This window comes from Lolium perenne, chromosome 2 (genome assembly GCF_019359855.2).
Source record: "Lolium perenne isolate Kyuss_39 chromosome 2, Kyuss_2.0, whole genome shotgun sequence".
Lineage (NCBI taxonomy): Eukaryota > Viridiplantae > Streptophyta > Magnoliopsida > Poales > Poaceae > Lolium > Lolium perenne.
In genome coordinates this window covers 10,437,223-10,577,630 of record NC_067245.2, presented here as the reverse complement: position 1 = coordinate 10,577,630, position 140,408 = coordinate 10,437,223, and the positions used below count along the sequence as shown (strand labels likewise).

The 140,408-nt window shown below is 46.0% G+C and overlaps 5 protein-coding genes, 12 long non-coding RNA genes and 1 pseudogene across 58 annotated transcripts in view; 4 read left to right on the top strand and 14 right to left on the bottom strand.

The window, feature by feature from the left end:
• Window positions 1–960: 960 nt before the first annotated feature.
• LOC127331134 (uncharacterized) lies at window positions 961–7,163 on the bottom strand. Of its 5 annotated transcripts, none has more exons than XR_011751348.1 (9): window positions 6,624–7,163; window positions 5,308–6,167; window positions 4,114–5,166; window positions 3,666–3,907; window positions 3,180–3,351; window positions 2,997–3,086; window positions 1,680–1,931; window positions 1,467–1,549; window positions 961–1,335 (listed from the first exon to the last, which is right to left on the bottom strand). It is a non-coding gene; the product is annotated as an uncharacterized lncRNA (long non-coding RNA). The 5 variants fall into 5 exon arrangements; XR_011751349.1 differs by having other exon boundaries at window positions 961–1,380; window positions 5,313–6,167; XR_011751351.1 differs by having other exon boundaries at window positions 1,680–1,857; window positions 5,313–6,167.
• Window positions 7,164–11,088: 3,925 nt separating this feature from the next.
• Window positions 11,089–16,712, top strand: LOC127322882 (uncharacterized). 9 transcript variants are annotated; one of them, XR_011751346.1, is made up of 7 exons: window positions 11,089–11,600; window positions 11,682–11,761; window positions 12,499–12,640; window positions 13,511–13,563; window positions 13,876–14,979; window positions 15,933–16,030; window positions 16,249–16,712. It is a non-coding gene; the product is annotated as an uncharacterized lncRNA (long non-coding RNA). The 9 variants fall into 9 exon arrangements; XR_011751342.1 differs by having other exon boundaries at window positions 13,511–14,979; XR_007865151.2 differs by lacking the exons at window positions 11,089–11,600; window positions 11,682–11,761; window positions 12,499–12,640 and having other exon boundaries at window positions 12,679–14,077; window positions 14,186–14,226; window positions 14,869–14,979.
• Window positions 16,713–25,332: 8,620 nt separating this feature from the next.
• LOC127331129 (UDP-glucosyltransferase UGT13248-like) lies at window positions 25,333–27,354 on the bottom strand. The gene is made up of 3 exons (XM_051357198.1): window positions 26,600–27,354; window positions 26,007–26,391; window positions 25,333–25,904 (listed from the first exon to the last, which is right to left on the bottom strand). Exons 1-3 carry the CDS (start codon window positions 27,254–27,256, stop codon window positions 25,549–25,551), a joined length of 1,398 nt encoding a protein of 465 aa, XP_051213158.1. The 5' UTR covers window positions 27,257–27,354; the 3' UTR covers window positions 25,333–25,548.
• A 2,527-nt stretch (window positions 27,355–29,881) lies between these two features.
• Window positions 29,882–38,830, bottom strand: LOC139835954 (uncharacterized). Of its 10 annotated transcripts, none has more exons than XR_011751338.1 (12): window positions 38,291–38,830; window positions 37,197–37,265; window positions 36,730–37,099; window positions 35,167–36,583; window positions 34,699–35,068; window positions 34,102–34,551; window positions 33,082–33,203; window positions 32,889–32,995; window positions 31,901–32,213; window positions 31,692–31,765; window positions 30,464–30,527; window positions 29,882–30,330 (listed from the first exon to the last, which is right to left on the bottom strand). It is a non-coding gene; the product is annotated as an uncharacterized lncRNA (long non-coding RNA). The 10 variants fall into 10 exon arrangements; XR_011751336.1 differs by having other exon boundaries at window positions 31,921–32,213; XR_011751335.1 differs by having other exon boundaries at window positions 31,692–32,213.
• A 5,226-nt stretch (window positions 38,831–44,056) lies between these two features.
• Window positions 44,057–46,516, top strand: LOC127331137 (uncharacterized). The gene is made up of 4 exons (XR_011751347.1): window positions 44,057–44,528; window positions 44,599–44,696; window positions 45,307–45,449; window positions 46,255–46,516. It is a non-coding gene; the product is annotated as an uncharacterized lncRNA (long non-coding RNA).
• Window positions 46,517–48,018: 1,502 nt separating this feature from the next.
• On the bottom strand, window positions 48,019–50,178 carry LOC127331122 (UDP-glucosyltransferase UGT13248-like; annotated as a pseudogene).
• Window positions 50,179–53,003: 2,825 nt separating this feature from the next.
• Window positions 53,004–55,740, bottom strand: LOC127331130 (UDP-glucosyltransferase UGT13248-like). Its single transcript, XM_051357200.2, has 4 exons — window positions 54,986–55,740; window positions 54,508–54,782; window positions 53,693–53,802; window positions 53,004–53,594 (listed from the first exon to the last, which is right to left on the bottom strand). The coding sequence occupies exons 1-4, from the start codon at window positions 55,640–55,642 to the stop codon at window positions 53,260–53,262; spliced, it is 1,377 nt and encodes a 458-aa protein (XP_051213160.2). The 5' UTR covers window positions 55,643–55,740; the 3' UTR covers window positions 53,004–53,259.
• Window positions 55,741–58,269: 2,529 nt separating this feature from the next.
• Window positions 58,270–67,214, bottom strand: LOC139835953 (uncharacterized). 8 transcript variants are annotated; one of them, XR_011751328.1, is made up of 12 exons: window positions 66,675–67,214; window positions 65,582–65,650; window positions 65,117–65,486; window positions 63,554–64,970; window positions 63,086–63,455; window positions 62,489–62,938; window positions 61,469–61,590; window positions 61,276–61,382; window positions 60,289–60,600; window positions 60,080–60,153; window positions 58,852–58,915; window positions 58,270–58,718 (listed from the first exon to the last, which is right to left on the bottom strand). It is a non-coding gene; the product is annotated as an uncharacterized lncRNA (long non-coding RNA). The 8 variants fall into 8 exon arrangements; XR_011751327.1 differs by having other exon boundaries at window positions 60,309–60,600; XR_011751325.1 differs by lacking the exon at window positions 58,852–58,915 and having other exon boundaries at window positions 60,309–60,600; window positions 63,554–63,622; window positions 64,348–64,970.
• A 9,189-nt stretch (window positions 67,215–76,403) lies between these two features.
• On the bottom strand, window positions 76,404–78,561 carry LOC127331123 (UDP-glucosyltransferase UGT13248-like). The gene is made up of 3 exons (XM_051357192.2): window positions 77,681–78,561; window positions 77,101–77,485; window positions 76,404–76,991 (listed from the first exon to the last, which is right to left on the bottom strand). The coding sequence occupies exons 1-3, from the start codon at window positions 78,386–78,388 to the stop codon at window positions 76,654–76,656; spliced, it is 1,431 nt and encodes a 476-aa protein (XP_051213152.1). The 5' UTR covers window positions 78,389–78,561; the 3' UTR covers window positions 76,404–76,653.
• A 2,826-nt stretch (window positions 78,562–81,387) lies between these two features.
• On the bottom strand, window positions 81,388–84,061 carry LOC127331133 (UDP-glucosyltransferase UGT13248-like). Its single transcript, XM_071825855.1, has 4 exons — window positions 83,377–84,061; window positions 82,899–83,173; window positions 82,079–82,188; window positions 81,388–81,981 (listed from the first exon to the last, which is right to left on the bottom strand). The coding sequence occupies exons 1-4, from the start codon at window positions 84,043–84,045 to the stop codon at window positions 81,644–81,646; spliced, it is 1,392 nt and encodes a 463-aa protein (XP_071681956.1). The 5' UTR covers window positions 84,046–84,061; the 3' UTR covers window positions 81,388–81,643.
• A 2,984-nt stretch (window positions 84,062–87,045) lies between these two features.
• LOC127331132 (uncharacterized) lies at window positions 87,046–92,517 on the bottom strand. Of its 4 annotated transcripts, XR_011751316.1 has the most exons (9): window positions 92,268–92,517; window positions 91,182–91,356; window positions 90,644–90,757; window positions 90,281–90,539; window positions 89,852–90,188; window positions 89,065–89,709; window positions 88,177–88,512; window positions 87,377–87,975; window positions 87,046–87,300 (listed from the first exon to the last, which is right to left on the bottom strand). It is a non-coding gene; the product is annotated as an uncharacterized lncRNA (long non-coding RNA). The 4 variants fall into 4 exon arrangements; XR_011751315.1 differs by having other exon boundaries at window positions 87,046–87,975; window positions 89,852–90,199; window positions 92,268–92,513; XR_011751314.1 differs by having other exon boundaries at window positions 87,046–87,975; window positions 92,268–92,513.
• A 159-nt stretch (window positions 92,518–92,676) lies between these two features.
• Window positions 92,677–93,596, bottom strand: LOC139835121 (uncharacterized). The gene is made up of 3 exons (XR_011750830.1): window positions 93,509–93,596; window positions 93,041–93,410; window positions 92,677–92,891 (listed from the first exon to the last, which is right to left on the bottom strand). It is a non-coding gene; the product is annotated as an uncharacterized lncRNA (long non-coding RNA).
• A 710-nt stretch (window positions 93,597–94,306) lies between these two features.
• LOC139835120 (uncharacterized) lies at window positions 94,307–97,548 on the bottom strand. 2 transcript variants are annotated; one of them, XR_011750829.1, is made up of 5 exons: window positions 97,320–97,548; window positions 96,637–97,225; window positions 95,538–95,606; window positions 95,073–95,442; window positions 94,307–94,926 (listed from the first exon to the last, which is right to left on the bottom strand). It is a non-coding gene; the product is annotated as an uncharacterized lncRNA (long non-coding RNA). The 2 variants fall into 2 exon arrangements; XR_011750828.1 differs by having other exon boundaries at window positions 96,637–97,545.
• A 5,883-nt stretch (window positions 97,549–103,431) lies between these two features.
• LOC127331139 (uncharacterized) lies at window positions 103,432–108,557 on the top strand. Its single transcript, XR_007869630.2, has 6 exons — window positions 103,432–103,909; window positions 103,992–104,046; window positions 104,785–105,169; window positions 105,804–105,914; window positions 106,853–106,955; window positions 108,132–108,557. It is a non-coding gene; the product is annotated as an uncharacterized lncRNA (long non-coding RNA).
• A 1,753-nt stretch (window positions 108,558–110,310) lies between these two features.
• On the bottom strand, window positions 110,311–115,965 carry LOC127331125 (UDP-glucosyltransferase UGT13248). Of its 2 annotated transcripts, none has more exons than XM_051357194.1 (6): window positions 115,281–115,965; window positions 114,693–115,077; window positions 114,036–114,589; window positions 113,668–113,739; window positions 111,586–112,671; window positions 110,311–110,488 (listed from the first exon to the last, which is right to left on the bottom strand). In XM_051357194.1, exons 1-3 carry the CDS (start codon window positions 115,947–115,949, stop codon window positions 114,234–114,236), a joined length of 1,410 nt encoding a protein of 469 aa, XP_051213154.1. In that variant the 5' UTR covers window positions 115,950–115,965; the 3' UTR covers window positions 110,311–110,488; window positions 111,586–112,671; window positions 113,668–113,739; window positions 114,036–114,233. The 2 variants fall into 2 exon arrangements, with proteins under 2 accessions (XP_051213154.1, XP_071681955.1); XM_071825854.1 differs by having other exon boundaries at window positions 114,245–114,589.
• A 2,984-nt stretch (window positions 115,966–118,949) lies between these two features.
• LOC127322884 (uncharacterized) lies at window positions 118,950–121,068 on the bottom strand. Of its 2 annotated transcripts, XR_011750827.1 has the most exons (4): window positions 120,972–121,068; window positions 120,084–120,419; window positions 119,281–119,882; window positions 118,950–119,204 (listed from the first exon to the last, which is right to left on the bottom strand). It is a non-coding gene; the product is annotated as an uncharacterized lncRNA (long non-coding RNA). The 2 variants fall into 2 exon arrangements; XR_011750826.1 differs by having other exon boundaries at window positions 118,950–119,882.
• An 83-nt stretch (window positions 121,069–121,151) lies between these two features.
• On the bottom strand, window positions 121,152–130,376 carry LOC127331136 (uncharacterized). 2 transcript variants are annotated; one of them, XR_007869626.2, is made up of 10 exons: window positions 130,161–130,376; window positions 129,478–130,066; window positions 128,376–128,444; window positions 124,948–125,317; window positions 124,173–124,798; window positions 123,087–123,261; window positions 122,549–122,662; window positions 122,186–122,444; window positions 121,757–122,093; window positions 121,152–121,614 (listed from the first exon to the last, which is right to left on the bottom strand). It is a non-coding gene; the product is annotated as an uncharacterized lncRNA (long non-coding RNA). The 2 variants fall into 2 exon arrangements; XR_011751313.1 differs by lacking the exons at window positions 128,376–128,444; window positions 129,478–130,066; window positions 130,161–130,376 and adding an exon at window positions 125,416–125,429 and having other exon boundaries at window positions 121,157–121,614.
• A 7,481-nt stretch (window positions 130,377–137,857) lies between these two features.
• The window catches only part of LOC127331135 (uncharacterized), a 4,050-nt gene continuing 1,499 nt past the window's right edge, over window positions 137,858–140,408 (top strand). Inside the window, exons 1-3 of one of the 7 annotated variants that reach the window (XR_011751320.1) lie at window positions 137,858–139,288; window positions 139,397–139,437; window positions 140,079–140,189. This is a non-coding gene — a long non-coding RNA (uncharacterized lncRNA). Of the gene's footprint in view, window positions 140,190–140,408 lie in introns of all 7 variants that reach the window. The other 6 variants (XR_011751321.1, XR_011751323.1, XR_011751322.1 and 3 more) reach the window with 6 other exon arrangements.

The following is a 140,408-nucleotide window of genomic DNA, read 5'->3' as shown; positions in this document are numbered from 1 at the left end:
TAGTCCTATGTAGTAGATGAAAATTGAGATGATCCAATCTCTTCCTCGTTTGAATCACTTTGTTTTATGTAACATTTCTGATTTGTCTCATGGACTGGACATACATATGAAAAAGGTCTGCACTTGGCCTTGCCTGCCCACTGCACAACAATTAAATATGAATGAAGGCAAGCAATTACACATAGTTCAAAAAGGTTGCACTGATATGATAATACATCTCCATGTTCAGTCGAGCAAAGGTGTTCATCATTAATTAGTAATGTAAAAGGGACTCAACCCATTATTAACATATTAAAAAAATACAATGGTTCATAGCTAATATTACAATAATGTTGCACCTACAAATTGCTCTAGCTAACCTGTCTGAGAAAACCGAGAATATATTTCTCTCACCACCACCATAGTTTCTGTGGAATGCTAGGGAAGAAATCTACGAGCTCCAAGTTACATTTAACTAAAACATATTTACCAAGTGAACAAAAGATATATTCTGGTCTCTAAGTTTTACACACACAATGTTGGCATCTAATACAAACACAAATTATCATATGGTTCCTCATACATTTAGCATTATCTTTTGCAGAAGCAATTACAATATGTGTCTTACATGGATCACCCAAATGGTAACATTGCTTTTCATTTCACTCGAGCGGAACTCAGAATCCACCAGATCTATTTCAAAGTTAAACGAATCCACCAGATCTACTTCAAAAGTTAAACCTCCTACGTAGCTCTGCCAAGCCATGAGATAAATAATGAAGAAATAAACGAGTTGAAGATGTTGCAGCATTGGACCCTTGACCTCCCTAGCTAATACCTAACCGGCCACAACATTGCTTGAAGAAGTAAACAAATCAATGAAAAGAAAGCAAATACTCGCCAGGTATTTTTATTCATGAAAAACAACTCATCACGGCATGTTAAGCTAAGTAACAGTTGTTAAACGTTGACAACAAAAGATATTCGAAATTTGTGCATGATATATTCAGATATTTTGAGAAATCTCGATCACACAAAAAACACTTGACAATAGAAGTGCACAGAACACAACACTTGTGACATCTAACAGCACATAATTCATCGGAGACTCACAACTTCAACCAAAGACAAAATGCGAACAATCAGGTTGCTTAATATTACAAGAAATCACTCAACCAGTATAAAACCAGCCATGACAATCACAGCAGAGCCGCCTGAGCACACCGGGTCAAGACGGACCACATATTAGCAGCGGCGACCGCCTCTTCCGCCCGCTGCTAACCTCCCAGCGTCAGCTTAGAGTGGAGCATGTCCTTGTATATCTCAAGGGACGCTCAGGACAAGCATTGTGTTTGTCTGCACTTTGTAGTTTCAATGATCAATACCATGAATACCAGAAGACTACATAACCACAAATAATATGCGTGTCCATTAAAATGTTTGGATCCATATTTCAAGGATCAACGACATTCAGTAATACAACAAACCTCCACATCGCCTTCAGTTTCCTGCACATTCCTTATCCCTGTAGCGCTGGCTTCTGCCTAGGCAAAGATTGATTCAGCAGTACCTGATATCCATATTCAGAAAATAACAAGCATGAGACAGACGAAACCAAACCATTTCCTGTATGTTTACCACAAAGAATAACAATCACGATATGTGGATAGCAGCAAGAAAAAGATTCTAAGTTTCTCAACTGGAACATTATAATCACAAGAAAAGTGATTCAAGAATAAGCTCCCTCCTGGCAGCTCAACTCCTCCCTGCTGCTGCATCAGAGCTGAATCCACTTCCCCCTTTGCGAGCACCACGCAATCTGCTGATTGCACTATGTACAGCTCCAGCATCACGTCCAGCTACCACTGACAAAAGAGGCTTGGCTCGCCAATTACCGACAGGACAGGACAACAGAGAAGAAATGTTCACTTCCACGACACAAGAAACAGTTGCTGGTTACACAAATAAGGCATACCAAGCATCAGCACATGCACAAGAATGTTCAACAAACGATGATTACGACGTGAATGTTCAACAAATGATGGGAAAACGTGATGACTACGAGAGTCCAACTCACTCCTGTAGATTATGCAAGTGTAAGAAATGAGCAAAGCCAAGCATTTTTGCACTCTGATACATCTATAGGTTTATTCGCAGGACCAAGCAAAACCAATTGTTGCTACTTTCATTATTCCCAGGTAGATTTTAGCTAGAAATAAGAAGTATAGATTGCAATCAAACGGTCAGATTTATAAGACCTTGCACACAATCAACATCAAAACTAGGGGAGAGAGATGGCAAGAAGGAAATCAAACAAACAGAGTGTTATTTTGTCAATGTCATGTTATTCCTTTAACTCCATCAACCCACGCAAGCAAATGAAGCGGATAAGACTCCCACTTGATAACGGATTTCATTTAATTGAACCTAGAAGAATGAAGGATGAATTCCTCCTAAGTTGTGATGCCCAATGTTTTGTAATTTGTAAGCTGCATAAAACGACACAAATGCTAACCCGAGTCTGCTCATAGGCAAAACGAGGTTCTTTCCAATTCATCCAAAAATTGAGTTACATTATTTTGCCATGAACATTGCTATTTCATTTCAGAAAAAGTGCGAAACACAGATGGCGTGCATATACATCCTAAGTACAAGCAAGCTACAAGCACAACAACAACTAATGAATTGTGTTGATAACTGGATACATGTAGAAGTCTTATTAATTGATCGCGCACGTTAAGTGAAAGGACTTATAATAACTAGATACAGCTAAAAAATCAACTCGCGTAAGGAATAAGTTGTGTGTCTGCCTAGAAAGCCAAGTACAAGTAGTCTATACCAGAACAGAGTTGAGATCACACATACTTCCTTGACCAGTAGGACAAGATGAGGATGAAAAATTCAGGATGAGCATACTAAAAACTAGCAGCAAAACAGAGAGTCGTGCCGGAAAACAGTAGAAATCCTCACTGCAGTGGCATAATCGAATCCAGCCTTGTCACAGAGAAGGGGCTTACCGATGTGCCTTGGAAGTCGCCTCATTCCCATGTATCCAGCCTAGATATGCCCAACCATACTGCCCCAGTACTCCCAGTGGCCAGATGTATCTATAGAAGCATAGAAACCACATCAGATCGACATGCTCTTGGAAGTAACACAAATTGAAGAAACAAGAGAGAGAGAGTGATAGGTTTTATTACGAAAACTAAGGCATCGATCAGGAGCGTCAGGTCTTATCTTGGACGACCATCAACAGGGAGAAAAATGGCTGGTCGATTCATAGAGGGAGCAATGGTCTTGATGTTCCTGTATGGGACCTCCCTGGCACCGGTGGTCAGGGAGGAGATGTCCACAACATCCTCATGTGGCCCGCTGCAAACCGAGTAAACAAACATAAGCATTGGCAAAACTAATGAGATAATTTGTTGTTTTAAAACCTTAACATTTGTAGTTTTCAGAGGCACCACATGACTAACGATTTCCTGATTCAAGTAGTAAGCCAAAGACTATCAAGTTGACTAGGATGAGTAACAGGACAATCATTGATAGAGTAAGTAAACTACAGAAAAAGGTAGTTATTTGTTCAGCATACATACTAGATAAGAGAATTGAACAATTAGAACGAAAGGATGTAGAATTAAGAAGACAACAATAGCAAAACACTTGAGCTTGCAACAGCAGTTTACCGCCCGGATATGTCATTCATTAAACACTTGAAGCCAACGTCTTGGGCATGGCGGGCGTGCGGGAATCAGGGGCAGAGGGGATTGGGTCAGCGGGGGTGTTTGACGGCAAGGGAGTTGGGTGGGTGTGGTGGGATGCCCGGCCGCTGAGTGGCGAGGTGAGGTGAGCAGCACCGAATGGTTCCGCCAGTGACAGCAAATTGAGTGGAGGAAGGGGTTTGAGGGAGAGATGCAGTGGGAGCGAACTGCAAAATATGCAAAAAAAAATTGTCAACGCATAAAATATGATGGGTTCCACTATACGCAAAAGATGCAAAACATATTGTCAGAAAACAACAATCCAGAGTCAATGAAATTGCATGTTATTTGTTTATAGTAGCATTTTGCATCAAATCGCATAGAATATGCTGATAGTGTAGAACTCAGAAAAAAGAGAGGAGCTACGCCTTACCTACGAGGTGGTCGTCGTCATAGTGCTGGATACCATTTCAACTACCGGCATGTTGCCGAGGACACCGCTGCATGCTACTCTTTCGGCTGCATTAACTAAACTGATAGGAAGATGTAGTGCAGCGATACACTAAACTCGCACAACTACCAACAATGTTGTCTTCTTTCTTGTACATGCCAGCTACAACAGCTTGCAGCTGCACTTCACATTCTCGATGTCCTCATCCCACCGACGCCGCTGTTTATGGTTGAGTTGGTCATATGTGTCGACCAACACGGTATCAGCACGGTCTTGTACCGCCATTGGTCTCTTGCTTCTCAGCACCCAGGGTGCAAATTGTTCAGTTTGAAATTTAGTACTCGGAACTTGGAAAATGTTGCATGAGCGCTCATAACAGAATAAATGTTGCATTGAGTGGTTTTCTCCAGTAGATTGGTGGACTAATCCACTGAATCATCAGGGCCATGCAAGCATTAGCACTAAGCCTGGCAGATGGAAGTTTAGGGTGTGGCCGAGACGGCGAGACGGAATGGTCTCCGGCAGCAGGACGTTGGTGGCACCCGCAGCTCGGGGAGGTTTTCCAGAATGTCTCTGACGGCAGCTGCCTCTCCATGAAGGTGGGGACCATCTCCTGCCCCTTGCATCTCTGCAGCGAGCTCCACAGAGGCAGGACGCAGACGCCGTGCAGGAGTCCTCCAGCTCCAGCGCCAATATCGGCAGCTGCTTGTGTCGTTTCCCGCGATTGGTGCATCAAGGCAGGAAGGGGCGAAGGGGCGCCAGCAGCCCAGGTCAACAGGGCTCCGGATGGCGAGGAAAAGCACAAGGCGGAAGTTCTTGACGCCGACATCTTGGGCATGGCGGATGCGCCAGAAGCAGGGGCGGAGGTGATTAGGTGGGTGGGGGTGTCTAGTGGCGAGGGAGTTGGGTGGATGTGGTGGCGTGGCCGGCCGCTGAGCAGCGAGGTGAGATGAGTAGCGGGGAGCAGCACTGAGCGGTTGTGGTGGTGTCAGCAAATTGAGTGGAGAAAGGAGAATGAGATATGGTGGGAGCCATCTGCAAAAGATGCAAAAAAAAGTGAGAAAACAAGAATCTCGATTGAAGGAAATAGCATACTATTCGTTTACAGTAGTATTTTCCATCAGACACATAGAATATGCGGAAATTGTAGAACTCAAAAAAAAAGAGGAGCCATACCTTACCTACAAGAAGGTTGTTGCTATAGTGGTGGATACCTTTTCAACTACCGGCTTGACGTTGAGGACATTGTTGCATGCTGCTCTTTCAGCTGCGTTAACTAAACTGCATGAGTGCTCATAACAGAATAAAGGGAATAGAAAGAGCAGTACTTTCACTTAGGATGTGTTCGGTTCTGGAATGGCGTGGGATGGAATGGAATGGTTCCGTTCCTGAGGAATGGAATGGTTCCATCCCCGTGTTCGGTTTGGACAAAAAAGAGAAACGGAATGATACCGTTTTTTGTTCGGTTGGAGGAATTGGAGAGCAGAACGGAATGTGGTTAAATTAAACTTTTGTCTCAAAATCGTAATTAACAATGGCAAATAGTAATTTAAATCTCAAAATCGTAATTAACAATGCCTAATGACCTTTTTAATCTCAAAATCATAATTAATATTATTTTTTTCGGTTGGGGGAATTTGGAGAGTAGAACTAAATGAGGTTAAAGTTTAATCTTTTATCTCAAAATGGTAATTAATAGTGGTAAATGGCCTTGTTAATCTCAAAATCGTAATTAACAATGGCTAATTATTTTTCGGCCGGATTAGTGGAGTGCTTCGTAATTAACACTGGCTAACTAACAGCCATTCCACCACATTCCACCGATTTGGTGGAATGGGTGCATTCCGCATATGGAGAGAATATTCCCTTTCGAGGAACCACTCGGTTCCGTTCCATTTCACAACCGAACACAAGAATTGGCTCTAGGTGCGGAATGGTTCCGTTCCATTCCACTCGGTTCTAGAACCGAACACACCCTTAGTGGACGATAATGGATCTTAAAGATCAAGGTCCTCAATGTGTTCCTCCTCCAAGTCCTGCAATGGAAATTGTTAGTTGACAATATTCAAAATTTCAAAACTATAAAGACCTTCAGAAATTTGTAAACATTACAATTTTTTTTATTATGGTATATTAAAACAGAAGCAAAAAAAGGCGTTAGATGTAAACCATATGAGCTTACACGGATTTATTTCAGAACAGAAGAAAGTAAAGGTGGTAAAACAGATTCCGACTTTCTAATCCCTGTACTCCCACTCATTATCATAAGACCATGAGTTATTTGTTTTCTTTGAAACAGGTGAGAGATAGTACATCAACACTTTCTCAGCTACTCTGAATGTAATTGCAAGACCAACTCTGAATCAGTACTATTTTCCTATCGTATGCACACACACAAAAGTACATCAACACTTTCTCAGCTACTACTGACATTTGACAAAATTTTCTAGAATCAGCAAGTGCACGCAGGTTATGTGAGCGAGGGGCCTCACCGAGCAGCTGCTAGTTGGGGATGTGGCCGGCGGCAGAGTGACGGAGTGGGGTGGCAACAGTGGATTGGGGACGTCGCCGGCGGCCGCAGGTCGGGGAGGTTGCCGGCGACCGCGGCTCGGGGAAGGCGACCACCATCTCGTCGTCCTTGTCTCCCCGGGCGGGGGGGAGAGCCACGGTGGCGGGACACGGACGCTACGGAGGAGGTTCTCCACCTCCAGCGCCGGCCTCTGCTGCCGCGGCTTTGGCCGTTGCCCACGGCTGATGCGTCGAGGCAGGGAGCGAGGGAGGCGGATGGGGACATGGCGGCCGTCGCCCACGACTGCTGCGTCGATGGGAGGTGCCACGACGGGGGCGCCCAGCTCCAGATGTCGAGGACCAGCACCGGGAGGAGGTTCTTCACGCCGACGTGTATGGGGGCGTAGGGGGTTGGGTGGGAGGGGCTGTCCGGCGGCGGCGGCGGCGGCGGCGAGGGAGTTGGGTGGGGTGGCTGAGCGGCGAGTGGGGAAAGCTTTGCGTTTTGGCTTCTCGGGAAAGAGATCTTTGCCGTCGTTTGATTTTTTGGTACAAGTTTAATTGCGTTCCTTTTTTACTGCCCAATCAAAGCAAATTGCAAACGGTAGCTTTTCCTTGTTTACAGGGATTACTATTAATTATCACTCCCTAAAACTAGAAACTAGTACTGCATCACAAATTTACCGTGATTTGCTCTAAGACTAGTCACAATGCATAGTATCATATAGAAGTATCATGCATATGATACTACTACATGTTACTATCTCCACAATGCATGGTATCATATACTAGTATCATAGTCTCCATATATTAATTGTTTTGTAGAATCTCAATGCAAATAGATGTACAAGATTTACTTGATATTAATTTTTCTAGTAGTATGTGCTATGATACTGTATCTACCTATGATACTAGTATCATCTCTCTCCTCCTTAATAGCACTGCCACATCAGCATTTTGCATGCATGGAATGCATGATACTACCTATGATACTCCCATTGTGGGTAGTCTAAGCAAACCACCACAAAATTACGATTGGCTTAGTTTCGGGATGGGTCCGGGTGAGCATGCTAATTCCAAAGAAAAATAATGATGATGATGATGATTAAAGGAGGAGCACCTCCCTAAATTAGACGCTGGATTTGGTATCACTTTAATTGCGTCCCCTTTTTATGGCCCAATCAAAACAAATTGCATACATCCCTTTTGGAATTATTATTACTCCTAGTTGTAAAACTAGGAGCTAGGAGCTGCGTCACAAATTTTATGGGTGGAACTTTTTTGTGTGCCGCGGTTTTTGAGTTGGAGAAAATTACGCTTTTGTGAACTTTCACAAAGAAAAATTATGACGATGATTAAAGGAGCAGCTAGCGCAGTCGCGCTTATTAGTACTGCAAATCGGGGCGCCTCCAGCAAGCCCCCCTCGTCTGTGGGTCGGGGTGCTCCCTGTTCGCTAGGAGGATGGGAAACGGAGGTGGTGTCCCTGGCGGCGGTGAGATGCATGTCGACAATGTTGTACCAATGAGAACATAAAGGCGACAACTGTCTCGGGCCGACACTTAAAAGGGATAACAAATAAGGAGACCAATTGAAAGGGAGGGTCGTATGGGATCCGACTCGTCAGCCCTGGCTACAACATTCGACAAGTAGAGGTACATCGATAAGATCCAGAAAAAGGTACAAGGTATCACAAAATTGAGATGATTCCTCAAGTCGAAATACTAATCTCTAGATTCTAGAAGCATGTTCCTCTAACAAACCTCGCGGAGCCAAAGATAATGAAGACCACTAGAAAGAACATATGAGAGACTGGTTAGACACACCGAGAGCGTCTCTCCCATGATCGGAAGGCATACGATAGACGAGACTACCTACCAACACAAAAGTCTCACGGGAGTATAGGGGAGCTCGATCTAGGGCACGGGTGGGTTTTTTTACCCACCTTAAGCCCTTTGTCTAGTGTGGAATCTTGGAGACTCGACAAAGCTCTTTTTATTCATATATTGAACCCTATACCTAACCCAACAATTAAATTACCCTAGACACAAACCTTAGACCAAAACCCTAGACTAGAACCCTTCACATAACATTAGATCTAAAGTCTTCACCTAAACATCATGGCCTTGCCAAAAATAGTCCATCATCACACATAAGTCATCACGGCATGCATGCAGGACTTGCAATTTTTTTTTTGCTTCTATCATCTAATTATTTTTGCAATTTGGGCTATCATGCTACGAATTATAACGCGATGATCTCCCGTGAAATGGTAAATGAGCGCAATGATGAGCGAACATCTCAAGAAGCTAACATACGACCGGATTGTAATGAGATGATCACTCGTAAACCGCGGTCACCGCCTAAATAAGTTAATGAGGTTTGACTGGCTTTTGGCTCTCCTTAAGCCCTTTGTCTAGTGTAGAATCTCAGACACTCGACAAAGCTCATTCTTATTCATAGATTGAACCCTATACCTAACCCCAAGACCTCAACCCTACATCTTACCCTAGACTAAAAATTTAGACCCAAAACCTAGAATTGAACCCTCCACATAACATTCGATCTAAAGTCTAGAGCTAAACATCATGGCCTTGCCAAAAAGTCCATCATCACATACATCTTGGGCCCGTATGGAGGACTTGTAAAATTCGCTTCTAGCATCTTATTATTTTTTGCAATTGGATTGTGATGCTACTGATTCTAATGTGATGACCGAGCATGAACTAGGTAAATGACCACGAGGACGAGCGAACATATCAAGAAGCTAATAGACGATCAGATTCTAACGAGATGACCGGCCGTGAACCGCGGTCGCCGCCTAGATAGACAAGGCTACCTAGTGACACCAACGTCTCGCGGGAGTAGAGGGGCCTCGATCTAGGGCATGGGCAAAGACCAGGCACATGTGGGTTTTTTGCCTACCATATTCCCTTTGTCTAGTGTGTAGAATCTCCGGCACTCAACAAAGCTCTTTTTTGTACACATATTTAGTCCCATACCTAACCCCAAGAACTAAACTCTACATCTTACCCTAGACACAAACTTTAGACCGAAACCCTAGAATTGAACCCTTCACGTAACATTAGATCGATCTAAAGTCTAGACCTAAATATCATGGGTCATGGCCTTGCCAAAAACAAGTCCATCATCACATATAAGTCACCACAGAAGGATTTGCAAAATATTTATGCTTCTAGCATCTTTTTTTTTTGCAATTGGATTCTTGATGCTACTGATTCTAACGTGATGACCGAGCGTGAAATGGGTAAATGATTACGCGGATGAGCAAACATCTCAAGAAGCTTAAAACGACCGGATTGATCTAACGAGATGACCGTCCGCGAAATGAGGTTAATGAGCACGAGTACGAGCGAACATCTCAGTAAGTTAGCAGGCGACCAAATTCTAACAAGATGATCGCTCGTGAACCGCAGTCGCCTCCTAGATATGTTTACTGAGGTTTGATTGGCTCTACTAATATATTATTTTGGCTGCGGAATGGCAAACTGATAATAAAAAATGATCAGCTGATAGTAAGCATATTATTAGTTCAAATAGTAATTTTCATCCAACCAATGTGAAAATACGATGACGCCGACACATAAAATGGAGTCTCACCTATGCAAACTAACTAAACTACATGCTAATGGACCGACATTGGTCTCCTTCCACTTCGCGCCATCGACCTCGAGCACCTAGTTACGTACCGATATTGGTCTTCTCGGATTCTTTTAGCACAACCATCAACCACATGTACAACAACCTTGGCGTGTCCACCACTATGGTGAACCGGCGCCCCTTATAGTAGACTTTGTACTCGATGATGTCATTCCGCAAGGGTGTTGCCAACCTACACACAAATTCGCCCATGAAGAAGGACGCGACATGGACATGGGAACCCTGAACAATATGGCGGTGGGGTTCGTGGAGGAATAAAAAGGACGATCTTGCGGTAGAGAGCAAGCGACGCATCACCTCGGCTGACGTCTTCCACCTCCCGCAGTTCTGCTGATGGCGAGGATGAGCCACTTACGGAGGCATAGTGTGAAAATGGTGGCGTTGTTTAGGGGCGTGTGCAGCTCGTCGACCGGTGCCTCGATTATGACTTGTATCCGGGTGCGGCCATTGGCGGCGATGATCTTAGACGGCGGCAAAGAAGGAAGACGACGGGCAAAGTAGATGTACTTGCGTTTACTTGCGTTGGCTAAGTGGATTGTGTCTACACTGGTATAGCACGTGAGAATGTGAGATGCATGCAAATTTGTCCTAGTTAATTCAGAGACATGTATAATCACGTTGCATGTCTACATCGAACGCAACGACTGATGAGTATCGAGGAGGCCAGCTTAGCTTGATTAGTTATTAGCAGTAAGTATAGCACGTCACAATCTCGCGAATCAAGGAGGCGTTGACGGCCAATCAGATTCCTTTGTTGACGAAAACACAAAACAGCAGCAAAACAAAACACTCCCGAAATCGAAACGCACGCAAATCTCGCCCAGTTTTCTCTGTGTCTCCCGGACCCGACTCACCGCTCCATCGATCTCGCCCAGTTCTCTCTCCATCTCGCCGGCGTCCGCCCCTTCTCCATCACCAGATGGACGCCGTCCGCCACGGCTCCTTCTATCCGCAACCTCGCCACAGCTCTGCCTCTCCAGCCTCGCCGGCTGCCGGCCGCCCCGACCTCCTCACCGTCCGGCGCCGCCCCCTGCCGACGCGCCCCCAATCGAGCCTAAAACCGCGCCGCCGTGAAACCCTCAGTGGGCGTCGAGGAAGCCGCGGGCCAGGCCACGCGCGGAACCTCCCCCCCCTGCTCTTCCCCCTCCCCGTCCTCGCCGCCGCCGCTCCGTCCCCATGCGCGCGTGTCCTTCACCGCCGCTTCCTCACACGTCTGGAGGTTGTGGCCCTGCGGGTGGAGATGTCCAGCGGCGTCGCTACGTCGACCACCGCGGTTGCTGCTGGAGGTATGAGTCGCGCCCCAATCCCCCTGCCCCCAATCCGCTTCTCCACATTCTGAAAAAAAAAATCACTTCTTTCTTGTGCAGGCAGCCGGAGGAGCGAGGCGGGACGCGCTGCTGATGGTCGCCGCCGTGCGCGGGGTGCAGTGGTAGGACGACGTACCTAGGTGAGACTAATTCGTCAATCTGCTCCGCCGATTTGTAGCTGCAGTATCTTTTTTCTTTTTTGAATCGAATCAATGCTATATTGGCTGTCACGTTTTGGCTGCACATAGATGCAAATCACGTATGTGTGAACATTCTGTACATGTATACCTTTGAGCAATTGAGAATGGAAATTTGGTTGCTGTGGCCTCATGCTAATTAGTATATTAATCATGCTAGTATATATTGGGTTTGTAGCTGCAGGGAAAAAATTCGGTGAAGAAATGCGATTACTTGTCACGTTTTTTGTTTCACATCGATGCAGATAAGTGCTATGTGAACCTTCTGTACATTTCTAGTTTGCGAAATTGAGAAAGGACGACTGGTCGCTAATGGTTTCCTTCTTGTTACTATATTAACCGTGTAATTTTTGGGAAGAGCAAATGCAAATTGTTGGCACACGTTCAGTTGCATATAGATGCAAATCAGTTCTATGTGAACCTTCTTTACATGTATAGTTTGAGCAATTTAGAAAGGACGGTTAGTTGCTATGGTCTGTTCTGATTAGTATATTAACCATGTAGTTTTTGGTATGTTCAGACTTAATGTGTATGCATACCTTAAGAGTTCATCCACCTGTAGTTCTTGTAATTGGTTTGACACCATTTAGTGAAATAAAACTAGCTTTTTGGAGAGTGAATTCTGTATGTTTTTTCTAATGAACACGCTTTGGCTTGTCTATTTTTTTTTTCGTGGCCAGGGTGAGGGGATATCGCACCATCTGTCACACGAGTTCCGCAGCGGCGGATGCGGCGGACTGTTGATGATGCTGCGGTGGCTGCCGCCGGCCCCCAGCTACTCCTCGTGGAAGATCAGGGCTTCCTGGAGCATGAGATGTCCAGGTTGCATGGGGTCCAGGCAATCTCATTATTTCTAGCGTCTCATGGCCGTGTTTGCATATTTTGCAAGCCATGCCCTGGTTTTTTTTTGGTTTTTTTACTGCAGTTGGTAAACTGTGTTGGTAGCAGTGCTATCTTCCTGTAGCTGTTGTGCTATTTCTGAAGTTGTTTGGTTTCCTGAAATATTTTGCTATTGTTTCTTGAAGTTGAAGAAATTTTGTTGCTGTTATGATCTGGTGATGTGGAGGTAATAGAACCTCATCACCTAGTTCTCTTTCAAGTATTTGCTATCTTATTCTTGTGCTGATGAGATACTTCTCTTTTCTTCTGCAAAGCAAGTGTTGATGGAGTAGTACAGTAACCACAAGCATTTGATTCATCATGATTTGTTTCGTGTAGTTGATCATGTCCTGATGCACTTTTCTTATATTTTGTTTGCAGTAGTGTTGTTTTCTTGATTTAACGTGTTTAAATAGTTGATCAGCGTGCAAGTATTTTTTTTTGGAGTAGTTCCATGGGTAGCACAGAAGCAAGAATCTGATTCGTGACCATTCTTTTAATTACGAGCTCTAGTATATAAAGGCTGTTAACTTTCTATGGTCTGCTTCATTTGAGTGTACTAATCATGCAACTTTTGATGTTAAGAGTGTTGTCCATATCTACACCTAATTAGTTACATAATACTTAATGGTAGTTTCCTAACATAATTTCTTACTCTAAATTCTGTGTTGTTTTCCATGATCTGTGTATGTAGTGATGTAGTGCTGCCCATGCATTGTTTACTAGGAATTCTCTGTCTGTTTTGTCCATAACCTAGCTGGCCATGTATTTTTTACAATAATGTTCTTGACCATACTCCTTTGTTTATTTCAGCAAGGCCTTGGGGTCTAGTGCTTCCATGAGGTGCCCAGGTTCCCACGGTTCAGGCACGAAAGTGACTATCCATGTGGTGTTAAGAAAATTATCTTAATGTTTATGTGTTTATGCAACTCTGCCTGGCTGGAATCTGTGGTGTTATGAGTACAATTTAGTCTTAGCATGTATGATGCGATTATGTTGAGAAAGGTAGTGTGGTGTGTGTGTGTTGTAACATTCTAGTATCTTGATTATTTATTTTGGTATTGTGCGTGCATATCTTTTACTTTTGGGCTTGCCTAAAATTCTTTGGGCATGAATTCTGTATGTTTTTTTTGTAATGAAAACGCTTTGGCTTGTCTAATTTTTTTTTTCGTGGCCAGGGTGAGGGGATATCGCACCATCTGTCACATGAGTTCCACAACGGTGGATGTGGCGGACTGTTGATGTTGCCGCAGAGGCTGCCGCCGCCCCCCAACTACTCGTGGAAGACCAGGGCTTCCTGGAGCATGAGATGTCCAGGTTGTATGGGGTCCAGGCAATCCCATTCTTTCTAGCGTCTCATGGCCGTGTTTGCGTGTTTTGGTATGGTTACTGCAGTTGGTTGGTACCATTGCTATATCTACCTGTAGCTGTTGTGCTATTTCTGAAGTTGCTTTGTTTCCTGAATTATTTTGCTATTGTTTCTTGAAGTTGAGGAAATTTTGTTGCTGTTATGACCTGGTGATGTGGAGGTAATAGAACCTCCTCACATAGTTCCCTTTGAAGTATTTGCTGTATATCTTATTCTTGTGTTGGTGAGATGCTTTTCTTTTCTTCTGCAAAGCGAGTGTTGATGGAGTAGTACAGCAGCCACAAGCATTTGATTCATTATGATTTTTTTCGCGTAGTTGATCATGCCCTGATGCCATTTTTTTGTATTTTATTTGGAAGAGTGTTGTTTTCTTTATTTAACATGTTTAAATAGCTGATCAACGTGCTAGTAGTTTTTTTTGGAGTAGTTCCATGATTACTACAGAAGCAAGAATCTGATTTGTGACCATTCTTAAGAGCTTTAGTAGTATATATAAAGGCTATTAACTGCTATGGTCTGCTTCATTTGTGTGTATTAATCATGCAACTTTTGATCCTAAGAGAGATGTCCATATCTGCACCTAATTAGTTACATAAACTGAAATACTTAATGGTAGTTTCCTAACGTAATTGCTTACTCGAAATTCTGTGTTCTTTCCCATGATCTGTATATATGTAGTGCTTAGTGCTGGCCATGTATTGTTTACTAGAAATTCTTTGTCTGTTCTGTCCATTCCAACTAACCTAGCTGGCCATTTATTTTCACAAAACTGTTCTTGACCATACTCCTTTGTTTATTTCAGCAAGGTATCCAAGTCTGGTGCTTCCATGAGGTACCCAGGTTCCCATGGTTCAGGCATGAAAGTGGCTATCCGTTAGCGGGATCAAGTGTTATTATGTGTGTTGTCTCTTAGGTCTGTTTCAAGTGCTATTATGTGTGTTATCTGCTATCTTATTCATGTGCCAATGAGATAATTTTCTTTTCTTTTGCAAAGCGAGTGTTGATTGACCTAAGTGTTGAACTGTTGATGGAGTAGTACATCAGCCACAAGATTTTTATTCATCATGATTTGTTTCATGTAATTGATCATGTCCTCATGCATTGTGCTCATATTTTCTTTGGAGTAATGTTGCTTTCTTATTTTACAATGTTTAAATTGCTGGTCAACGTGCTAGTAATTTTTTTGGAATAGTTCCAAAGTGTATTACAGAAGCAAGAATCCGATTTGTGACCATGTTTACAATTACACAATCTGTTTTATAAAGGCTATTGAATTGCTATGGTGTGTTTTGGATTATCCTTGAGTTTTTATTGAACATGTGGGCTTGGCTTGGTTGACTTGATGAATGTCAAGCTTAACCCCAACTTGTATTCAATGTGGGACGAACCTAGAGGTTTTTTGATCTGAATTTCTTGGTTTGACAAGAAACTCAGAATCAGACCATTTATAGCTCTAGCTTTGGATTATATTTGAATTTATATTGAACCTGTTGTTTGGTTGACTTGATGAAGCTTAAACATGACTTGTATTAAATGTGGGCAGAAACTGGAGCTCTTTGGAGCTGATCTGGACAACTAGTTCAACAAAGTAGCTTAAACCTGACTTGTATTAAATCTGGTTGACTTGATAAATGAGAAATCTGCATCTAATTTGTTTGTGACTTGGAAATCATTTAGTTTTTCCCGGTTTGAGTTGAGTGTGTAGAAAGTAGACAAATTCTCGCCTAGCTTGGAAATGACATCTACATGTACTCTGTATGTTTAGCTTGGAAATTGTTGCCTGACTTGAATGTTCTCTAGCTTTAGAATTGAAGAGTTCTACTAGTTCCTGACCACTTCCCTTTTCTGTGTGTTCCTGTAACTCAGGGGATTTCAAGTTGGTGGGGCTGGTTAGGAGGTATCCATGGCCGCCAGATCTATCCAGTTTGCAGCGGTTGCCTTCGTCTTCGACTTGGTGGGTTTAGGTGAGTGTCAAGTTCCTCTCTTATCTCTTCCCATTTAGGGCTCTGGTGGTGTGGTTGTATTGGCGCTGCTTTGGTTTAGTGTTCTGTGATGATCTCCAATGAAAGGTATGTTGTGTAGCTAGGAAATTTGACGGCCTGTGGTGTTTTTATGGCTGGTTTATGTTAGCAGAGCTTGCTTGTACTGATTGGCATTTTGTATTTGCACTGCTTTGGTTTAGTATCTTGTGTTGATCTCCAAGAGGATATATATATCGTGGAGAACGGGTGGATGGCAGCAAGGAACCTGCAGTGCGATGCGTCATCCGATGTGACCTGGAAGAGACAATGAAGGAAGCAGCTGACTTGAGTACATGCCTTGCTCTGTCTGTACGACAACTATCTTTATTCAATCGGGATGTAGTGTAGTGCAGTACCGCCGGCATTTCAGATTCAGAGGAATCTCGTATGGCATCTTGTCCGTGTTGTATGTAACCGACCGTCCTAGGATGGGGTTGCGGATGCATCAGCTTTTGCTTTGCTTTGATGCTGATGGCGGTTGGGTTTTTTTTTTTTGTCCCCATTGATTGGATCGAGTTGGGGTTGAATGTGTATGCCAAGCGTGTGTGTTGAATTGAAGTATGGTATTTGCTGTGCAGGTTTGGATGCCAAAATTTTGAGCATGCACTCCCTGGCATTTTGGTCACATAGTTGGGTATATATATTTTGAGCCCTTAAATTAATTGATTATAATTTGCTGGCGCGGAAGAAAAATATACTAGCAAGCTAAGAAGAAGTCAGAGTTGACAGTAGCGGCCAGTTGGGGTGCTGAAGCAGCGGCCGGTGAGTGATGGATCAATGGTTGCGCATTTAAGATTCAGCTATGCTGGGGGTGAAGTAGGTGATCTGGTTTGTTTGATGAGCTTAGCTATTTGTTGAATGTATTAGGCATTGGGTAATAATAATAATGGATTAGGTAGTAAAAACGCTTTTGGTAATTTGTTACCTTTTTTTTTTTTTTTTGTCTGGAGGAAAAGAAAAACACGTAGAGTGCAGTGCAGGTGGTTGGTACGAAATGGATCGAGGATGAAACATGGCGTTAATCGGGCGCACGTGGAGGCCGATTTGATCCCATATACGCCCCCGCGTCTTTGATATACGTAAAAGACGCGGCGGTTTCTTTTGCAGGGCCTCCTCGCGCGCGAATGATCGGTTGGCCTTTGCGCGCGGAGTTGCAGGCGGAGCGGCTCCTGCGGCTGGCGCTGCCACATGGAGCGGAAGCGGCGGCCGACCATCACGTCCGCAGTTGACTGGAGATCGCTAGAAATCCTGCGGAGCATCCACATTATACTGAAAGGGATGGGGCTTTAGCCCCCATTTTCCACAGAAATTGGAGCATCCACATCCTGAGCCAACCTGGAACCCCATATCTTCTACCCTTATCAAATGACACAGCATAAATTCTGCTTCTTACAATAGGTTGGGCATGCATCGGCCATACACGAGGATGCAGGCCACGCAACCACCCGCTACTACAGGACAAGAGAACGTGCAATGCGATGCTTCTTGTCCAGAAGCGCAGATCGATCGGGATTTCCTCGGCGCGACATCGATCGAATACGGCCAGAACGAGAGTGGAAGAGAGGACAGATGGGTGTTTGGTTGAAAATATGCTTTACCTGCCTGGCTCAACTTACGCCGCCGCCGCCTTCCTGGGATTCATCGCCGGAAAGGAGAGCACCGCCGCCGCCCCTGTAGTGTAGAAGAAAGGAGAGCGCCGCCGTGCATCCTACTAACGGGTCCCGCCCACAGGGTCTTGACTCTAAGATGGGCTTTGCATTCTGGACTTCTAACTAACTTGTGGGCCGCTTCTTTTCTGCATCTGATTCGTTTCCTACGAGAAGTCCACCTGGCTATAAATGAGTGGGAATTAATTTTCTCTTTTGTTACAAAAAAAATTACCAGTTTATTAATAATTATTGTAGTAAATAAATATAGAGAGAGACAAAGATCTTTGGAGCACCGAGTGAGCCAAAGACACGCCGTCGTCCACAACCCTCTCTCGCCTAAATCGCCACATGTGCGTTTACGAAAATCTAGCCCCTCAAGATCTCGGGCGTTGTTGGTGTGCCCGCCTCTAGTTCTCAGATCCCACTAGGAATCCAATGATAAAGATCTCGATTTGAAAACCATTCTATGAACAAGGGGGCTTCTATAGATTAACTAGGGTAAGAAAACCAGGGTTTTAGCTTTAGCTTAATCACTCGTACCTATTCCTCCCGTGTCCTCCTCCTCGTCCTCATCACCACTCTTCTTCGGTTACACCCTCACCCCCTGCATGAGACATGAGTAATTGGGGTACCATGGCTAGGGGAGGTACCGAGACGGACAACTCTGGCACATCACCAGAGTTCTCTCTATGTGGAGGACTACATTGGAAAAGCCAGTGAACATGTTTTTGTCAGAGCGGTTGTACTAAATCTTGGCTATGGCGATGGAAGAGCAAAGAGAGATTGGGATGAAGCATACAGAGATTTGGGTATGAGGTATTGGGAATGGGTGGCTTTTATTCGTATACTACTAGATGGTTTTAATTTGGTTTAATTTAAGAGATAAATAAAAGAATAACTGTATTCCTTCTTTGTGGTTATAGTTCCTAAGTTCCTTAATGTTATCTCCCGAATTTTTTTTTGATTACTTCAAACGTCTATTTCTTTGCAACCTTGCAAACTTTTATGCTCAAAAGTTTGTTACCACAACGGTTTAAACTTTAAACACACACATGTTCAAAATATCGTTCGGCGCTGTGGGCTACCAATGTCGGCAATCCATGTGTTAACGTTTCGTGAGGGCTGTCGCGGGCTCCCATTTGTGATGTGCCTCCTCGTTCACATGCTTTTTAACCATGGCACTTGTGAGTGACATTGTCAAGGAGGGATCTTTATGTATGGATCCAGAATTTCCACTATAGGATTGGGAACAAAGACTATCTATAACCGTCTTAGAGCATAACGCCCCCAAATAATCACCGGCAAGGTCGCCGGCCTGCTGTATGGGAGGCGCCGACACTGCATTTTTTATTTGGGGATGTTGTTCCCACACCGACGCCTCACGTTTTTTTCTTTCTTTTCTACAATATTTTGAAACAATATATCGATCACATTTTATTCATACTATATTCAATAATTCATACAATCACACAAATAGTATTTAAATTATTCATTCAATCAAACAAATAGTACTTAAATTATTTATACAATCAATCAATCAAACAAATAGTATTTAAATTATTCATACAACCAAACAAATAGAAATAAAATCATGGATTGTTGGTCGCTTCTCTCTTCGCCCACAAATGCGCATTTAGATCCGCCTTAAGTTGTGCATGGATATCTGCATCTCGAATTTCATTGTGCATATGAAAAAAGCGGCAAATTCTTGAGGTACATGCTCTACCTCAGCAAGTGGCCCTTGATAATCAAATGATTGATCATCATGCGTAGGTTCGTCGCGCTCGCTCTTAATGCGTTCATCACCTCCCACATCTGAGACTCAGAGCAAGTGAGAGCAGGGTACCTGACAATGGTGAAACGCTGCTGAGGCACCCCAAAAGCACAATCAACATCTTTGTGTGCTGCTTCCTGACATGTTGCAAAATAAGCTTCCATCTCGTTTGCTGGAGAGAGAATTGTCTTCACAAATGTAGCATACGTCGTGGTAGATACAATCAGCTAGATAGTACCCCCTTTGTTGTATGTGTGGCCGTTTACCTCAAAGTTCACGGCAGGAGCTTGTCCCTCAGCTAGTCTGGCAAACACCGGAGAACGTTGCAACACGTTGATATCATTGTTTGTTCCTGCCATGCCAAAAAATGCATGCTAAATCCAAAGGTCATGGTCTGCCACCGTCTCAAGAATGACACTGCACTTACCAGTATGCCCTTTGTAGATCCCCTGCTAAGCAAAAGGGCAATTCTTTCAGCCCCAATGCATACAGTTAATGCTTCCGAGCATCCCAGGAAACCCTCTTGCTGCATTTTTTTTGCAGGATCCGAGCTGTATCATCTTCTCTTGGTGCTCTCAAATAGTCTTTAGCAAACACCGCTATGACGGCTCGACAAAACCTGTAGAGAGTCTCTGTACATATCGACTCTGCCATTCGTAGGTAGTCATTGGCTGTATCTGGAGGAGCTCTGTATGCAAGATGGCGCATTACAGCAGTGCACTTCTGAATTGAGGTGAAGCCCCACAAACATGTGCAATCTTGCTTGGCAATGAAGTAGTTGTCGTATTGACGCCGTAGACAATCTTCAAGAACAGCTCCTTGTTCATCCTAAACCGGTGCCGAAATTCCTTTGGCGAATGAGTCGCGTCGTCATTGAAGTAGTCGGCATCAAGCAGCATTGCGCCGGCTTGACAATGCCGGTTGATGTTCCTCCTCTTGCCTGGCTTTGAGCCGCCGCGCCGAGGCACGATGAAGAAAGGCTGGCGAACGCGCATCATGCTCATCAGAATCAGCTACTACAGGACAAGAGAACGTGCAATGCGATGCTTCTTGTCCAGAAGCGCAGATCGATCGGGATTTCCTCGGCGCGACATCGATCGAATACGGCTAGAACGAGAGTGGAAGAGAGGACAGATGGGTGTTTGGTTGAAAATATGCTTTACCTGCCTGGCTCAACTTACGCCGCCGCCGCCTTCCTGGGATTCATCGCCGGAAAGGAGAGCGCCGCCGCCGCCGCCGCCCCTGTAGAAGAAAGCAGTTCTGGACTCTAAGATGGGCTTTGCATTCTGGACTTCTAACTAACTTGTGGGCCGCTTCTTTTCTGCATCTGCTTCGTTTCCTACGAGAAATCCACCTGGCTCTAAGTGAGTGGTCGTTTAAAAAAAAAAGGCTATAAGTGAGAGGGAATTAATTTTCTCTTTTGTTACAAAAAGTTTACCGGTTTATTAATAATTATCGTAGTAAATAAATATAAAGAGAGAAAAAGATCTTTGGAGCACCGAGTGAGCCAAAGACACGCCGTCGTCCACAACCCTCCCTCGCCTAAATCGCCACATGTGCGTTTACGAAAATCTAGCCCCTCAAGATATTGGGCGTTGTTGTTGTGCCCGCCTCTAGTTCTCACATCCCACTAGGAATCCAATGATAAAGATCTCGATTTGAAAACCATTCTATGAACAAGGGGCTTCTATAGATGAACTAGAGTAAGAAAACCAGGGTTTTAGCTTTAGCTTAATCACTCATACCTATTCCTCCCTTGTCCTCCTCCTCGTCCTCATCACCACTCTTCTTCGGTTACACCCCCGCCCCCCTGCATGAGACATGATAAATTGGGGTACCATGGCTAGGGGAGGTACCAAGACGGACAACTCTGGCACATCACCGGAGTTCTCGCTATGTGGAGGACTACATTGGAAAAGTTAGTGAACATGTTCTTGTCAGAGTGGTTGTACTAAATCTTGGCTATGGCAACGGAAGAGCAAAGAGAGATTTGGGTATGAGGTGTTGGGGATGGGGATGGGTGGCTTTTATTCGTATGTAGTAGATGGTTTTAATTCAGAGATAAACAAAAGAATAATTGCATTCCTTCTTTGTGGTTATATTTCCTAAGTTCCTTAATGTTAAACATTATCTCTCGATAATTTCTTCGATCACTTCAAACATCTATTTCTTTGCAACCTTGCAAACCTTTATGCTCAAAAGTTTGTTACCACAACGGTTTAAACTTTAAACACACACATATTCAAAATATCGTTCGGCGTTGTGGCCTACCAATGTCGGCAATGGTTATCATCCATTTGTTAACGTTTCTTGAGGGGTGTCGCAGGCTCCCTTTTGTGACGTGCTTCCTCGTCCACATGCTTTTTAACCATGGCACTTTTGAGCAACCGAGAACATTCAGATTACTAGCCAATGGACTCCTTAGTAGATGCCTAACCTAGTATTGGTCTTAACATCAACTCCAAAGTCACCAAAATCTAAATGTGGTATGGCTTGTAAAGCTAAATTAACTTTCCAAGACATACTACTCCTACATTATACTTTACTTTCCACTCCTACATTTTTTTCTACTATAGGACCGTGAGCTTCCATTCATTCAGCGGTGGCAACAAAGTTTTACAGAAAGGGCCCTAGAGAAATTAGAAGTTACAATCAAACCCTTACATTCTGCACAAAGGACCTCAGAAAGAAGACTGAAAAAGCGATCAGGTCCAGCTCCTTCTCCACCGCGAGCAAGCACGACACAGCCGACCTCAACGCCACCGGGGACATAACCACTTGATGCGGATAGGCGGTAGCCAACTACGTCGTCGCTGGAGGGCCTCTGTAGCGGCAACTTGGCCTGGAGGTTGTTGGATTCCATCAAGCGTTGGCCGGAGATCACCATCACCAACGCAAGTGGTGGGAGAGTTCGCCATTCGACTCTGAAGAACGACGGCGAGCTCGCCGCTGTGATGAATCTCCCAAGTGAAGCAGAGGTTCTCCCCTGCCGCAGATCATGCCACCCACCACCAAAGGAGAGGATCCCCTGCATCTGCTCGCCACCACGACGAGAAAGAAGAAGGGAAACGATCCCTTGTGCAGCCGCCGCAGACCTGCAAGATGAAATCGAGCTTATTCTAGGAGACGTCGGTGCCACCCCCTCCGAAACTACGTCCTCGAGCCCGAGGTCTGAATTTTTTCATAATAGTACTCCTACTGACTTCGGCTTTAGTAATGAATAAATTTCCACTCGCAGCACCATGCCACCAACACAAGGATGAACAGCACCGAAGACCACAGCCGGCTCGAAAGCAATGGTGAAACGCTCCAACATGACGGCATAACGCCAACAAGGCAACAACCAAACCTAGATCCACTCTACCTCTATAGAGGGGAGAGGTCCCTCACCCACCATGACGCCGGTAGTCGCCGGAGAAGGGACGGGGAGGGGCCGACCGGCCCGGATCTGGTGGAGAACGAGAGAGTCAGAGAGAGCATTTATTCTAGAGAAATAATTTTCTTTTGTCTCAAAGGTATCAGGAATGTTCTTTAAGCAAGAAACACCCAGCGGTCAAGTGTATGAATATGAGAGGAAATGATAGGATTCATATGAATACATGACGATGCAATCCCCAAGGCTTCATATGACATAATTCATATGAATACAAAGTTTACAAGAATCTCTGCTTTGTTACCCAGATAGAATTTTATTCTCCTGATTGGTCACTGCAATGCATGTAGACCCAGCTTTTCAGCATGCCATTTGGGCAATCTTTCTTTAGACTTAGTAAATTACATCATGCAGACCCCTAGTTTTACCATCTCACTTGTTTCGAAGCAAGCAGACAAGCAGTGCTAATATAGGAGCACGGAAAATGCAGAACTCTTGCATCTTGTAAAAATCTGGTTATCTTTAATGCGTAGGAAGTCCGAATCTGTTCTGCAACATTACTTTCTTTTGTTTTGAAATATATCCGTGTAGGCTCATATGATCTACATCTAACAGTTTTTTTTGCTTCTGTTTTAATATACGTCGGCAGCGAGGAGGAGCAGGGCGAGCGTGTCCGACCCGGCGGCCTCCATCCGGCGCAGGTACTCCGCGGTGTCGGGGCAGGAGGCGATCCCGCCGGCGTCGAAGCCGTCGGAGATGGCGGCCACGGGGAATGGGCAGTCTTTGGGAGCGGCGGTGGAGAGGACGTGGCGCGTGAGGACGAGGGTGGGGCGGAGGCCGTGGTAGGCTAGGCGGCGGCCGAGCTGCAGCATCGGGTTGGCGTGGCCCTGCATCCCCGGGAACGGCAGCAGCAGCACGCGCCCGCCGCCGCCGGTGAGCTGGACGGTGGTGTCTGGGCTATCCATGGCCGTGAAGTCAGCGTCTTCCGCTTCTGGCAGGCCTGGGATTGGAATTAAGTAAGCCCGTAAGCGATGCGGTGGAGTGGAATCTATGGAGTGCACAGGCTCCCCAAAGAAAGACGACGCCCGTCACCATGGTGCTGCAAGCCCGTCAGTGGGAAGCTAGCTACCGATTTTTTCCTCCCTATTCAGCGAGATCCATTTCGTGTACACGTACGCCGCAACATCTCCACCTCGCACGCTGCTTTTCCCCGTGTCGTCGTCGATAAAAAACAGAGATCGCTATAACATCAGCACAAAACCAAATCGATCGATCGTCCAACAAACTCCCGAGCGATGTTTGCACTCGTGAGAACTAATGGATTACCTGGTGGATGGGATCTGGAGAAGAACTCGATAGAGCACGTATGTATCGTCAGCGACCGACCGCCGTCTCACATACCATCCGCACGCATCCCGCCTGCTTGCCCCATGCCGAAAAGACCAGTGCCCTCGCCGCAGCACAAAGTGTTCTGCTCCTCTCCTCTCCTCTCCTCTCCTCGACGAGTAAAGAGTCAAAGTCTAAGTCGTCACACACGACGCACGCGTTAGCTTCACCCCTCCTCATATTTATAGACATGGAGAGGTCAAGGTTTGGGGATTGAATTCTGAGAGAGGGAAGAGAGATATGGCGGGAAGAATCTGGGGTTACAGGCAATTTCTGCTTTGTTTGCTGCTTGTTTCCGGGTCCTAACCAAATTAACGGAGCTGCAATCAAGTGAGAGGAAGACAAAGCATGTACCTAAGAAATAGTAGGTCCATCAATCTCGAGGTAAAATATGCATGTGCATTGCTCATCCTCCTCTGTGCATGGACTTTACTACTCCCTCCGTTATAGCCAGAAATATGGCCAGCCAAATCGTTCGAATTTCAGGGGACACCCCGTTTCGCTCCATCAGTCCTTCACCCGTTTATAGGAAATGAATTGATTCGGACTTGCACTAATTAATGCTGGAAAGCAAAATCTCAGGCCTCGAGTTGGGTCTCGCGGATCGCTGACCATGGAGCCTTGGTGAAACCAATAGTAGTCACTTGTGCCGTGGCCTCTCTCGCTATCGGTTGGCATCCCCACAGCACGCCATCAACTCCTCGGCGGATGGTAATTTTGGGTTGGTTCGCGCCCACCGCCATCGGGACGTAAAATTAACAAAAGTGACCATTTAATTTCAAGTCGGGCCATGCACGAGCTAGCTACATGCACGCGTATGTATTCATGCATGCACTGACTGGTTTAGCTTGGAACGTGCAGGATTAATCTAATTTCCAAATTAAATAACCCCGCAACGTTGTAGGATGATTCATCTCACCACATTTGTGCATTGTTGTGATCTTTGTAAGAATTATGGTTAATATTTCCTTACACCAATATATCTGAGACTTAGTCATATTGCAAGTTGCAGTGATTAATGCTTCTTAACACATAGTCAAATTTACAGATTTTACAGTATCCCTTCTTTGTTACCAATATATAATTTCATTTCTTGATTGGCAAACCTTTAGTGTATTAATTGAACATTTTTTTAGCAACTGAGAACAATCAGTTTGCCATACAGTAAGCTCCTTCTTAAGTCATAAAAGATAGGAATGTGGTTTTACTTCAACTCCAAGACTACCAAAATCTATGGAAAAGACGTTAAATCTGCGAGGGTTGACTTTAAATCAATGCATCAAGAATCACCATCTTCGTATGATCTTGAATTTGGTAAGTACTTGGCCACAAAATCAGTAATATTCTTGTCCGAGCTCCCTCCTTTCTGCATTGCCCTTTTGGCTTTTTGCATCCACTTGGAAGCATTCCTCTTATACTCTTCCCCACCCAATACCTCCTTGATACACCTCTCCACCTCTTCCCTCCTCACCAAGCCTTTGCCATCCTGACGTGCACGCACACCAATCCCCCAAGCGCTCTCCACATACTTTGCGGTTGTCGGTTGGTCTGCCCATTGTGGTATTGCCACCATGGGTACACCAGTGACAATTGCTTCGGTTGTTGAGTTCCATCCACAATGCGTCAAGAAGCAGCCTGCATTAGGGAGATTGCAAACCTTACTTTCAATTCTTGCGACATGCCACTAACAATTGTTTGCCTTGTTTATCCATATACAGAAATGAGTTAATTTTGTACCTGTGGCTCTATGGGCCAATACCTCCAGCTGAGGGCAAAAAGAAACAATTAGGCCTTTCATGTTGCATTGGCCACGAAGTTCTTCAGGCAACTTTTCTGCTTCTTCAGACCTCAACACCCAAACGAAAGGTTGTGCAGAATTGCACAATCCATAGCCTAGCTCTTCTATTTGTGCCGTGTCGAGGTTAGCGACCGTGCCATAGGATGCAAGGACCACGGAACAAGGAGCTTGGGTGTCTAGCCATGCCATGCATGGAGCAGTGCTAGAGACGAGGTTGAAACCATAGGATTTATTCAATGGCAGACGATCGTCATCTAGGTAGAAGGATGGTAATGTCGGGCCGACGGTCTTTGCACGCCATCTCGATTCCATGTAATCTGCCTCCTGCACAATCCAAAAATATGAAGTTTGTTTGTCATACAGGTACGGAGCAGAGTCTTTTGTTAGCAAATAGCATGTCAAAAATTATTTTTCAGTTATCCATGGAGAAGCTGTTTAGCCCAATGTTTGAATTTAAAGCATATGAGATAAGAGGATGCCCAATGTCATATAAGATTTCAGCTGATCAAAACAACAAACAGGTAGTGCTCACCTTGGGTTCCAGGTCGCGGAATGAGTTGACGAGCACGTCGTCGGCCTGGTCCAGCCCGTCGAACTGCCCTAGCGCCGAGTCCGTGAACGCCGGGTACCACTCGGGCTTGGCCACGAACGGCGGCACGTCCTCCGGTCCAAGATCGACGCTGAGCACACCCCGGCGACGCAGCGCGCTCCCGTCCGCCAGCGGCAGCGCCACCCGCCCGGCGCGCGCCTCGCCGTAGACCACGTCCACCGCGCACATCTGCGTCATGAACGCGGCCGCGGCCACGCCGGCATCCCGCGCGACCCGCCGCGCCCACGGCAGGTGCGAGTCGTACACGAGCACCCGCACGTCGGCGGCGAGCAGGAGCCGCGCCAGTGTGTCCGACCCAGCGGCTTCCATCCGGCGCAGGTACTCCGCGGTGTCGGGGCAGGAGGTGATCCCGCCGGCGTCGAAGCCGTCGGAGATGGCGGCCACGGGGAAGGGGCAGTCTTTGAGGGGGGTTGTGGAGAGGACGTGGCGGGTGAGGACGAGGGTGGGGAGGAGGCCGTGGTAGGCTAGGCGGCGGCCGAGCTGCAGCATCGGGTTGGCGTGGCCCTGCATCCCCGGGAACGGCAGCAGCAACACGCGCCCGCCGCCGCCGCCGCCGCTGCCCTGGGCGGTGGTGTCCATCGCCGTGAAGTCAGCGTCTTCCGGTTCCGCTTCCGGCTGGCCTGGGATTGGAGCGGGAATTAAGTATGATGCGGTAGAGTGACGCTCAAGGTCTTCTGCTCAAGCTCTGCTGTGACTGTCCATCAAATACGCAAGCTCTGCTGTTGAGCTCGTCTGTTTGAATCGTAGGCGGAACCTATTTTCTCTGCGACGACAAGTCAAAGCAAATCCGTCCGTTCTCTCAGGATCGATTGAGAAACTAAAAAGAAGCTAAACTGCCTGCCGCATAATATTCTTTTCTCTCATCTGCTTGCGTAACACAACAAATTCCAATGCTACTACTACTAGTACTCATATGTCTATCAATCAATCATCGATCTGAAAAGAAGATAAACGAGACGACCGATGAACTCACCGATTTTCATTCAGCGCCATCCACCACGTACCTAAGTACGCCGCCACATCTCCAGCTCCCTTCGCTTGCGTCGGCAATCCCTACCTCGCCGGCGGCACAAAGTGTCCTGCTCCTCTCCTCTCCTCTCCTCTCCTCGACGAGTAAAGAGTCACACACGACGCACGCGTTGGCTCAACCCCATCTCATATTTATAAACTGGGAGAGATCAAGGTTTGAAGTTTGAATTTTGAGGGAAGGGGAAGGAGAGGTATGGCGGGAAGAAGATGGAGTTAGCAGAGGCAATTTCGGTCATGTTTGTTCCTTGTTTCTAGGAGCAGCGAATTTGATGGGTGGAAGGAGCACTAATGTGGAGGGAGGTGTGCGATGGCTTGCCAAAACGCCTCGGCCAGTCGTGATCCTCTTTCAACAATCACGGATTTATTTCTTCTAATAACTATTGCGTGGTTCTCGATCAAGTAATCACGCCAGGCCCTTACTAATTCCAAGTACCTAACCAAATTAACGGGGCAATCTGAGGAAGCCAAAGCACGTACGCCAAGAAACAATAGCTCCATCAATCCAAAGGAAAAACATGTGTGTGCGCGTTGCCCATCCTCATCCATGCATTGACTTCACTACTTCCTCCGTTATAGGCAGAAATATGGCCAGCCAAATCCTTAGAATTTCATGGCTGCGCACCAATTCATTTCGTCATGTTATAGGCAGCAATTATGTGGGGGGGGAGGCGTTTTGGTGGCTTGCCAAAATGCCTGGGCCACTCACGATCCTCTTTCACCAATTACAGATTCGTTTCTCCTATAAACCTTAGTGCGGTTCTCCAGTAATCACGATGGACCCTTACTAATTCCAAGGAGCTAACTAAATTAACGGAGCGATCAGGTGGAAGAATTCCAAAAGCACGTACTAAGAATTAGTAGCTCCCTCAATTCCAAGGAAAAAATGCATGTGTATTGCCCATCCTCATCCATGCATAGACTTTGATGGGATTAGACGCAATTTCGGTTTTGTTTGCTCCTAGTTTCTAGGATCAGCGAATTTGATGGTTGGAAAGAGGTGGGTTGGTCCTGGCCGCTCGTGACCTTTTTTAACGAATCACAGATTCCTTTCTCCTAATAGTAAATGGTTCTCTACTCCTAATAGTAAATGGTTCTCTACTCCCTCTCTTACAGTTTATAAGGCACGCGCGTATCCCTAGGTTGCAAATTTAATCAAGTTAGCATTAGTTATATGTTATAAAAAATATATCATTAGAAAGTTCAGATGTTCTATTTTCTAATGATATAATTTTTGTATTATATAATTTAAATTATATAGGTTAAATTGATGATCTAGGGTACGCGCGCGCCTAATAAACTGTGAAGGAGGAGTAGTAATCACGCTGGGTCCTCATTGATTCCAAGGACCTAGCGAAATTAAGGGAGCGATCGACTGAGAGGAAACCAAAAGCACGGAGTAGTAGTAGCTGGATAGATCCGTCAATCTCAAGTAAAGCTAGTACTAGTACTGCATAGAATTCGCACTCGCACTGATATAGTCATGTTTTATTTTACTGCGTTGCTTCAGCTCCGGCCGTCCGGCGCGTTCAAGAAGCAAGAATTATTTTCCAGCCATCATCCAAAGTTCTGTGCGAAATTACAGACATACTCATATTACTCATGCACATACGAAAACATATACAATCTTGTGTACGTGCCAAATAGACTTCATTAACAGGATGACGCTCCTATTCAAGGGTGGCTGCCAAGCTGGCTAACTGATCGGTTCCAATGTTGATGGGATGAGCTGAGCTTCTTATCTTACTTATTATTGGTGTTGCCGCTAAAGGTGGGATAATTCAAGCCTACCAGATTTGTTTTCTCTGTGATTAAGCTAGGCATTAGATTCTGCTGTTATAACAAGGCAAGATTTTTCGTTTACAATGCAAAAGAAAGAATTAAATTCTGAGAACTCGGTTGCTATTTTTCGACATCCTGTGTAGTAGATGAAAATTGAAATGGTCCAATCTCTTCCTCGTTTGGATCACTATTCTTATGTAACATTTCTGATTTGTCTCATGGACTGGACATACATATAAAAAGGTCCTGTCACAGGTTGCGCTAGGCCTTGCCTGCCCACTGCACGAGAATTAAATATGAATGAAGGCAAGCAAATATAAGTTTCTACATAGTTCAAAAAGGTTGCACTGATATGATAATACATCTCCATGTTCAGTCGAGCAAAGGTCTTCACCATTAGTACTGTAAAAGGGACTCAAACCATTATTACATATAAAAGAAGATACAATGGTTCATAGATAATATTACAATAATAATGCTGCTCCTACAAATTGCTCTATCAAACCTGTCTGAGAAAACCGAGAATGTATTTCTCTCACCATCCATAGTTTCTATGGAATGCTAGGGAAGAATTCTATGAGCTCCAAGTTACATTTAGCTAAAACATATTTACCAAGTGAACAAAAGATATATTCACACACAAATTCAAGTGTTGTTGCTAGCCGCATATGCATGATCTCCATGCAAACCCTCAGCCCCTAGTTATCTCCCTCACTGCCACTGCTACCCAGCTGATCACAACAACATAACAAAAACTGGAACTGCCGCCATCCATTCCAAAAGTCACATGTAGACTGATTCATCGCTTAGTGCATAGTTCATGTGCTCTCTTTGATCCATCTCATCTGGTTGATTCGAGAAAAAAACAGCAGTGAATGAAGAGAGAAAACTAGCAGTTAACCTAGCTAATCAATTCTAGTTTCATTAGCAAGGGTTTTGGAAAATTTCGCCATAAACAAGAAACAGGCATATATATACCTCACAGATTGAGCCAAAATTACATGGTTGGGAGTGTATGTGTGTTCTTCTATCTGGAGGTGGCCTAACAGAACAAAAAAAAAAGCCAATCCCACTTAATCCTCATAAGGCAACTGATAAATGTTCAAGAAAGGGATAAACTACATGAACAACCTGCACCCGCAAATAGAGTAGAACAATCTAGCCTAAATGGTTCTACATTCAACTCTAAAGCAACAAATACACACTGATACACCTGAATAGAGTAGAACAATCTAGCCTAAATGGCTCTACATTCAACTCTAAAGCAACAAATACACACTGATACACCTGAATTCTGAAATACTCTAGTAATCTAGAACAAGGGTATCATAAAACTTATCACATGCAGTAGCCTCTAGTGATTGAAAATGATCTAGCTGACCAGAATTCAAAATTAAATGAACATCAATAGCATGTGTAGAGTTCTAATACAGAAAAACTTCCACCTGGTTGAGATTCTAGAGTAGTAAAGTATCCCAGAGAGGTCCCTGGTAAGGAAGACAAAACAAAATGGTACGTCCCAGGTCCTGGACCTCAATTCGTTTTGGTGAACTATGTTAGTGGGAATAAAATGGTGAGGCTTCTACTGTGTGTTGCATTTGTTTTTGATAAAAACAAGTGCATAACCTGAGGAATAGGAGTTAGCACATAAGCAGAGAGTTTCAAGTTTTAGATTCATCCAAATAACTGAAATTATTGATACCTAAGTTATTCCTTATAAACTTTCAAGCTGCTCAGTTGATTAAGTTAGTTGCTAAAATTAAATTTTCAGCCCAGATCAGAGGGATCAATTCCACAGCTGACACCGACACAAACAAAAGTAGCTGCATGCGACAATTCTGGTGCGGCGGTGCCAGAGTTGATCATACTTCGAGAATAGCAGAGCATGCATAATACTGAAAGTGGTAGAGTAAAAGTGGGAAATGTGCAAAATGTGAAACTACATAAACCCTTGAAACCCTTAGTTAGAAGAAGCTAAAAAATTAGCCCTTGCAATGTCTAAGAAATTGAGATACCGGTGAACAAGGACCCTAAGGATAACTGACACGATCGCATCTCCATCTCGATTCAAAGGCCTCGATAATTCTAACCCTCAAGCAAGATGTAGAACATGTCTTGGAAATATTCCATAGAAGTAGATTCAAATAAATGCAATAAGAACTACAAATGATTTGCCAAAAAAAGAATCAATGACACCAATACGAACCTTGCTGGCAATGTTGCTGGACAGCCAGTCCACACTCTCATGCAAACCCACACAAGATGTGCGTCCTTCTTAGCCTGCATACAGGAGTCCATAAATATGACAGTCACAACTATAAACTAACGTAGGTGGCTGAAGCAGAGGAACAACAACGATTTCGGGCAAATCAACTACTGATGAATTCAGAGGTACACAAACCATAGGCAGCTTACCAGATGAATCAATCACCTACCGGTTTTACTTTCCAACACACGCACTCCCGGCGGATGGATGGATGCGGCAGCCACACACACACAAATGGGGACGCATGCATACATGTCTTGAACTGAGGCAATATTCACATTCCTTGCACCATTCCAATCCAACAACATCCTGGCAGAGAGCCAACAAGCCAAACCTCACTGAAACCAAAACCTAGCAGTCCAGCTAGTGCAGCAGCAGCTACCGCCCCTCAAGAAATACAAGAAAAACAAAACAAACTGGAAATCCACCCAGGTTCTCTCAAGCTAAAGTCGAAAACACACCCTGCAACAGAAGTTTATCGATAATAAAGCACAAGAATGCAATCTCCAGGACAGCAAAACACTGAGAAGACATACATTTTCCCTTACAAAACATTGCAAGGCAATAGACGCTAGGTTGCAGACAACAGTTTCCTCTGTGTTCAATTAAAAAAGCACGGCCTTTGTGTTATCACTTTTTTTAAGATGGCATTTGTGTTACCATTTTTGGTTTCATCAAGTCTGCTATTATCAACAAAAAATCAGCAAGCACGAAGGACAAGGATGTGGCACTCATTGTTGCCAAACCCTGACAGGGCAAACTTCCCTAACAATGTAAACCTGAAGCTCAGTTTAGCTTTGGATATTTCATTGGTTTGAGCTGATACCTATGAAAATAATCTCTACAAATGAAAGAACCAAGGAAACTAACCAGATCACCTCTATCTTTATCTTACAGTCCAAAGTAGTCATTTTCTCTTTATTTGATTAGATCAGAGTAGAGTGAACTGTGCTACACCCATACCAATCTACAGATTAGCACAACATATAAATGCTAATTGTTCACAGAATTTTCAAACGCCGGAGAAAACATTTTGCAGCACAACACATTCTGAACCAAAGCAGCAGCGATGAATCAGCTTCACACAAAGTGGATGTTTGACTCTGACACTAATAATCTTGTTCGCCACATACTCACATCAGAGAAGCATCTCATGTCATCAAAGACCAAGCACATCTTTAAAAAAAGCATGTCCGGCCTGATCCAGTGGCCACATCAGGGGCATAATCCTCCGGTTCCGCGACCTTAGACACATGCGGAATGCAGATGGAAAGGCATCAGTAAGAGCTAACGACTCTTAATAAGACTTGCTGTGGGTGCAGTACCTTACCACATTGAAAACTTGAAGCCTCGTGGTAGAATTCAGGGTCACTTCCTTTTCCTCTATTGTATGTATCCATTCTTGGTCCTCTTCTTGTATATATGCAGTATACAAGGTTTTCTGGTTACAAACTGCAAGCAAGAACCTTGTTAAAAAGCATGCAAGTACATGCCTATATGCCTCGTGTATACACTTATGGAAAATGCTATACTAAAAGTATTGTTACCTAGGTAAGATATTAACATCAGCACCTTTTTTCAGTCCCATCACTCAATATTAACACACAAGGATAACACTCTAAACTTCTAATCCAATGTAAGAAGCTATATGCAAGAACAAGAGGAAACTGCACTACACGAATTCAGTCGCTGACTTTCTGTAAGAAAGTCTTCATACATATTGCCAAATGTACTCATTTATCACAAGGCGAGAAACATAGTAGAAATGATGAAGAGATTCATGCTACTCAATATTACTCGTGTTTACAAGGCTTAAATTCTGAAATCAGTACCCAAAGCCACCAGAAGGAATATAGGGGAGTCGACGAAGGCTCAAAGATAAAACTCATTATTTTATTGTTTCTTGAAATACTCAATTCGATTAGATTTGAACACTGGACAAAATCAACACCTATGAAATAGATGCTAAGAAGTTGACAAAATACTAGACTGCACAAGTAATTACAATAGAGCAAACAAAAGATACATAATTGGCAATGTGATCTAACGGAGTAGAGAACAACCGACAACAAACATAATAAGCATTCTAAGCTGTAATACAAGTCAGTAATCAACCATCATATCGTATTGTACTGCATCCTTCTTTTATCTCTTGTTCCGAGTGTAATTGCAAAAATAATCAAGGACACATTCACTGGCCAATAGAGAAAAAACGCCATGCACGGACATCGTACATTGTACTGCGTTGAGAGCTAGTAGTTTCCAGTTGAGTGCATCAACATGATAAATAAATAAATAGAAACGAAAATTACAAGGCATGCATGGAGCGGGGAGGAGGAAGGGAGATCACCTGGCAGCTGAAGTTTGGGATGTGGCCGACGGCAGTGGGACGGAGTGGTCTCCAGCAGCATCAGGTCGGGGACGTCGCTGGCGGCCACACCTCGGGGAGGTTTTCCAGAATGTCGCCAATGGCGGGTCAGCAGCCAAGGTCAACAGAAGGCACCATAGCGGGCGTGACAGGGGCGCCCAGCTCAGGCGCTCCGGATGGCAAGGACCAGCACTTGCTGGAGGTTATTGACGCCGACGTCTTGGGCATGGCGGTCGAGCGGGAACCAGGGGCTAGAGGGGTTTGGGTGGGTGGGGGTGTCTGGCGGCGAGGGAGTAGGGTGGGTGTGGTAGGGTGGTCTACCGCTGAGCGGCAAGGTGGGACGAGCAGCGGGGAGCAACACCGAGAGGGTGCAGCGGTGTAAGCAAGTTGAGTGGAGAAAGGGGATTGGGGGAGAGATGCGGTTGGAGCAATCTGCAAAAGATGCAAAAAAAGAAGTCAGAAAACAACATTCCGGAGTCAAGGAAATCGCATGATATTTATTTATAGTAATATTTTGCATCAAACGCATGGAATATGCTGAAATTGTAGAACTCAAAAAAAAGAGGAGCCATGCGTTACCTACGAGAAGGTCGTTGTCATAGTGGTGGATACCACTTCAACTAACGGCGTGTGGCTGAGGACACCGCTGCCTGCTGCCCTTGCGACTGCGTTAACTAAACTGCTAGGAAGCTCTAGTGCAGAGATACATTCAACTCACACAGCTACCAACAATGTTTTCTTCTTTCTTGTCCATGCCAGATCCAGCAGCTAGCAGCAGCACTTCACATTCTAGACATCCTCATCCCGCCGACACCGCTGACCGAGCTGGCCACGTGTTTCGACCAACACAGAGGCAGCAGCAACAACACTGTCTTGTACCACCATTGGTCTCTTGCTTTTCAACACCCATGGTACAAAGCTTTGTTCAGTTTGAACTTTCAACAGGATCCTGCAACAAAACTATAAACTTTAGTACTCAGAACTTGGAAAATGTTGCATGAGTGCTCATAACTATAACAGAATAAAAGGAAAAGAAAGAGCAGTAACTTTCATGGAGTTAGTGGACGATGCTGGATCTAACAAAGCAAGGTCCTCAATGTGTTCCTCCTCCAAGTCCTGGAATGGAAAATGTTAGTTGACAATATTCAAAAATTGAAAACAAGAAAGAGTTTCATAAATTTGTAAACATTACAAATTTTCTATTAAGGTATATTAAAACATAAGCAAAAGAAGGCATTAGATGTAGATCATATGAGCCTACACGGATATATATCAAAACAAAAGAAGGTAAAGGTTGCAGAACAGATTCCAACTTCCTAAGCCTTGTACTCGCACTCATTATCATAAGACCTTGAGTTATTTGTTTGTTTTGAAACAAGAGATGGTACTAAAACTACAATCCTACAAAGATAATAGTATCAAATTGTGTTGACTTTGAATTATACGACCTTACATGTATATGCTTGAAATCAGCACAAATTAAAGATAAGCAGATTTTTACAAGATGCAACAGTTCTGCAACCCATTTCCATTTTCTATACAATAAAGAGCAAGCCAGTATCATAAATCCATCGACATATCGGCGCATTCACTGGCCAACTGAGAAGAAACGAGTAGCAACCCATTTCCATTTTCTATACAACAAAGAGCAAGCCAGTATCATAAATCCATCGACATATCGACGCACTCACTGGCCAGCAGAGAAGAAATGCCATGCACGACCATTGTACATTGTACTGCGTCGTAGCTAGCAGTGTCCAGTTGAGTGCATCAACATGATAAATAAAAAGAAGCGAAAATTAAATGGAATGCATGGAGGGGGGGAGGAGAGGGAGATCAACTGGCAGCTGCGAGATTGGGATGTGGCCAACGGCGGCGGGACAGAGTGGTCACCGACAGTAGCAAGTCGGGGACATTGCTAGCGACCGCAGCTCGGGGAGGTTTTCCAGAAGGTCACCGATGGTGGCTGCAACTCCATGAAGGCGAGGACCATCTCCTCCCCCTTGCATCTTTGCAGTGAGCTCCACGGAGGCAGGACACGGACGATGCGGAGGAGGTCCTCAACCTCCAGCGCTGGTCTTGGCTGCTGCTTGTGTAATTGCCTGCGATTGGTGCATCGGGGCAGGGAGGGAGGCGGAGAAGAAACATCAGCGCAGGTCAACAGGAGGCACCATGGAGGGCGAGACAGGGGCGCCCAGCTCCAGGTGCTCCGGATGGCGAGGACCAGCACAAGGCAGAGGTTCTTGAAGCTGACGTCTTGGGCATGGCGGACGCGCCGGAATCAGCAGCGGAGGGGATTGGGTGGGCGGGGGTGTCTGGCGGCGAGGGAGTTGGGTGGGTGTGGTTGGGTGCCCGGCAGCTGAGCAGCGAGGTGGGGTGAGAAGCAGGGAGTAGCACCAAGCGGCTGCGGCGATGTCAGCAAATTGACTGGAGAAAGGGGATTGAGAGATGCGGTGGGAGCGATCTGCAAAAGATGCAAAAAAATCAGAAAACAACAATCTGGAGTCAAGGAAATTGCATGCTATAATATATTTACAGTAATATTTTGCATCAAACGCATGGAATATGCTAAAATTGTAGAACTTAAAAAAAAGAGGAGCCAGGCCTTACCTACGAGAAGGCCGTTGTCATATTGGTGGGTACCACTTCAACTACCGGTGCATCGCTAAGGACACCGCTGCCTGCTGCTCTTGTGGCTGCATTAACTAAACTGCTAGGAAGCTCTAGTGCAGAGATACATTCAACTCACACAGCTACCAACAATGTTGTCTTCTTTCTTGTCAATGCCAGCTCCAGCGGCTTGTAGCTGCACTTCACATTCTCGACATCCTCATCCCGCTGACGCTGCTGACCGAGCTGGCCACGTGTTCCGACCAACACAGCGGCAGCAGCAGCAACACTGTCTTTTACCACCATTGGTCTCTTGCTTCTCAGCACCCATGGTGCAAAGCTTTGTTCAGTTTGAACTTTCAACAGGATCCTGCAATAAAACTATAAACTTTAGTACTCGGAACTTGGAAAATGTTGCATGAGTTCTCATAAATCATAACAGAATAAAGGGAATAAAGAGCAATTACTTTCATGGAGTTAGTGGACGATGATGGATCTAACAAAGCAAGGTCCTCAATGTGTTCCTCCTCCAAGTCCTGCAATAGAAAGTGTTAGTTGACAATATTAAAAATTCAAAACTAGAAAGACCTTCAGAAATTTGTGCACATTACAAAATTTTCTATTAAGATATATTAAAACAGAAGCAAAAAAAACTGTTAGATGTAGATCATATGAGCCTACACGGATATATTTCAAAACAAAAGAAAGTAATGTTGCAGAACAGATTCGGACTTCCTACGCATTAAAGATAACCAGTTTTTTACAAGATGCAAGAGTTCTGCATTTTCCGTGCTCCTATATTAGCATTGCTTGTCTGCGTGCTTCGAAACAAGTGAGATGGTAAAACTAGGTAAGCACATCGATTCAGCAACCGTGAACAGCATCCCTTATTTTTTTTCTTTAGACGCTATCAAGTGAGAAACAAGACCATTGATGTAAAAAAGTCAGTATTTAGGTTGACATGAATAGGAGGTATTCAGTAGCAAGAACAGGAGGAACGCCTTATTATTATCTTCCTTGGAATGAAATCGAGTATCTATTTTATCATATAAAAGTAAACCGACCAAACTGCAAGATCACTACCTATATACTGCCAACTTGGCTACTCCTTCAAGATTACTACCTAGCAAACATGTACACTCATATCCCTCAGATGCAAATGCACCGTCAGGACCAACACAAGCCCGCTCACCTCCCTATTCCCAGTGGACACACACACACACGCAGCTCTGAATCAACTCCGGCAATAGTGATGTTTCAGGCAGAGGAAATAGAGAGGAGAAGTATCCATTCGAATGTAATGACAACACCAGCACTGAATTTCTATTTGCTTATCAGTATGCACACAAAAGAACACCGCATGGGACCATGCATATACATTTGCACTTTCTTAACCATTGACATTTCAGACATTTTTCTTTGAATCAGGACATGTGTTCCAGAATTATTATTTTTGTCTACAAATGTGCAGGGACAAGCAATGCTGTTATCATCACACACGCTACCCAAATCTGAAGGAAAAATGGCAAGTGCACGCAGAGTATGTAGTGAGGGACCTCACCGGGCAGCTGCAAGTTGGGGAGGTGGCCGACGGCAGAGGGACGGAGTGGTCTCCGGCAGCAGCGGATGGGGGACGTCGCCGGCGGCCACAGCTCGGGGAGGTTGTACAGGAGGTCGCCGGCGGCCGCATCTCCAAGAAGGCGACCACCATCTCGTCCCTCCTTGTCTCCCCGAGGCGAGCTCCACCTCCACGGACGCTATGGAGGAGGTTCTCCACCTCTAACGCCGGCCTCTGTTGTTGCTGCTGCTGCAGCTTGGGCCGTCGCCCAGGACTGGTGCGTCGAGGCAGAGATTGAGGCGGGTGGAGGGAGACATGGCGGCCGTCGCCCACGACTGGTGCGTCGACGGGAGGCGCCACGACGGGGGCGCCCAGCTCCAGGCGCGCTCCAGATGACGAGGACCTTGAAGCCGGCGTCTAGGGGAATCAGGGGAGGCAGAGGGGCTGTCCGGCGGCGACTCCGGCGAGGGAGTTGGTTGGGTTGGCCGGCCGCAGAGCGGCGAGGGAGTTGGGTGGATTTGCGTTTTGGCTGGTCAAGGTCGTCGTTTCATCTTTGCCAGCCTCGCTGGATTTGGTAGTACAACTTTTATTGCGCCCCCTTTTTACTGCCCAATCAAAGCAAATTTTACAGGGATTACTACTACTCCGTAAATTTTACAGGGATTAATTATCACTCCGCAAAACTAGGAACTACATCACAAATTTAATTAATCGGGGGTATTTGTTATACTCACCACAAAATTAAGATTGGCTTAGTTTTTGGTAAGAAAATAATGATGATGATTAAAGGAGGAGCACCTCCCTATGCGGTGCATTAAATCCATGGTTGATTTTCCGGGGTTGCAAATTAGACGCTGCTCAACAGCCGTGGCGTATAAAAGTGTACATTGGCAACGATATGGCCAACTAGAGTACACTCTTGCACTACATTCTATGTAGTATGTTGAATTAACCAAACTATTTCTTCATCTACTTTGTGATGCCATGATCTGGACCTACAACCTATATGCAGCTCCAAGAAAACATCTCGAATTTGATCTATATATACCTGGAGAAACAAAACAAAATTCGAGGAATATCCCATAGACGGGACGGCGGATGGAGCTCCACCCCTCCCCGCCCTTGGTTCGCTTGGCTTCCTTGCTAGGCTAGCTCGTTGTAGCTCGGTCTGCCACAGCAGAGGGCCGACACGAGCATGGAAGGGGCGGTGTGGATGCTCTCGCAAGCCCCTCGTTTGTGGGTTGGTTAAATTTGTTGAGTTCACGTCACCGGTCCATGACATGGAGCATCAAGGCCATCGGTTCATATCGCTTTGGACTACCTAAATATTCGCTCGGCCCAATTCCAAAATTTCTGCTCCAAAATCAGTTTTCCATCGTGGACTTAGTACTTACATGCGTAAATGTCTCAATGCCAAAAGAAAAATGACTTGCATGTAGCTTCTCACGTGTGTATAGACACATCATGATGCCTACCCAATCGATAAAATTAAATGACCATACATGCATGTAGCTCTTTTACGCATGTCTAAACCATTCTATGTTTTTTTTCATTCACAGAGAGCATGCATCAACTACACACCTACACTGCACTCCATGTATATGGAGAAACTCTCTAGTGCCTACATCAGTTGCATCCTCGGACTAAACACGTATGGCATCGACAACGACTAAATGTCGCATCATCCACCATTGACGGACTTAACTCACCCTAGCTAACACAACCACGTACACCCTGTGTCCCCAACAAGGCAATAACAACCAATAGCATGTCCTCGATGGACATGGTGGCACCCCATCCTCGACGGAATACACCGTCGGGAAGCGACTAGACGTACTAGGGCACAAGCAAGGGACCAATTGGAAGGGAGGGTCATAAGAGGTCAGACTGGTCGGCCGTGGTTACGACGTCCGACAAGTAGAGATGAATCAGTAAGATCTAGACAAAGGTACACGTCTCACAAAACTAAGAGCCTTGAGTCGAAATACAAAGCTCTAGAGGCAAGGTCCGCTAAGAACCTCGTGGCGCCGAAGACATGAAGACCACCGGAAGAACATAGGGGGACTAGTTAGGCACCGATAGTGTCTCTCCCATGATCAGAAAGCATGTGATAGAGAAGACTACCTAGTGACACCAAGGTCTCGCGGGAGTAGAGGGGGCTCGATCTAGGGCATGGGCAAAGACCATGCACATGTGGGTTTTCCCCACCATAATCCCTTTGTCTAGTGTGTAGAATCTCGGACACTCGACAAAGCTCTTTTTTGTACATATATTTAGTCCCATACCTAACCCCAAGACCTAAACTACACATCTTACCCTAGACACAAACTTTAGACCCTAACCCTAGAATTGAACCCGTCACATAACATTACATCTAAAGTCTAGACCTAAACATCATGGGTCATGGCAAAAACAAGTCCATCATCACATATAAGTCATCATGGGCCCGTATGAAGGACTTGTAATTTTTTTTTGCTTCTAGCATCTCATTATTTTTTTCAATTGGATTGTGATGTTACTGATTCTAACGTGATGACCGAGCAAAGTGAAATGGGTAAATGACCACTAGGACGAGCGAATAGACGACTAGATTCTAACGAGATGACGGTCCTTGAACCGCGGTCGCCGCCTAGATGCGTTTACAGAGGTTATACTAGCTCTACCAATATATTATTTTGGCCGTGAAATGGAAAACTGATAATAAAAATATGATCAACTGCTAGTAAATATATTATTTGTTTAAATAGTACGGAATTTTCATCCAACCAATGTGAAAATACGAGGATGCCAACATATAAAATGGAGTCTCATAACTAAACTACACCGACATTGGTCTCCTTCCACTTCCCGCCTTCGACCTCGAGCACCTAGTTACGTACCGACATTGGTCTCCTCAGATTCTTTGAGCACAACCATCAATCACCTGTACAAACAGCCTTGGTGTGTCCACCACTATGGTGATCTGACCCTTATAGTAGATTTTGTACTCGATGATGTGATTACGCGAGGGCGTTGCCGGCCTATAGACATTTTCACCCATGACGAAGGCCGGGGCATGTTCATCAGGACCGTGAACATCATGGCGGCAGGGTTCGGGTAGGGATAAAAAAAATAACAATCTTGTGGTAGAGAGCAAGCGGCGCATACCCTCTTCAACCTCCCGGCGTTGGCCGGGGACAGTCCACCGACGGAGTCGTAATGCGAAACTAGAGCCGCTGCTATTCGTTAAAAAGCGGGAAATGATGGCGATGATCTACCGGTCACAGATGGCGTACGAGGAGGAGGATGAATAGGAACCACGTAGCTATTAAGTACATTTGTTCGCTAAATGGATTGTGCACATCGGTAGTATTGGATGTCATCTATAGCTAGTTAGCACGTAGTAGTACTACTACGTGAGATGCATGCAAATTGTCCTAGTAACATCCATGGAAGGAAACACACGAATAAGTAGCGAGGAGCCAAAGAGGCCAGAATTAATTAGCATTATGCCACGTCTCATGAATCAAGAAGGCGTCGCCGCTCCATCTAAGACCCGCCACGCAAATCTTGCCGGCACTGGATTTGGTACAACTTTAATTGCGTCCCCTTTCTATTGCCCAATCAAAGCAAATTGCATACGGTAGCTCTTCCTTGTTTACCGGGATTACTATTAATTATCACTCCCTAAAACTAGAAACTGCATCACAAATTTAATTAATCGGTGGGATTTGTTATACTACCGTGATTTGCTCCAACCAACCCACCACAAAATTACGATTGGCTTAGTTTTGAGGTGGGTCCGCGCGAGCATGGTAATTCCAAAGAAAATAATGATGATGATTAAAGATGGAGCACCTCCCTACACGACAGCAGTGGCGTATAAAAGTGTACATTGGCAAAGACATGGCTAACTACACTCTTGCACTACATTCTACATAGGAGTATGTTGAATCAAGCAAACTATTTTTTCATGTACTTTCTGATGCCATGATCTGGACCTACAAACTATATGCAGCTCCAAGCAAACATCTCAAATTTGATCTATATATACCCGGAGAAACAAAACAAAATTCGAGGAAATAACCCATAGACGGGGACGTACGACGGATGCAGCTCCGCCCTTCCCCACCTTGGTTCGCTTGGCTTTCTTGCTAGGCTAGCTCGTTGTGGCTCGGTCTGCCACAACAGAGGGCCGGCACGAGCATGACAGGGGGCGGTATGGATGCTCCCGCAAGCCCCTCGTTTGTGGGGTGCTCATCGCTCGCCAGGGGGGACGGGAAATGGAAGCAGCCTCCCTGCCAATGGCGGGAGGCATGCCGCCAACGCTAGACCGATGGGAACAGAGAGGTGGCATGCCTACCCAATCGATAAAATTAAATGACCATACATGCATGTAGCTCTTTTACGCATGTCTAAACCATTCTATGTTTTTTTTTTCATTCACAGAGAGTATACAGCAACTACACACCTGCACTGCACTCCATGTATATGGAGAAACTCTCTATGCCTACATCAGTTGCATCCTCGACTAAACACGTATGGCACTGACAACGACCAAATGTCACATCCTCCACCATTGACGGACTTAACTCACCCTAGCTAACACAACCACGTACACCCCGTGTCCCCAACAAGGCAATAACAACCAATCTCATGTCCTCAATGGACATGGTGGCACCCCAACCTCGACGAAGTACACCACCGGGAAGCGACTAGACGTACTAGGGCACAACCAAGGAGATAAATTGGAAGGGATGGTCGTAAGAGGTCAGACTCGTCGGTTGTGGTTACGACGTCGGACAAGTAGAGACGAATCGATAAGATCTAGAAAAAAGGTACAAGTCTCACAAAATTGAGAGCCTAGAGTAGAAATACAAAGCTCTATAGGCAAGCCCCGCTAAGAACCTCGTGGCTCCGAAGACATGAAGACCACCGGAAGAACATAGGGGGCCTGGTTAGGCACCGAGAGCATCTCTCCCATGATCGGAAGACATATGATAGACAAGACTACCTAGTGACACCAAGATCTCGCGGGGTACATAGGCAAAGACAAGACATGTGTGGGTTTTTTGCCCACCATAATCCCTTTGTCTAGCATGTAGAATCTCGGACACTCAACAAAGCTCTTTTATATACATATATTTAGTCCCATACCTAACCCCAAGACCTAAACTCTACATCTTACCGGCCCTAGACACAAACTTTAGACCCAAACCCTACAATTGAACCCTTCGCATAACATTAGATCTGAAGTCTAGACCTAAACATCATGGCTCGTGGCCTTGCCAAAAACAAGTCCACCATCACATATAAGTCATTACGGGCCCGCATGAAGAACTTGTAAATATTTTTGCTTCTGGCATCTCAACTTTTTGCAATTGGATTTTCGATGCTACTGAGATTCTAACGTGACGACCGAGCGTGAAATGGGCAAATGATTACGCGGATGAGCAAACATCTCAAGAAGCTTAAAACGACCGGATTGATCTAACGAGATGAACGTCCGCGAAATGGGGTTAATGAGCACGAGTACGAGCGAACATCTCAGTAAGTTAGCAGGCGACCAAATTCTAACAAGATGATCGCTCATGAACCACAGTCGCCTCCTAGATATATTTACTGAGGTTTGATAATAAGCACGTTGCATGTCTACATCGAACGCAACGACTGATGAGTACAGTATCGAGGAGGCCAGCTTAGCTTGATTAGTTATTAGCAGTAAGTATAGCACGTCACGATCTCGCGAATCAAGGAGGCGTTGACGGCCAATCAGATTCCTTTGTTGACCAAAACAACACAAAACACTCCCGAAATCGAAATCTCGCCCAGTTTTCTCCGACTCACCGCTCCATCGATCTCGCCCAGTTCTCTCTCCATCTCGCCGGCGTCCGCCCCTTCTCCATCACCAGATGGACGCCGTCCGCCACGGCTCCTTGTATCCGCAACCTCGCCACAGCTCTGCCTCTCCAGCCTCGCCGGCTGCCGGCCGCCCCGACCTCCTCACCGTCCGGCGCCGCCCCCTGCCGACGCGCCCCCAATCGAGCCTAAAACCGCGCCCCTAAGTGGGCGTCGAGGAAGCCGCGGGCGGAACCTCCCCCCTGCTCTTCCGCGTCCCCCTCCCCGTCCTCGCCTCCGCCGCTCCGTCCCCATGCGCGCGCGCCCTTCACCGCCAGGCTCTCGCGCGTCTGGAGGTTGTGGCCCTGTGGGTGGAGATGTCCAGCGGCGTCGCTGCGTCGACCACCTTCGGTTGCTGCTGGAGGTATGAGTCGTGCCTCAATCCCCAATCCGCTTCTCCCCATTCTGAAAAAAATCTCTTCTTTCTTGTGCAGGCAGCCGGAGGAGCCAGGTGGGACGCGCTGCTGATGGTCGCCGCCGTGCGCGGGGTGCAGTGGCTGTCACGTTTTGGCTGCACATAGATGCAAATCACGTATGTGTGAACATTCTGTACATGTATACCTTTGAGCAATTGAGAATGGAAATTTGGTTGCTATGGCCTGATGCTAACTAGTATATTAATCATGCAAGTTTGGGTTTGTAGCTGCAAGAAAAAATTTGGGTGAAGAAATGCAATTGCTTGTCACGTTTTGTTGCACATCGATGCAGATAAGTGCTATGTGAACCTTCTGTACATTTCTAGTTTGCGAAATTGAGAAAGGACGACTAGTCGCTAATGGTTTGCTTCTTTTTACTATATTAACCGTGTAATTTTTGGGAAGAGCAAACGCAAATTGTTGGCACACGTTCAGTTGCATATCGATGCAAATCAGTTCTATGTGAACCTTCTTTACATGTATAGTTTGAGCAATTTAGGAAGGACAGTTTAGTTGCTATGGTCTGTTCTGATTAGTATATTAACCATGCAGTTTTGGTATGTTCAGACTTAATCTCTAAGCATGTGTTAGAGTTCATTCACTTGTAGTTCTTGTAATTGGTTTGACACCATTTAGTTAAATAAAACTAGCTTTTTGGAGAGTGAATTCTGTATGTTTTTACTAATGAACACGCTTTGGCTTGTCTAATTTCTTTTTCGTGGCCAGTGTGAGGGGATATCGCACCATCTGTCACACGAGTTCCGCAGCGGCGGATGCGGTGGACTGTTGATGTTGCTGCGGTGGCTGCCGCTGGCCCCCCAGCTTCTCCCCGTGGAAGATCAGGGCTTCCTGGAGCATGAGATGTCCAGGTTGCATGGGGTCCAGGCAATCTCATTATTTCTAGCGTCTCATGGCCGTGTTTGCGTGTTTTGCAAGCCATGCCCTGTTTTTTTTTTTTGGTTTTTTTACTGCAGTTGGTAAACTGTGTTGGTAGCAGTGCTATCTACCTGTAGCTGTTGTGCTATTTCTGAAGTTGTTTGGTTTTCTGAAATATTTTGCTATTGCTTCTTGAAGTTGAAGAAATTTGTTGCTGTTATGATCTGGTGTTGTGGAGGTAATAGAACCTTGTCACCTAGTTCTCTTTCAAGTATTTGCTATCTTATTCCTGTGCTGATGAGATACTTTTCTTTTCTTCTGCAAAGCAAGTGTTGATGGTGCATTTGATTCATCATGATTTGTTTAGTGTAGTTGATCATGTCCTGATGCACTTTTCTTGTACTTTGTTTTCAGTAGTGTTGTTTTCTTGATTTAACGTGTTTAAATAGTTGATCAGCGTGCTAGTATTTTTTTTTGGAGTAGTTCTATGTGTAGCACAGAAGCAAGAATCTGATTCGTGACCATTGTTTTAATTACGAGCTCTAGTATATAAAGGCTGTTAACTTGCTAGTCTGCTTCATTTTGAGTGTTCTAATCGTGCAACTTTTGATGTTAAGAGTGTTGTCCATATCTGCACCTAATTAGTTACATAAACTGGAATACTTAATGGTAGTTTCCTAACATAATTTCTTACTCTATATTCTGAGTTGTTTTCCATGATCTGTATATGTAGTGATGTAGTGCTGCCCATGTATTTTTACAATAATGTTCTTGACCATACTCCTTTGTTTATTTCAGCAAGGCCTCGGAGTCTAGTGCTTCCATGAGGTGCCCAGGTTCCCACGGTTCAGGCATGAAAGTGACTATCCGTTAGCTGGATCAACTGCTATTATGTGTGTTGTCTCTTAAGTCTGCTTCAAGTGCTATTATGTGTGTTATCTGCTATCTTGTTCATGTGCCAGTGAGATAATTTTCTTTTCTTTTGCAAAGCGAGTGTTGATTGACCTAAGTGTTGATGGAGTAGTACATCAGCCACTTGATCATTATTTGTTTCATGTAATTGATCATGTCCTCATGCATTGTGCTCATATTTTCTTTGGAGTAGTGTTGCCTTCTTATTTTAAAATGTTTAAGTTGCTGATCAACGTGCTATTAATTTTTTTGGAATGGTTCCAAAGTGTTACAGAAGCAAGAATCCGATTTGTGACCATGTTTATAATTACACAATCTGTTTTATAAAGGCTATTGAATTGCGGTGTGCTTTGGATTATCCTTGAGTTTTTATTGAACATGTGGGCTTGGGTTTGGTCGACTTATGAATGTCAAGCTTAACCCCAACTTGTATTCAATGTGGGACAAACCTAGAGCTTTTTGAGCTGAATTTCTTGGTTTGACAAGAAATTCAAAATCAGACCATTTATAGCTCTATCTTTGGATTATACTTGAATTTATATTGAACTTGTTGTTTGGTTGACTTGATGAAGCTTAAACATGACTTGTATTAAATATGGGCAGAAACTGGAGCTCTTTGGAGCTGATCTGGACCACTAGTTCAACAAAGTAGATTAAATCTGACTTGTATTAAATCTGGCCGACTTGATAAATGAGAAATCTGCATCTAATTTGGTTGTGACTTGGAAATCATTTAGTTTTTCCCGGTTTGAGTTGAGTGTGTAGAAAGTAGACGAATTCTCGCCTAGCTTGGAAATGACATCTACATGTACTCTGTATGTTTAGCTTGGAAATTGTTGCCTGACTTGAATGTTCTCTAGCTTTAGAATTGGAGTGTTCTACTAGTTCCTGACCACTTCCCTTTTCTGTGTGTTGCTGTAACTCTGGGGATTTCAAGTTGGTGGGGCTGGTTAGGAGATAGCCATTGCCACCAGATCTATCCGGTTTGCAGCGGTGGCCTTCGTCTTCGACTTGGTGGGTTTAGGTGAGTGTCAAGGTCCTCTCTTGTCTCTTCCCATTTAGGTCTCTGGTGGTGTGGTTGTGTTGGCGCTGCTTTGGTTTAGTGTTCTGTGATGATCTCCAATGGAAGCTATATTTTGTAGGTAGGAAATTTGACGGGCTGTGGTGTTTCTACGGCTGGTCTATGTCAGCAGAGCTTGCTTGTGCTGATTAGCATTTGTATTCGTGCTGCTTTGGTTTAGTATCCTGTGTTGATCTCGAACAGAAACTATATTGTGTAGCTATGAAATTGTTGAGGATTGGCTGGCTCACTCGATGGTTTTAGTTATCTAGCTGTAGCTACTGAACATGGTAAAAAGTGATCACAGTTGGGTACTTTCTATCACTTGGCTTGTTATATGCCAAATGCATGCTTGCTGTTATTTGGCTTGTTATACTAGAGTAGTTCTGTTTGCCTGCTTTATCCTCCACCTTATTATTGTTTGCCTGCTTTACCATTGTGTGTCAAAACCTTTCATTCTCAAAGTTTGTATAAGAAGATAAGCAACATTCAGTACAATAAATGAGAAAAATCAAGTAAAGCTACACTCAAACCGTGCAGTATGAAAATAATAATCATTATTCCTTGTCAATTTATGGAAATTATTTAAATGAAATATAACATCTGGACCTTTTCTCATAGTCTGATAATATACGAAAATTCCAGCATTAGTGGAAACCGAGTGGTTTGATTGTACATCGACTCCCCTAACAAAACATTGTTTTTCGAGGAATTGTGGAGGCCTCCTCCGTTGCTTTTTGTTTAAAAACATACATAAAATGTTGCCCTCTCTTAGCATCCGCGGGGCTGAAAACACTACATACATGGTTCTTTTGAAGTAAAGATTTTGTTGCTATAGCTTTAAATTGACAAATACTTTGCCGCAAATGCAACAATATGCATGTCTGAACTTCCCCCTTCCTGCATAGCCTTCTTGGCCTTTTGCATCAATTTTGCAGCATTCCTTTTGTACTTATCATTTCTTTCCCCGTCCATCACCTCTCTAATACATCTCTCGATTTCCCCACTCCTTAGGAATCCAATATCACTCTTTCGTGCCTGCACACCCATGCCCCACACGCTCTCCACATACTTTGAGATTGTGGGTTGGTCTGCCCAATGTGGAATGCCGACAAGAGGAACACCGCTAGCAACTGCTTCCAGTGTTGAGTTCCATCCACAATGGGTAACAAAACAACCTACATGTATATTTTCATGAATTAAAATGCATTTTTATTTTTTCACTTAACATATTATTTAGTAGTCATGGCCAAAAAAGAGTAAAGGAAATATAGAGATATATCATACCGATCGCCCTATGTGCAAGAACCTCAAGTTGGGGGCACCAAGAAACAATTAATCCCATCTTCTCACATTTGAGCTTGAGGCCTTTAGATAACTTGTGTGCCTCATTTGATCTGACAACCCACATAAAAGGTTTGCCGGAGTCGCATAGTCCGTTTCCAAGCTCCTCTAGCTGAGTTGCGTCATAGTTGGAGACAGTCCCATATGATACAAGCACAACGGACGAGATCTCCTGCTTCTCTAGCCAATCCATACATGGTGCATCGCAATTGAACAAGTTGAACCCATAAGACTTGTTGGATGGAAGGCGATCATCGTCGAGGTAAAATGATGGCAATGTTGGGCCTATCATCTTTGCTCTCCAAGTTAACTCCATGTACTCTGCCTCCTGCTCAGTTGAAAAAGTGGAAAAAAAGCAAATAAATCCTTGGTTGTGTGGAAGTGTTGTTTGAGACATTTTACATGGTCTAAATCCTTATCATGTGGAAGCGTTCTTTGAGACACATTTAACATGGTTTTGCCTAAAACGTGTATGATGAGAGAGAGTTAGTGTACGGAGTATAAATTAAGCCGAAGTTATTACCTTTGGCTCCAAGTCGTGGAATGAGTTGACGAGCACATCGTCGGCTTCGTCCAACCCCTCGAATCGCCGAATCGATGTCCTGGTGAACACAGGCTTGGACTCCGGCACCGCCACGAACGGCGGCATGTCCTCCGGCCCGAGCTCCACGCTCAGCGCTCCCCTCGCCACCAGCTCGCGCCCGTCCGTGGCCGGCAGCGCCATGCGCCCCGCCCAAAGCTCCCCGTAGATGACGTTCACGGCGCACGGCTGGGAGAAGAACGCCGCGGTGGCCACGCCGGCGGCGCGCGCCACGGGCAGCGCCCACGCGAGGTGCGGGTCGTAGACCAGCACGCGCACGGGCCGCCCGCGCGCGCCTCGAAAGCAGGAGCTCCCGCAGCGTCTCCGACCCGGCGGCCTCCATCCGGGAGAAGGACTCCGCGTGGTCCGGGCAGGACGCCATGCCGCCGGCGTCGGCCGTCGGAGATGGCGGCCACGCGGAACGGGTCGCCCGGCGGGTCGGTGCAGGAGAGCACGTAGCGGGTGACGACGAGGGTGGGGCGCAAACCGTGGTACGCCAGGCGGCGCCCGAACTGGAGCATCGGGTTGGTGTGCCCCTGCGCTGCGGGAAACGGCAGGAAGAAGACGTTCGCGCCGCCGCCGCCACCTCCATGGTTGACGCTCTCGCTGGTGGTGACCGTCGCGGCCGTGACTGTGGTGGTGTCCATGTTTCCGGTGTTCCGTGTTCCCAGTAGCTAGTCAAGGATCGGCAGATAAATAGGCAGGGAAGACTCGAAGCAGAGTAGCGCGCAAGGTTGCTCCTCAGGACTGTCAACTCAAATTTGTTTCCACGCTCCTGTCTGGTGGCAAAACTGGATTTTGCACTTGAGTAGCTAGCTCTTGTTGGTGAGTGAAGGGACGAGGAAGGCGCCTGCATTCTACACCATACGCATCCGCATGTTGGCTTCACAGCAACCGAGTAATCTATCACGTCCATAAAATACTGCAGAGGAGACACTGACTCATTTGCTTATTTACTTATTCAGGTACATTTTTTTTCGATAAACGGAATATATTAATATCAAAAGATACCAATTACACCCAGCCATCGCAACAACGCACCACCTTAATGCCAAGACGGATGCACACAACTAAAGAAGAGAAAAGAAAATTAAGAAATAAAAATTCCGCCACAAGATCACATGCGTAGCAACAGTAGTACATCCACCACCAAGACAACACCAAATACGTACTCTCCAAAAAGCGACGCCTCCAAGAAGGGAACAGTTCACCAGCGCATCGTCGCCCGATCAAAGATCTTAGGGTTTCACCCTGAAGATAGTCCTTGCTCTTAAAATAATGCCTCCAACAAAGTCATTGGCAGGCACAACCAGTTAAAGTTAGACCTTGAGTTTTCACCCAGAAAGGTAGGACTCCGAACTTCACCTGTGTTGTCGCCCCCACTTTCATACCACTGTTGCAAATCCCGGAACACCAAGAAAATTCCTCAACATTGCGAAGCCTTGAACCTTCTTTAGTTAATCCCCCAATCCCGCCTTCATGATATTCTCTCGGTTACGACTTCATCATGGACCAAAAGTCTCTTGATATCAACACGTAACAGATCTTCACGTCGTTCCTCCTCCGAACCAAACAGTCGGAATAAAAGCATGGGTGCGCGTGACCGAATACCACCCGATCATGTGAACTCCAGGCAAAAGATGCACTATTCCATTCGCGTCAGAGCCTTCCGAAACTCATCATTCCGGCTAGATGAAGAAAGATCGGCATCCGGAACGTCTTCATCTTCGCGAAAGAACCCTAGGACCACCACCATGAAAACCGGAATGGACGGCCCCCACGTCGCCGCCATGGCTGGGAACCACGGTCCATCTTCCTCCTCCAACCCGGCCAGTGGAGGCCGGCAGCCGTCGGGATAGTGGCTACGCACACCCACGACGCGGAGACGGTTGGCTGCTAGGAAAGCCTGGCCGAGCCTCAATGCCACTGCCTCGCGACCATGTACCTTGCCACCGCCATCCGATCCCGCTGCCGCCCTTCCTTCCCGCCGAGATCCGCCACACCACCGCGTCCCCCGCCATGATACAGGTGATGTAGCCGAAGGCCACCACCACCAGACCCGCTGTCTACCATCGCCGCCCCTGAAGGACCCCACCTCCGCGCGAAGGGGAGTCCATGGGTGCGCCACCATCGCCCCTGCCTTTGGTAGCCGGGCGCGGCTGCCACCGGGCCGACACCGATGGCGACAGCAGCCAGGAGGAGGGAGATCGGTCGGCCTCTGGCTAGGGTTTGGGTCATCGCCCGGAGCCGCCTCACGCGAGACAACCCGGGGCGAAGGTTGGGGAGGTAGGAGAGGGGTGGGAGGGGTCGGTGGTGGTGGGTGGGCGGCGGCGCCGGGAGAGAGGGTGGGCGCCTGCTAGGGTGGAGGGGCGGCTAGGGTGGAGGTACACACGTACACGTTGGTCTGTTACCTGGTCAAGCGATTAGGAAGACCTTAAAAATGGGGAGAATTTCACTTCTCGGCATGTGCACCAACTAGGGATGCACACTGCTATTTGACATGAGTACTAAGATTTTTAATCTTGGTTAAGATTAAAGCATAGTCCTCAAGATAAATTGCATGAGTTTCAGAACCAGCATGGGACTCAAGTATAAATAAGGATCTAAATTCGCTTCCGTGAGAATTTGAACTCAGATGCTAGGTTTGTACATCCACTCCCCCAGCCAGGTTGAGCACTTGAGCTAGTCTCACTTTCCCACTTATTCGTGTACATGATTCCGTGTTAGTTAAAAAAAATCAGAGTGAACCTCTGGTTGATAAACAGAAACCAATAATGCTACACTTACATGCACTTTTGTTACAGAAAAATTTTACGGGCTGATTTGTAATCACTTGGTTGGTTTAGATTCTTTGTAGGACCAAACCTTGTTTCATGGAGTGCTATAAAGGAAGCTACATTTTAAAGGTTAAATACTGAAGTTAAATATAAGGCTCTAGCAAATGCTACAACCGAACTCATTTGCATAGAAGCTCTCCTTCATGGGCTCGGCGGCACATTGAAAGAAAGATCATGGCTATGGTCTGATAACTTAAGTGCTACAATAAACATCTCGAAATCAAGTTTATCTCAAGCAAGGACAAAGTGGCTGATGGATTCACTAAGGCACTTCCAGTTACAAGTCTACATAAATTTTGGCGTAATCCAAATCTTCGCCGAAGTTTAGATTCGGGGGGGGGGGGGGGGGCTGTTAAACAACATGTAATACATGTATGATATGGTATGTAATATATGTATGATACGGTATGTAATACTTTGGTTTTTATGGGCACTTTTAAGGTAATAAATTCTTCTATGAAGAACATCTTTTCTTAATTTTGTTTTTGTAAAAATGCTTTGTCTTCTTGCTTCTTGTCCAAATATGAAATCATTAGTAATAAACTAATAGTAATTCAAATACCACCATTTGTGACCTGATTTACTAACATTACATATGTGCTAGACTGCTTTCTTAGAAAAAGATAATACCAAGGCCTCTGCTTCCATTGATGCATGTAGCCTTCTTGTGGTTTCTTTTATCATGTTCACTATTTCTTCACCTATTTTCTTATATAAAAATAAAAAAAAATCGGTTCTAGACTTCTTACCGTGTCATTTCATAATAGCATAACTGTTGACGATGCAAAACATAATTACTCTATTAACATGTGCATACAGAAGGTGCTGATCTCGGGTATTTCTGGTTTCCATATTTCAGGTTTCTAGATCTGGCACCCGATTTTCCTCCGAAAATATCTAAACCCGAAAATTTGGGTCCGGGTTTGGGTTTTCCCAATTAGCCCGAATAGAGGATGCAAGAGATGGTTGGGGACTTTGAACTGGGCACAAGATTGTTGGGGACTTGGAACTGGGTACATAATTCAAACACCGTGAGTTCTTGCCACCAGCTATAGAAAGCACAAATAAATTTAATTCGGTAAATACATTGCTGCAAAGTCAGCAATATTCTTGTCGGAGCTCCCTCCCTCTTGCATTGCCTCTTTGGCCATCTTCATGAATTTTTTAGCGTTTGCACGGTACTCCTCCTTCCTCTCTCCACCCATCACCTCTTTGATGCAGCCATCCACTTCCTCCCTGGTGACGTAACCTTTCTCATTGGCCCGCATCCGCACGCCGATTTTCCATGCCTTCTCCACATACCTTGCATTGGTTGGCTGGTCTGCCGACCGTGGCATTGCCACCATCGGCACACCGGCGGTAATTGCTTCTGTCGAGTTCCATCCGCGGTGTGTCAAGAAACAACCTCGAACATAAAAAGGGTTGTAACGTTATTTTATTTTCAAAGTCGATCGCATATTCAGTTACTCCCAATTTAGTTTCATACTCAAAAGAAAATCATACCTATCGCTTTATGCGCCAAGACCTCGAGTTGGGGACACCAAGGTACAATTAAGCCCTTCTTCTTGCAGTTGTCTCGTACTTCTTCAGTCAACTTTTGTGACTCGCTTGGCCTCACAACCCAGATAAATGGGTTGCCTAAGCGCAGAGCCCATGTGCAAGCTCCTCAAGCTCGGCGGCGTCCATGCTATAGACCGTTCCATAGGACGCAAGGACAACCGAGCCACCGTAGGCTCGTTTGACGGCAGCGGCCGTCGTCAAGGAAGAAGGACGGCAGCGTTGGGCCGACCGTCTTGGCTAGCCATCTCGACTCCATGTACTGCGCCTCGTGTGGCTCGAGGTCACGGAAGGAGTTGATGAGCACGGCGTCCACTTCCTCAAGGTCCTCGAACTGCCGGATCGACACGTCGAGGTACTTCGGCACAGCCTCCGGCGAGACCACGAACGGCGACAGTCCTCCGGCCAAGATCCACGCTCACCACGCCGCGGCGACGAAGCGCGCTCCCGTCGGCCATCGGCGGCGGCGCGCTTCGCCCACGCCTCGCCGTAGACCAGGTCCACGGCGCGCAGATCGCGACATGAACGCGGCGGTGGGCGCGGGCCGGCGGCGCGCGCCACGCGCCCGCCCAGGGCATGTGCGGGTCGTACACCAAAGACGGACGGGGTTCTGCCGGCGCACACCTCGGCGGCGATGACTGCGCTGTGGTGTTCGACCCGATGGCCTCAGCCTTGCGGCAGTACTCGACCGGGTCAGGGCAGGAGCCCATGCCGCCGGCGTCGAAGCCGCCGGGTCGGGCAACTTTTCTGCTTCTTCAGACCTCAACACCCAAAGGAAAGGTTGTGCAGAATTGCACAATCCATAGCCTAGCTCTTCTATTTGTGCCGTGTTGAGGTTAGCGACCGTGCCATAGGATGCAAGGACCACGGAACAAGGAGCCTGGTTGTCTAGCCATGCCATGCATGGAGCAGTGCTGGAGACGAGGTTGAAACCGTAGGACTTGTTCAATGGCAGACGATCATCGTCTAGGTAGAACGATGGCAATGTCGGGCCGACGGTCCTTGCGCGCCATCTTGACTCCATGTAATCTGCCTCCTGCTCAACCCGAAAATATAGATCTTTTTGTCATATAGCATTGCTGTATAGCAAATAACATGTAAAAAATGATGTTCAGTTATCGATGGAGAGGATGGCCCAATTTTTAATTTCAAAGCAGAAGTGGATGCCCAATGACAGTCTGTCTGCCTTGCCTGCGACAAGATTTCGGCTGATCAAAACAACAAACAGGTGGTGCTCACCGTGGGTTCCAGGTCGCGGAAGGAGTTGACGAGCACGTCGTCGGCCTGGTCCAGCTCGTCGAACTGCCCTAGCGCCGAGTCCGTGAACGCCGGGTACCACTCGGGCTTGGCCACGAACGGCGGCACGTCCTCCGGTCCAAGATCGACGCTGAGCACACCCCGGCGACGCAGCGCGCTCCCGTCCGCCAGCGGCAGCGCCACCCGCCCGGCGCGCGCCTCGCCGTAGACCACGTCCACCGCGCACATCTGCGTCATGAACGCGGCCGCGGCCACGCCGGCATCCCGCGCGACCCGCCGCGCCCACGGCAGGTGCGAGTCGTACACGAGCACCCGCACGTCGGCGGCGAGCAGGAGCCGCGCCAGTGTGTCCGACCCAGCGGCTTCCATCCGGCGCAGGTACTCCGCGGTGTCGGGGCAGGAGGTGATCCCGCCGGCGTCGAAGCCGTCGGAGATGGCGGCCACGGGGAAGGGGCAGTCTTTGAGGGGGGTTGTGGAGAGGACGTGGCGGGTGAGGACGAGGGTGGGGAGGAGGCCGTGGTAGGCTAGGCGGCGGCCGAGCTGCAGCATCGGGTTGGCGTGGCCCTGCATCCCCGGGAACGGCAGCAGCAACACGCGCCCGCCGCCGCCGCCGCCGCTGCCCTGGGCGGTGGTGTCCATCGCCGTGAAGTCAGCGTCTTCCGGTTCCGCTTCCGGCTGGCCTGGGATTGGAGCGGGAATTAAGTATGATGCGGTAGAGTGACGCTCAAGGTCTTCTGCTCAAGCTCTGCTGTGACTGTCCATCAAATACGCAAGCTCTGCTGTTGAGCTCGTCTGTTTGAATCGTAGGCGGAACCTATTTTCTCTGCGACGACAAGTCAAAGCAAATCCGTCCGTTCTCTCAGGATCGATTGAGAAACTAAAAAGAAGCTAAACTGCCTGCCGCATAATATTCTTTTCTCTCATCTGCTTGCGTAACACAACAAATTCCAATGCTACTACTACTAGTACTCATATGTCTATCAATCAATCATCGATCTGAAAAGAAGATAAACGAGACGACCGATGAACTCACCGATTTTCATTCAGCGCCATCCACCACGTACCTAAGTACGCCGCCACATCTCCAGCTCCCTTCGCTTGCGTCGGCAATCCCTACCTCGCCGGCGGCACAAAGTGTCCTGCTCCTCTCCTCTCCTCTCCTCTCCTCGACGAGTAAAGAGTCACACACGACGCACGCGTTGGCTCAACCCCATCTCATATTTATAAACTGGGAGAGATCAAGGTTTGAAGTTTGAATTTTGAGGGAAGGGGAAGGAGAGGTATGGCGGGAAGAAGATGGAGTTAGCAGAGGCAATTTCGGTCATGTTTGTTCCTTGTTTCTAGGAGCAGCGAATTTGATGGGTGGAAGGAGCACTAATGTGGAGGGAGGTGTGCGATGGCTTGCCAAAACGCCTCGGCCAGTCGTGATCCTCTTTCAACAATCACGGATTTATTTCTTCTAATAACTATTGCGTGGTTCTCGATCAAGTAATCACGCCAGGCCCTTACTAATTCCAAGTACCTAACCAAATTAACGGGGCAATCTGAGGAAGCCAAAGCACGTACGCCAAGAAACAATAGCTCCATCAATCCAAAGGAAAAACATGTGTGTGCGCGTTGCCCATCCTCATCCATGCATTGACTTCACTACTTCCTCCGTTATAGGCAGAAATATGGCCAGCCAAATCCTTAGAATTTCATGGCTGCGCACCAATTCATTTCGTCATGTTATAGGCAGCAATTATGTGGGGGGGGAGGCGTTTTGGTGGCTTGCCAAAATGCCTGGGCCACTCACGATCCTCTTTCACCAATTACAGATTCGTTTCTCCTATAAACCTTAGTGCGGTTCTCCAGTAATCACGATGGACCCTTACTAATTCCAAGGAGCTAACTAAATTAACGGAGCGATCAGGTGGAAGAATTCCAAAAGCACGTACTAAGAATTAGTAGCTCCCTCAATTCCAAGGAAAAAATGCATGTGTATTGCCCATCCTCATCCATGCATAGACTTTGATGGGATTAGACGCAATTTCGGTTTTGTTTGCTCCTAGTTTCTAGGATCAGCGAATTTGATGGTTGGAAAGAGGTGGGTTGGTCCTGGCCGCTCGTGACCTTTTTTAACGAATCACAGATTCCTTTCTCCTAATAGTAAATGGTTCTCTACTCCTAATAGTAAATGGTTCTCTACTCCCTCTCTTACAGTTTATAAGGCACGCGCGTATCCCTAGGTTGCAAATTTAATCAAGTTAGCATTAGTTATATGTTATAAAAAATATATCATTAGAAAGTTCAGATGTTCTATTTTCTAATGATATAATTTTTGTATTATATAATTTAAATTATATAGGTTAAATTGATGATCTAGGGGTACGCGCGCGCCTAATAAACTGTGAAGGAGGGAGTAGTAATCACGCTGGGTCCTCATTGATTCCAAGGACCTAGCGAAATTAAGGGAGCGATCGACTGAGAGGAAACCAAAAGCACGGAGTAGTAGTAGCTGGATAGATCCGTCAATCTCAAGTAAAGCTAGTACTAGTACTGCATAGAATTCGCACTCGCACTGATATAGTCATGTTTTATTTTACTGCGTTGCTTCAGCTCCGGCCGTCCGGCGCGTTCAAGAAGCAAGAATTATTTTCCAGCCATCATCCAAAGTTCTGTGCGAAATTACAGACATACTCATATTACTCATGCACATACGAAAACATATACAATCTTGTGTACGTGCCAAATAGACTTCATTAACAGGATGACGCTCCTATTCAAGGGTGGCTGCCAAGCTGGCTAACTGATCGGTTCCAATGTTGATGGGATGAGCTGAGCTTCTTATCTTACTTATTATTGGTGTTGCCGCTAAAGGTGGGATAATTCAAGCCTACCAGATTTGTTTTCTCTGTGATTAAGCTAGGCATTAGATTCTGCTGTTATAACAAGGCAAGATTTTTCGTTTACAATGCAAAAGAAAGAATTAAATTCTGAGAACTCGGTTGCTATTTTTCGACATCCTGTGTAGTAGATGAAAATTGAAATGGTCCAATCTCTTCCTCGTTTGGATCACTATTCTTATGTAACATTTCTGATTTGTCTCATGGACTGGACATACATATAAAAAGGTCCTGTCACAGGTTGCGCTAGGCCTTGCCTGCCCACTGCACGAGAATTAAATATGAATGAAGGCAAGCAAATATAAGTTTCTACATAGTTCAAAAAGGTTGCACTGATATGATAATACATCTCCATGTTCAGTCGAGCAAAGGTCTTCACCATTAGTACTGTAAAAGGGACTCAAACCATTATTACATATAAAAGAAGATACAATGGTTCATAGATAATATTACAATAATAATGCTGCTCCTACAAATTGCTCTATCAAACCTGTCTGAGAAAACCGAGAATGTATTTCTCTCACCATCCATAGTTTCTATGGAATGCTAGGGAAGAATTCTATGAGCTCCAAGTTACATTTAGCTAAAACATATTTACCAAGTGAACAAAAGATATATTCACACACAAATTCAAGTGTTGTTGCTAGCCGCATATGCATGATCTCCATGCAAACCCTCAGCCCCTAGTTATCTCCCTCACTGCCACTGCTACCCAGCTGATCACAACAACATAACAAAAACTGGAACTGCCGCCATCCATTCCAAAAGTCACATGTAGACTGATTCATCGCTTAGTGCATAGTTCATGTGCTCTCTTTGATCCATCTCATCTGGTTGATTCGAGAAAAAAACAGCAGTGAATGAAGAGAGAAAACTAGCAGTTAACCTAGCTAATCAATTCTAGTTTCATTAGCAAGGGTTTTGGAAAATTTCGCCATAAACAAGAAACAGGCATATATATACCTCACAGATTGAGCCAAAATTACATGGTTGGGAGTGTATGTGTGTTCTTCTATCTGGAGGTGGCCTAACAGAACAAAAAAAAAAGCCAATCCCACTTAATCCTCATAAGGCAACTGATAAATGTTCAAGAAAGGGATAAACTACATGAACAACCTGCACCCGCAAATAGAGTAGAACAATCTAGCCTAAATGGTTCTACATTCAACTCTAAAGCAACAAATACACACTGATACACCTGAATAGAGTAGAACAATCTAGCCTAAATGGCTCTACATTCAACTCTAAAGCAACAAATACACACTGATACACCTGAATTCTGAAATACTCTAGTAATCTAGAACAAGGGTATCATAAAACTTATCACATGCAGTAGCCTCTAGTGATTGAAAATGATCTAGCTGACCAGAATTCAAAATTAAATGAACATCAATAGCATGTGTAGAGTTCTAATACAGAAAAACTTCCACCTGGTTGAGATTCTAGAGTAGTAAAGTATCCCAGAGAGGTCCCTGGTAAGGAAGACAAAACAAAATGGTACGTCCCAGGTCCTGGACCTCAATTCGTTTTGGTGAACTATGTTAGTGGGAATAAAATGGTGAGGCTTCTACTGTGTGTTGCATTTGTTTTTGATAAAAACAAGTGCATAACCTGAGGAATAGGAGTTAGCACATAAGCAGAGAGTTTCAAGTTTTAGATTCATCCAAATAACTGAAATTATTGATACCTAAGTTATTCCTTATAAACTTTCAAGCTGCTCAGTTGATTAAGTTAGTTGCTAAAATTAAATTTTCAGCCCAGATCAGAGGGATCAATTCCACAGCTGACACCGACACAAACAAAAGTAGCTGCATGCGACAATTCTGGTGCGGCGGTGCCAGAGTTGATCATACTTCGAGAATAGCAGAGCATGCATAATACTGAAAGTGGTAGAGTAAAAGTGGGAAATGTGCAAAATGTGAAACTACATAAACCCTTGAAACCCTTAGTTAGAAGAAGCTAAAAAATTAGCCCTTGCAATGTCTAAGAAATTGAGATACCGGTGAACAAGGACCCTAAGGATAACTGACACGATCGCATCTCCATCTCGATTCAAAGGCCTCGATAATTCTAACCCTCAAGCAAGATGTAGAACATGTCTTGGAAATATTCCATAGAAGTAGATTCAAATAAATGCAATAAGAACTACAAATGATTTGCCAAAAAAAGAATCAATGACACCAATACGAACCTTGCTGGCAATGTTGCTGGACAGCCAGTCCACACTCTCATGCAAACCCACACAAGATGTGCGTCCTTCTTAGCCTGCATACAGGAGTCCATAAATATGACAGTCACAACTATAAACTAACGTAGGTGGCTGAAGCAGAGGAACAACAACGATTTCGGGCAAATCAACTACTGATGAATTCAGAGGTACACAAACCATAGGCAGCTTACCAGATGAATCAATCACCTACCGGTTTTACTTTCCAACACACGCACTCCCGGCGGATGGATGGATGCGGCAGCCACACACACACAAATGGGGACGCATGCATACATGTCTTGAACTGAGGCAATATTCACATTCCTTGCACCATTCCAATCCAACAACATCCTGGCAGAGAGCCAACAAGCCAAACCTCACTGAAACCAAAACCTAGCAGTCCAGCTAGTGCAGCAGCAGCTACCGCCCCTCAAGAAATACAAGAAAAACAAAACAAACTGGAAATCCACCCAGGTTCTCTCGGCTAAAGTCGAAAACACACCCTGCAACAGAAGTTTATCGATAATAAAGCACAAGAATGCAATCTCCAGGACAGCAAAACACTGAGAAGACATACATTTTCCCTTACAAAACATTGCAAGGCAATAGACGCTAGGTTGCAGACAACAGTTTCCTCTGTGTTCAATTAAAAAAGCACGGCCTTTGTGTTATCACTTTTTTTAAGATGGCATTTGTGTTACCATTTTTGGTTTCATCAAGTCTGCTATTATCAACAAAAAATCAGCAAGCACGAAGGACAAGGATGTGGCACTCATTGTTGCCAAACCCTGACAGGGCAAACTTCCCTAACAATGTAAACCTGAAGCTCAGTTTAGCTTTGGATATTTCATTGGTTTGAGCTGATACCTATGAAAATAATCTCTACAAATGAAAGAACCAAGGAAACTAACCAGATCACCTCTATCTTTATCTTACAGTCCAAAGTAGTCATTTTCTCTTTATTTGATTAGATCAGAGTAGAGTGAACTGTGCTACACCCATACCAATCTACAGATTAGCACAACATATAAATGCTAATTGTTCACAGAATTTTCAAACGCCGGAGAAAACATTTTGCAGCACAACACATTCTGAACCAAAGCAGCAGCGATGAATCAGCTTCACACAAAGTGGATGTTTGACTCTGACACTAATAATCTTGTTCGCCACATACTCACATCAGAGAAGCATCTCATGTCATCAAAGACCAAGCACATCTTTAAAAAAAGCATGTCCGGCCTGATCCAGTGGCCACATCAGGGGCATAATCCTCCGGTTCCGCGACCTTAGACACATGCGGAATGCAGATGGAAAGGCATCAGTAAGAGCTAACGACTCTTAATAAGACTTGCTGTGGGTGCAGTACCTTACCACATTGAAAACTTGAAGCCTCGTGGTAGAATTCAGGGTCACTTCCTTTTCCTCTATTGTATGTATCCATTCTTGGTCCTCTTCTTGTATATATGCAGTATACAAGGTTTTCTGGTTACAAACTGCAAGCAAGAACCTTGTTAAAAAGCATGCAAGTACATGCCTATATGCCTCGTGTATACACTTATGGAAAATGCTATACTAAAAGTATTGTTACCTAGGTAAGATATTAACATCAGCACCTTTTTTCAGTCCCATCACTCAATATTAACACACAAGGATAACACTCTAAACTTCTAATCCAATGTAAGAAGCTATATGCAAGAACAAGAGGAAACTGCACTACACGAATTCAGTCGCTGACTTTCTGTAAGAAAGTCTTCATACATATTGCCAAATGTACTCATTTATCACAAGGCGAGAAACATAGTAGAAATGATGAAGAGATTCATGCTACTCAATATTACTCGTGTTTACAAGGCTTAAATTCTGAAATCAGTACCCAAAGCCACCAGAAGGAATATAGGGGAGTCGACGAAGGCTCAAAGATAAAACTCATTATTTTATTGTTTCTTGAAATACTCAATTCGATTAGATTTGAACACTGGACAAAATCAACACCTATGAAATAGATGCTAAGAAGTTGACAAAATACTAGACTGCACAAGTAATTACAATAGAGCAAACAAAAGATACATAATTGGCAATGTGATCTAACGGAGTAGAGAACAACCGACAACAAACATAATAAGCATTCTAAGCTGTAATACAAGTCAGTAATCAACCATCATATCGTATTGTACTGCATCCTTCTTTTATCTCTTGTTCCGAGTGTAATTGCAAAAATAATCAAGGACACATTCACTGGCCAATAGAGAAAAAACGCCATGCACGGACATCGTACATTGTACTGCGTTGAGAGCTAGTAGTTTCCAGTTGAGTGCATCAACATGATAAATAAATAAATAGAAACGAAAATTACAAGGCATGCATGGAGCGGGGAGGAGGAAGGGAGATCACCTGGCAGCTGAAGTTTGGGATGTGGCCGACGGCAGTGGGACGGAGTGGTCTCCAGCAGCATCAGGTCGGGGACGTCGCTGGCGGCCACACCTCGGGGAGGTTTTCCAGAATGTCGCCAATGGCGGGTCAGCAGCCAAGGTCAACAGAAGGCACCATAGCGGGCGTGACAGGGGCGCCCAGCTCAGGCGCTCCGGATGGCAAGGACCAGCACTTGCTGGAGGTTATTGACGCCGACGTCTTGGGCATGGCGGTCGAGCGGGAACCAGGGGCTAGAGGGGTTTGGGTGGGTGGGGGTGTCTGGCGGCGAGGGAGTAGGGTGGGTGTGGTAGGGTGGTCTACCGCTGAGCGGCAAGGTGGGACGAGCAGCGGGGAGCAACACCGAGAGGGTGCAGCGGTGTAAGCAAGTTGAGTGGAGAAAGGGGATTGGGGGAGAGATGCGGTTGGAGCAATCTGCAAAAGATGCAAAAAAAGAAGTCAGAAAACAACATTCCGGAGTCAAGGAAATCGCATGATATTTATTTATAGTAATATTTTGCATCAAACGCATGGAATATGCTGAAATTGTAGAACTCAAAAAAAAGAGGAGCCATGCGTTACCTACGAGAAGGTCGTTGTCATAGTGGTGGATACCACTTCAACTAACGGCGTGTGGCTGAGGACACCGCTGCCTGCTGCCCTTGCGACTGCGTTAACTAAACTGCTAGGAAGCTCTAGTGCAGAGATACATTCAACTCACACAGCTACCAACAATGTTTTCTTCTTTCTTGTCCATGCCAGATCCAGCAGCTAGCAGCAGCACTTCACATTCTAGACATCCTCATCCCGCCGACACCGCTGACCGAGCTGGCCACGTGTTTCGACCAACACAGAGGCAGCAGCAACAACACTGTCTTGTACCACCATTGGTCTCTTGCTTTTCAACACCCATGGTACAAAGCTTTGTTCAGTTTGAACTTTCAACAGGATCCTGCAACAAAACTATAAACTTTAGTACTCAGAACTTGGAAAATGTTGCATGAGTGCTCATAACTATAACAGAATAAAAGGAAAAGAAAGAGCAGTAACTTTCATGGAGTTAGTGGACGATGCTGGATCTAACAAAGCAAGGTCCTCAATGTGTTCCTCCTCCAAGTCCTGGAATGGAAAATGTTAGTTGACAATATTCAAAAATTGAAAACAAGAAAGAGTTTCATAAATTTGTAAACATTACAAATTTTCTATTAAGGTATATTAAAACATAAGCAAAAGAAGGCATTAGATGTAGATCATATGAGCCTACACGGATATATATCAAAACAAAAGAAGGTAAAGGTTGCAGAACAGATTCCAACTTCCTAAGCCTTGTACTCGCACTCATTATCATAAGACCTTGAGTTATTTGTTTGTTTTGAAACAAGAGATGGTACTAAAACTACAATCCTACAAAGATAATAGTATCAAATTGTGTTGACTTTGAATTATACGACCTTACATGTATATGCTTGAAATCAGCACAAATTAAAGATAAGCAGATTTTTACAAGATGCAACAGTTCTGCAACCCATTTCCATTTTCTATACAATAAAGAGCAAGCCAGTATCATAAATCCATCGACATATCGGCGCATTCACTGGCCAACTGAGAAGAAACGAGTAGCAACCCATTTCCATTTTCTATACAACAAAGAGCAAGCCAGTATCATAAATCCATCGACATATCGACGCACTCACTGGCCAGCAGAGAAGAAATGCCATGCACGACCATTGTACATTGTACTGCGTCGTAGCTAGCAGTGTCCAGTTGAGTGCATCAACATGATAAATAAAAAGAAGCGAAAATTAAATGGAATGCATGGAGGGGGGGAGGAGAGGGAGATCAACTGGCAGCTGCGAGATTGGGATGTGGCCAACGGCGGCGGGACAGAGTGGTCACCGACAGTAGCAAGTCGGGGACATTGCTAGCGACCGCAGCTCGGGGAGGTTTTCCAGAAGGTCACCGATGGTGGCTGCAACTCCATGAAGGCGAGGACCATCTCCTCCCCCTTGCATCTTTGCAGTGAGCTCCACGGAGGCAGGACACGGACGATGCGGAGGAGGTCCTCAACCTCCAGCGCTGGTCTTGGCTGCTGCTTGTGTAATTGCCTGCGATTGGTGCATCGGGGCAGGGAGGGAGGCGGAGAAGAAACATCAGCGCAGGTCAACAGGAGGCACCATGGAGGGCGAGACAGGGGCGCCCAGCTCCAGGTGCTCCGGATGGCGAGGACCAGCACAAGGCAGAGGTTCTTGAAGCTGACGTCTTGGGCATGGCGGACGCGCCGGAATCAGCAGCGGAGGGGATTGGGTGGGCGGGGGTGTCTGGCGGCGAGGGAGTTGGGTGGGTGTGGTTGGGTGCCCGGCAGCTGAGCAGCGAGGTGGGGTGAGAAGCAGGGAGTAGCACCAAGCGGCTGCGGCGATGTCAGCAAATTGACTGGAGAAAGGGGATTGAGAGATGCGGTGGGAGCGATCTGCAAAAGATGCAAAAAAATCAGAAAACAACAATCTGGAGTCAAGGAAATTGCATGCTATAATATATTTACAGTAATATTTTGCATCAAACGCATGGAATATGCTAAAATTGTAGAACTTAAAAAAAAGAGGAGCCAGGCCTTACCTACGAGAAGGCCGTTGTCATATTGGTGGGTACCACTTCAACTACCGGTGCATCGCTAAGGACACCGCTGCCTGCTGCTCTTGTGGCTGCATTAACTAAACTGCTAGGAAGCTCTAGTGCAGAGATACATTCAACTCACACAGCTACCAACAATGTTGTCTTCTTTCTTGTCAATGCCAGCTCCAGCGGCTTGTAGCTGCACTTCACATTCTCGACATCCTCATCCCGCTGACGCTGCTGACCGAGCTGGCCACGTGTTCCGACCAACACAGCGGCAGCAGCAGCAACACTGTCTTTTACCACCATTGGTCTCTTGCTTCTCAGCACCCATGGTGCAAAGCTTTGTTCAGTTTGAACTTTCAACAGGATCCTGCAATAAAACTATAAACTTTAGTACTGAACTTGGAAAATGTTGCATGAGTTCTCATAAATCATAACAGAATAAAGGGAATAAAGAGCAATTACTTTCATGGAGTTAGTGGACGATGATGGATCTAACAAAGCAAGGTCCTCAATGTGTTCCTCCTCCAAGTCCTGCAATAGAAAGTGTTAGTTGACAATATTAAAAATTCAAAACTAGAAAGACCTTCAGAAATTTGTGCACATTACAAAATTTTCTATTAAGATATATTAAAACAGAAGCAAAAAAAACTGTTAGATGTAGATCATATGAGCCTACACGGATATATTTCAAAACAAAAGAAAGTAATGTTGCAGAACAGATTCGGACTTCCTACGCATTAAAGATAACCAGTTTTTTACAAGATGCAAGAGTTCTGCATTTTCCGTGCTCCTATATTAGCATTGCTTGTCTGCGTGCTTCAAACAAGTGAGATGGTAAAACTAGGTAAGCACATCGATTCAGCAACCGTGAACAGCATCCCTTATTTTTTTTCTTTAGACGCTATCAAGTGAGAAACAAGACCATTGATGTAAAAAAGTCAGTATTTAGGTTGACATGAATAGGAGGTATTCAGTAGCAAGAACAGGAGGAACGCCTTATTATTATCTTCCTTGGAATGAAATCGAGTATCTATTTTATCATATAAAAGTAAACCGACCAAACTGCAAGATCACTACCTATATACTGCCAACTTGGCTACTCCTTCAAGATTACTACCTAGCAAACATGTACACTCATATCCCTCAGATGCAAATGCACCGTCAGGACCAACACAAGCCCGCTCACCTCCCTATTCCCAGTGGACACACACACACACGCAGCTCTGAATCAACTCCGGCAATAGTGATGTTTCAGGCAGAGGAAATAGAGAGGAGAAGTATCCATTCGAATGTAATGACAACACCAGCACTGAATTTCTATTTGCTTATCAGTATGCACACAAAAGAACACCGCATGGGACCATGCATATACATTTGCACTTTCTTAACCATTGACATTTCAGACATTTTTCTTTGAATCAGGACATGTGTTCCAGAATTATTATTTTTGTCTACAAATGTGCAGGGACAAGCAATGCTGTTATCATCACACACGCTACCCAAATCTGAAGGAAAAATGGCAAGTGCACGCAGAGTATGTAGTGAGGGACCTCACCGGGCAGCTGCAAGTTGGGGAGGTGGCCGACGGCAGAGGGACGGAGTGGTCTCCGGCAGCAGCGGATGGGGGACGTCGCCGGCGGCCACAGCTCGGGGAGGTTGTACAGGAGGTCGCCGGCGGCCGCATCTCCAAGAAGGCGACCACCATCTCGTCCCTCCTTGTCTCCCCGAGGCGAGCTCCACCTCCACGGACGCTATGGAGGAGGTTCTCCACCTCTAACGCCGGCCTCTGTTGTTGCTGCTGCTGCAGCTTGGGCCGTCGCCCAGGACTGGTGCGTCGAGGCAGAGATTGAGGCGGGTGGAGGGAGACATGGCGGCCGTCGCCCACGACTGGTGCGTCGACGGGAGGCGCCACGACGGGGGCGCCCAGCTCCAGGCGCGCTCCAGATGACGAGGACCTTGAAGCCGGCGTCTAGGGGAATCAGGGGAGGCAGAGGGGCTGTCCGGCGGCGACTCCGGCGAGGGAGTTGGTTGGGTTGGCCGGCCGCAGAGCGGCGAGGGAGTTGGGTGGATTTGCGTTTTGGCTGGTCAAGGTCGTCGTTTCATCTTTGCCAGCCTCGCTGGATTTGGTAGTACAACTTTTATTGCGCCCCCTTTTTACTGCCCAATCAAAGCAAATTTTACAGGGATTACTACTACTCCGTAAATTTTACAGGGATTAATTATCACTCCGCAAAACTAGGAACTACATCACAAATTTAATTAATCGGGGGTATTTGTTATACTCACCACAAAATTAAGATTGGCTTAGTTTTTGGTAAGAAAATAATGATGATGATTAAAGGAGGAGCACCTCCCTATGCGGTGCATTAAATCCATGGTTGATTTTCCGGGGTTGCAAATTAGACGCTGCTCAACAGCCGTGGCGTATAAAAGTGTACATTGGCAACGATATGGCCAACTAGAGTACACTCTTGCACTACATTCTATGTAGTATGTTGAATTAACCAAACTATTTCTTCATCTACTTTGTGATGCCATGATCTGGACCTACAACCTATATGCAGCTCCAAGAAAACATCTCGAATTTGATCTATATATACCTGGAGAAACAAAACAAAATTCGAGGAATATCCCATAGACGGGACGGCGGATGGAGCTCCACCCCTCCCCGCCCTTGGTTCGCTTGGCTTCCTTGCTAGGCTAGCTCGTTGTAGCTCGGTCTGCCACAGCAGAGGGCCGACACGAGCATGGAAGGGGGCGGTGTGGATGCTCTCGCAAGCCCCTCGTTTGTGGGTTGGTTAAATTTGTTGAGTTCACGTCACCGGTCCATGACATGGAGCATCAAGGCCATCGGTTCGTTACTGCTTTGGACTACCTAAATATTCGCTCGGCCCAATTCCAAAATTTCTGCTCCAAAATCAGTTTTCCATCGTGGACTTAGTACTTACATGCGTAAATGTCTCAATGCCAAAAGAAAAATGACTTGCATGTAGCTTCTCACGTGTGTATAGACACATCATGATGCCTACCCAATCGATAAAATTAAATGACCATACATGCATGTAGCTCTTTTACGCATGTCTAAACCATTCTATGTTTTTTTTCATTCACAGAGAGCATGCATCAACTACACACCTACACTGCACTCCATGTATATGGAGAAACTCTCTAGTGCCTACATCAGTTGCATCCTCGGACTAAACACGTATGGCATCGACAACGACTAAATGTCGCATCATCCACCATTGACGGACTTAACTCACCCTAGCTAACACAACCACGTACACCCTGTGTCCCCAACAAGGCAATAACAACCAATAGCATGTCCTCGATGGACATGGTGGCACCCCATCCTCGACGGAATACACCGTCGGGAAGCGACTAGACGTACTAGGGCACAAGCAAGGGACCAATTGGAAGGGAGGGTCATAAGAGGTCAGACTGGTCGGCCGTGGTTACGACGTCCGACAAGTAGAGATGAATCAGTAAGATCTAGACAAAGGTACACGTCTCACAAAACTAAGAGCCTTGAGTCGAAATACAAAGCTCTAGAGGCAAGGTCCGCTAAGAACCTCGTGGCGCCGAAGACATGAAGACCACCGGAAGAACATAGGGGGACTAGTTAGGCACCGATAGTGTCTCTCCCATGATCAGAAAGCATGTGATAGAGAAGACTACCTAGTGACACCAAGGTCTCGCGGGAGTAGAGGGGGCTCGATCTAGGGCATGGGCAAAGACCATGCACATGTGGGTTTTCCCCCACCATAATCCCTTTGTCTAGTGTGTAGAATCTCGGACACTCGACAAAGCTCTTTTTTGTACATATATTTAGTCCCATACCTAACCCCAAGACCTAAACTACACATCTTACCCTAGACACAAACTTTAGACCCTAACCCTAGAATTGAACCCGTCACATAACATTACATCTAAAGTCTAGACCTAAACATCATGGGTCATGGCAAAAACAAGTCCATCATCACATATAAGTCATCATGGGCCCGTATGAAGGACTTGTAATTTTTTTTTGCTTCTAGCATCTCATTATTTTTTTCAATTGGATTGTGATGTTACTGATTCTAACGTGATGACCGAGCAAAGTGAAATGGGTAAATGACCACTAGGACGAGCGAATAGACGACTAGATTCTAACGAGATGACGGTCCTTGAACCGCGGTCGCCGCCTAGATGCGTTTACAGAGGTTATACTAGCTCTACCAATATATTATTTTGGCCGTGAAATGGAAAACTGATAATAAAAATATGATCAACTGCTAGTAAATATATTATTTGTTTAAATAGTACGGAATTTTCATCCAACCAATGTGAAAATACGAGGATGCCAACATATAAAATGGAGTCTCATAACTAAACTACACCGACATTGGTCTCCTTCCACTTCCCGCCTTCGACCTCGAGCACCTAGTTACGTACCGACATTGGTCTCCTCAGATTCTTTGAGCACAACCATCAATCACCTGTACAAACAGCCTTGGTGTGTCCACCACTATGGTGATCTGACCCTTATAGTAGATTTTGTACTCGATGATGTGATTACGCGAGGGCGTTGCCGGCCTATAGACATTTTCACCCATGACGAAGGCCGGGGCATGTTCATCAGGACCGTGAACATCATGGCGGCAGGGTTCGGGTAGGGATAAAAAAAATAACAATCTTGTGGTAGAGAGCAAGCGGCGCATACCCTCTTCAACCTCCCGGCGTTGGCCGGGGACAGTCCACCGACGGAGTCGTAATGCGAAACTAGAGCCGCTGCTATTCGTTAAAAAGCGGGAAATGATGGCGATGATCTACCGGTCACAGATGGCGTACGAGGAGGAGGATGAATAGGAACCACGTAGCTATTAAGTACATTTGTTCGCTAAATGGATTGTGCACATCGGTAGTATTGGATGTCATCTATAGCTAGTTAGCACGTAGTAGTACTACTACGTGAGATGCATGCAAATTGTCCTAGTAACATCCATGGAAGGAAACACACGAATAAGTAGCGAGGAGCCAAAGAGGCCAGAATTAATTAGCATTATGCCACGTCTCATGAATCAAGAAGGCGTCGCCGCTCCATCCAAGACCCGCCACGCAAATCTTGCCGGCACTGGATTTGGTACAACTTTAATTGCGTCCCCTTTCTATTGCCCAATCAAAGCAAATTGCATACGGTAGCTCTTCCTTGTTTACCGGGATTACTATTAATTATCACTCCCTAAAACTAGAAACTGCATCACAAATTTAATTAATCGGTGGGATTTGTTATACTACCGTGATTTGCTCCAACCAACCCACCACAAAATTACGATTGGCTTAGTTTTGAGGTGGGTCCGCGCGAGCATGGTAATTCCAAAGAAAATAATGATGATGATTAAAGATGGAGCACCTCCCTACACGACAGCAGTGGCGTATAAAAGTGTACATTGGCAAAGACATGGCTAACTACACTCTTGCACTACATTCTACATAGGAGTATGTTGAATCAAGCAAACTATTTTTTCATGTACTTTCTGATGCCATGATCTGGACCTACAAACTATATGCAGCTCCAAGCAAACATCTCAAATTTGATCTATATATACCCGGAGAAACAAAACAAAATTCGAGGAAATAACCCATAGACGGGGACGTACGACGGATGCAGCTCCGCCCTTCCCCACCTTGGTTCGCTTGGCTTTCTTGCTAGGCTAGCTCGTTGTGGCTCGGTCTGCCACAACAGAGGGCCGGCACGAGCATGACAGGGGGCGGTATGGATGCTCCCGCAAGCCCCTCGTTTGTGGGGTGCTCATCGCTCGCCAGGGGGGACGGGAAATGGAAGCAGCCTCCCTGCCAATGGCGGGAGGCATGCCGCCAACGCTAGACCGATGGGAACAGAGAGGTGGCATGCCTACCCAATCGATAAAATTAAATGACCATACATGCATGTAGCTCTTTTACGCATGTCTAAACCATTCTATGTTTTTTTTCATTCACAGAGAGTATACAAAGAACTACACACACACCGCACTCCATGTATATGGAGAAACTCTCTATGCCTACATCAGTTGCATCCTCGACTAAACACGTATGGCACTGACAACGACCAAATGTCACATCCTCCACCATTGACGGACTTAACTCACCCTAGCTAACACAACCACGTACACCCCGTGTCCCCAACAAGGCAATAACAACCAATCTCATGTCCTCAATGGACATGGTGGCACCCCAACCTCGACGAAGTACACCACCGGGAAGCGACTAGACGTACTAGGGCACAACCAAGGAGATAAATTGGAAGGGATGGTCGTAAGAGGTCAGACTCGTCGGTTGTGGTTACGACGTCGGACAAGTAGAGACGAATCGATAAGATCTAGAAAAAAGGTACAAGTCTCACAAAATTGAGAGCCTAGAGTAGAAATACAAAGCTCTATAGGCAAGCCCCGCTAAGAACCTCGTGGCTCCGAAGACATGAAGACCACCGGAAGAACATAGGGGGCCTGGTTAGGCACCGAGAGCATCTCTCCCATGATCGGAAGACATATGATAGACAAGACTACCTAGTGACACCAAGATCTCGCGGGGTACATAGGCAAAGACAAGACATGTGTGGGTTTTTTGCCCACCATAATCCCTTTGTCTAGCATGTAGAATCTCGGACACTCAACAAAGCTCTTTTATATACATATATTTAGTCCCATACCTAACCCCAAGACCTAAACTCTACATCTTACCGGCCCTAGACACAAACTTTAGACCCAAACCCTACAATTGAACCCTTCGCATAACATTAGATCTGAAGTCTAGACCTAAACATCATGGCTCGTGGCCTTGCCAAAAACAAGTCCACCATCACATATAAGTCATTACGGGCCCGCATGAAGAACTTGTAAATATTTTTGCTTCTGGCATCTCAACTTTTTGCAATTGGATTTTCGATGCTACTGAGATTCTAACGTGACGACCGAGCGTGAAATGGGCAAATGATTACGCGGATGAGCAAACATCTCAAGAAGCTTAAAACGACCGGATTGATCTAACGAGATGAACGTCCGCGAAATGGGGTTAATGAGCACGAGTACGAGCGAACATCTCAGTAAGTTAGCAGGCGACCAAATTCTAACAAGATGATCGCTCATGAACCACAGTCGCCTCCTAGATATATTTACTGAGGTTTGATAATAAGCACGTTGCATGTCTACATCGAACGCAACGACTGATGAGTACAGTATCGAGGAGGCCAGCTTAGCTTGATTAGTTATTAGCAGTAAGTATAGCACGTCACGATCTCGCGAATCAAGGAGGCGTTGACGGCCAATCAGATTCCTTTGTTGACCAAAACAACACAAAACACTCCCGAAATCGAAATCTCGCCCAGTTTTCTCCGACTCACCGCTCCATCGATCTCGCCCAGTTCTCTCTCCATCTCGCCGGCGTCCGCCCCTTCTCCATCACCAGATGGACGCCGTCCGCCACGGCTCCTTGTATCCGCAACCTCGCCACAGCTCTGCCTCTCCAGCCTCGCCGGCTGCCGGCCGCCCCGACCTCCTCACCGTCCGGCGCCGCCCCCTGCCGACGCGCCCCCAATCGAGCCTAAAACCGCGCCCCTAAGTGGGCGTCGAGGAAGCCGCGGGCGGAACCTCCCCCCTGCTCTTCCGCGTCCCCCTCCCCGTCCTCGCCTCCGCCGCTCCGTCCCCATGCGCGCGCGCCCTTCACCGCCAGGCTCTCGCGCGTCTGGAGGTTGTGGCCCTGTGGGTGGAGATGTCCAGCGGCGTCGCTGCGTCGACCACCTTCGGTTGCTGCTGGAGGTATGAGTCGTGCCTCAATCCCCAATCCGCTTCTCCCCATTCTGAAAAAAATCTCTTCTTTCTTGTGCAGGCAGCCGGAGGAGCCAGGTGGGACGCGCTGCTGATGGTCGCCGCCGTGCGCGGGGTGCAGTGGCTGTCACGTTTTGGCTGCACATAGATGCAAATCACGTATGTGTGAACATTCTGTACATGTATACCTTTGAGCAATTGAGAATGGAAATTTGGTTGCTATGGCCTGATGCTAACTAGTATATTAATCATGCAAGTTTGGGTTTGTAGCTGCAAGAAAAAATTTGGGTGAAGAAATGCAATTGCTTGTCACGTTTTGTTGCACATCGATGCAGATAAGTGCTATGTGAACCTTCTGTACATTTCTAGTTTGCGAAATTGAGAAAGGACGACTAGTCGCTAATGGTTTGCTTCTTTTTACTATATTAACCGTGTAATTTTTGGGAAGAGCAAACGCAAATTGTTGGCACACGTTCAGTTGCATATCGATGCAAATCAGTTCTATGTGAACCTTCTTTACATGTATAGTTTGAGCAATTTAGGAAGGACAGTTTAGTTGCTATGGTCTGTTCTGATTAGTATATTAACCATGCAGTTTTGGTATGTTCAGACTTAATCTCTAAGCATGTGTTAGAGTTCATTCACTTGTAGTTCTTGTAATTGGTTTGACACCATTTAGTTAAATAAAACTAGCTTTTTGGAGAGTGAATTCTGTATGTTTTTACTAATGAACACGCTTTGGCTTGTCTAATTTCTTTTTCGTGGCCAGTGTGAGGGGATATCGCACCATCTGTCACACGAGTTCCGCAGCGGCGGATGCGGTGGACTGTTGATGTTGCTGCGGTGGCTGCCGCTGGCCCCCCAGCTTCTCCCCGTGGAAGATCAGGGCTTCCTGGAGCATGAGATGTCCAGGTTGCATGGGGTCCAGGCAATCTCATTATTTCTAGCGTCTCATGGCCGTGTTTGCGTGTTTTGCAAGCCATGCCCTGTTTTTTTTTTTTGGTTTTTTTACTGCAGTTGGTAAACTGTGTTGGTAGCAGTGCTATCTACCTGTAGCTGTTGTGCTATTTCTGAAGTTGTTTGGTTTTCTGAAATATTTTGCTATTGCTTCTTGAAGTTGAAGAAATTTGTTGCTGTTATGATCTGGTGTTGTGGAGGTAATAGAACCTTGTCACCTAGTTCTCTTTCAAGTATTTGCTATCTTATTCCTGTGCTGATGAGATACTTTTCTTTTCTTCTGCAAAGCAAGTGTTGATGGTGCATTTGATTCATCATGATTTGTTTAGTGTAGTTGATCATGTCCTGATGCACTTTTCTTGTACTTTGTTTTCAGTAGTGTTGTTTTCTTGATTTAACGTGTTTAAATAGTTGATCAGCGTGCTAGTATTTTTTTTTGGAGTAGTTCTATGTGTAGCACAGAAGCAAGAATCTGATTCGTGACCATTGTTTTAATTACGAGCTCTAGTATATAAAGGCTGTTAACTTGCTAGTCTGCTTCATTTTGAGTGTTCTAATCGTGCAACTTTTGATGTTAAGAGTGTTGTCCATATCTGCACCTAATTAGTTACATAAACTGGAATACTTAATGGTAGTTTCCTAACATAATTTCTTACTCTATATTCTGAGTTGTTTTCCATGATCTGTATATGTAGTGATGTAGTGCTGCCCATGTATTTTTACAATAATGTTCTTGACCATACTCCTTTGTTTATTTCAGCAAGGCCTCGGAGTCTAGTGCTTCCATGAGGTGCCCAGGTTCCCACGGTTCAGGCATGAAAGTGACTATCCGTTAGCTGGATCAACTGCTATTATGTGTGTTGTCTCTTAAGTCTGCTTCAAGTGCTATTATGTGTGTTATCTGCTATCTTGTTCATGTGCCAGTGAGATAATTTTCTTTTCTTTTGCAAAGCGAGTGTTGATTGACCTAAGTGTTGATGGAGTAGTACATCAGCCACTTGATCATTATTTGTTTCATGTAATTGATCATGTCCTCATGCATTGTGCTCATATTTTCTTTGGAGTAGTGTTGCCTTCTTATTTTAAAATGTTTAAGTTGCTGATCAACGTGCTATTAATTTTTTTGGAATGGTTCCAAAGTGTTACAGAAGCAAGAATCCGATTTGTGACCATGTTTATAATTACACAATCTGTTTTATAAAGGCTATTGAATTGCGGTGTGCTTTGGATTATCCTTGAGTTTTTATTGAACATGTGGGCTTGGGTTTGGTCGACTTATGAATGTCAAGCTTAACCCCAACTTGTATTCAATGTGGGACAAACCTAGAGCTTTTTTGAGCTGAATTTCTTGGTTTGACAAGAAATTCAAAATCAGACCATTTATAGCTCTATCTTTGGATTATACTTGAATTTATATTGAACTTGTTGTTTGGTTGACTTGATGAAGCTTAAACATGACTTGTATTAAATATGGGCAGAAACTGGAGCTCTTTGGAGCTGATCTGGACCACTAGTTCAACAAAGTAGATTAAATCTGACTTGTATTAAATCTGGCCGACTTGATAAATGAGAAATCTGCATCTAATTTGGTTGTGACTTGGAAATCATTTAGTTTTTCCCGGTTTGAGTTGAGTGTGTAGAAAGTAGACGAATTCTCGCCTAGCTTGGAAATGACATCTACATGTACTCTGTATGTTTAGCTTGGAAATTGTTGCCTGACTTGAATGTTCTCTAGCTTTAGAATTGGAGTGTTCTACTAGTTCCTGACCACTTCCCTTTTCTGTGTGTTGCTGTAACTCTGGGGATTTCAAGTTGGTGGGGCTGGTTAGGAGATAGCCATTGCCACCAGATCTATCCGGTTTGCAGCGGTGGCCTTCGTCTTCGACTTGGTGGGTTTAGGTGAGTGTCAAGGTCCTCTCTTGTCTCTTCCCATTTAGGTCTCTGGTGGTGTGGTTGTGTTGGCGCTGCTTTGGTTTAGTGTTCTGTGATGATCTCCAATGGAAGCTATATTTTGTAGGTAGGAAATTTGACGGGCTGTGGTGTTTCTACGGCTGGTCTATGTCAGCAGAGCTTGCTTGTGCTGATTAGCATTTGTATTCGTGCTGCTTTGGTTTAGTATCCTGTGTTGATCTCGAACAGAAACTATATTGTGTAGCTATGAAATTGTTGAGGATTGGCTGGCTCACTCGATGGTTTTAGTTATCTAGCTGTAGCTACTGAACATGGTAAAAAGTGATCACAGTTGGGTACTTTCTATCACTTGGCTTGTTATATGCCAAATGCATGCTTGCTGTTATTTGGCTTGTTATACTAGAGTAGTTCTGTTTGCCTGCTTTATCCTCCACCTTATTATTGTTTGCCTGCTTTACCATTGTGTGTCAAAACCTTTCATTCTCAAAGTTTGTATAAGAAGATAAGCAACATTCAGTACAATAAATGAGAAAAATCAAGTAAAGCTACACTCAAACCGTGCAGTATGAAAATAATAATCATTATTCCTTGTCAATTTATGGAAATTATTTAAATGAAATATAACATCTGGACCTTTTCTCATAGTCTGATAATATACGAAAATTCCAGCATTAGTGGAAACCGAGTGGTTTGATTGTACATCGACTCCCCTAACAAAACATTGTTTTTCGAGGAATTGTGGAGGCCTCCTCCGTTGCTTTTTGTTTAAAAACATACATAAAATGTTGCCCTCTCTTAGCATCCGCGGGGCTGAAAACACTACATACATGGTTCTTTTGAAGTAAAGATTTTGTTGCTATAGCTTTAAATTGACAAATACTTTGCCGCAAATGCAACAATATGCATGTCTGAACTTCCCCCTTCCTGCATAGCCTTCTTGGCCTTTTGCATCAATTTTGCAGCATTCCTTTTGTACTTATCATTTCTTTCCCCGTCCATCACCTCTCTAATACATCTCTCGATTTCCCCACTCCTTAGGAATCCAATATCACTCTTTCGTGCCTGCACACCCATGCCCCACACGCTCTCCACATACTTTGAGATTGTGGGTTGGTCTGCCCAATGTGGAATGCCGACAAGAGGAACACCGCTAGCAACTGCTTCCAGTGTTGAGTTCCATCCACAATGGGTAACAAAACAACCTACATGTATATTTTCATGAATTAAAATGCATTTTTATTTTTTCACTTAACATATTATTTAGTAGTCATGGCCAAAAAAGAGTAAAGGAAATATAGAGATATATCATACCGATCGCCCTATGTGCAAGAACCTCAAGTTGGGGGCACCAAGAAACAATTAATCCCATCTTCTCACATTTGAGCTTGAGGCCTTTAGATAACTTGTGTGCCTCATTTGATCTGACAACCCACATAAAAGGTTTGCCGGAGTCGCATAGTCCGTTTCCAAGCTCCTCTAGCTGAGTTGCGTCATAGTTGGAGACAGTCCCATATGATACAAGCACAACGGACGAGATCTCCTGCTTCTCTAGCCAATCCATACATGGTGCATCGCAATTGAACAAGTTGAACCCATAAGACTTGTTGGATGGAAGGCGATCATCGTCGAGGTAAAATGATGGCAATGTTGGGCCTATCATCTTTGCTCTCCAAGTTAACTCCATGTACTCTGCCTCCTGCTCAGTTGAAAAAGTGGAAAAAAAGCAAATAAATCCTTGGTTGTGTGGAAGTGTTGTTTGAGACATTTTACATGGTCTAAATCCTTATCATGTGGAAGCGTTCTTTGAGACACATTTAACATGGTTTTGCCTAAAACGTGTATGATGAGAGAGAGTTAGTGTACGGAGTATAAATTAAGCCGAAGTTATTACCTTTGGCTCCAAGTCGTGGAATGAGTTGACGAGCACATCGTCGGCTTCGTCCAACCCCTCGAACTGCCGAATCGATGTCCTGGTGAACACAGGCTTGGACTCCGGCACCGCCACGAACGGCGGCATGTCCTCCGGCCCGAGCTCCACGCTCAGCGCTCCCCTCGCCACCAGCTCGCGCCCGTCCGTGGCCGGCAGCGCCATGCGCCCCGCCCAAAGCTCCCCGTAGATGACGTTCACGGCGCACGGCTGGGAGAAGAACGCCGCGGTGGCCACGCCGGCGGCGCGCGCCACGGGCAGCGCCCACGCGAGGTGCGGGTCGTAGACCAGCACGCGCACGGGCCGCCCCGCGCGCGCCTCGGAAAGCAGGAGCTCCCGCAGCGTCTCCGACCCGGCGGCCTCCATCCGGGAGAAGGACTCCGCGTGGTCCGGGCAGGACGCCATGCCGCCGGCGTCGAAGCCGTCGGAGATGGCGGCCACGCGGAACGGGTCGCCCGGCGGGTCGGTGCAGGAGAGCACGTAGCGGGTGACGACGAGGGTGGGGCGCAAACCGTGGTACGCCAGGCGGCGCCCGAACTGGAGCATCGGGTTGGTGTGCCCCTGCGCTGCGGGAAACGGCAGGAAGAAGACGTTCGCGCCGCCGCCGCCACCTCCATGGTTGACGCTCTCGCTGGTGGTGACCGTCGCGGCCGTGACTGTGGTGGTGTCCATGTTTCCGGTGTTCCGTGTTCCCAGTAGCTAGTCAAGGATCGGCAGATAAATAGGCAGGGAAGACTCGAAGCAGAGTAGCGCGCAAGGTTGCTCCTCAGGACTGTCAACTCAAATTTGTTTCCACGCTCCTGTCTGGTGGCAAAACTGGATTTTGCACTTGAGTAGCTAGCTCTTGTTGGTGAGTGAAGGGACGAGGAAGGCGCCTGCATTCTACACCATACGCATCCGCATGTTGGCTTCACAGCAACCGAGTAATCTATCACGTCCATAAAATACTGCAGAGGAGACACTGACTCATTTGCTTATTTACTTATTCAGGTACATTTTTTTTCGATAAACGGAATATATTAATATCAAAAGATACCAATTACACCCAGCCACTGCAACAACGCACCACCTTAATGCCAGTACGGATGCACACAACTAAAGAAGAGAAAAGAAAATTAAGAAATAAAAATTCCGCCACAGTATCACATGCGTAGCAACAGTAGTACATCCACCACCAAGACAACACCTGAAATACAGACTCTCCAAAAAGCGACGCCTCCAAGAAGGGAACAGTTCACCAGCGCATCGTCGCCCGATCAAAGATCTTAGGGTTTCACCCTGAAGATAGTCCTTGCTCTTAAAATAATGCCTCCAACAAAGTCATTGGCAGGCACAACCAGTTAAAGTTAGACCTTGAGTTTTCACCCAGAAAGGTAGGACTCCGAACTTCACCTGTGTTGTCGCCCCCACTTTCATACCACTGTTGCAAATCCCGGAACACCAAGAAAATTCCTCAACATTGCGAAGCCTTGAACCTTCTTTAGTTAATCCCCCAATCCCGCCTTCATGATATTCTCTGGTTCTGACTTCATCATGGACCAAAAGTCTCTTGATATCAACACAGAACAGATCTTCACGTCGTTCCCTCTGGAACCAAACAGTCGGAATAAAAGCATGGGTGCGCGTGACCGAATACCACCCGATCATGTGAACTCCAGGCAAAAGATGCACTATTCCATTCGCGTCAGAGCCTTCCGAAACTCATCATTCCGGCTAGATGAAGAAAGATCGGCATCCGGAACGTCTTCATCTTCGCGAAAGAACCCTAGGACCACCACCATGAAAACCGGAATGGACGGCCCCCACGTCGCCGCCATGGCTGGGAACCACGGTCCATCTTCCTCCTCCAACCCGGCCAGTGGAGGCCGGCAGCCGTCGGGATAGTGGCTACGCACACCCACGACGCGGAGACGGTTGGCTGCTAGGAAAGCCTGGCCGAGCCTCAATGCCACTGCCTCGCGACCATGTACCTTGCCACCGCCATCCGATCCCGCTGCCGCCCTTCCTTCCCGCCGAGATCCGCCACACCACCGCGTCCCCCGCCATGATACAGGTGATGTAGCCGAAGGCCACCACCACCAGACCCGCTGTCTACCATCGCCGCCCCTGAAGGACCCCACCTCCGCGCGAAGGGGAGTCCATGGGTGCGCCACCATCGCCCCTGCCTTTGGTAGCCGGGCGCGGCTGCCACCGGGCCGACACCGATGGCGACAGCAGCCAGGAGGAGGGAGATCGGTCGGCCTCTGGCTAGGGTTTGGGTCATCGCCCGGAGCCGCCTCACGCGAGACAACCCGGGGCGAAGGTTGGGGAGGTAGGAGAGGGGGTGGGAGGGGTCGGTGGTGGAGGGTGGGCGGCGGCGCCGGGAGAGAGGGTGGGCGCCTGCTAGGGTGGAGGGGCGGCTAGGGTGGAGGTACACACGTACACGTTGGTCTGTTACCTGGTCAAGCGATTAGGAAGACCTTAAAAATGGGGAGAATTTCACTTCTCGGCATGTGCACCAACTAGGGATGCACACTGCTATTTGACATGAGTACTAAGATTTTTAATCTTGGTTAAGATTAAAGCATAGTCCTCAAGATAAATTGCATGAGTTTCAGAACCAGCATGGGACTCAAGTATAAATAAGGATCTAAATTCGCTTCCGTGAGAATTTGAACTCAGATGCTAGGTTTGTACATCCACTCCCCCAGCCAGTTGAGCACTTGAGCTAGTCTCACTTTCCCACTTATTCAGGTACATGATTCCAGGTTAGTTAAAAAAAATCAGAGTGAACCTCTGGTTGATAAACAGAAACCAATAATGCTACACTTACATGCACTTTTGTTACAGAAAAATTTTACGGGCTGATTTGTAATCACTTGGTTGGTTTAGATTCTTTGTAGGACCAAACCTTGTTTCATGGAGTGCTATAAAGGAAGCTACATTTTAAAGGTTAAATACTGAAGTTAAATATAAGGCTCTAGCAAATGCTACAACCGAACTCATTTGCATAGAAGCTCTCCTTCATGGGCTCGGCGGCACATTGAAAGAAAGATCATGGCTATGGTCTGATAACTTAAGTGCTACAATAAACATCTCGAAATCAAGTTTATCTCAAGCAAGGACAAAGTGGCTGATGGATTCACTAAGGCACTTCCAGTTACAAGTCTACATAAATTTTGGCGTAATCCAAATCTTCGCCGAAGTTTAGATTCGGGGGGGGGCGCCTGTTAAACAACATGTAATACATGTATGATATGGTATGTAATATATGTATGATACGGTATGTAATACTTTGGTTTTTATGGGCACTTTTAAGGTAATAAATTCTTCTATGAAGAACATCTTTTCTTAATTTTGTTTTTGTAAAAATGCTTTGTCTTCTTGCTTCTTGTCCAAATATGAAATCATTAGTAATAAACTAATAGTAATTCAAATACCACCATTTGTGACCTGATTTACTAACATTACATATGTGCTAGACTGCTTTCTTAGAAAAAGATAATACCAAGGCCTCTGCTTCCATTGATGCATGTAGCCTTCTTGTGGTTTCTTTTATCATGTTCACTATTTCTTCACCTATTTTCTTATATAAAAATAAAAAAAAATCGGTTCTAGACTTCTTACCGTGTCATTTCATAATAGCATAACTGTTGACGATGCAAAACATAATTACTCTATTAACATGTGCATACAGAAGGTGCTGATCTCGGGTATTTCTGGTTTCCATATTTCAGGTTTCTAGATCTGGCACCCGATTTTCCTCCGAAAATATCTAAACCCGAAAATTTGGGTCCGGGTTTGGGTTTTCCCAATTAGCCCGAATAGAGGATGCAAGAGATGGTTGGGGACTTTGAACTGGGCACAAGATTGTTGGGGACTTGGAACTGGGTACATAATTCAAACACCGTGAGTTCTTGCCACCAGCTATAGAAAGCACAAATAAATTTAATTCGGTAAATACATTGCTGCAAAGTCAGCAATATTCTTGTCGGAGCTCCCTCCCTCTTGCATTGCCTCTTTGGCCATCTTCATGAATTTTTTAGCGTTTGCACGGTACTCCTCCTTCCTCTCTCCACCCATCACCTCTTTGATGCAGCCATCCACTTCCTCCCTGGTGACGTAACCTTTCTCATTGGCCCGCATCCGCACGCCGATTTTCCATGCCTTCTCCACATACCTTGCATTGGTTGGCTGGTCTGCCGACCGTGGCATTGCCACCATCGGCACACCGGCGGTAATTGCTTCTGTCGTCGAGTTCCATCCGCAGTGTGTCAAGAAACAACCTGAACATAAAAAGGGTTGTAACGTTATTTTATTTTCAAAGTCGATCGCATATTCAGTTACTCCCAATTTAGTTTCATACTCAAAAGAAAATCATACCTATCGCTTTATGCGCCAAGACCTCGAGTTGGGGACACCAAGGTACAATTAAGCCCTTCTGCTTGCAGTTGTCTCGTACTTCTTCAGTCAACTTTTGTGCCTCGCTTGGCCTCACAACCCAGATAAATGGGTTGCCGGAAGCGCAGAGCCCATGTGCAAGCTCCTCAAGCTCGGCGGCGTCCATGCTATAGACCGTTCCATAGGACGCAAGGACAACTGAGCCACCGTAGGCTCTGTTTGACGGCAGGCGGCCGTCGTCAAGGAAGAAGGACGGCAGCGTTGGGCCGACCGTCTTGGCTAGCCATCTCGACTCCATGTACTGCGCCTCGTGTGGCTCGAGGTCACGGAAGGAGTTGATGAGCACGGCGTCCACTTCCTCAAGGTCCTCGAACTGCCGGATCGACACGTCGAGGTACTTCGGGTACAGCTCCGGCGAGACCACGAACGGCGACAGGTCCTCCGGGCCAAGATCCACGCTCACCACGCCGCGGCGACGAAGCGCGCTCCCGTCAGCCATCGGCAGCGGCGCGCGCCCCGCCCACGCCTCGCCGTAGACCAGGTCCACGGCGCAGGACTGCGACATGAACGCGGCGGTGGGCAGGCCGGCGGCGCGCGCCACGCGCCCCGCCCAGGGCATGTGCGGGTCGTACACCAGCACGGACGGGGTTCTGCCGGCGCACACCTCGGCGGCGATGACCTGCGCCAGGGTGTCTGACCCGATGGCCTCAGCCTTGCGGCAGTACTCGACCGGGTCAGGGCAGGAGCCCATGCCGCCGGCGTCGAAGCCGCCGGGTCGGGCAACTTTTCTGCTTCTTCAGACCTCAACACCCAAAGGAAAGGTTGTGCAGAATTGCACAATCCATAGCCTAGCTCTTCTATTTGTGCCGTGTTGAGGTTAGCGACCGTGCCATAGGATGCAAGGACCACGGAACAAGGAGCCTGGTTGTCTAGCCATGCCATGCATGGAGCAGTGCTGGAGACGAGGTTGAAACCGTAGGACTTGTTCAATGGCAGACGATCATCGTCTAGGTAGAACGATGGCAATGTCGGGCCGACGGTCCTTGCGCGCCATCTTGACTCCATGTAATCTGCCTCCTGCTCAACCCGAAAATATAGATCTTTTTGTCATATAGCATTGCTGTATAGCAAATAACATGTAAAAAATGATGTTCAGTTATCGATGGAGAGGATGGCCCAATTTTTAATTTCAAAGCAGAAGTGGATGCCCAATGACAGTCTGTCTGCCTTGCCTGCGACAAGATTTCGGCTGATCAAAACAACAAACAGGTGGTGCTCACCGTGGGTTCCAGGTCGCGGAAGGAGTTGACGAGCACGTCGTCGGCCTGGTCCAGCTCGTCGAACTGCCCGAGAGCTGAGTCCGTGAACGCCGGGTACCACTCCGGCTTGGCCACGAACGGCGGCACGTCCTCGGGCCCAAGGTCCACGCTGAGCACACCCCGGCGACGCAGCGCGCTCCCGTCCGCCAGCGGCAGCGCGACCCGCCCCGCGCGCGCCTCGCCGTAGACCACGTCCACCGCGCACATCTGCGTCATGAACGCGGCCGCGGCCACGCCGGCTTCCCGCGCCACCCGCCGTGCCCAGGGCAAGTGCGAGTCGTACACGAGCACGCGCACGCGCACGTCGTCGTCGGCGAGCAGGAGCCGCGCCAGCGTGTCCGACCCGGCGGCCTCCATCCGGCGCAGGTACTCCGCGGTGTCGGGGCAGGAGGCGATCCCGCCGGCGTCGAAACCGTCTGAGATGGCGGCCACGGGGAATGGGCAGTCTTTGGGAGCGGTGGTGGAGAGGACGTGGCGGGTGAGGACGAGCGTGGGGCGGAGGCCGTGGTAGGCGAGGCGGCGGCCGAGCTGCAGCATCGGGTTGGCGTGGCCCTGCATCCCCGGGAACGGCAGCAGCAGCACGCGCCCGCCGCCGCCGGTGAGCTGGACGGTGGTGTCTGGGCTATCCATGGCCGTGAAGTCGGCGTCTTCCGCTTCCGGCAGGCCTGTGCGAGTGTTTCTTTGACACGAATCTGCGGCTGTGACAGCGACAAACGCAGATGGCTCTGCTGTACGCGACGACAAGTCAAAGCAAATCCGTCCATTCTCCGCGATTTGGTTCTCAGGATCGCGGTGCCGATGCTAGCACTCGCGGCGGTATGGTACTACGGAGTAGATCGATTTGACAAAATAAAAAGAAGCTAAACTGCCTGCCGCATAATGCTACTACTACTACTCATATGTCTATCTATCAATCGATTCATCGATCTGAAATGAAGATAAACGAGACGACCGACTGACTCACCGATTTTCATTCAGCGCCATCCACCACGTACTAAGTACGCCGCCACATCTCCAGCTCCCTTCGCTTGCGTCGGCCATCCCTACCTCGCCGGCGGCACAAAGTGCCCTGCTCCTCTCCTCTCCTCTCCTCGACGAGTAAAGAGTCAAAGTCTAAGTCGTCACACACGACGCACGCGTTGGTTCCACCCCTTCTCGTACTTATAGATGGGAGAGATCGAGCTGGTTTGAGGTTTGAATTTTAGAGAGGAGGGGAGAAGAGGTATGGCGGGAAGAAGATGGGGTTAGAGGCAATTTCGGTCATGTTTGTTCCTTGTTTCTAGGAACAGCGACTTTGATGGGTGGAAGGAGCACTAATGTGGAGGGAGCCGTTTTGGTTGCTTGCCAAAATGCCTCGGCCACTCACGATCCTCTTTCACCAATCACACATTAGTTTCTCCTAATAACCACGCGGTTCTCCAGTAATCAAGCCGGGCCCTTACAAATTCCAAGTGGCTAACCAAATTAACGGAGCAATCAGGTGGGAGAATGCCAAAAGCACGTACTGCCCATCCTCTCACGCATGGGTTCCAAGAGCAACGCAAAGCGCTTATGTAGACGCTTAAAAAGGGATAAATAATACCTACGAAAAAGGAAGACAACCAAGGGCCTGTGTTCTTCAATGCAAGGTCCTAAGTTAAGACTCTAAAAGACGCTTTGTGGGACGCATGCTATGAGCAGGAAATACACCAAGCGGCGAGCGTAAACTTTTGCGTCGATGCCACAAGTGAGGCTAGGATTAAGGTTGATAACTACCCATTGGCTAGGATTTCCATCGTAGCGCCCACTTTTAAGCACCGCATTGTGGAAGCTCTAAGGAGAAGCGGAAGAGAACATCCGTATCTACTCCACCATGGAATTCATCTAGTCAAAGTATCAATTGGCACACAAACGAGTAGCAGTAGTACTGCAGAGAATTCGTACTGACATAGTCATGTCATATTTGACTGCGTTGCTTCAGCTCCGGCCGTACGGCCTGTTCAGGAAGCAAGAATTAATTTCCAGGCATCATCCAAACTAAATTCTGTACCGAATTGCGGATAGACTCATTCCGTTCATATTTTACATGCACATACGAAAACATATACAAACTTCTGTAGGTACCAAATAGACTCCATTAACAGGATGGAGCTAGTTGACTTGGCCAAGCCGTCCCGTATTCCAACGTTCCAAATTGGCTAATAACTGATTGGTTCCAATGTTGACGGAATGACTGAGCTTCTTATGTTATTTATTGGTGTTGCCACTGATGGTGGGATAATTCAAGGCTGCCAGAAACTATGTTCCTCTGCAATTAAGTTAGGACTGAGATTCTGGCGTTATAACAAGGTAAGATTTTTCGTTTACAGTGCAAAAGGAACTAATTCTGAGATTGTATCTTTTCAGTTGCTATGTTTTGGACGTGCTGTCGAGTAGATGAAGATTGAGATGATCCAAATCTCTTCCTCGTTTGGATTACTTTTCTAATGTATCATTTTTCTGATTTGTCTCATGCACTGGACAAACATATATGGAAAAATAGGCCATGCTACAGGCAGCGCTAGGCCTTGCCTGCCCACTGCACAGCAATTAAATATGAATGAAGGCAAGCTAATATATTTCACAAAACGTTGCAGTCATATGATTGATAATACATCTCCATGTTTAGTGGAGCAAAGGTTGTCACCATTAGTTCTATAGAAGGGACTCAACCCATTATTACATATAAAATAAGATACGATAGTTCATAGCTAATATTACAATAATGTTGCTCCAACAAATTGCTCTATCAAACCTGACTGAGCAAAACGAGAATATATTACTCTCACCACCGCCATAGTTTCCATGGAAAGCTACGGAAGAATTCTATGAGCTCCAAGTTACATTTAGCTAACATATTTACAGAGTGAACACAAAATATATTCTGGTCTCTAAGTTTTACACACACAAATTCAAGTGTTGCTACCAGACGCAAATGCATGATCTCCGTGCTAGCCCTCAGCACCTAGTTATGTCCCTCGCCGCCACCGCAACCCAGCTGATCACAACATAACAAAAACTGGAACTGCCGCCATCCATTCCAATAGTCACATGTAGACTGATCCATCACTTACTGCCCAATTCATGTGCTATCTTAGATCCATCTCATATGGTCGATTCAAGAAAAAAGTAGCAGTTAGTGAAGAGAACTAGCAGTGAACCTAGCTAATCAATTCTAGTTTCATTAGCAAGAGTGTTGGAAAATTTTGCCATAAACAGGAAACAAGCATATTTATACCTCACAGATTCAGTAAAAATTACATGGTTGGCAATGTATGAGCATATCTTCTATCAGGAGTTAGCACTTAATCATCATAAGGCAACTGGCAAAACAAAATGGTACCTCCCAGATCCTGGACCTCAATTCAGTCCAATTATGAAGCCATACTGTTTTGTTTTGTTTAATTCTGTTAGTGAGAATAAAATGGTGAGGGTTCTACTGTGTGTTGCATTTGTTTTGCATAAAAACATGTGCATAACCTGAGGAATAGGAGTAAGCACATAAGCAGAGAGTTCCAAGTTTTAGATTCATCCAAATAACTGAAATTATTGATACCTAAGTTATTCCTAACCAAAATTGAAAACTAGGTACTGCATCAGAGCTGAAGTGTATTTTGTTCAATCAGGTTCATTCGTTCAGTAGCAACCCATTTTCATTTTCTACACAACAAAAAGCAAGCACATATCATAAATCAATTGACAGTTGGACACTTTCACTGGCAACCTGTTTCCATTTTCTATACAATAATACAACAAAAGGCAGGCATGTATCATAAATCCACTGATAGTTGGACACATTCACTGGCCAACAGAGAAGAAATGCCCTGCACAACCGTTGTACCTTGTACTGCGTCGTACCAAAATGCCCTGCATCAACGTGATAAATAAATAGAATAAAAAATTACAATGAATGCATGGAGGGTGAGGAGGAGAGGGAGATCACCTGTCAGATGCAAGTTTGGGATGTGGCCGACGGCAGCGGGACAGAGTGGTCTCAGGCAGCAGCAGGTCAGGGACATCACTGGCAACCGCAGCTCATGGAGGTTTTCCAGAACGTTGTCGATGGCGGCTGCAACTCCATGAAGGCGAGGAACATCCCCCCCCCCCCCTGTTGCATATCTGCAGCGAGCTCCACAGAGGCAGGACATAGACGGCAGGTCCTCCACCTCTACCTCCGGTCTGAGCTGCCTCTTGTGGCGTTGTCCGCGACTGGTATGTCGGGGCATGGAGGGAGGCAGAGGGGCGTCGGCAGCCCAGGTCAACAGGAGGCACCATGGCGGGCGTGATGGGAGCGCCCAGCTCCATGTGCTCCGGATGGCGAGGACTAGCACAAGGCAGACGTTCTTGACGCCAACGTCTTGGGCATGGCGGGTGGAGGGGATTGGGTCGGTGGGGGTGTCTGACGGCGAGGGAGTTGGGTGGGTGTGGTGGGGTGGTCGGCCGCTGAGTGGCGAGGTGAGGTGAGCAGCACCAAGCGGCTGCGGCAATGTTAGCAAATTGAGTGGAGAAAGGGGTTTGAGGGAGATATGTGGTGGGAGCGATCTGCAAAAGATGCAAAAAAAAATTGTCAACGCGTAGAATATGATGGGTTCCACGATACGCAAAAGATGCAAAACATATTGTCAGAAAACAAAATTCGGAGTCAAGGAAATTGCATGTTTTTTGTTTATAGTATTTTGCATCAAACACATAGAATATGCTGATTGTATAGAACTCACAAAAAAGAGAGCAGACATGCCTTACCTACGAGATGGCCGTCGTCATACTGGTGGATACCATTTCAACTACCAGTGTGTTGCTGAGGACACCGCTGCCTGCTACTCTTTCGGCTGCGTTAACTAAACTGATAGGAAGCTGTAGTGCAGCGATACACTAAACTCACACAGCTACCAACAATCTTGTCTTCTTTCTTGTCCATGCCAGCTACAACAGCTTGCAGCTGCACTTCCCGCTGACGCCGCTGTTTATGGCTGAGCTGGCCGTGTGTGCCGACCAACACGGTAGCATCACCATCTTGTACCGCCATTGGTCTCTTGCTTCTCAACAGCCGTTAGTTCAGTCTGAACTTTCAACATGGTTCTGCAACAAAACTATAAAATTTATTACTCGGAACTAGGAAAATGTTGCATGAGTGCTCATATAACAGAATAAATGTTGCATTGAGTGGTTTTCTCTAGTAGATTGGTGGACTAATCCACTCAATCATCAGGCTGCGCAAGCATTAGCACTAAGCCGCATACCAACTGCTGTAATTTTTTCTTCCTGTGAGAGTATAACCTCCAAAGCTATTTATTTGGACTTGTTCGTAGTAATGGACCTGAAATTATAATAGAAATTGAAAACTAGGTACTGCATAAGAGCTGAAGTGCATTTTGTTCAATCGGGTTCATTCGGTTAGTAGCAACCCGTTACCATTTTCTATACAACAAAAAGCAAGCCAGTATCAAAAATCATCGACAGTTGGACACATTCACTGGCCAAGAGAGAAGAAACTCTATGCACGGCCATTGTATATTGTACTGCATCGTAGCTAGCTAGTAGTGTCCAGTTGAGTGCATCAACATGATAAACAAAAAGAAGCGAAAGTTACAAGGAATGCATGGAGCGGGAGGACGGGGAGAGGGAGATCACCTGGCAGCTGCAAGTTTGGGACGTGGCTGACAGCGACGGGATGGAGTGGTCTCCGGAAGCATCATGTCTGGTACGTTGCTGGCGGCCACAGCTCGGGGAGGTTTTCCAGAATGTCGCTGACAGCAGCTGCGACTCCGTGAAGGCGAGGACCATCTCCTCCCCCTTGCATCTCTGCAGCGAGCTCCACATAGGCAGGATGCGGACGCCGTGGAGTCCTCCACCTCCAGTGCCAATCTCAGTTGATGCTTGTGTTGTTGCCCGTGATTGGTGCATCGGGGCAGGGAGGGGCGAAGGGGCGCCCCAGCAGCCCAAGTCAACAGGAGGCACCATGGTGGACGTGACGGGGGAGACAGCAGCCAAGTCAACAGGATGAACCATGGCAGACGTGCGCCCAGCTCCAGGCGCTCCGGATGACAAGGACAAGCACCAGATGGAAGTTCTTGACACCGACGTCTTGGGCATGGCAGACGCGCAGGAAGCAGGGGCGGAGGTGATTGGGTGGGTGGTGGTGTGTAACGGTGAGGGAGTCAGGTGGGTGGGGTGGGGTGGCCGGCCGCTGAGTGGGGAGAAGCACTGAGCGGTTGCAGCGGTGTCAGCAAATTGAGTGGACAAAGGGGATTGAAGGAGAGATGTGATGAGACCAATCTGGAAAAGATGCAAAAAAAAGTGAGAAAACAAGAATCTGGATTCAAGGAAATAGCGTGCTATTTGTTTACAGTAGTATTATGCATCAAACACATAGAATGCTGAAATTGTAGAACTCAAAAAAAGAGGAGCCATGCCTTACCTACGAAAGGCTGTCGCTATAGTGGTGGATACCACTTCAACCACCGGCTTGTCGTTGAGGACATTGATTCATGTTGCTCTTTCGGCTGCGTTAACAAAACTGCTAGGAAGTGGAACAATGATGTCTTCTTTCTTGTCCATGCCAGCTCGAGCGGCTTGCAGCTGCATTTCAGATTCTCAATGTCCTCATCCTGCCGCGCCGCTGTTGATGGCCGAACTGGCCGCGTGTTTCGACCAACACGGCGCCAACAACAACACTGTCTTGCACCGCCATTGGTCTTTTGCTTCTAAGCACCCATAGTGCAAAGCTTTGTTCAGTTTGAACTTTCAAAAGGATCCTGCAACAAAACTATAAAATTAAATACTCAGAACTTGAAAAATGTTGCATGAATTCTCACAACAGAATAAAGGGAATAGAAAGAGTAGTTACTTTCATGGAGTTAGTGGATGATGATGGATCCAATAAAGCCGTATCTAGCAGCAATGGATAGCACCAGCAATGAATCAGCTTTGCACAAAGTGGATATATGACTCTGACAATAGTAATCTTGTCAGGCACACTCACACCAGAGAAGCATCTCAGATCATCAAAGACCAAGCACAGCTTTTAAAAAATCATGTCCGGCCTGATCCGGTAGCCAAGCCACCCTCCAGGCCACATCACGGACATACTCCTCCTGTTCCTCTACCTTAAGACACATGCGGAATGCAGATGGAAAGGCATTAGTAAGATCTAAGGACTCATAATAGGACGATAAATAAGATTACAAAAGACTTGGTGTTGGTGCAGTACCTTACCATATTGAAAACTTGAACCCTCGCGGTAGAATTCAGGGTCACTTTCTTTTCCTCTATTGTATGCATCCATTCTTGATCCTCTTCTTATACAAGGTTATGTGGTAAGAAACTTCAAGCAAGAAGAACCTTGTTAGAAAGCATGCAAGTACATGCCTATATTCCTCATGTGTACACTTATGGAAAATGCTATACTATAGGTATTGTTACCTAGATAGGATATTAGGATATTAACATCAGCTTTATCACAAATTAATTATGCAACTCGGCACCTTGCAAGTCCTATCATTCAGTGTTAACAAACATGGAAAACACTCTAAACTTCTAATCCAATGTAAGAAGCTATATGTAAGAACGATAGGAAGCTGTACTACATGAATTCAGTCCCTGCCTTTCTGTAAAAAATTCTTCATGTATATTGCCAATTTTCTTCATTTATCACAAGAAGGCGAGAAACATAGCAGAAATGATGAAGAGATACATGCTACTGAACATTACTCGCAAAAATAGCATAGAGATGATGAATAGCAAGTTACCTTTGCAGCTGCTGCTGCACTCCAAGAGTGAACGTGTAAAGAGGGTGGGTCTCGTGGCTTCCTTCTCAAACCAGATGGCCTATGGTGGTCGACTTGCTAGAGTCAACATGGCAAATGACCATGATGTTAATGTGCGTCTTCTCCTTGCCTATGGCTGATCTGTTTAGTTGTCAAACTGCAGGAACAAATTAGAGCTGTTAAAAACAAGAGATTAACAGAATCGGATAAATGAGCACCTATGACAAGACATTCACTGTATGCCAATCATAGTAAAATCGAATCAGTTCCAAGAATCAAATTCTGAAATCAGTATCCGAAGCCACCAAAAGGAATATGGGGGGAGTCAACCAAGGCTTAGAGATAAAACTCATTATTTTTATTGAATTTTGAAATACTAAGTTGATTAGTTTTGAACACTTGACAAAATCACCACCGATAAAATATATGATAAGAAGTAAGACAAAATGATGGACTGCACAAGTAATTAGAATGAGGCAAACAAGAGATATATAATTGGCAATGCGATATATTCCTTAAAACAAACATAATAAGCATTCTATGGTGTAATGCAGATCAAGAGTCAACCATCATGTCATATTGTACTGCATCCTTCTTTTCTCTCTTGTTCCGAGTGCTATTGCAAAAAATAATTAAGTGGTTTTCTCTAGTAGATTGGTGGACTAATACACGCAAGCCTCACACCGCGCAAGCATTAGCACTAAGCCCCATACCTGTATTTTTCCTTCCAGTATTTGGACATGTTAGCAGTAAGGGAGCTGAAATTGTAACCAAAATTAAAAAGTAGGGTACTGCATAAGAGCTGAAGTGCATTTTATTCAATCAGGTTCATTCGTTCAGTAGCAAACCGTTTCCATTTTCTATAAAACAAAAAGCAAGCTATTATCATAAATCCACCGACAGTTGGTCACATTCACTGGCCAACAGAGAAAAAATGCCATGCACGGACATGGTACATTGTACTGCATCGTAGCTAGTAGTTTCCAGTTGAGTGCATCAACATGATAAATAAATAGAAACGAAAATTACAAGGCATGCATGAAGGGGGGAGGAGGAGAGGGAGATCACCTGGCAGCTGGAAGTTTGGGATGTGGCCGACGGCGGTGTGACGGAGTGGTCTCCAGCAGCATCAGGTCGGGGACTTCGCTGGCGGCCGCACCTCGGGGAGGTTTTCCAGAATGTCGCCGATGCCGGCTGCAGCTCAATGAAGGCGAGGACCATCTCCTCCACCTTGCATCTCTGCAGCGATCTCAAGAGAGGCAAGATGCAGACGCCGTGGAGGAGGTCCTTCACCACCAGCGTCGGTCTCGGCTGCTCCTTGTGTCATTGCCTGCAATTGGTGCATTGGGGCATGGAGGGGTGAAGGGCGCCGTCAGCCAAGGTCAACAGAAGGCACCATAGCGGGCGTGACAGGGCGCCCATCTCAGGCGCTCCGGATGGCGAGGACCAGCACTAGGTGGAGGTTCTTGACGCCGACGTCTTGGGCATGGCGGACGCGCGGGAACCTAGGGCCAGAGGGGATTGGGTGGGTGGGGGTGTCTGGCGGCGAGGGAGTAGGGTGGGTGTGGTGGGGTGGCCTGCCGCTGAGCGGCAAGGTGGGACGAGCAGCGGGGAGCAGCATCGAGAGGCTGCATCGGTGTAAGCTAGTTGAGTGGAGAAAGGGGATTGAGGGAAAGATGCCGTTGGAGCAATCTGCAAAAGATGCAAAAAAGAAGTCAGAAAACAACATTCCGGAGTCAGGGAAATTGCATGATATTTATTTACAGTAATATTTTGCATCAAACGCAAGGAATATGCTGAAATTGTAGAACTCAAAAAAAAAAAGAGGAGCCAGGCGTTACCTACGAGAAGACCATTGTCATAGTTGTGGATAGCACTTCAACTAACGGCGTGTCGCTGAGGACACCGCTGCCTGCTGCTCTTGCGGCTGCGTTAACTAAACTGCTAGGAAGCTCTAGTGCAGAGATACATTCAACTCACACAGCTACCAACAATGTTTTCTTCTTTCTTGTCCATGCCAGATCCAGCGGCTAGCAGCAGTACTTCACATTCTAGACGTCCTCATCCCGCCGACGCCGCTGACCGAGCTGGCCACGTGTTTCCACCAACACAGAGGCAGCAGCAGCAACACTGTCTTGTACCACCATTGGTCTCTTGCTTCTCAGCACCCATGGTACAAAGCTTTTTTCAGTTTGAACTTTCAACAGGATCCTGCAACAAAACTATAAACTTTAGTACTCAGAACTTGGAAAATGTTGCATGAGTGCTCATAACTATAACAGAATAAAGGGAAAAGAAAGAGCAGTTACTTTCATGGAGTTAGTGGACGATGCTGGATCTAACAAAGCAAGGTCCTCAATGTGTTCCTCCTCCAAGTCCTGGAATGGAAAGTGTTAGTTGACAATATTCAAAAATTGAAAACTAGAAAGACCTTCAGAAATTTGTAAACATTACAAATTTTCTATTAAGGTATATTAAAATAGAAGCAAAAGAAGGCATTAGATGTAAATCATATGAGCCTACACGGATATATATCAAAACAAAAGAAGGTAAAGGTTGCATAACAGATTCCAACTTCCTAAGCCTTGTACTCGCACTCATTATCATAAGACCTTGAGTTATTTGTTTGTTTTGAAACAAGAGATGGTACTAAAACTACAATCCTACAAAGATAATAGTATCAAATTGTGTTGACTTTGAATTATACGAGCTTACATGTATATGCTTGAAATCAGCACAAATTAAAGATAAGCAGATTTTTACAAGATGCAACAGTTCTGCAACCCATTTCCATTTTCTATACAATAAAGAGCAAGCCAGTATCATAAATCCATCGACATATCGACGCATTCACTGGCCAACTGAGAAGAAACGAGTAGCAACCCATTTCCATTTTCTATACAACAAAGAGCAAGCCAGTATCATAAATCCATCGACATATGGACGCACTCACTGGCCAGCAGAGAAGAAACGCCATGCACGACCATTGTACATTGTACTGCGTCGTAGCTAGCAGTGTCCAGTTGAGTGCATCAACATGATAAATAAAAAGAAGCGAAAATTAAAAGGAATGCGTGGAGGGGGGAGGAGAGGGAGATCACCTAGCAGCTGCGAGATTGGGATGTGGCCAACGGCGGCGGGACAGAGTGGTCACCGACAGTAGCAAGTCGGGGACATTGCTAGCGACCGCAGCTCGGGGAGGTTTTCCAGAAGGTCACTGATGGTGGCTGCAACTCCATGAAGGCGAGGACCATCTCCTCCCCCTTGCATCTTTGCAGTGAGCTCAGGACACGGACGATGCGGAGGAGGTCCTCAACCTCCAGCGCTGGTCTTGGCTGCTGCTTGTGTAATTGCCTGCGATTGGTGCATCGGGGCAGGGAGGGAGGCGGAGGAGAAACATCAGCGCAGGTCAACAGGAGGCACCATGGAGGGCGAGGCAGGGGCGCCCAGCTCCAGGTGCTCCGGATGGCGAGGACCAGCACAAGGCAGAGGTTCTTGAAGCTGACGTCTTGGGCATGGCGGACGCGCCGAAATCAGCAGCGGAGGGGATTGGGTGGGCGGGGGGTGTCTGGCGGCGAGGGAGTTGGGTGGGTGTGGTTGGGTGTGGTTGGGTGCCCGGCAGCTGAGCAGCGAGGTGGGGTGAGAAGCAGGGAGTAGCACCAAGCGGCTGCGGCGATGTCAGCAAATTGACTGGAGAAAGGGGATTGAGAGATGCGGTGGGAGCGATCTGCAAAAGATGCAAAAAATTCAGAAAACAACAATCTGGAGTCAAGGAAATTGCATGCTATAATATATTTACAGTAATATTTTGCATCAAACGCATGGAATATGCTGAAATTGTAGAACTTAAAAAAAAGAGGAGCCAGGCCTTACCTACGAGAAGGCCGTTGTCATATTGGTGGATACCACTTCAACTACCGGTGCATCGCTAAGGACACCGCTGCCTGCTGCTCTTGTGGCTGCATTAACTAAACTGCTACGAAGCTCTAGTGCAGAGATACATTCAACTCACACAGCTACCAACAATGTTGTCTTCTTTCTTGTCAATGCCAGCTCCAGCGGCTTGTAGCTGCACTTCACATTCTCGACATCCTCATCCCGCCGACGCTGCTGACCGAGCTGGCCACGTGTTCCGACCAACACAGCGGCAGCAGCAGCAACACTGTCTTTTACCACCATTGGTCTCTTGCTTCTCAGCACCCATGGTGAAAAGCTTTGTTCACTTTGAACTTTCAACAGGATCCTGCAACAAAACTATAAACTTTAGTGCGGAACTTGGAAAATGCTGCATGAGTTCTCATAAATCATAACAGAATAAAGGGAATAAAGAGCAATTACTTTCATGGAGTTAGTGGACGATGATGGATCTAACAAAGCAAGGTCCTCAATGTGTTCCTCCTCCAAGTCCTGCAATAGAAAGTGTTTGTTGAAAATATTAAAAATTCAAAACTAGAAAGACCTTCAGAAATTTGTGCACATTACAAAATTTTCTATTAAGATATATTAAAACAGAAGCAAAAAAAATCGTTAGATGTAGATCATATGAGCCTACACGGATATATTTCAAAACAAAAGAAAGTAATGTTGCAGAACAGATTCGGACTTCCTACGCATTAAAGATAACCAGTTTTTTACAAGATGCAAGAGTTCTGCATTTTCCGTGCTCCTATATTAGCATTGCTTGTCTGCTTGCTTTGAAACAAGTGAGATGGTAAAACTAGGTAAGCACATCGATTCAGCAACCGTGAACAGCACAGAGATTTTTTTCTTCAGAGACGCTATCAAGTGAGAAACAAGACCATTGATGTAAAAAAGTCAGTATTTAGGTTGACATGCATAGGAGGTATTCAGTAGCAAGAACAGGAGGAATGCCTTATTATTATCTTCCTTGGAATGAAATCGAGTATCTATTTTATCATATAAAAGTAAACCCACCAAACTGCAAGATCACTACCTATATATTGCCAACTTGGCTCCTCCTTCAAGATCATCACTACCTAGCAAACATCTACACACATATCCCTCATATGCAAATGCACCGTCGGGACCAATAAGAGCCCGCTCATCTCCCTATTCCCAGTGGAGACACACACACACACGCAGATCTGAATCAACTCCGGCGATAGTGAGGTTTCAGGCAGAGGAAATAGAGAGGAGAAGTACGCATTCGAATGTAATGACAACACCGGCGCTGAATTACTATTTGCTTATCAGTATGCACACAAAAGAACAACGCATGGGACCATGCATATACATCATCACTTTGTTAATCATTGGCAATTCACACATTTTCCTTGAATCAGGACATGTGTTCCAGAAACTTTTTTGTCTAGTACAAACATGCAGGGACAAGTAATGCTGCTATCATCACACAGGCTACCCAAATCTGAAGAAGAAAATGGCAAGTGCACGGAGAGTACGTAGTGAGGGACCTCACCGGGAAGCTGCAAGTTGGGGAGGTGGCCGACGGCAGACGGACGGAGTGGTCTCCGGCAGCCGCGGATCGGGGACGTCGCCGGCGGCCGCAGGTCGGGGAGGTTGTACAGGAGGTCGCCAGCGGCTGCATCTCCAAGAAGGCGACCACCATCTCCTCCTCCTTGTCTCCCCGGGGCGAGCCACGGTGGCGGGACACGGACGCTATGGAGGAGGTTTTCCACCTCTAACTAACGCCGGCCTCTGTTGTTGCTGCTGCAGCAGCTTGGGCCTCGCCCACGACTGCTGCTGTGTCGAGGCAGGGTGCGAGGGAGGTGGAGGGAGACATGGCGGCCGTCGCCCACGACTGCAGCGTCGACGGGAGGCGCCACGACGGGGGCGCCCAGCTCCAGGCGCGCTCCAGATGGCGACGACCTTGAAGCCGGCGTCTAGGGGAATCAGGGGAGGCGGAGGGGCTGTCCGGCGGCGACGCCGGCGAGGGAGTTGGTTGGGGTGGCCGGCGAGGGAGTTGGGTGGAGTGGAGAAATTAAAGCACGGGATTTGCGTTTTGGCACTGGAGTTTTTTTTACAACTTTAATTGCGTCCTCTTTTTACTGCCCAATCAAAGCAAATTGCATCCTTGTTTATAGGGATTACTAAAACTATGAACTGTTCACAAATTAATCGGTGGGATTTTGTTATAGTTACCGTGATTTGCTCGGGAAATGATGGCGATGTTTATGGACGATTTGCTAGGTTCTCCTCGGGAAAGAGACGGTCGTCCAGCGCTGGATTTGGTACAACTTTTATTGCTCCCCCTTTTTACTGCCCAATCAAAACAAATTTTACAGGGATTATTTACTACTCTGTAAATTTTATAGGGATTACTACTCCGCAAATTTTACAGGGATTAATTATCACTCCGTAAAACTAGGAACTGCATCACAAATTTAATTAATCGGGGGGATTTGTTATACTCACCACAAAATTACGATTGGCTTAGTTTTTGGTAAGAAAATAATGATGAAGATTAAAGGAGGAGCATCTTCCTATGCGGTGCATTAAATCCATGGTTGATTTTCCGGACGATGCTCAACAACCGTGGCGTTTAAAAATGTACATTGACAATGACATGGCTAACTACACTCTTGCACTATGTAGTAGTATGTTGAATTAAGCAAACTATTTCTTCATCTACTTTGTGATGCTGTGATCTGGACCTACAAGCTATATATGCAGCTCCAAGCAAACATCTCAAATTTGATCTATATATACCCGGAGAATCAAAACAAAATTCAAGGAATACACCATAGATAGGGACCCTACGACGGATGCAGCTCCGCCCCTCCTGACCCTTGGTTCGCTTGGCTTCCTTGCTAGGCTAGCTCGTTGTAGCTCGGTCTGCCACAATGAGAGGGCCGACACGAGCATGGAAGGGGCGGTGTGGATGCTCTCGCAAGCCCCTCGTTTGTGGGTTGGTTAAATTTGTTGAGTTCACGTCACCGGTCCATGACATGGAGCATCAAGGCCATCGGTTCGTTGCTGCTTTGGACTACCTAAATCTTCCGCTCGGCCCAAATCCAAAATTTCCGCTCCAAAATCAGTTTTCCATCGTGGACTTGAGTACTTACACGCGTAAATGTCTCAATGCCAAAACAAAAATGACTTGCATGTAGCTTCTCAAGTGTGTATAGACACATCATGATGCCTACCCAATCGATAAAATTAAATGACCAAGCTCTTTTACGCATGTCTAAACCATTCTATGTTTTTTTTCATTCACAGAGAGCATGCATCAACTACACACCTACACTGCACTCCATGTATATGGAGAAACTCTCTAGTGCCTACATCAGTTGCATCCTCGGACTAAACACGTATGGCATCGACAACGACTAAATGTCGCATCATCCACCATTGACGGACTTAACTCACCCTAGCTAACACAACCACGTACACCCTGTGTCCCCAACAAGGCAATAACAACCAATATCATGTCCTCGATGGACATGGTGGCACCCCATCCTCGACGGAATACACCGTCGGGAAGCGACTAGACGTACTAGGGCACAAGCAAGGGACCAATTGGAAGGGAGGGTCATAAGAGGTCAGACTGGTCGGCCGTGGTTACGACGTCCGACAAGTAGAGATGAATCAGTAAGATCTAGACAAAGGTACACGTCTCACAAAACTAAGAGCCTTGAGTCGAAATACAAAGCTCTAGAGGCAAGGTCCGCTAAGAACCTCGTGGCGCCGAAGACATGAAGACCACCGGAAGAACATAGGGGGACTAGTTAGGCACCGATAGTGTCTCTCCCATGATCAGAAAGCATGTGATAGAGAAGACTACCTAGTGACACCAAGGTCTCGCGGGAGTAGAGGGGGCTCGATCTAGGGCATGGGCAAAGACCATGCACATGTGGGTTTTTCCCCACCATAATCCCTTTGTCTAGTGTGTAGAATCTCGGACACTCGACAAAGCTCTTTTTTGTACATATATTTAGTCCCATACCTAACCCCAAGACCTAAACTACACATCTTACCCTAGACACAAACTTTAGACCCTAACCCTAGAATTGAACCCGTCACATAACATTAGATCTAAAGTCTAGACCTAAACATCATGGGTCATGGCAAAAACAAGTCCATCATCACATATAAGTCATCATGGGCCCGTATGAAGGACTTGTAATTTTTTTTGCTTCTAGCATCTCATTATTTTTTCCAATTGGATTGTGATGTTACTGATTCTAACGTGATGACCGAGCAAAGTGAAATGGGTAAATGACCACTAGGACGAGCGAATAGACGACTAGATTCTAACGAGATGACAGTCCTTGAACCGCGGTCGCCGCCTAGATGCGTTTACAGAGGTTATACTAGCTCTACCAATATATTATTTTGGCCGTGAAATGGAAAACTGATAATAAAAATATGATCAACTGCTAGTAAATATATTATTTGTTCAAATAGTACGGAATTTTCATCCAACCAATGTGAAAATACGAGGATGCCAACATATAAAATGGAGTCTCATAACTAAACTACACCGACATTGGTCTCCTTCCACTTCCCGCCTTCGACCTCGAGCACCTAGTTACGTACCGACATTGGTCTCCTCAGATTCTTTGAGCACAACCATCAATCACCTGTACAAACAGCCTTGGTGTGTCCACCACTATGGTGATCTGACCCTTATAGTAGATTTTGTACTCGATGATGTGATTACGCGAGGGCGTTGCCGGCCTATAGACATTTTCACCCATGACGAAGGCCGGGGCATGTTCATCAGGACCGTGAACATCATGGCGGCAGGGTTCGGGTAGGGATAAAAAAATAACAATCTTGTGGTAGAGAGCAAGCGGCGCATACCCTCTTCAACCTCCCGGCGTTGGCCGGGGACAGTCCACCGACGGAGTCGTAATGCGAAACTAGAGCCGCTGCTATTCGTTAAAAAGCGGGAAATGATGGCGATGATCTACCGGTCACAGATGGCGTACGAGGAGGAGGATGAATAGGAACCACGTAGCTATTAAGTACATTTGTTCGCTAAATGGATTGTGCACATCGGTAGTATTGGATGTCATCTATAGCTAGTTAGCACGTAGTAGTACTACTACGTGAGATGCATGCAAATTGTCCTAGTAACATCCATGTATAAGTAAGTATCTTGCATGTCAACATGTAAGGAAACACATGAATAAGTAGCGAGGAGCCAAAGAGGCCAGAATTAATTAGCATTATGCCACGTCTCATGAATCAAGAAGGCGTCGCCGCTCCATCCAAGACCCGCCACGCAAATCTTGCCGGCACTGGATTTGGTACAACTTTAATTGCGTCCCCTTTCTACTGCCCAATCAAAGCAAATTGCATACGGTAGCTCTTCCTTGTTTACAGGGATTACTATTAATTATCACTCCCTAAAAGTAGAAACTGCATCACAAATTTAATTAATCGGTGGGATTTGTTATACTACCGTGATTTGCTCTAACCAACCCACCACAAAATTACGATTGGCTTAGTTTTGGGGTGGGTCCGCGCGAGCATGGTAATTCCAAAGAAAATAATGATGATGATTAAAGATGGAGCACCTCCCTACACGACAGCAGTGGCGTATAAAAGTGTACATTGGCAAAGACATGGCTAACTACACTCTTGCACTACATTCTACATAGGAGTATGTTGAATCAAGCAAACTATTTTTTCATATACTTTCTGATGCCATGATCTGGACCTACAAACTATATGCAGCTCCAAGCAAACATCTCAAATTTGATCTATATATACCCGGAGAAACAAAACAAAATTCGAGGAAATAACCCATAGACGGGGACGTACGACGGATGCAGCTCCGCCCTTCCCCACCTTGGTTCGCTTGGCTTTCTTGCTAGGCTAGCTCGTTGTGGCTCGGTCTGCCACAACAGAGGGCCGGCACGAGCATGACAGGGGGCGGTATGGATGCTCCCGCAAGCCCCTCGTTTGTGGGGTGCTCATCGCTCGCCAGGGGGGAGGGGAAATGGAAGCAGCCTCCCTGCCAATGGCGGGAGGCATGCCGCCAACGCTAGACCGATGGGAACAGAGAGGTGGCATGCCTACCCAATCGATAAAATTAAATGACCATACATGCATGTAGCTCTTTTACGCATGTCTAAACCATTCTATGTTTTTTTTTTCATTCACAGAGAGTATACAGCAACTACACACCTGCACTGCACTCCATGTATATGGAGAAACTCTCTATGCCTACATCAGTTGCATCCTCGACTAACACACGTATGGCACTGACAACGACCAAATGTCACATCCTCCACCATTGACGGACTTAACTCACCCTAGCTAACACAACCACGTACACCCCGTGTCCCCGACAAGGCAATAACAACCAATCTCATGTCCTCAATGGACATGGTGGCACCCCAACCTCGACGAAGTACACCATCGGGAAGCGACTAGACGTACTAGGGCACAACCAAGGAGATAAATTGGAAGGGATGGTCGTAAGAGGTCAGACTCGTCGGTTGTGGTTACGACGTCGGACAAGTAGAGATGAATCGATAAGATCTAGAAAAAAGGTACAAGTCTCACAAAATTGAGAGCCTAGAGTAGAAATACAAAGCTCTAGAGGCAAGCCCCGCTAAGAACCTCGTGGCTCCGAAGACATGAAGACCACCGGAAGAACATAGGGGGCCTGGTTAGGCACCGAGAGCATCTCTCCCATGATCGGAAGACATATGATAGACAAGACTACCTAGTGACACCAAGATCTCGCGGGGGTACATAGGCAAAGACAAGACATGTGTGGGTTTTTTGCCCACCATAATCCCTTTGTCTAGCATGTAGAATCTCGGACACTCAACAAAGCTCTTTTATATACATATATTTAGTCCCATACCTAACCCCAAGACCTAAACTCTACATCTTACCGGCCCTAGACACAAACTTTAGACCCAAACCCTACAATTGAACCCTTCGCATAACATTAGATCTGAAGTCTAGACCTAAACATCATGGCTCGTGGCCTTGCCAAAAACAAGTCCACCATCACATATAAGTCATCACGGGCCCGCATGAAGAACTTGTAAATATTTTTGCTTCTGGCATCTCAACTTTTTGCAATTGGATTTTCGATGCTACTGAGATTCTAACGTGACGACCGAGCGTGAAATGAGCAAATGATTACGCGGATGAGCAAACATCTCAAGAAGTTTACAAACGACCGGATTCTAACGAGATGAACGTCCGCGAAATGGGGTTAATGAGCACGAGTACGAGCGAACATCTCAGTAAGTTAGCAGGCGACCAAATTCTAACAAGATGATTGCTCATGAACCACGGTCACCGCCTAGATACGTTTACTGAGGTTTGACTAGCTCTATCAATATAATTTTTTGGCGGTGGAATGGAAAACTGATAATAAAAAATGATCAACTGATAGTAAGCATATTATTAGTTCAAATAGTAATTTCCATCCAACCAATGTGAAAATATGATGACGCCGACACATAAAATGGAGTCTCACCTATGCAAACTAACTAAACTACATGTTAATGGACCGGCATTGGTCTCCTTCCACTTCCCGTCTTCGACTTCGAGCACCTAGTTACGGACCGACATTGGTCTTCTCGGATTCTTTGAGCACAACCATCAAACACATGTACAACAACCTTGGCGTGTCCACCACTATGGTGAACCGGCCCTTATAGTAGACTTTGTACTCGATGATGTCATTCCGCAAGGGTGTTGCCAACCTACACACAAATTCGCCCATGAAGAAGGACGCGGCATGGACATGGGAACCCTGAACAATATGGCGGTGGGGTTCGGGGAGGAATCAAAAAGGACGATCTTGCGGTAGAGAGCAAGCGACGCATCACCTCGGCGACATCTTCATCTTCGTGCAGTTCTGCTGATGGCGAGGATGAGCCACTTACGGAGGCATAGTGTGAAAATGGTGGCGTTGTTTAGGGGCGTGTGCAGCTCGTCGATCGGTGCCGCGGTTATGACTTGTATCCGGGTGCGGCCATTGGCGGCGATGATCTTAGACGGCGGCAAAGGAGGAGGACGACAGCAAAGTAGATGTACTTGCGTTGGCTAAATGGATTGTGTCTACACTGGTATAGCACGTGAGAATGTGAGATGCATGCAAATTTGTCCTAGTTAATTCAGAGCCATGTATAATAAGCATGTCTACATCGAACGCGAGGAGGCCAGCTTAGCTTGATTAGTTATTAGCAGTAAGTATAGCACGTCACGATCTCGCGAATCAAGGAGGCGTTGACGGCCAATCAGATTCCTTTGTTGACGAAAACAACACAAAACAGCAGCAAAGCAAAACACTCCCGAAACCGAAACGCACGCAAATCTCGCTCGCCCACTTCTCTCCCAAACCCGACTCACCGCCCCATCTCGCCGGCGTCCGCCCCTTCTCCATCCGCCGGATCACCGGATGGACGCCGTCCGCCACGGCTCCTTCTATCCGCAACCTCGCCCCGGCTCTGCCCCTCCAGCCTCGCCGGATGCCGGCCGCCCCAACGTCCTCACCGTCCGGCGCAGCTCCGGCGCCGCCCCCTGTCCAATCCCTTGCCGACGCGCCTCCAATCGAGCCTAAAACCGCGCCGCCGTGAAACCCTTATACTAAGTGGTCGTCGGCATGCAGGCCGGCGTCGAGGGAGCCGCGGGCTAGGCCACGCGCGCGCGGAACCTCCCCCTGCTCTTCCGCCTCCCCGTCCTCGCCTCACCGCTCCGTCTGGAGGCTGTGGCCCTGCGGGTGGAGCTGTTCAGCGGCGTGACCACCGGAGGTATGAGTCGTGCCTCAGCCCCCCTGACCCCAACACTCATTCTCCCCATTCTGAAAATAAAAATCACTTCTTTCTTGTGCAGGCAACCGGAGGAGCGAGGCCGTGCGCGGGGTGCAGTGGTAGGACGGTGTACCTAGGTGAGACTAATTCGTCGACCTGCTGCTGCAGATTTGTAGCTGCAGTATCTTTTTTCTTTCTTGAATCGAATCAACGCTATATTGGCTGTCACGTTTTGGCTGCACATAGATGCAAATCACGTATGTGTGAACATTCTGTACATGTATACCTTTGAGCAATTGAGAATGGAAATTTGGTTGCTGTGACCTCATGCTAATTAGTATATTAATCATGCTAGTATATATTGGGTTTGTAGCTGCACGAAAAAAATTCGGTGAAGAAATGCGATTACTTGTCACGTTTTTTTGTTTCACATCGATGCAGATCAGTGCTATGTGAACCTTTTGTACATGTCTAGTTTGAGAATTTGAGAAAGGACGACTAGTCGCTAATGGTTTGCTTCTTGTTACTATATTAACCGTGTAATTTTTGTGAAGAGCAAATGCAAATTGTTGGCACACGTTCAGTTGCATATCGATGCAAATCAGTTCTATGTGAACCTTCTTTACATGTATAGTTTGAGTAATTTAGGAATGACAGTTTAGTTGCTATGGTCTGTTCTGATTAGTATATTAACCATGCAGTTTTGGTATGTTCAGACTTAATCTCTATGCATGTGTTAGAGTTCATTCATCTGTGGTTCTTGTAATTGGTTCGACACCGTTTATTTAAAGAAAACTAGCTTTTTGGAGAGTGAATTCTGTAGGTTTTTTCTAATGAACACGCTTTGGCTTGTCTAATTTCTTTTTCGTGGCCAGTGTGAGGGGATATCACACCATCTGTTACACGAGTTCCGCAGCGGCGGATGCGGCGGACTGTTGATGTTGCTGCGGTGGCTGCCGCCGGCCCCCAGCTTCTCCCCGTGGAAGATCAGGGCTTCCTGGAGCATGAGATGTCCAGGTTGCATGGGGACCAGGCAATCTCATTATTTCTAGCGTCTCATGGCCGTGTTTGCGTGTTTTGCAAGCCATGCCCTGTTTTTTTTTGGTATTTTTACTGCAGTTGGTAAACTGTGTTGGTAGCAGTGCTATCTACCTGTAGCTGTTGTGCTATTTCTGAAGTTGTTTGGTTTCCTGAAATATTTTGCTATTGTTTCTTGAAGTTGAAGAAATTTTGTTGCTGTTATGATCTGGTGATGTGGAGGTAATAGAACCTTGTCACCTAGTTCTCTTTCAAGTATTTGCTATCTTATTCTTGTGCTGATGAGATACTTTTCTTTTCTTCTGCAAAGCAAGTGTTGATGGAGTAGTACAGTAACCACAAGCATTTGATTCATCATGATTTTTTTAGTGTAGTTGATCATGTCCTGATGCACTTTTCTTGTATTTTGTTTGCAGTAGTGTTGTTTTCTTGATATAACGTGTTTAAATAGTTGATCAGCGTGCTAGTATTTGTTTTTGGAGTAGTTCCATGTGTAGCACAGAAGCAAGAATCTGATTCGTGACCATTGTTTTAAGTACGAGCTCTAGTATATAAAGGCTGTTAACTTGCTAGTCTGCTTCATTTTGAGTGTTCTAATCATGCAACTTTTGATGTTAAGAGTGTTGTCCATATCTACACCTAATTAGTTACATAAACTAATTTTCTTAATGGTAGTTTCCTAACATAATTTCTTACTCTATATTCTGAGTTGTTTTCCATGATCTGTATATGCAGTGATGTAATGCTGCCCATGCATTGTTTACTAGGAATTCTCTGTCTGTTTTGTCCATAACCTAGCTGGCCATGTATTTCTACAATAATGTTCTTGACCATACTCCTCCTTTGTTTATTTCAGCAAGGCCTCGGAGTCTAGTGCTTCCATGAGGTGCCCAGGTTCCCACGGTTCAGGCATGAAAGTGACTATCCGTTAGCTGGATCAACTGCTATTATATGTGTTGTCTCTTAGGTCTGTTTCAAGTGCTATTATGTGTGTTATCTGCTATCTTATTCATGTGCCAGTGAGATAATTTTCTTTTCTTTTGCAAAGCGAGTGTTGATTGGCCTAAGTGTTGGAGTAGTACATCAGCCACAAGCTTTTTATTCATCATTATTTGTTTCATGTAATTGATCATGTCCTCATGCATTGTGCTCATATTTTCTTTGGAGTAGTGTTGCCTTCTTATTTTAAAATGTTTAAGTTGCTGATCAACGTGCTAGTAATTTTTTTTTGGAATAGTTCCAAAGTGTTACAGAAGCAAGAATCCGATTTGTGACCCTGTTTATAATTACACAATCTGTTTTATAAAGGCTATTGAATTGCTATGGTGTGCTTTGGATTATCCTTGAGTTTTTATTGAACATGTGGGCTTGGGTTTGGTCGACTCATGAATGTCAAGCTTAACCCCAACTTGTATTCAATGTGGGACGAACCTAGAACTTTTTTGAGCTGAATTTCTTGGTTTGACAAGAAATTCAGAATCAGACCATTTATAGCTCTAGCTTTGGATTATACTTGAATTTATATTGAACTTGTTGTTTGGTTGACTTGATGAAGCCTAAACATGACTTGTATTAAATGTGGGCAGAGACTGGAGCTCTTTGGAGCTGATCTGGACCACTAGTTCAACAAAGTAGATTAAATCTGACTTGTATTAAATCTGGTTGACTTGATAAATGAGAAATCTGCATCTAATTTATTTGTGACTTGGAAATCATTTAGTTTTTCCCGGTTTGAGTTGAGTGTGTAGAAAGTAGACAAATTCTCGCCTAGCTTGGAAATGACATCTACATGTACTCTCTATGTCTCGCTTGGAAATTGTTGCCTGACTTGAATGTTCTCTAGCTTTAGAATTGAAGAGTTGTACCAGTTCCTGACCACTTCTTTTTTTCTATGTGTTTTTGTAGCTTGGAGGATTTCCAGTTGGTGGAGCTGGCTAGGAGGTAGCCGTGGCTGCCATATCTATCTGTTTGGCAGCAGCGGCCTTCGTCTTCGACTTGGTGGGTTTAGGTGAGTGTCAGGTTCCTCTCCTGTCTCTTCTCATTTATGACTCTGGTGGTGTGGTTGTATTGGCGCTGCTTTGGTTTAGTGTTATGTGATGATCTCTAATGAAAGGTATGTTGTGTAGCTAGGAAATTTGACGGCCTGTGGTGTTTTTATGGCTGGTCTATGTTAGCAGAGCTTGCTTGAACTGATTGGCATTTGTATTTGCACTGCTTTGGTTTAGTATCTTGTGTTGATCTCCAATGGAAACTATATTGTGTAGCTATGAAATTGTTAAGGATTGGCTGGCTCACTCGATGGTTTTAGTTATCTAGTTGTAGCTACTGAACATGGTAAGAAGAGAGTGGTCACTGAACTATCTATCAGTTGGGTACTTACTATCACTTGGCTTGTTATATGCCAAATGCATGCATGCACGCATGCTGTTATTTGGCTTGTTATATTTGAGTAGTTCAGTGGCATGTCATGCAGCAGGTTAGGCTGTTTGAGTCGTTGCATCAGAGCTAGGGATGGATACAAAAAGAAGTTTTGGTCTGAGCACATAATTTGAAAATTCTCAGTGCTGAGCATTGCTAGCCCGGCACATATAGCCTGGCACATCAGGTCTTGAGCGAACTGTGTTGAGGTCGTGATTATTAATATGCTCCATAGATTAGTTTTGTTCACTAGCACAAATGGTATAGTAGTATGTGCAAAAGTACTTTACTAATGTTGGTTGGACTCTGGATTTTCTTCCAAATCTTTCTGGAAGTGTGCTGCCTTTGTAATCAAGTTTGGTGGCATGTCATGGTGTACCTTTTGATTTGGAATGAACTTGTCACTGTCAGTTTTGGTGCGTATATTCTCAGTTATGAAGTTGTAGATGTTTTCCCTTTTTTTTATAGATGTCTCTTATTCGTTAACCATGTGGTGATCTTTAATTAAGGGATACATATCTCAGGTCTTGGCCTGGACAAGTAGATTAGTCAATGTTCCGCTCTAAATTAGTAGCAACCTCGTTTTGCTGACTTGTTGCAAGATGATACTCATGCACTGTTTTTGGAATTTGAAATTTTCACTACATGTCGCACAGTCTGTTTGCCTGCTTTATCCTCCACCTTATTATTGTTGAAACGTTGCTGCGAATTCGTTGTCTCTAGTAAATCTGCTATGGAGCTGACCATCAAGTTTTTGTTCATGTAGTTGAAGGATATATATATCGTGGAGAACGGGTGGATGGCAGCAAGGAAGCTGCAGTGCGATGCGTCATCTGGATGTGACCTGGAAGAGACAATGAAGGAAGCAGCTGACTTGAGTACACGCATTGCTGTGTCTGTGCAGCAACTATATTTATTCAATCGGGATGTAGTGTAATGCAGCACCGCCTGTAATTCAGATTCAGAGGAATCTCGTATGGCATCTTGTCCGTGTTGTATGTAACCGAGACCGTCCTAGGATGGGGTTGCGGATGCATCAGCTTTTGCTTTGCTTTGATGCTGATGGCGGTTGGGTTTTTTTTTTTGTCCCCATTGATTGGATCGAGTTGGGGTTGAATGTGCATGCCAAGCGTGTGTGTTGAATTGAAGTATGGTATTTGCTGTGCAGGTTTGGATGCCAAAATTTTGAGCATGCACTCCCTGGCATTTTGGTCACATAGTTGGGTATATATATTTTGAGCCCTTAAATTAATTGATTATAATTTTCTGGCGCGGAAGAAAAATATACTAGCAAGCTAAGAAGAAGTCAGAGTTGACAGTAGCAGCCAGTTGAGTTGATGAAGCAGCGGCCGGTGAGTGATGGATCAATTGTTGCGCATTTAAGATTCAGCTATGCTGGGGGTGAAGTAGGTGATCTGGTTTGTTTGATGAGCTTAGCTATTTGTTGAATGTATTAGGCATTGGGTAATAATAAAAATGGATTAGGTAGTAAAAACGCTTTTGGTAATTTGTTACCTTTTTTTTTTTTGTCTGGAGGAAAAGAAAAACACGTAGAGTGCAGTGCAGGTGGTTGGTACGAAATGGATCGAGGATGAAAAAGCCACATGCCGTTAATCGAGCGCACGTGGAGGACTACATTGATCCCATATACGCCCGCGTCTTTGATATACGTCGTCATCCTCGTAAAAGACGCGGCGGTTTCTTTTGTGCACGCACGACCTCCTCGCGCGCGGAGTTGCAGGCGGAGCGGCTCCTGCGGCTGGCGCTGAGGTGCTGCGGACCACCGAGTGGAGCGGAAGCGGCGGCCGACCATCACATCCACAGTTGACTGGAGATCGCTAGAAATCCTGCGGACCATGTCAACTGGGAGTAAATCCCGGAGATGGAGTCTGGGTAGCTGAGGAATCATGCCAGCAAAGGATGCACCAGCAACTTGTTCAGCAGAACGCGAAAAGATAGAAGTATTTCTAGTGCTGTAGTATGTAGTGGCATTTCTCTTGTGAATGGAGTACTATCCATGGATGTACATTAATTAGATCATTTGACTGTATTTCTCCCATTGTAAATTAGATCATTTAAAATGGAGCGGTCACTAATTAATTATAGGTAGGCGTGCACGGGGCAATTTTTGGACCTATGAAAGCAATATGTAAATAGTACTACTATATTAGTAATTTCCTATGTATGATCCAACTATAGCATCACAAACTAAATCCAGGTGGTAATCAAGAAATCGGATCAATATAAATGTACCCCCAGTGTCCACTAAAATTAGAGCATCCACATCCTGAGCCAACCTGGAACCCCATATCTTCTACCCTTACCAAATGACACTGCATAAATTCTGCTTCTTACAATAGGTTGGGCATGCATCGGCCATACACGAGGATGCAGGCCACGCAACCACCCGCTACTACAGGACAAGAGAACGTGCAATGCGATGCTTCTTGTCCAGAAGCGCAGATCGATCGGGATTTCCTCGGCGCGACATCGATCGAATACGGCCAGAACGAGAGTGGAAGAGAGGACAGATGGGTGTTTGGTTGAAAATATGCTTTACCTGCCTGGCTCAACTTACGCTGCCGCCGCCATCCTGGGATTCATCGCCGGAAAGGAGAGCGCCGCCGTCGCCGCCGCCGCCGCCACCCCTGTAGAAGAAGGGCTTGACTACATAGTGGTCAGCCACTATTTAAGAAAAAAAGTGGTCAGTTCGGACAGCCTACTTTAGGAAAGACACAGAATCACGTTTCTTTCCAAAAAAAGGAACAGCTAATCCCGCGCGTGCCAAACGCCAGGACCGCACGTTTGCTCAAAGCCATGTGCTTTCCAGCCCATGGACCCGGTGGAAAAAAATCACATGCATCCTATCTAACCCTGAAACCACGCAAATACAGTCGCAGTATCCATCTTTTTTTCTAGATTTCTTCATTGCTGACATAAAAAAAGGGAACCAAAGCCTACATTGATGTCCAAGACCACCGTATCCTAATGTACAGAACCAGCGAAATCCATTATAAAAATTAAAAGGAAGGAACTGCTGCGGAAGGAAAATCATCCCTGGAAGTACAAAGCTGATCCCAGGAAGAACATCGACTTCTTTCTTTGCTTCCTCCTTCCTCCATCCTGTAGCATAAAGAAACATCCAGTGGCTTCTTACTTCTCGATCATACAACCAAAATGACTATGAGAAGAAAATTAAGAGGAACTAAAGTACCCAGTTGGTAAAATATCATTTGAATAATGGACTAAGTTACTTCCTAAGGTTAGTTAACTAAAATTTTAAATTGAACTAAGTTACTTCCAGATGTTGATAAAAATAACATTTAAATAATGGACTAAGTTACTTTCTAAGATTAGTAACATTTTAAATTGACTAAATTATTTTCTAGAAGTTGGTAAAAATAAAGTTTAAACAATGCACTAAGTTACTTCCTGAGGGCAGTAAACTAATATTTTAAATGGAACTAAGTTACTTCCTGAGGTTAGTAAACTAACATTTAGATTGAACTAAGTTACTTCCTGAGGTTAGTAAACTAACATTTTAAACTGAACTAAGTTACTTCGAGAAGTTGGGTAAAGATAAGGTCTGAACAATGGACTAAGTTACTTCCCGAGGTTCGTAAAACCAACATTTTAAATTAAACCAGCTTACTTCCACAAGCTGGTAAGAATAACATTTGAATAATGGATTATTTACTTCAAGAAGTTAGTAAAACATAACATTTTCACTTGGACTAGGTTACTTCCAGAAGTTGGTAATGATGATTTGAATGATGGACTAAGTTACTTCCAAAAGTTAGTAAAAATAACATTTAAATTGGATTAAATTACTTCCAGAAGCTGGCCAAAATTGGACTAAATTACTTTCAGAAGTTGGACAAAAACAACGGAAAGTAAGAAACTAGATCACGCCTTGCCAAGAACTAAACTTGATATAATAACACACATACTGCTTTGTTCATAACTTGCATATATAAGACACATGTCACACATGAATTACTTCCCCTCGTATAGTAAAGCTACATCCAGCTACAGGCATATTAAAATGGTGAAATTACTTTCATGTGCATATGGTCCTTCTTAACTTTGAATCAGTAGTTAACACACTAAAATCAAACTGAGACATATGAATATGCACACAGCCTGTCTTTCCTACAATAATTGCAACAACAAAAAAATGACAATCAAGCTGAATCAAACAAGAACATTAGGCAGCTTACATGTTGGGCAGTGAGTCCTCGTTTCCCTAGCCGGTTATGACAGATTGACAGTGACCTCCTCCAAGTGAATAATAGGAAGAACGGGGCACCAGTGACCTCCAGACTACTAGCGCGAACTGGCCATCAAGTCTTCTCTACATCAACAGTAAAGAAAGCAACGCACCAGTATGTCTTGCAGCAATGAGCCATATAGCGGCGCAAAACAACTGCACACTCCCCCTCCAGCCGCCTCCAAATATTCGTTGTGTAGCTGATCCCCATATTAGTCGCCACTTCCTCATCACAATCACTAGATAGCCCACCACCGCCTGACATACCTCTGGCCCTTTGAATATCAGGATTCGCGACTGTTCTGCGTCGGCGAGCGTGCAGAGCGCCGCCTCCGCGCGCTCGAGCGCTGCCTGGAGGCCCTCGACGGAGTGCAGCCCGTGGAGGCTCGCCCCCACCCTGGAACCCGACGCCCGGTGGCACCCGATGCGATACAGCGCCGGGGGCAGAGGTTGAGACGGCTGCGGCGGCCGCCCGGGAGGAGCGCCCCGACGGATCCCGTGGAGAGGTTCGCCCTCACCCTGCACCCGAAGCGCGCAGCGGCTGGAGCAGCGAGGGCGAGACGGCGGCGGTGCGTGGGCATCGCGTGGAGACCCCCGGCGGAGTCCAGCCCGTGGAGGCTCGCCCTCACCCTGTACCTCGACGCGCGGCGGCGCCTGGTGCGGCACAGCGGCGGGAGCAGCGAGGCCGAGAAGGCGGCGGGCGCGAGAGCAAGGGAGAAGCGCGGAGGGGAGCAGCAAGCGGTCAGAAGATGGAGGACGCGAAGTCGTGCTAATCGAGGATGGGGAATAGATGGAGAGGCGATGGCCAGCGCGGATGATACGAGTGGATAAGTGAGCACGTTGTAAGACTTATTTGTGGTCAGCCACAAGATAGATATTGGGGTAGAAGAAAGGAGAGCGCCGCCGTGCATCCTACTAACAGGTCCCGCCCACAGGGTCTTGACTCTAAGATGGGCTTTGCATTCTGGACTTCTAACTAACTTGTGGGCCGCTTCTTTTCTGCATCTGCTTCGTTTCCTACGAGAAGTCCACCTTGCTATAAGTGAGTGAGAATTAATTTCCTCTTTTGTTACAAAAGAAATTCACTGGTCTATTAATAATTATCATAGTAAATAAATAAATATATGTAGAGAGAGAAAGATCTTTGGAGCACCGAGCGAGCCGAAGACACGCCGTCGTCCACAACCCTCCCTCACCTAAATCGCCACGTGTGCGTTTACGAAAATCTAGCCGCTCAAGATCTCGGGCGTTGTTGTTGTTGTGCTCGCCTCTAGTTCTCAGATCCCACTAGTAATCCAGTGATAAGGATCTCGATTTGAAAACCATTATATGAACAAGGGGCTTCTATAGATGAACTAGGGTAAGAAAACCAGGGTTTTAGCTGTAGCTTAATCACTCATACCTATTCCTCCCTTGTCCTCCTCCTCGTCCTCATCACCACTCTTCTTCGGTTACACCCCCACCCCCACCCCCTGCGGTGGCGGCACAACCAGTGTCTGTGGCCGTTGACGGAGGAGACAGCCTCTTCCAGTTCTACAAGGGCGGTGTGCTATCAGGTGACTGCGGCACAAACCTCGATCATGGTGTCGCTGCTGTCGGGTATGGTGTGGCTGACGATGGCACCAAGTTCTGGGTGATCAAAAATTCGTGGGGCACGTCATGGGGCGAGGATGGGTATATCAGGCTGGAGAGGGACATTCCCGACAAGCAAGGCATGTGTGGTGTCGCAATGCAACCTTCCTATCCGACGGCTTGATTACCTTGCTTCCTAGCTTGTTGATTGACCCACCTGTTGGCGCCTTTGTGTGTCTGAAAACATATACCTCCTGCGTGATTGTGTAAAAATGCAAGTATGTGTATATATAACAGTGTGGCAATATAGTTACTTATCAATAAATATATAAGAATTTTTAGATATGCGAAACTATATGTGGAGTGCACAGATGCGGTCTTGTATCTTAATTACTATATTGTGATTGAGAAATATTTCATTTATGGAGAAAAGAGGCAAGTACAAGCAGTGCATGCATACCGGACACTCTTGGTTGTCCCTCCTTCCGGACTGCTGCATTCTGGAGGATCCTGACTCATTTCATGTCCGTGTCTGCAGAAATGGGCAAGGATTAATAGGAACAGGTTCTCCAACCTTAAAGTTAAACCTGTATTCATCTCACCACATTTGTGCATCGTTGTGATCTTTGTAAGAATAATGGTTAATGTTTCCTTACACCAATATATCTGAGACTTAATCATATTGCAAGTTACACAGTGATTAATGCTTCTTAACACATAGCTAAATTTACAGATTTTGAGCATGCCATTTGGGTAATCATTCTTTAGCCTTGGTATATTACATCATATATACTTCTATCTATGTAAAATCACTGTGATTTTTCTGACCTGCAGCAGTTACACGATTAGCAAACCTTCAGTGTATTAATTGAACAGTTTTTAGCAACCGCGAACAATCAGTTTGCCAAACAGTAACCTCCTTCTTAAGTCATGCAACATTGGAATGTGGTTTAACTTCAAGTCCAAGACTACCAAAATCTATGGAAAAGACTTCAACTCTGCGGGCATTGACTTTAAATCAACCCATCAAGAATGACCATCTTCGTATGATCTTGAATTTGGTAAATACTTGGCCACAAAATCAGTAATATTCTTGTCCGAGCTCCCTCCTTTCTGCATTGCCCTTTTGGCTTTTTGCATCCACTTGGAAGCATTCCTCTCATACTCTTCCCCACCCAATACCTCCTTGATACACCTCTCCACCTCTTCCCTCCTCACCAAGCCTTTTCCATCCTGACGTGCACGCAAGCCAATCCCCCAAGCGCTCTCCACATACTTTGCGGTTGTCGGTTGGTCTGCCCACTGTGGTATTGCCACCATGGGTACACCGGTGACAATTGCTTCGGTTGTTGAGTTCCATCCACAATGCATCAAGAAACAGCCTGCATTAGGGAGATTGCAAACCTTTATTTTCAATTCTTGCGAAATGCCACTAACAATTGTTTGCCCTTTTGTTGCATATGCAGAAATGATTTTATATTATACCTGTGGCTCTATGGGCCAATACCTCCAGCTGAGGGCAAAAAGAAACAATTAGGCCTTTCATGTTGCATTGGCCACGAAGTTCTTCGGGCAACTTTTCTGCTTCTTCAGACCTCAACACCCAAAGGAAAGGTTGTGCAGAATTGCACAATCCATAGCCTAGCTCTTCTATTTGTGCCGTGTTGAGGTTAGCGACCGTGCCATAGGATGCAAGGACCACGGAACAAGGAGCCTGGTTGTCTAGCCATGCCATGCATGGAGCAGTGCTGGAGACGAGGTTGAAACCGTAGGACTTGTTCAATGGCAGACGATCATCGTCTAGGTAGAACGATGGCAATGTCGGGCCGACGGTCCTTGCGCGCCATCTTGACTCCATGTAATCTGCCTCCTGCTCAACCCGAAAATATAGATCTTTTTGTCATATAGCATTGCTGTATAGCAAATAACATGTAAAAAATGATGTTCAGTTATCGATGGAGAGGATGGCCCAATTTTTAATTTCAAAGCAGAAGTGGATGCCCAATGACAGTCTGTCTGCCTTGCCTGCGACAAGATTTCGGCTGATCAAAACAACAAACAGGTGGTGCTCACCGTGGGTTCCAGGTCGCGGAAGGAGTTGACGAGCACGTCGTCGGCCTGGTCCAGCTCGTCGAACTGCCCGAGAGCTGAGTCCGTGAACGCCGGGTACCACTCCGGCTTGGCCACGAACGGCGGCACGTCCTCGGGCCCAAGGTCCACGCTGAGCACACCCCGGCGACGCAGCGCGCTCCCGTCCGCCAGCGGCAGCGCGACCCGCCCCGCGCGCGCCTCGCCGTAGACCACGTCCACCGCGCACATCTGCGTCATGAACGCGGCCGCGGCCACGCCGGCTTCCCGCGCCACCCGCCGTGCCCAGGGCAAGTGCGAGTCGTACACGAGCACGCGCACGCGCACGTCGTCGTCGGCGAGCAGGAGCCGCGCCAGCGTGTCCGACCCGGCGGCCTCCATCCGGCGCAGGTACTCCGCGGTGTCGGGGCAGGAGGCGATCCCGCCGGCGTCGAAACCGTCTGAGATGGCGGCCACGGGGAATGGGCAGTCTTTGGGAGCGGTGGTGGAGAGGACGTGGCGGGTGAGGACGAGCGTGGGGCGGAGGCCGTGGTAGGCGAGGCGGCGGCCGAGCTGCAGCATCGGGTTGGCGTGGCCCTGCATCCCCGGGAACGGCAGCAGCAGCACGCGCCCGCCGCCGCCGGTGAGCTGGACGGTGGTGTCTGGGCTATCCATGGCCGTGAAGTCGGCGTCTTCCGCTTCCGGCAGGCCTGTGCGAGTGTTTCTTTGACACGAATCTGCGGCTGTGACAGCGACAAACGCAGATGGCTCTGCTGTACGCGACGACAAGTCAAAGCAAATCCGTCCATTCTCCGCGATTTGGTTCTCAGGATCGCGGTGCCGATGCTAGCACTCGCGGCGGTATGGTACTACGGAGTAGATCGATTTGACAAAATAAAAAGAAGCTAAACTGCCTGCCGCATAATGCTACTACTACTACTCATATGTCTATCTATCAATCGATTCATCGATCTGAAATGAAGATAAACGAGACGACCGACTGACTCACCGATTTTCATTCAGCGCCATCCACCACGTACTAAGTACGCCGCCACATCTCCAGCTCCCTTCGCTTGCGTCGGCCATCCCTACCTCGCCGGCGGCACAAAGTGCCCTGCTCCTCTCCTCTCCTCTCCTCGACGAGTAAAGAGTCAAAGTCTAAGTCGTCACACACGACGCACGCGTTGGTTCCACCCCTTCTCGTACTTATAGATGGGAGAGATCGAGCTGGTTTGAGGTTTGAATTTTAGAGAGGAGGGGAGAAGAGGTATGGCGGGAAGAAGATGGGGTTAGAGGCAATTTCGGTCATGTTTGTTCCTTGTTTCTAGGAACAGCGACTTTGATGGGTGGAAGGAGCACTAATGTGGAGGGAGCCGTTTTGGTTGCTTGCCAAAATGCCTCGGCCACTCACGATCCTCTTTCACCAATCACAGATTCGTTTCTCCTAATAACCACGCGGTTCTCCAGTAATCAAGCCGGGCCCTTACAAATTCCAAGTGGCTAACCAAATTAACGGAGCAATCAGGTGGGAGAATGCCAAAAGCACGTACTGCCCATCCTCTCACGCATGGGTTCCAAGAGCAACGCAAAGCGCTTATGTAGACGCTTAAAAAGGGATAAATAATACCTACGAAAAAGGAAGACAACCAAGGGCCTGTGTTCTTCAATGCAAGGTCCTAAGTTAAGACTCTAAAAGACGCTTTGTGGGACGCATGCTATGAGCAGGAAATACACCAAGCGGCGAGCGTAAACTTTTGCGTCGATGCCACAAGTGAGGCTAGGATTAAGGTTGATAACTACCCATTGGCTAGGATTTCCATCGTAGCGCCCACTTTTAAGCACCGCATTGTGGAAGCTCTAAGGAGAAGCGGAAGAGAACATCCGTATCTACTCCACCATGGAATTCATCTAGTCAAAGTATCAATTGGCACACAAACGAGTAGCAGTAGTACTGCAGAGAATTCGTACTGACATAGTCATGTCATATTTGACTGCGTTGCTTCAGCTCCGGCCGTACGGCCTGTTCAGGAAGCAAGAATTAATTTCCAGGCATCATCCAAACTAAATTCTGTACCGAATTGCGGATAGACTCATTCCGTTCATATTTTACATGCACATACGAAAACATATACAAACTTCTGTAGGTACCAAATAGACTCCATTAACAGGATGGAGCTAGTTGACTTGGCCAAGCCGTCCCGTATTCCAACGTTCCAAATTGGCTAATAACTGATTGGTTCCAATGTTGACGGAATGACTGAGCTTCTTATGTTATTTATTGGTGTTGCCACTGATGGTGGGATAATTCAAGGCTGCCAGAAACTATGTTCCTCTGCAATTAAGTTAGGACTGAGATTCTGGCGTTATAACAAGGTAAGATTTTTCGTTTACAGTGCAAAAGGAACTAATTCTGAGATTGTATCTTTTCAGTTGCTATGTTTTGGACGTGCTGTCGAGTAGATGAAGATTGAGATGATCCAAATCTCTTCCTCGTTTGGATTACTTTTCTAATGTATCATTTTTCTGATTTGTCTCATGCACTGGACAAACATATATGGAAAAATAGGCCATGCTACAGGCAGCGCTAGGCCTTGCCTGCCCACTGCACAGCAATTAAATATGAATGAAGGCAAGCTAATATATTTCACAAAACGTTGCAGTCATATGATTGATAATACATCTCCATGTTTAGTGGAGCAAAGGTTGTCACCATTAGTTCTATAGAAGGGACTCAACCCATTATTACATATAAAATAAGATACGATAGTTCATAGCTAATATTACAATAATGTTGCTCCAACAAATTGCTCTATCAAACCTGACTGAGCAAAACGAGAATATATTACTCTCACCACCGCCATAGTTTCCATGGAAAGCTACGGAAGAATTCTATGAGCTCCAAGTTACATTTAGCTAACATATTTACAGAGTGAACACAAAATATATTCTGGTCTCTAAGTTTTACACACACAAATTCAAGTGTTGCTACCAGACGCAAATGCATGATCTCCGTGCTAGCCCTCAGCACCTAGTTATGTCCCTCGCCGCCACCGCAACCCAGCTGATCACAACATAACAAAAACTGGAACTGCCGCCATCCATTCCAATAGTCACATGTAGACTGATCCATCACTTACTGCCCAATTCATGTGCTATCTTAGATCCATCTCATATGGTCGATTCAAGAAAAAAGTAGCAGTTAGTGAAGAGAACTAGCAGTGAACCTAGCTAATCAATTCTAGTTTCATTAGCAAGAGTGTTGGAAAATTTTGCCATAAACAGGAAACAAGCATATTTATACCTCACAGATTCAGTAAAAATTACATGGTTGGCAATGTATGAGCATATCTTCTATCAGGAGTTAGCACTTAATCATCATAAGGCAACTGGCAAAACAAAATGGTACCTCCCAGATCCTGGACCTCAATTCAGTCCAATTATGAAGCCATACTGTTTTGTTTTGTTTAATTCTGTTAGTGAGAATAAAATGGTGAGGGTTCTACTGTGTGTTGCATTTGTTTTGCATAAAAACATGTGCATAACCTGAGGAATAGGAGTAAGCACATAAGCAGAGAGTTCCAAGTTTTAGATTCATCCAAATAACTGAAATTATTGATACCTAAGTTATTCCTAACCAAAATTGAAAACTAGGTACTGCATCAGAGCTGAAGTGTATTTTGTTCAATCAGGTTCATTCGTTCAGTAGCAACCCATTTTCATTTTCTACACAACAAAAAGCAAGCACATATCATAAATCAATTGACAGTTGGACACTTTCACTGGCAACCTGTTTCCATTTTCTATACAATAATACAACAAAAGGCAGGCATGTATCATAAATCCACTGATAGTTGGACACATTCACTGGCCAACAGAGAAGAAATGCCCTGCACAACCGTTGTACCTTGTACTGCGTCGTACCAAAATGCCCTGCATCAACGTGATAAATAAATAGAATAAAAAATTACAATGAATGCATGGAGGGTGAGGAGGAGAGGGAGATCACCTGTCAGATGCAAGTTTGGGATGTGGCCGACGGCAGCGGGACAGAGTGGTCTCAGGCAGCAGCAGGTCAGGGACATCACTGGCAACCGCAGCTCATGGAGGTTTTCCAGAACGTTGTCGATGGCGGCTGCAACTCCATGAAGGCGAGGAACATCCCCCCCCCCCCCCCCTGTTGCATATCTGCAGCGAGCTCCACAGAGGCAGGACATGGACGGCAGGTCCTCCACCTCTACCTCCGGTCTGAGCTGCCTCTTGTGGCGTTGTCCGCGACTGGTATGTCGGGGCATGGAGGGAGGCAGAGGGGCGTCGGCAGCCCAGGTCAACAGGAGGCACCATGGCGGGCGTGATGGGAGCGCCCAGCTCCATGTGCTCCGGATGGCGAGGACTAGCACAAGGCAGACGTTCTTGACGCCAACGTCTTGGGCATGGCGGGTGGAGGGGATTGGGTCGGTGGGGGTGTCTGACGGCGAGGGAGTTGGGTGGGTGTGGTGGGGTGGTCGGCCGCTGAGTGGCGAGGTGAGGTGAGCAGCACCAAGCGGCTGCGGCAATGTTAGCAAATTGAGTGGAGAAAGGGGTTTGAGGGAGATATGTGGTGGGAGCGATCTGCAAAAGATGCAAAAAAAAATTGTCAACGCGTAGAATATGATGGGTTCCACGATACGCAAAAGATGCAAAACATATTGTCAGAAAACAAAATTCGGAGTCAAGGAAATTGCATGTTTTTTGTTTATAGTATTTTGCATCAAACACATAGAATATGCTGATTGTATAGAACTCACAAAAAAGAGAGCAGACATGCCTTACCTACGAGATGGCCGTCGTCATACTGGTGGATACCATTTCAACTACCAGTGTGTTGCTGAGGACACCGCTGCCTGCTACTCTTTCGGCTGCGTTAACTAAACTGATAGGAAGCTGTAGTGCAGCGATACACTAAACTCACACAGCTACCAACAATCTTGTCTTCTTTCTTGTCCATGCCAGCTACAACAGCTTGCAGCTGCACTTCCCGCTGACGCCGCTGTTTATGGCTGAGCTGGCCGTGTGTGCCGACCAACACGGTAGCATCACCATCTTGTACCGCCATTGGTCTCTTGCTTCTCAACAGCCGTTAGTTCAGTCTGAACTTTCAACATGGTTCTGCAACAAAACTATAAAATTTATTACTCGGAACTAGGAAAATGTTGCATGAGTGCTCATATAACAGAATAAATGTTGCATTGAGTGGTTTTCTCTAGTAGATTGGTGGACTAATCCACTCAATCATCAGGCTGCGCAAGCATTAGCACTAAGCCGCATACCAACTGCTGTAATTTTTTCTTCCTGTGAGAGTATAACCTCCAAAGCTATTTATTTGGACTTGTTCGTAGTAATGGACCTGAAATTATAATAGAAATTGAAAACTAGGTACTGCATAAGAGCTGAAGTGCATTTTGTTCAATCGGGTTCATTCGGTTAGTAGCAACCCGTTACCATTTTCTATACAACAAAAAGCAAGCCAGTATCAAAAATCATCGACAGTTGGACACATTCACTGGCCAAGAGAGAAGAAACTCTATGCACGGCCATTGTATATTGTACTGCATCGTAGCTAGCTAGTAGTGTCCAGTTGAGTGCATCAACATGATAAACAAAAAGAAGCGAAAGTTACAAGGAATGCATGGAGCGGGAGGACGGGGAGAGGGAGATCACCTGGCAGCTGCAAGTTTGGGACGTGGCTGACAGCGACGGGATGGAGTGGTCTCCGGAAGCATCATGTCTGGTACGTTGCTGGCGGCCACAGCTCGGGAGGTTTTCCAGAATGTCGCTGACAGCAGCTGCGACTACGTGAAGGCGAGGACCATCTCCTCCCCTTGCATCTCTGCAGCGAGCTCCACATAGGCAGGATGCGGACGCCGTGGAGTCCTCCACCTCCAGTGCCAATCTCAGTTGATGCTTGTGTTGTTGCCCGTGATTGGTGCATCGGGGCAGGGAGGGGCGAAGGGGCGCCCCAGCAGCCCAAGTCAACAGGAGGCACCATGGTGGACGTGACGGGGGAGACAGCAGCCAAGTCAACAGGATGAACCATGGCAGACGTGCGCCCAGCTCCAGGCGCTCCGGATGACAAGGACAAGCACCAGATGGAAGTTCTTGACACCGACGTCTTGGGCATGGCAGACGCGCAGGAAGCAGGGGCGGAGGTGATTGGGTGGGTGGTGGTGTGTAACGGTGAGGGAGTCAGGTGGGTGGGGTGGGGTGGCCGGCCGCTGAGTGGGGAGAAGCACTGAGCGGTTGCAGCGGTGTCAGCAAATTGAGTGGACAAAGGGGATTGAAGGAGAGATGTGATGAGACCAATCTGGAAAAGATGCAAAAAAAAGTGAGAAAACAAGAATCTGGATTCAAGGAAATAGCGTGCTATTTGTTTACAGTAGTATTATGCATCAAACACATAGAATGCTGAAATTGTAGAACTCAAAAAAAGAGGAGCCATGCCTTACCTACGAAAGGCTGTCGCTATAGTGGTGGATACCACTTCAACCACCGGCTTGTCGTTGAGGACATTGATTCATGTTGCTCTTTCGGCTGCGTTAACAAAACTGCTAGGAAGTGGAACAATGATGTCTTCTTTCTTGTCCATGCCAGCTCGAGCGGCTTGCAGCTGCATTTCAGATTCTCAATGTCCTCATCCTGCCGCGCCGCTGTTGATGGCCGAACTGGCCGCGTGTTTCGACCAACACGGCGCCAACAACAACACTGTCTTGCACCGCCATTGGTCTTTTGCTTCTAAGCACCCATAGTGCAAAGCTTTGTTCAGTTTGAACTTTCAAAAGGATCCTGCAACAAAACTATAAAATTAAATACTCAGAACTTGAAAAATGTTGCATGAATTCTCACAACAGAATAAAGGGAATAGAAAGAGTAGTTACTTTCATGGAGTTAGTGGATGATGATGGATCCAATAAAGCCGTATCTAGCAGCAATGGATAGCACCAGCAATGAATCAGCTTTGCACAAAGTGGATATATGACTCTGACAATAGTAATCTTGTCAGGCACACTCACACCAGAGAAGCATCTCAGATCATCAAAGACCAAGCACAGCTTTTAAAAAATCATGTCCGGCCTGATCCGGTAGCCAAGCCACCCTCCAGGCCACATCACGGACATACTCCTCCTGTTCCTCTACCTTAAGACACATGCGGAATGCAGATGGAAAGGCATTAGTAAGATCTAAGGACTCATAATAGGACGATAAATAAGATTACAAAAGACTTGGTGTTGGTGCAGTACCTTACCATATTGAAAACTTGAACCCTCGCGGTAGAATTCAGGGTCACTTTCTTTTCCTCTATTGTATGCATCCATTCTTGATCCTCTTCTTATACAAGGTTATGTGGTAAGAAACTTCAAGCAAGAAGAACCTTGTTAGAAAGCATGCAAGTACATGCCTATATTCCTCATGTGTACACTTATGGAAAATGCTATACTATAGGTATTGTTACCTAGATAGGATATTAGGATATTAACATCAGCTTTATCACAAATTAATTATGCAACTCGGCACCTTGCAAGTCCTATCATTCAGTGTTAACAAACATGGAAAACACTCTAAACTTCTAATCCAATGTAAGAAGCTATATGTAAGAACGATAGGAAGCTGTACTACATGAATTCAGTCCCTGCCTTTCTGTAAAAAATTCTTCATGTATATTGCCAATTTTCTTCATTTATCACAAGAAGGCGAGAAACATAGCAGAAATGATGAAGAGATACATGCTACTGAACATTACTCGCAAAAATAGCATAGAGATGATGAATAGCAAGTTACCTTTGCAGCTGCTGCTGCACTCCAAGAGTGAACGTGTAAAGAGGGTGGGTCTCGTGGCTTCCTTCTCAAACCAGATGGCCTATGGTGGTCGACTTGCTAGAGTCAACATGGCAAATGACCATGATGTTAATGTGCGTCTTCTCCTTGCCTATGGCTGATCTGTTTAGTTGTCAAACTGCAGGAACAAATTAGAGCTGTTAAAAACAAGAGATTAACAGAATCGGATAAATGAGCACCTATGACAAGACATTCACTGTATGCCAATCATAGTAAAATCGAATCAGTTCCAAGAATCAAATTCTGAAATCAGTATCCGAAGCCACCAAAAGGAATATGGGGGGAGTCAACCAAGGCTTAGAGATAAAACTCATTATTTTTATTGAATTTTGAAATACTAAGTTGATTAGTTTTGAACACTTGACAAAATCACCACCGATAAAATATATGATAAGAAGTAAGACAAAATGATGGACTGCACAAGTAATTAGAATGAGGCAAACAAGAGATATATAATTGGCAATGCGATATATTCCTTAAAACAAACATAATAAGCATTCTATGGTGTAATGCAGATCAAGAGTCAACCATCATGTCATATTGTACTGCATCCTTCTTTTCTCTCTTGTTCCGAGTGCTATTGCAAAAAATAATTAAGTGGTTTTCTCTAGTAGATTGGTGGACTAATACACGCAAGCCTCACACCGCGCAAGCATTAGCACTAAGCCCCATACCTGTATTTTTCCTTCCAGTATTTGGACATGTTAGCAGTAAGGGAGCTGAAATTGTAACCAAAATTAAAAAGTAGGGTACTGCATAAGAGCTGAAGTGCATTTTATTCAATCAGGTTCATTCGTTCAGTAGCAAACCGTTTCCATTTTCTATAAAACAAAAAGCAAGCTATTATCATAAATCCACCGACAGTTGGTCACATTCACTGGCCAACAGAGAAAAAATGCCATGCACGGACATGGTACATTGTACTGCATCGTAGCTAGTAGTTTCCAGTTGAGTGCATCAACATGATAAATAAATAGAAACGAAAATTACAAGGCATGCATGAAGGGGGGAGGAGGAGAGGGAGATCACCTGGCAGCTGGAAGTTTGGGATGTGGCCGACGGCGGTGTGACGGAGTGGTCTCCAGCAGCATCAGGTCGGGGACTTCGCTGGCGGCCGCACCTCGGGGAGGTTTTCCAGAATGTCGCCGATGCCGGCTGCAGCTCAATGAAGGCGAGGACCATCTCCTCCACCTTGCATCTCTGCAGCGATCTCAAGAGAGGCAAGATGCAGACGCCGTGGAGGAGGTCCTTCACCACCAGCGTCGGTCTCGGCTGCTCCTTGTGTCATTGCCTGCAATTGGTGCATTGGGGCATGGAGGGGTGAAGGGGCGCCGTCAGCCAAGGTCAACAGAAGGCACCATAGCGGGCGTGACAGGGGCGCCCATCTCAGGCGCTCCGGATGGCGAGGACCAGCACTAGGTGGAGGTTCTTGACGCCGACGTCTTGGGCATGGCGGACGCGCGGGAACCTAGGGCCAGAGGGGATTGGGTGGGTGGGGGTGTCTGGCGGCGAGGGAGTAGGGTGGGTGTGGTGGGGTGGCCTGCCGCTGAGCGGCAAGGTGGGACGAGCAGCGGGGAGCAGCATCGAGAGGCTGCATCGGTGTAAGCTAGTTGAGTGGAGAAAGGGGATTGAGGGAAAGATGCCGTTGGAGCAATCTGCAAAAGATGCAAAAAAGAAGTCAGAAAACAACATTCCGGAGTCAGGGAAATTGCATGATATTTATTTACAGTAATATTTTGCATCAAACGCAAGGAATATGCTGAAATTGTAGAACTCAAAAAAAAAAAGAGGAGCCAGGCGTTACCTACGAGAAGACCATTGTCATAGTTGTGGATAGCACTTCAACTAACGGCGTGTCGCTGAGGACACCGCTGCCTGCTGCTCTTGCGGCTGCGTTAACTAAACTGCTAGGAAGCTCTAGTGCAGAGATACATTCAACTCACACAGCTACCAACAATGTTTTCTTCTTTCTTGTCCATGCCAGATCCAGCGGCTAGCAGCAGTACTTCACATTCTAGACGTCCTCATCCCGCCGACGCCGCTGACCGAGCTGGCCACGTGTTTCCACCAACACAGAGGCAGCAGCAGCAACACTGTCTTGTACCACCATTGGTCTCTTGCTTCTCAGCACCCATGGTACAAAGCTTTTTTCAGTTTGAACTTTCAACAGGATCCTGCAACAAAACTATAAACTTTAGTACTCAGAACTTGGAAAATGTTGCATGAGTGCTCATAACTATAACAGAATAAAGGGAAAAGAAAGAGCAGTTACTTTCATGGAGTTAGGATGTGTTCGGTTTCGGGATATGGTGGAATGGAATGGAATCAAGTCGTTCCTCACGGCGATTCCTGCGTTCGGTTCTGGGATGGAACGGAACCAACACGTCCCTCAAAAGCGAATATTCCTTGTAGATCCGGAACGAGCCCGTCCGGCCGAATCGGTCGAACGAAGTGGAACGGGCTCTGTCATCGGGGCTAATCGCGCTTATCTCTCTCCCCTCGATCTCCCTCGACCGGCCTGAGCGCGGCGGACGGAGCAACGCCGGCGGCGGACGGAGCAGGGCGGACGCGGACGGAGCATGGCGCCCTCCCTCGAGCTCCTGCGCGCCGGCGAGCCGCCCCTCCTCAGCCTCCTTGAGGTCGCCCCGCCGCCACGCCTGCTCCGACGGGCGCGGGCGGGCGGAGGTCGGCCGGGCGCGGGCGGGCCAAAGGTTGGCGGGCGCGGCGCGGAGGTCGCCGGGGCGCGGAGGTCGCCGGGCCGCGGAGGTCGCCGGACGCGGCGCGGAGCTCGGCCGGGCGCAGCGGAGGTCGCCGGGCGTGGAGGTCGCCGGGCGCAGAGGTCGCCGTGCGCGGCGCGGAGCTCGCCGGGCGCGGAGCTCGCCGGCGCGGGCGGAGGTCACCGGGGCGCGGAGCTCGCCGGGCGCGGGCGGAGGTCACCGGGGCGCGGAGCTCGCCGGGCGCGGGCGGAGGTCACCAGGCGCGGAGCTCACCGCGCGGAGGTCCTCTCCCGTGGTTTGGGAAATAATTAGGGTCAAAATTGGATATTTAGACTAATTAGGTTCTAATTAATTGGCTATTTAGACTAATTAGAGTCCATTCCATTCCACAGCTTCTGAAATCAACCGAACACCCAGATGGAATGGAATGGAATGGGATGGAATGGAATGGAACGGAACCATTCCATTCCATTCCACCACATCCCGAAACCGAACACATCCTTAGTGGACGATGCTGGATCTAACAAAGCAAGGTCCTCAATGTGTTCCTCCTCCAAGTCCTGGAATGGAAAGTGTTAGTTGACAATATTCAAAAATTGAAAACTAGAAAGACCTTCAGAAATTTGTAAACATTACAAATTTTCTATTAAGGTATATTAAAATAGAAGCAAAAGAAGGCATTAGATGTAAATCATATGAGCCTACACGGATATATATCAAAACAAAAGAAGGTAAAGGTTGCATAACAGATTCCAACTTCCTAAGCCTTGTACTCGCACTCATTATCATAAGACCTTGAGTTATTTGTTTGTTTTGAAACAAGAGATGGTACTAAAACTACAATCCTACAAAGATAATAGTATCAAATTGTGTTGACTTTGAATTATACGAGCTTACATGTATATGCTTGAAATCAGCACAAATTAAAGATAAGCAGATTTTTACAAGATGCAACAGTTCTGCAACCCATTTCCATTTTCTATACAATAAAGAGCAAGCCAGTATCATAAATCCATCGACATATCGACGCATTCACTGGCCAACTGAGAAGAAACGAGTAGCAACCCATTTCCATTTTCTATACAACAAAGAGCAAGCCAGTATCATAAATCCATCGACATATGGACGCACTCACTGGCCAGCAGAGAAGAAACGCCATGCACGACCATTGTACATTGTACTGCGTCGTAGCTAGCAGTGTCCAGTTGAGTGCATCAACATGATAAATAAAAAGAAGCGAAAATTAAAAGGAATGCGTGGAGGGGGGAGGAGAGGGAGATCACCTAGCAGCTGCGAGATTGGGATGTGGCCAACGGCGGCGGGACAGTGGTCACCGACGCAGCAAGTCGGGGACATTGCTAGCGACCGCAGCTCGGGAGGTTTTCCGAGAAGGTCACCGATGGTGGCTGCAACTCCATGAAGGCGAGGACCATCTCCTCCCCCTTGCATCTTTGCAGTGAGCTCAGGACACGGACGATGCGGAGGAGGTCCTCAACCTCCAGCGCTGGTCTTGGCTGCTGCTTGTGTAATTGCCTGCGATTGGTGCATCGGGGCAGGGAGGGAGGCGGAGGAGAAACATCAGCGCAGGTCAACAGGAGGCACCATGGAGGGCGAGGCGGGCGCCCAGCTCCGGGTGCTCCGGATGGCGAGGACCAGCACAAGGCAGAGGTTCTTGAAGCTGACGTCTTGGGCATGGCGGACGCGCCGAAATCAGCAGCGGAGGGGATTGGGTGGGCGGGGGGTGTCTGGCGGCGAGGGAGTTGGGTGGGTGTGGTTGGGTGTGGTTGGGTGCCCGGCAGCTGAGCAGCGAGGTGGGGTGAGAAGCAGGGAGTAGCACCAAGCGGCTGCGGCGATGTCAGCAAATTGACTGGAGAAAGGGGATTGAGAGATGCGGTGGGAGCGATCTGCAAAAGATGCAAAAAATTCAGAAAACAACAATCTGGAGTCAAGGAAATTGCATGCTATAATATATTTACAGTAATATTTTGCATCAAACGCATGGAATATGCTGAAATTGTAGAACTTAAAAAAAAGAGGAGCCAGGCCTTACCTACGAGAAGGCCGTTGTCATATTGGTGGATACCACTTCAACTACCGGTGCATCGCTAAGGACACCGCTGCCTGCTGCTCTTGTGGCTGCATTAACTAAACTGCTACGAAGCTCTAGTGCAGAGATACATTCAACTCACACAGCTACCAACAATGTTGTCTTCTTTCTTGTCAATGCCAGCTCCAGCGGCTTGTAGCTGCACTTCACATTCTCGACATCCTCATCCCGCCGACGCTGCTGACCGAGCTGGCCACGTGTTCCGACCAACACAGCGGCAGCAGCAGCAACACTGTCTTTTACCACCATTGGTCTCTTGCTTCTCAGCACCCATGGTGAAAAGCTTTGTTCACTTTGAACTTTCAACAGGATCCTGCAACAAAACTATAAACTTTAGTGCGGAACTTGGAAAATGCTGCATGAGTTCTCATAAATCATAACAGAATAAAGGGAATAAAGAGCAATTACTTTCATGGAGTTAGTGGACGATGATGGATCTAACAAAGCAAGGTCCTCAATGTGTTCCTCCTCCAAGTCCTGCAATAGAAAGTGTTTGTTGAAAATATTAAAAATTCAAAACTAGAAAGACCTTCAGAAATTTGTGCACATTACAAAATTTTCTATTAAGATATATTAAAACAGAAGCAAAAAAAATCGTTAGATGTAGATCATATGAGCCTACACGGATATATTTCAAAACAAAAGAAAGTAATGTTGCAGAACAGATTCGGACTTCCTACGCATTAAAGATAACCAGTTTTTTACAAGATGCAAGAGTTCTGCATTTTCCGTGCTCCTATATTAGCATTGCTTGTCTGCTTGCTTTGAAACAAGTGAGATGGTAAAACTAGGTAAGCACATCGATTCAGCAACCGTGAACAGCACAGAGATTTTTTTTTTCTTCAGAGACGCTATCAAGTGAGAAACAAGACCATTGATGTAAAAAAGTCAGTATTTAGGTTGACATGCATAGGAGGTATTCAGTAGCAAGAACAGGAGGAATGCCTTATTATTATCTTCCTTGGAATGAAATCGAGTATCTATTTTATCATATAAAAGTAAACCCACCAAACTGCAAGATCACTACCTATATATTGCCAACTTGGCTCCTCCTTCAAGATCATCACTACCTAGCAAACATCTACACACATATCCCTCATATGCAAATGCACCGTCGGGACCAATAAGAGCCCGCTCATCTCCCTATTCCCAGTGGAGACACACACACACACGCAGATCTGAATCAACTCCGGCGATAGTGAGGTTTCAGGCAGAGGAAATAGAGAGGAGAAGTACGCATTCGAATGTAATGACAACACCGGCGCTGAATTACTATTTGCTTATCAGTATGCACACAAAAGAACAACGCATGGGACCATGCATATACATCATCACTTTGTTAATCATTGGCAATTCACACATTTTCCTTGAATCAGGACATGTGTTCCAGAAACTTTTTTGTCTAGTACAAACATGCAGGGACAAGTAATGCTGCTATCATCACACAGGCTACCCAAATCTGAAGAAGAAAATGGCAAGTGCACGGAGAGTACGTAGTGAGGGACCTCACCGGGAAGCTGCAAGTTGGGGAGGTGGCCGACGGCAGACGGACGGAGTGGTCTCCGGCAGCCGCGGATCGGGGACGTCGCCGGCGGCCGCAGGTCGGGGAGGTTGTACAGGAGGTCGCCAGCGGCTGCATCTCCAAGAAGGCGACCACCATCTCCTCCTCCTTGTCTCCCCGGGGCGAGCCACGGTGGCGGGACACGGACGCTATGGAGGAGGTTTTCCACCTCTAACTAACGCCGGCCTCTGTTGTTGCTGCTGCAGCAGCTTGGGCCTCGCCCACGACTGCTGCTGTGTCGAGGCAGGGTGCGAGGGAGGTGGAGGGAGACATGGCGGCCGTCGCCCACGACTGCAGCGTCGACGGGAGGCGCCACGACGGGGGCGCCCAGCTCCAGGCGCGCTCCAGATGGCGACGACCTTGAAGCCGGCGTCTAGGGGAATCAGGGGAGGCGGAGGGGCTGTCCGGCGGCGACGCCGGCGAGGGAGTTGGTTGGGGTGGCCGGCGAGGGAGTTGGGTGGAGTGGAGAAATTAAAGCACGGGATTTGCGTTTTGGCACTGGAGTTTTTTTTACAACTTTAATTGCGTCCTCTTTTTACTGCCCAATCAAAGCAAATTGCATCCTTGTTTATAGGGATTACTAAAACTATGAACTGTTCACAAATTAATCGGTGGGATTTTGTTATAGTTACCGTGATTTGCTCGGGAAATGATGGCGATGTTTATGGACGATTTGCTAGGTTCTCCTCGGGAAAGAGACGGTCGTCCAGCGCTGGATTTGGTACAACTTTTATTGCTCCCCCTTTTTACTGCCCAATCAAAACAAATTTTACAGGGATTATTTACTACTCTGTAAATTTTATAGGGATTACTACTCCGCAAATTTTACAGGGATTAATTATCACTCCGTAAAACTAGGAACTGCATCACAAATTTAATTAATCGGGGGGATTTGTTATACTCACCACAAAATTACGATTGGCTTAGTTTTTGGTAAGAAAATAATGATGAAGATTAAAGGAGGAGCATCTTCCTATGCGGTGCATTAAATCCATGGTTGATTTTCCGGACGATGCTCAACAACCGTGGCGTTTAAAAATGTACATTGACAATGACATGGCTAACTACACTCTTGCACTATGTAGTAGTATGTTGAATTAAGCAAACTATTTCTTCATCTACTTTGTGATGCTGTGATCTGGACCTACAAGCTATATATGCAGCTCCAAGCAAACATCTCAAATTTGATCTATATATACCCGGAGAATCAAAACAAAATTCAAGGAATACACCATAGATAGGGACCCTACGACGGATGCAGCTCCGCCCCTCCTGACCCTTGGTTCGCTTGGCTTCCTTGCTAGGCTAGCTCGTTGTAGCTCGGTCTGCCACAGCAGAGGGCCGACACGAGCATGGAAGGGGGCGGTGTGGATGCTCTCGCAAGCCCCTCGTTTGTGGGTTGGTTAAATTTGTTGAGTTCACGTCACCGGTCCATGACATGGAGCATCAAGGCCATCGGTTCGTTGCTGCTTTGGACTACCTAAATCTTCCGCTCGGCCCAAATCCAAAATTTCCGCTCCAAAATCAGTTTTCCATCGTGGACTTGAGTACTTACACGCGTAAATGTCTCAATGCCAAAACAAAAATGACTTGCATGTAGCTTCTCAAGTGTGTATAGACACATCATGATGCCTACCCAATCGATAAAATTAAATGACCAAGCTCTTTTACGCATGTCTAAACCATTCTATGTTTTTTTTCATTCACAGAGAGCATGCATCAACTACACACCTACACTGCACTCCATGTATATGGAGAAACTCTCTAGTGCCTACATCAGTTGCATCCTCGGACTAAACACGTATGGCATCGACAACGACTAAATGTCGCATCATCCACCATTGACGGACTTAACTCACCCTAGCTAACACAACCACGTACACCCTGTGTCCCCAACAAGGCAATAACAACCAATATCATGTCCTCGATGGACATGGTGGCACCCCATCCTCGACGGAATACACCGTCGGGAAGCGACTAGACGTACTAGGGCACAAGCAAGGGACCAATTGGAAGGGAGGGTCATAAGAGGTCAGACTGGTCGGCCGTGGTTACGACGTCCGACAAGTAGAGATGAATCAGTAAGATCTAGACAAAGGTACACGTCTCACAAAACTAAGAGCCTTGAGTCGAAATACAAAGCTCTAGAGGCAAGGTCCGCTAAGAACCTCGTGGCGCCGAAGACATGAAGACCACCGGAAGAACATAGGGGGACTAGTTAGGCACCGATAGTGTCTCTCCCATGATCAGAAAGCATGTGATAGAGAAGACTACCTAGTGACACCAAGGTCTCGCGGGAGTAGAGGGGGCTCGATCTAGGGCATGGGCAAAGACCATGCACATGTGGGTTTTTCCCCACCATAATCCCTTTGTCTAGTGTGTAGAATCTCGGACACTCGACAAAGCTCTTTTTTGTACATATATTTAGTCCCATACCTAACCCCAAGACCTAAACTACACATCTTACCCTAGACACAAACTTTAGACCCTAACCCTAGAATTGAACCCGTCACATAACATTAGATCTAAAGTCTAGACCTAAACATCATGGGTCATGGCAAAAACAAGTCCATCATCACATATAAGTCATCATGGGCCCGTATGAAGGACTTGTAATTTTTTTTTGCTTCTAGCATCTCATTATTTTTTCCAATTGGATTGTGATGTTACTGATTCTAACGTGATGACCGAGCAAAGTGAAATGGGTAAATGACCACTAGGACGAGCGAATAGACGACTAGATTCTAACGAGATGACAGTCCTTGAACCGCGGTCGCCGCCTAGATGCGTTTACAGAGGTTATACTAGCTCTACCAATATATTATTTTGGCCGTGAAATGGAAAACTGATAATAAAAATATGATCAACTGCTAGTAAATATATTATTTGTTCAAATAGTACGGAATTTTCATCCAACCAATGTGAAAATACGAGGATGCCAACATATAAAATGGAGTCTCATAACTAAACTACACCGACATTGGTCTCCTTCCACTTCCCGCCTTCGACCTCGAGCACCTAGTTACGTACCGACATTGGTCTCCTCAGATTCTTTGAGCACAACCATCAATCACCTGTACAAACAGCCTTGGTGTGTCCACCACTATGGTGATCTGACCCTTATAGTAGATTTTGTACTCGATGATGTGATTACGCGAGGGCGTTGCCGGCCTATAGACATTTTCACCCATGACGAAGGCCGGGGCATGTTCATCAGGACCGTGAACATCATGGCGGCAGGGTTCGGGTAGGGATAAAAAAATAACAATCTTGTGGTAGAGAGCAAGCGGCGCATACCCTCTTCAACCTCCCGGCGTTGGCCGGGGACAGTCCACCGACGGAGTCGTAATGCGAAACTAGAGCCGCTGCTATTCGTTAAAAAGCGGGAAATGATGGCGATGATCTACCGGTCACAGATGGCGTACGAGGAGGAGGATGAATAGGAACCACGTAGCTATTAAGTACATTTGTTCGCTAAATGGATTGTGCACATCGGTAGTATTGGATGTCATCTATAGCTAGTTAGCACGTAGTAGTACTACTACGTGAGATGCATGCAAATTGTCCTAGTAACATCCATGTATAAGTAAGTATCTTGCATGTCAACATGTAAGGAAACACATGAATAAGTAGCGAGGAGCCAAAGAGGCCAGAATTAATTAGCATTATGCCACGTCTCATGAATCAAGAAGGCGTCGCCGCTCCATCCAAGACCCGCCACGCAAATCTTGCCGGCACTGGATTTGGTACAACTTTAATTGCGTCCCCTTTCTACTGCCCAATCAAAGCAAATTGCATACGGTAGCTCTTCCTTGTTTACAGGGATTACTATTAATTATCACTCCCTAAAAGTAGAAACTGCATCACAAATTTAATTAATCGGTGGGATTTGTTATACTACCGTGATTTGCTCTAACCAACCCACCACAAAATTACGATTGGCTTAGTTTTGGGGTGGGTCCGCGCGAGCATGGTAATTCCAAAGAAAATAATGATGATGATTAAAGATGGAGCACCTCCCTACACGACAGCAGTGGCGTATAAAAGTGTACATTGGCAAAGACATGGCTAACTACACTCTTGCACTACATTCTACATAGGAGTATGTTGAATCAAGCAAACTATTTTTTCATATACTTTCTGATGCCATGATCTGGACCTACAAACTATATGCAGCTCCAAGCAAACATCTCAAATTTGATCTATATATACCCGGAGAAACAAAACAAAATTCGAGGAAATAACCCATAGACGGGGACGTACGACGGATGCAGCTCCGCCCTTCCCCACCTTGGTTCGCTTGGCTTTCTTGCTAGGCTAGCTCGTTGTGGCTCGGTCTGCCACAACAGAGGGCCGGCACGAGCATGACAGGGGGCGGTATGGATGCTCCCGCAAGCCCCTCGTTTGTGGGGTGCTCATCGCTCGCCAGGGGGGAGGGGAAATGGAAGCAGCCTCCCTGCCAATGGCGGGAGGCATGCCGCCAACGCTAGACCGATGGGAACAGAGAGGTGGCATGCCTACCCAATCGATAAAATTAAATGACCATACATGCATGTAGCTCTTTTACGCATGTCTAAACCATTCTATGTTTTTTTTTCATTCACAGAGTATACAAGAACTACACACCTGCACTGCACTCCATGTATATGGAGAAACTCTCTATGCCTACATCAGTTGCATCCTCGACTAACACACGTATGGCACTGACAACGACCAAATGTCACATCCTCCACCATTGACGGACTTAACTCACCCTAGCTAACACAACCACGTACACCCCGTGTCCCCGACAAGGCAATAACAACCAATCTCATGTCCTCAATGGACATGGTGGCACCCCAACCTCGACGAAGTACACCATCGGGAAGCGACTAGACGTACTAGGGCACAACCAAGGAGATAAATTGGAAGGGATGGTCGTAAGAGGTCAGACTCGTCGGTTGTGGTTACGACGTCGGACAAGTAGAGATGAATCGATAAGATCTAGAAAAAAGGTACAAGTCTCACAAAATTGAGAGCCTAGAGTAGAAATACAAAGCTCTAGAGGCAAGCCCCGCTAAGAACCTCGTGGCTCCGAAGACATGAAGACCACCGGAAGAACATAGGGGGCCTGGTTAGGCACCGAGAGCATCTCTCCCATGATCGGAAGACATATGATAGACAAGACTACCTAGTGACACCAAGATCTCGCGGGGGTACATAGGCAAAGACAAGACATGTGTGGGTTTTTTGCCCACCATAATCCCTTTGTCTAGCATGTAGAATCTCGGACACTCAACAAAGCTCTTTTATATACATATATTTAGTCCCATACCTAACCCCAAGACCTAAACTCTACATCTTACCGGCCCTAGACACAAACTTTAGACCCAAACCCTACAATTGAACCCTTCGCATAACATTAGATCTGAAGTCTAGACCTAAACATCATGGCTCGTGGCCTTGCCAAAAACAAGTCCACCATCACATATAAGTCATCACGGGCCCGCATGAAGAACTTGTAAATATTTTTGCTTCTGGCATCTCAACTTTTTGCAATTGGATTTTCGATGCTACTGAGATTCTAACGTGACGACCGAGCGTGAAATGAGCAAATGATTACGCGGATGAGCAAACATCTCAAGAAGTTTACAAACGACCGGATTCTAACGAGATGAACGTCCGCGAAATGGGGTTAATGAGCACGAGTACGAGCGAACATCTCAGTAAGTTAGCAGGCGACCAAATTCTAACAAGATGATTGCTCATGAACCACGGTCACCGCCTAGATACGTTTACTGAGGTTTGACTAGCTCTATCAATATAATTTTTTGGCGGTGGAATGGAAAACTGATAATAAAAAATGATCAACTGATAGTAAGCATATTATTAGTTCAAATAGTAATTTCCATCCAACCAATGTGAAAATATGATGACGCCGACACATAAAATGGAGTCTCACCTATGCAAACTAACTAAACTACATGTTAATGGACCGGCATTGGTCTCCTTCCACTTCCCGTCTTCGACTTCGAGCACCTAGTTACGGACCGACATTGGTCTTCTCGGATTCTTTGAGCACAACCATCAAACACATGTACAACAACCTTGGCGTGTCCACCACTATGGTGAACCGGCCCTTATAGTAGACTTTGTACTCGATGATGTCATTCCGCAAGGGTGTTGCCAACCTACACACAAATTCGCCCATGAAGAAGGACGCGGCATGGACATGGGAACCCTGAACAATATGGCGGTGGGGTTCGGGGAGGAATCAAAAAGGACGATCTTGCGGTAGAGAGCAAGCGACGCATCACCTCGGCGACATCTTCATCTTCGTGCAGTTCTGCTGATGGCGAGGATGAGCCACTTACGGAGGCATAGTGTGAAAATGGTGGCGTTGTTTAGGGGCGTGTGCAGCTCGTCGATCGGTGCCGCGGTTATGACTTGTATCCGGGTGCGGCCATTGGCGGCGATGATCTTAGACGGCGGCAAAGAAGGAAGACGACGGGCAAAGTAGATGTACTTGCGTTTACTTGCGTTGGCTAAGTGGATTGTGTCTACACTGGTATAGCACGTGAGAATGTGAGATGCATGCAAATTTGTCCTAGTTAATTCAGAGACATGTATAATCACGTTGCATGTCTACATCGAACGCAACGACTGATGAGTATCGAGGAGGCCAGCTTAGCTTGATTAGTTATTAGCAGTAAGTATAGCACGTCACAATCTCGCGAATCAAGGAGGCGTTGACGGCCAATCAGATTCCTTTGTTGACGAAAACACAAAACAGCAGCAAAACAAAACACTCCCGAAATCGAAACGCACGCAAATCTCGCCCAGTTTTCTCTGTGTCTCCCGGACCCGACTCACCGCTCCATCGATCTCGCCCAGTTCTCTCTCCATCTCGCCGGCGTCCGCCCCTTCTCCATCACCAGATGGACGCCGTCCGCCACGGCTCCTTCTATCCGCAACCTCGCCACAGCTCTGCCTCTCCAGCCTCGCCGGCTGCCGGCCGCCCCGACCTCCTCACCGTCCGGCGCCGCCCCCTGCCGACGCGCCCCCAATCGAGCCTAAAACCGCGCCGCCGTGAAACCCTCAGTGGGCGTCGAGGAAGCCGCGGGCCAGGCCACGCGCGGAACCTCCCCCCCCTGCTCTTCCCCCTCCCCGTCCTCGCCGCCGCCGCTCCGTCCCCATGCGCGCGTGTCCTTCACCGCCGCTTCCTCACACGTCTGGAGGTTGTGGCCCTGCGGGTGGAGATGTCCAGCGGCGTCGCTACGTCGACCACCGCGGTTGCTGCTGGAGGTATGAGTCGCGCCCCAATCCCCCTGCCCCCAATCCGCTTCTCCACATTCTGAAAAAAAAAATCACTTCTTTCTTGTGCAGGCAGCCGGAGGAGCGAGGCGGGACGCGCTGCTGATGGTCGCCGCCGTGCGCGGGGTGCAGTGGTAGGACGACGTACCTAGGTGAGACTAATTCGTCAATCTGCTCCGCCGATTTGTAGCTGCAGTATCTTTTTTCTTTTTTGAATCGAATCAATGCTATATTGGCTGTCACGTTTTGGCTGCACATAGATGCAAATCACGTATGTGTGAACATTCTGTACATGTATACCTTTGAGCAATTGAGAATGGAAATTTGGTTGCTGTGGCCTCATGCTAATTAGTATATTAATCATGCTAGTATATATTGGGTTTGTAGCTGCAGGGAAAAAATTCGGTGAAGAAATGCGATTACTTGTCACGTTTTTTGTTTCACATCGATGCAGATAAGTGCTATGTGAACCTTCTGTACATTTCTAGTTTGCGAAATTGAGAAAGGACGACTGGTCGCTAATGGTTTCCTTCTTGTTACTATATTAACCGTGTAATTTTTGGGAAGAGCAAATGCAAATTGTTGGCACACGTTCAGTTGCATATAGATGCAAATCAGTTCTATGTGAACCTTCTTTACATGTATAGTTTGAGCAATTTAGAAAGGACGGTTAGTTGCTATGGTCTGTTCTGATTAGTATATTAACCATGTAGTTTTTGGTATGTTCAGACTTAATGTGTATGCATACCTTAAGAGTTCATCCACCTGTAGTTCTTGTAATTGGTTTGACACCATTTAGTGAAATAAAACTAGCTTTTTGGAGAGTGAATTCTGTATGTTTTTTCTAATGAACACGCTTTGGCTTGTCTATTTTTTTTTTCGTGGCCAGGGTGAGGGATATCGCACCATCTGTCACACGAGTTCCGCAGCGGCGGATGCGGCGGACTGTTGATGATGCTGCGGTGGCTGCCGCCGGCCCCCAGCTACTCCTCGTGGAAGATCAGGGCTTCCTGGAGCATGAGATGTCCAGGTTGCATGGGGTCCAGGCAATCTCATTATTTCTAGCGTCTCATGGCCGTGTTTGCATGTTTTGCAAGCCATGCCCTGGTTTTTTTTTGGTTTTTTTACTGCAGTTGGTAAACTGTGTTGGTAGCAGTGCTATCTTCCTGTAGCTGTTGTGCTATTTCTGAAGTTGTTTGGTTTCCTGAAATATTTTGCTATTGTTTCTTGAAGTTGAAGAAATTTTGTTGCTGTTATGATCTGGTGATGTGGAGGTAATAGAACCTCATCACCTAGTTCTCTTTCAAGTATTTGCTATCTTATTCTTGTGCTGATGAGATACTTCTCTTTTCTTCTGCAAAGCAAGTGTTGATGGAGTAGTACAGTAACCACAAGCATTTGATTCATCATGATTTGTTTCGTGTAGTTGATCATGTCCTGATGCACTTTTCTTATATTTTGTTTGCAGTAGTGTTGTTTTCTTGATTTAACGTGTTTAAATAGTTGATCAGCGTGCAAGTATTTTTTTTTGGAGTAGTTCCATGGGTAGCACAGAAGCAAGAATCTGATTCGTGACCATTCTTTTAATTACGAGCTCTAGTATATAAAGGCTGTTAACTTTCTATGGTCTGCTTCATTTGAGTGTACTAATCATGCAACTTTTGATGTTAAGAGTGTTGTCCATATCTACACCTAATTAGTTACATAATACTTAATGGTAGTTTCCTAACATAATTTCTTACTCTAAATTCTGTGTTGTTTTCCATGATCTGTGTATGTAGTGATGTAGTGCTGCCCATGCATTGTTTACTAGGAATTCTCTGTCTGTTTTGTCCATAACCTAGCTGGCCATGTATTTTTTACAATAATGTTCTTGACCATACTCCTTTGTTTATTTCAGCAAGGCCTTGGGGTCTAGTGCTTCCATGAGGTGCCCAGGTTCCCACGGTTCAGGCACGAAAGTGACTATCCATGTGGTGTTAAGAAAATTATCTTAATGTTTATGTGTTTATGCAACTCTGCCTGGCTGGAATCTGTGGTGTTATGAGTACAATTTAGTCTTAGCATGTATGATGCGATTATGTTGAGAAAGGTAGTGTGGTGTGTGTGTGTTGTAACATTCTAGTATCTTGATTATTTATTTTGGTATTGTGCGTGCATATCTTTTACTTTTGGGCTTGCCTAAAATTCTTTGGGCATGAATTCTGTATGTTTTTTTTGTAATGAAAACGCTTTGGCTTGTCTAATTTTTTTTTTCGTGGCCAGGGTGAGGGGATATCGCACCATCTGTCACATGAGTTCCACAACGGTGGATGTGGCGGACTGTTGATGTTGCCGCAGAGGCTGCCGCCGCCCCCCAACTACTCGTGGAAGACCAGGGCTTCCTGGAGCATGAGATGTCCAGGTTGTATGGGGTCCAGGCAATCCCATTCTTTCTAGCGTCTCATGGCCGTGTTTGCGTGTTTTGGTATGGTTACTGCAGTTGGTTGGTACCATTGCTATATCTACCTGTAGCTGTTGTGCTATTTCTGAAGTTGCTTTGTTTCCTGAATTATTTTGCTATTGTTTCTTGAAGTTGAGGAAATTTTGTTGCTGTTATGACCTGGTGATGTGGAGGTAATAGAACCTCCTCACATAGTTCCCTTTGAAGTATTTGCTGTATATCTTATTCTTGTGTTGGTGAGATGCTTTTCTTTTCTTCTGCAAAGCGAGTGTTGATGGAGTAGTACAGCAGCCACAAGCATTTGATTCATTATGATTTTTTCGCGTAGTTGATCATGCCCTGATGCCATTTTTTTGTATTTTATTTGGAAGAGTGTTGTTTTCTTTATTTAACATGTTTAAATAGCTGATCAACGTGCTAGTAGTTTTTTTTGGAGTAGTTCCATGATTACTACAGAAGCAAGAATCTGATTTGTGACCATTCTTAAGAGCTTTAGTAGTATATATAAAGGCTATTAACTGCTATGGTCTGCTTCATTTGTGTGTATTAATCATGCAACTTTTGATCCTAAGAGAGATGTCCATATCTGCACCTAATTAGTTACATAAACTGAAATACTTAATGGTAGTTTCCTAACGTAATTGCTTACTCGAAATTCTGTGTTCTTTCCCATGATCTGTATATATGTAGTGCTTAGTGCTGGCCATGTATTGTTTACTAGAAATTCTTTGTCTGTTCTGTCCATTCCAACTAACCTAGCTGGCCATTTATTTTCACAAAACTGTTCTTGACCATACTCCTTTGTTTATTTCAGCAAGGTATCCAAGTCTGGTGCTTCCATGAGGTACCCAGGTTCCCATGGTTCAGGCATGAAAGTGGCTATCCGTTAGCGGGATCAAGTGTTATTATGTGTGTTGTCTCTTAGGTCTGTTTCAAGTGCTATTATGTGTGTTATCTGCTATCTTATTCATGTGCCAATGAGATAATTTTCTTTTCTTTTGCAAAGCGAGTGTTGATTGACCTAAGTGTTGAACTGTTGATGGAGTAGTACATCAGCCACAAGATTTTTATTCATCATGATTTGTTTCATGTAATTGATCATGTCCTCATGCATTGTGCTCATATTTTCTTTGGAGTAATGTTG

Bases quoted from the DNA above. Each gene is read 5' to 3' on its own strand.
- LOC127331129 (XM_051357198.1), bottom strand. From the start codon at position 27,256: ATGGACACCACCGCCCAGGGCAGCGGCGGCGGCGGCGGCGGGCGCGTG. The intron at 26,392-26,599 runs GTGAGCACTACC...TGGATTGTGCAG, and splicing joins TCCGCGACCTGGAACCCAAG to GAGGCAGATTACATGGAATC. The intron at 25,905-26,006 runs GTACAAAATTAA...TCCCTAATGCAG, and splicing joins ATTGGCCCATAGAGCCACAG to GCTGCTTCTTGACGCATTGT.
- LOC127331130 (XM_051357200.2), bottom strand. From the start codon at position 55,642: ATGGACACCACCGCCCAGGGCAGCGGCGGCGGCGGCGGCGGGCGCGTG. The intron at 53,803-54,507 runs GTCTGAAGAAGC...CTGGGTTGTGAG, and splicing joins CCTTTCCTTTGGGTGTTGAG to GCCAAGCGAGTCACAAAAGT. The intron at 53,595-53,692 runs GTATGATTTTCT...TTTATGTTCGAG, and splicing joins CTTGGCGCATAAAGCGATAG to GTTGTTTCTTGACACACCGC.
- LOC127331123 (XM_051357192.2), bottom strand. From the start codon at position 78,388: ATGGACACCACCACAGTCACGGCCGCGACGGTCACCACCAGCGAGAGC. The intron at 77,486-77,680 runs GTAATAACTTCG...TCAACTGAGCAG, and splicing joins TCCACGACTTGGAGCCAAAG to GAGGCAGAGTACATGGAGTT. The intron at 76,992-77,100 runs GTATGATATATC...ATATACATGTAG, and splicing joins TCTTGCACATAGGGCGATCG to GTTGTTTTGTTACCCATTGT.
- LOC127331133 (XM_071825855.1), bottom strand. From the start codon at position 84,045: ATGGATAGCCCAGACACCACCGTCCAGCTCACCGGCGGCGGCGGGCGC. The intron at 83,174-83,376 runs GTGAGCACCACC...CGGGTTGAGCAG, and splicing joins TCCGCGACCTGGAACCCACG to GAGGCAGATTACATGGAGTC. The intron at 82,189-82,898 runs GTCTGAAGAAGC...CTGGGTTGTGAG, and splicing joins CCTTTCCTTTGGGTGTTGAG to GCCAAGCGAGGCACAAAAGT.
- LOC127331125 (XM_071825854.1), bottom strand. From the start codon at position 115,949: ATGGATAGCCCAGACACCACCGTCCAGCTCACCGGCGGCGGCGGGCGC. The intron at 115,078-115,280 runs GTGAGCACCACC...CGGGTTGAGCAG, and splicing joins TCCGCGACCTGGAACCCACG to GAGGCAGATTACATGGAGTC. The intron at 114,590-114,692 runs GTATAATATAAA...TCCCTAATGCAG, and splicing joins ATTGGCCCATAGAGCCACAG to GCTGTTTCTTGATGCATTGT.